The sequence below is a fragment of the Theropithecus gelada genome, chromosome 14 (assembly GCF_003255815.1).
Source record: "Theropithecus gelada isolate Dixy chromosome 14, Tgel_1.0, whole genome shotgun sequence".
Classification (NCBI taxonomy): Eukaryota; Metazoa; Chordata; class Mammalia; order Primates; family Cercopithecidae; genus Theropithecus; species Theropithecus gelada.
This window is the reverse complement of record NC_037682.1, coordinates 67,515,336-67,659,514: the sequence shown is the minus strand read 5'-3', so window position 1 is coordinate 67,659,514 and position 144,179 is coordinate 67,515,336. Positions and strand designations below refer to the sequence as shown.

Genomic DNA, 144,179 nt, shown 5'->3' with positions numbered 1-144,179 from the left:
GCTCAACACCTATATGATGACTTTCAACTCTTCACTGTGGCCCAAAGTGCCTGGGTGATCTGGTATTTCCAGCAGCTTCTCCCTCCAAGCCTCTCCTCTTCTCCATCCATGTTCACTGGGCTTTAACCACATTGCCTTCTTTTCATCCTTCTGATTCCTCAACTAGGCCACATTCCTTGCCAGCCACCTGAAGGCCTTTGCTCATGCTGTTCCTTTGGCCTGAAGCTTCCTTTCCTCTCATTCTATGTGCTGCTAACTCCTCCTTCAGGTCTTGGTTTTTTGTTTTGTTTTGAGACGGGGTCTCACTCTGTCACTCAGCTAGAGTGCAATGGCACGATCTCGGCTCACTGCAACCTCTGCCTCCCGGGTTCAAGCAATTCTCCTGCCTCAGCTTTCCGAGTAGCTGGGACTACAGGTGCATGCCACTACACCCAGCTAAATTTTTTTGTTGTTGTTGTTTTATTTTTAGTAAAGACGGGGTTTCACCATGTTGGCCAGGCTAGTCTTGAACTCTTGACTGCTGGTGATCCACCCACCTCGGCCTCCCAAAGTTCTGGGATTACAGGCATGGGCCACCCCACCCAGCCCAGGTCTTGTTTTAAATGACACCTTCTCTGAACACCCTATTTCCTCTCTTTGCACCCTATTTCCTCCACAGCCCTTATCTATTACGGTAGATGGTAAACTCCTTTAGGGCAGGAAACAGGATTATGTAATTCACCAATCTGTCCTCACACCTCAGGTGTGCTTATTGAATAAAGGAACTCAGAACTAAGTCTGTCTCTTCCCACTATAACCCTTCTGAGAGCTGAAGCTGAGGTTTCTTTTCTTCTGGCGGAACACCCATGCAGTAGCCTGGCCTACGCAGCACTGCTCAAGCTGTGTTCTGTGAAACGTTGTTATCTCGGTGAATGAAATTTAGAATGAAATTTAGAGCTTCACAGTATCCAGCATGGGATTAGACTCTGAGAAGTCCTGCTGCAGGGAGCCCATTTAGCTCGGTTCAACCCAGACATTCCCAGCCTTGTTTTTCTAACTACTGGGATACAATTTAATGGGAAACTAGACAATCCCAAAGCTCAGGAGCTGTGGCCATTCTGTCCAGGAATTGCTAGAGAGTCAGCCTTGAGGCCGGGCACGGTGGCTCACACCTGTAATCTTAGCACTGTGGGAGGCCGAGGCGGTGAATTACGAGGTCAGGAGTTCAAGACCAGCTTGGCCAATATGGTGAAACCCTGTCTCTACTAAAAAATACAAAAATTAGCCGGGCATGGTGGCGTGTGCCTATAATCTCAGCTACCTGGGAGGCTAAGGCAGGAGAATCATTTGAACCTAGGAGGGTGGAGGTTGCAGTGAGCCGAGATCGCACCACTGCACTCCAGCCTAGGCGACAGAGCGAGACTCCATCTCAAAAAGAAAAGAGAGAGTAAGCCTGGAGTGGCAGTGAAGCCTGAGCCTTGGGTTAGACAGGGTCCTGGATTGAATGTGGCTCTCCATGCCCTGGTGATGATGACTGTGCTAGTGCCCATGGTCAGCTGAATAAAGCCCCTAAAGACGTTCGTGTTTGAATCCCCAGGACCTGGGAATGATGCTTTGTATGGCAGGAGAGATTTTGCAGGTGTGGCTACATGAAAGAGTTTGAAATCATCATGGATTAGCCTGCAGGAGCTGGATGTGCCCAGTGTAATCACACCATCCTTATAAGAGGGATGCAGAGGGTCAGGGTCACAGGAGAAGGTCCTCACCAATCTGATGTATGATGAACATGGAAGAAGGGGCCTCAGCCAAGGAATATGGCAGCCCCTAGAGACTAAAAGAGGCAAGAAAACAGAGGCTCCTCTCAGAGCTTCCAGAAGGAACCAGGCTTGCTGATACCTTGACCCTAACTAGCCCTGTGAAACTGTTTCAGACTTCCGACCTCCAGACCTTCAGAGAATCAATGTGAATTGTTTCAGGCCACTTGGTTTGTGACTATTTGTTGTGCCTGCCGTGGGAAGTGAAGATAGCACCTCACAGGGGCTCATGATGTCTTGGTTCTAAAGTTTGTCTTTTCTTTCACTCTCTTCAACAGCCATGACCAATCGTCTGTGCTCCTCTCTCTGTGCCTAACATTGTCATCTCCCATATGCACCGCCAGCCCACCTTTTGAGAAATAATTCAAACTTCACTTCCTGGCCAGGCTGGTCTCGAAGTCCTGACCTGAAACCACACTTCCTTCATAAGGCTTGCTGTGACCCCACCACACCCACCAGGTAAAAGTAGAAACCCACAGTACTCAAAGTGGGGAACCCTTCCCACCCCATATTCGAGCCTTATTCCCCACCAGACTGAATATCCAGGGAGGTTTGTGGATGATGTAAATGGAAGGTGTAGAAGGTGAAGGCCCAGGGTGGAAAGGGCTCTGCCTCTGGGCCTCCAATGAATCAGGCCTGTGCTCTGTCTGACCTGGAGAGTGTCCTCATCTGTGCCCTCACCTTGGGTCCACCTTGTGAAGTCAACATGCCACTTTGCCTCCTGGACCATTTCCCCTGGATGTCTCACAAGCCCTTCAGGCCTACCATACCCCAAACTGACATTAGCATATACCAAACACGTGCCCCTCCTCATTCCCTGGTTCCTGTGGGCACCACCGCCTGCCCCTACCCCAACCCAGGACTCTGACATCATCCAAGCCTCTCCCTTCTCCTTCACCTCACACTCTCTGTTCTTTACAAAGTCCCATTATTTCCGCCTCAGACACATCTCTCAAATCCATCTTCTTTTCTGTGTCTCCACTATCTGTGCTGCAGGCCAGACCACCATCACCTCTCACTGGACCCTGCTCCGGCCACCTCCCTGATCTTTCTGCCTCTGGGCTCGCTCCATGCAGCCCCTTCTCCACACAGCAGCAGCCAGAGGCAGTTTCTGGAGCCCACAGCTGAATGCGTTGTTCTCCTTGCTCAGGCAGAGAAGAGGACAGATGGGGCTTTGGTCTCCTGTGTGTAGCCAGAGGGACTGCCTTGCCCGTCACCATCTCCAGTAGTTCCTGACACCACAGCTGCTGATGGCAAATGCCCCCAGCCCCAGCCATGCCCCAGCCCCCTGCATTGAGAGACCCAGCTCACCCAGAGGGCAGCTACAGCCTCCTTCATCCACAGCCACTGCTGTGACTCAGAGGGACCTTGTCCTGGAAGGCCAGTGGAGCCCTTCTGAGGCCTTCACAGGCCCAGTGTCCATCCTGGTCATGACATGTGTAATAACACAGCTCTTGCATTAAATACTATTTATTGCAGCAGCAGTTTTTTTTAAGTTTGTTATAATTTTGAATTTTGTGAAGAGTAAATTATTCATTTTGTTTTTTAACTTGAATTTATGTATTATACCTAAGTAAGAACTGATCTGGGCTACACTTGACTAGTTGGTATAATACCACATCTGTAGACATTTAATTAAACATGTATTAATTTTAATGATGTTGTTTTCTGCTCACATGTTAGCATCAATATTTTTTTAATGAGGGCTTGAATATTTGTGTAAGTTCTTGAAAAATGTATGGGCCCAAAGCCATGAAGCTATTTTTTTTTCTTTTTTTGAGATGGAGTCTTGCTCTGTCACCCAGGCTGGAGTGCAGTGGCCGGATCTCAGCTCACTGCAAGCTCCGCCTCCTGGGTTCACGCCATTCTCCTGCCTCAGCCTCCCGAGTAGCTGGGACTACAGGCGCCTGCCACCTCGCCCAGCTAGTTTGTTGTGTTTTTTTTGTATTTTTTAGTAGAGACGGGGTTTCACCGTGTTAGCCAGGATGGTCTCAATCTCCTGACCATCGTGATCCACCTGTCTCGGCCTCCCAAAGTGCTGGGATTACAGGCTTGAGCCACTGCGCCCGGCCACCATGAAGCTATTAAAGGTCCCTGGGTCTCTGCAAAGAGGCCAGGCCTCCCACAGAACTTAGGGCTGAGTCACACCAGGGCTGGGTGGCTGGGGTGGGAGAGTGGCAGGCTTCTCACATCCATGGGTATCCAGGCCACACCTGCTGTGTCACAGAGGGCCTGGGAATGAGAAAAAGAGGGAAAGAGGTTTGAGCTTGGGGATGCCTCTCCAGTGGGATCCAGGACAGCCTGAGCACCCAAACCCCCTCTGGTATACTTCCACTGTCCTCTCCTGCCAGCCCTGATACCACCCCCTCTCCCTGCGCTACTGATGCTGGCTCAGACCCAGCTCTCTTGAAGCTTGGCGTCTCCAAGAATTTATGGCTCTGAGCTAAGTGGAGAGAGATCAGAGCCACTGGCTCTCTCATATCTCAGTCTTATTTTCAATATTCCATTTCCCCGGCACTCCAACATCACAGAGCTTTGGGAAATGAATGGAGGCTATGGGGTCGGAAAAGCCTGGATTCATATGCTGGTTCAATATGAATGAGTTCCATGATTTGGGATAAGTCCCTTCCCCTGTCTGAGCCTTGGTTTCCTCATCTGCAAAATGAAATACCAACTCGTGGGTGATAGGATCAAATATGAAACCACTAGCACCACGCTTGGTAGTCTGTGTAGGCACTTGATAAAGAGGAGTTTCCTCCCTCATCATTTTTGGCCCACAGTCTCATCAGACACATCTGATGAGATGTGTCCCTGTTTCCTTTCCTTTTTCAAGAGTCCTTGCTACCACGGTACCTGGAATGCCTATGTGAGGTACCTTGTGCCAGGGTACCTATGTGAGAAAGGGCTGGGAAGTCTGTTTGCTTTATAGCTGATGCGTGCCGGGCACAGTGCTGGATGCCTTAAGCAGGTAGTATTATCACTCTTCACCTGCCTGATGAATGTGTTGCTCTATTCCTAATAGGCTCCGCTCCCTCACTCCTACCCCCAGCACCTCCAGTGTGCCACCACTCTGTAGAGGTGCAGAAGGCAGAATGTGGATCCTCTTGGCCAAGTTCCAAGCCACAGTCCCGCAAATACATCAAAATCAAAATTGATTCTAACTAAAAACTACTTCCCCTGACCATTGCATTTGACCCTACTATTTTACTATTTAAGTCCAGGGGGAAGGCATATTTTTTTAAATAGAAAAAATATATAATCACTTAATTTCAGCACTCATCATGAAAGATTTTGAGTCAGCAAATCAGTGTAATGGATTGCAGCTAATGCATTTTCCTTCCAGAAAGTGGATGGATGGTATCCAGTTTCCATTCAAACTGCAGTCACCCTGCAAATGATGGAGGCACAGACTTGGCTCACTCTTCTCTCCACCAAAACTTACTGTGGTGTTCTCACATCCACATCTCCAGAAATCCCAGGGTTGAATATACCGCTCAACAAGCAGGGACTAGGCGCTCTAAAGTGCCTCCCAGTCACCACCCTCATGATCATTATCATCACCACCACCGCCATCAGAAGCATCCCCACCATCCATCCGTCATCTCTGAGCACCTCCTGTGCATCAAGCAGGATCTAGCCCCATAACGTTGCTATGAGGTTTGTACTGTTATCTCTGTTTTCCAGAGAAGATGACCAAGGCTCAGAGAGAATAAATCATTTATCCAAAGTTACCGAGCTGGTGAGAAACAGGGCTAAGACTCACCACATGGTCACTCTGACTCTAAAGCCCAGGTTTTTCCTACTGTAAGATAATTTCTGGCCGGCACAGTAGCTCACGTCTGTAATCCCAGCACTTTGGGAGGCTAAGGCAGGCGGATCACAAGGTCAGGAGTTCTCAAACTGACCAACATGGTGAAACCCTGTCTCTACTAAAAATACAAAAATTAGCCAGGTGTGGTGGCATGCACCTGTAATCCCAGCTACTCAGGAGGCTGAGGCAGGAGAATCGCTTGAACCTGGGAGACAGGGGTTGCAGTGAACTGAGATTGCATCACTGCACTCCATCCTGGGCAACAGAGAGAGACTCTGTCTCAAAAAAAAAAAAAAGATAATTTCTCTTCTGTTTTTCCTTTTATCATCATGATCTACTTTTTCCTTTGCTCGTCAGCCCTTGTCAGTTTCTCCTGTCCAATGCTGCCTAATTTCTGGCATGCCTTCAAGATTAAGTCTTCTGTTTTCACGTACATGTTTTCAACTATGATCTGTGTGATGTGCTTGTGGCTCCCCCATAGCTCTACTTACTATAATCTGTTTAAATTTGCATCTACTATTCCCCTCCCATTCCCTCCAGATGTATAGTCTTTGATGGCCAATACTGTCTATTGGTCACTGCATCCCTGATGTCCAAGGCTTGGCTCATGATTTACTCAAAAGTTTATGGGATGAATCGGTGAACAAATGCATAGATAGGTGGATGAAAAGACAGATGCATTGATGGAAAAGTGGAGGAGTGAATAAGACATTAATTGGTGGTTAGGGATTGCTCTAAAATCTACATTCCTAACCCTCTTCATTTCCCTCCATCCCTATATCTCCAAATGTCTATCAGAAGCTTCCACTTGGCTCCTTTGCTGTCATCTGAAACTAAACCTGTACAAACATGAACCCCACCCTAGCTGATTCCTGCTTACCCCTTTTCTGCCAGTGGTACAGTAATGTTATTCCTCCCAGTGCCCTCCTGCATGTGTTCTTTGATTCATTCATTCAGTCAACATTTTTAGTTTGTTTTTCTTTTTCTTTTCTTTTTTTGCTATCTGCTATGTGCCAAACACAGTTCTGGGGAATAAAAAACGAGTAAGTAAGACAGGCAAGATCCTGGGGGATTTCCCCCAAAGGATTTTGCAGGCAACAATGGGGTGGAAAGTGGGATATCGAACAATAAGCAAGTAAAAAATTAACAAGATAATTATAGAGCATAATGAGTGATACATTAAGGAAAGAGGGTGATGAAAGAGAACAGATCTCATACCAGATAAGAAGGCTAAGCAGGGCTCATTTGAAAACTGATATGAAGCAAGACCTCAAGGAGAGAATACGCCAGTCAAGTAAAGAGCTGAAAGAAGAGCATTCCAGGCAGAAGAACCAGCAAGTTCAAAGGTCCCTGGGCTGGTAAGAGCCTGATGTGTTTCAGGACCAGAAAGGCAGCTGTGTGACTGGAGGACAGTGAACAGTGGGAGACTACAGGGGAGGAGGTTTTTCATAGACCTGTGCAAGGTTATGCAGGGCCTTGAAGGCCCTGGGAAGGAGTACAGATTTTATTCTAGGAGCAGTGGGAAGCTACTGAAGAGTCTTAAAATGGGAATGACATGATCCTTCTGGCAAGTAGGCAACAAGCTACTCCCCAAAAGCCCCAGGTGCAGATGATTCATAGGTGAGTTATGTGAAGGCAGTAGCAAAGAGATAACTCCAATTCCATTTGCGCTGTTACACAGCACAGAGAAGGTAAGCATCCACATGCTTTTTATGAAGTCATCATGGCTAGGCATGGTGGCTCACGCCTGTAATCGCAACACTTTGGGAAGGCAAGGTGGGGGGATCCCTTGAGGCAAAGAGTTTGAGACCAGCCTGGGGAACATGATGAGTCCCTGTTTCTACAAAAAGTCAAAAAAAATGCTGGGTGTGGTGGCGCATGCCAGTAGTCCCAGCTACTTGGGAGGCTGAGGTGGGAGGATGGCTTGAGTCCAGGAGGTCAAGGCTACAGTGAGCCATGATTGTGCCACTGCACTCCAGGTTGGGTGACAAAGCGAGACCTTGTCTCTAATAAATGAATAAATATAAAGTCATTGTGATACTGTTGGCCATTCTAACAAGGTGCAGCAAAAAGAAATGGGCAGACTTATTTATGAAATTAATGCAAAAAATCTTTAACATTGTAGTAAATAGAATTCTGAAGCACATTGAAAGAACAACACATCACAACCAAATTGATATTATACCAAAAAGGCAAGAATGATTTAATATTTAAGTGGAAAAAGCATGATCATCTCTAAAAAGACTGAAAGGCATTTGATAAATTCATCAATCCTTGATTTTTACAACACTTTCTTAGTCAAATAACAGTAGATGTACAGTTTCTAAATATTTTATGCCAATTTTATGTCAACATTATGCTTAATGGTGAGATACTGGAAACACTTCCATTAAAGTCAGAAAAATTATTCTAGAGGTATAGGAGGAACAATTGAATAAGAGAAAGAAATGAGAGGTATAAAAATGAGAAAGGAGGCAAAATTGTCATTATGTGAACAATACATTCAAGATAACCTATGAACTATTAAAACTAGGAAGTTTAGTATAGTTGCTGAATGGAGATCAATACATGCAAAAATTTTAATAACCATGTTGTTTATAATTACAATTAAAACAATAAATGTAATTTTTTAAATATGTAAAAGAAGCGCTGAGGCTGGGCATGGTGGCAAATGCCTGTAATTCCAGAGCTTTGGGAGGCTAAGGCAGGAGGATTGCTTGAGACCAGGAGTTCAAGACCAGGCTGGCCAACATGGCAAGACCCCATCAAATAATAAATTTTTTAAAAACCCAAAAAAGTAAAATGAAAGAAGCACTGAAAATATATTAATATCACTAGACATTAGGGAAATAGAAACTAAAGCCATAATATGGTTTTAATATTGTGAAAGGATAAGCAAGATCAATAGACCACTAACTAGACTAACAAAGGAAAAAAGAGAGACGATCCAATAAGCACAATTAGAAACAACAAAGGTCACATTACAACCAATCCCACAGAAATACAAAAGATCCTCAAAACTATTATGAACACCTCTCTGCATGCAAACTAGAAAATCTAGAGGGATGAATAAATTCCCAGAAACACACAACCTCACAAGATTGAATCAGGAAGAAACTGAAACCCTGAACAGACCAATATCAAGTCTTAAAATTGAATCAGACAAAAAAGACCTACCACCACCACCAACAAAAAAAGCCCTGACTCAGGTGGATTCACAGCTGAATTCTATCAGACCAACAGAAAAGACCTGGTACTAATTCTACTGAAACTATTCCAAAACATCAAGGAAGAGGGAGACTCCTCCATAACTAACTCTACAAAGCCAACATCACCCTGATACAAAAACTTGGCAAAGACACAACGAAAAAAGGAACTACAGGCCAATATCCCTAATAAACATAGATGCAAACATCCTCAACAAAATACCAGCAAACCAAATGCAGCAGCACATCAAAAAGTTAATTCAGGCCGGGCACAGTGGCTCACGCCTATAATCCCAGCACTTTGGGAGGCCAAGGCAGGCAGATTACCTGAGGTCAGGAGTTCAAGACCAGCCTGACCAACATGGTGAAACCCCATCTCCACCGAAAATACAAAAATTAGTCAGGCATGGTGGAGGGTGCCTATAATCCCAGCTACTCAGGAGGTTGAGGCAGGAGAACCGCTTGAGCCCAGGAGGCAGAGGTTGCAGTGAGCCGAGATTGCACCATTGCACTTCAGCCTGGGCAATAAGAGCAAAACTGCATCTCAAAAACAAAAAAAAAAAGTTAATTCATCATGATCAAGTAGGCTTTATTCATGGGATGCAAGGTTGGCTCAAATACTCAAATCAATAAATGTAATTCACCACACAAACAGAATTAAAAACAAAAGCCATATGATCATCTCAATAGACAGCAAAAGCTTTCAATAAAATCCAGCATTCCTTCATGATAAAAACCCTCAACAAACTAGGCATTGAAGGAACATATCTCAAAATAAGGTAATAAGAGCCATCCATGATAAACCCACAGCCAACATCATACTGAACAGGCAAAAGCTAGAAGCACTCCCCCTAAAGAACAAGAACAAGTCAAGCATGCCCACTCTCACCACTGCTGTTCAACATAGTACTGGAAGTCCTAGCCAGAACAATTAGGCAAGAGAAGGAAATAAAGGGCATACAAACAGGAAAAGAAGAAATCAAATTCTCTCTTCACTGATGATGTGATTCTATACCTAAAAAACCCTAAAACCTCTACCAAGAGGGTCCAAGACCTGATAAATGACTTTAGTAAAGTTTCAGGATACAAAATCAATGTACAAAAGTCAGTAGCATTTATATACACCAATAGCGTTCAAGCTGAAAGTCAAATCAAGAATGCAATCCTATATACAATCATCACACCAAAAGTAAAATACTTGGAAATACATCTAACCAAGGAAGTAAAAGATCTCTACAGGAAGAACTAAAAAACACTGCTGAAATAAATCAGAGATGACAGACCAATGGAAAATACTCCATGCTCATGAATTGGAAGAATTAACATCATTTAAAATGGCTGCACTTCCCAAAGCAATCTGCAGATTCAATGCTATTTCTATCAAACTACCAACGTCACTTTTGCCAGAATTAGAAAAAACTCTTCTAAAATTCATATGGAACCAAAAAAGAGCCCAAATAGCCAAAGCAATCCTAAGCAAAAAGAACAAAGCTGAAGATATCATATTACCCAACTTCAAACTATAGTATAAGGCTACAGTCACCAAAACAGCATGGTACTGGTACAAAAACAGACACATAGACCAATGGAACAGAATAGAGAACTCAAAAACAAAGCTGCACACCTACGATCATCTGATCTTTGACGAAGTTGACAAAAATAAGCAATGAAGAAAGGACTCTCTATTCAATAAATGGTCCTGTGATAGTTGGCTAGCCATACGTGGAAGAATGAAACTGGACCCCTGCCTTTCACCATGTACAAAAATTAATTCAAGATGGATTAAGGATGTAAATCTAAGATCTCAAACTATAAAAATCCTAGAAGAAAACCTAGGAAATACCATTTCGGACATCGGCCTTGGCAAAGAATTTATGACTAAGTCCTCAAAAGCAACTGAAAAAAAAAAATTGATGAGTGAGACCTAATTAAACTATACAGCTTCACACAGCAAAAGAAATTATCAACATCATAAACAGACAACCCACAGAATGGGAGAAAATATTTGCAAACTATGCATCTGATAAAGGTCTAATATACAGAATCTATAAGGAAATTAAACAACTCAACAAGCAAAAAACAAATAACCCCTTCAAAATGTGGGCAAAGGACATGAACAGACACTTCTCAAAAGAAGATATACAACAAACATATGAAAAAATGCTCAACATCACTAATCATCAGAGAAACACATGTCAAAACCACAATGAGATACCATCTCAGACCAGTCAGAGTGGCTACTATTAAAAAGACAAAAAAATAACAGATGCTGGCTAGGCTGTGGAGAAAAAAGAATGCTTATATACTGCAGGTGGGAATGTAAATTAGTTCAGCCACTGTGGAAAGTAGTTTGGAGATTTCTCAAAGAACTAAAAATGGAACTACCATTAGACCCAGTAATCCCACTACTGTATATATCTCTAAATGAGACGAAATCATTCTACAAAAAAGACACATGCATGCACATGTTCATTGCAGCACTATTCACAACAGCAAAGACACAGAATCAACCTAAGTGTCCATCAATGGTGTACTGGATAGAGAAAATGTGGTACATATACATCATGGAACACTATGCAGCCATAAAAAAGAACAAAATCAAGCTAGGTGTGGTGGTTCATGCGCTTTGGGAGGCTGAGGCAGAAGGATTGTTTGAGGCCAGGAGTTCCAGACCAGCCTAGACAACATAGGGAGACTGCTGTCTCTACAAAAAATGCAAAAATGAGCCAGGCATGGTGGTGCATGCCTGTGGTCCCAGCTAGCTGGGAGGCTGAGGTAGGAGGATCACTTGAGCCTGGGAGGTCAAGGCTGCAGTGAGCTGAGATTGCGCCACTGCACTCCAGCTTGGGCAACAGAGTAAGCTCCGTCTCAAAAAAAAAAAAAAGAAAAAGAAAGAATGAAATAATGTATTTTGCAGCAGCAAGATGTATACTCTATAAGGAACTTAAACACTTAACTGGAGGGATAGAGAGCTGGTTAGTCATATGCAGAAAAATGAAACTAGACCCCTACCATTCACCATATATAAAAATTAACTCAAGATGGATTAAAGATGGAGTAAATCTAAGACCTCAAACTATAAACTATTATCCTAAGCAAATTAACACAGGAACAGAAAACCAAATACCAGATGTTCTCACTTATTAGTGGGAGCTAAACATTGGGTACATATGGACATAAAGATAGGAACGACAGACACTGGGGACTACTAGAGTGGGGAGAGACAGGGGAACAAGGGCTAAAATACTACCTGTTGGTACTATGCTCGCTACCTGAATGACGGGATCATTCATACTCCAAACCTCAGTGTAACACAATATACCCATGTAACAAACTTGCACATGTACCCTCTGAATCTGAAATAAAAGTTGAAATTATAAAAATAAAATAAACCGTGATATAATGCCACTGCACGCCTGTTAAAATGGCTAAAATAAAAAGTACTGACAGTGTCAAATGCTGATAAGAATGTAGATAAACTAGATATCTCATCCATTGCTAGTGGGAATGTGAAATACTACAGCCAGTCTGGAAATCAGTTTGGCAGTTTCTTAAAAAGTTAAACAGACACTTACCTTATAATCTGGAAATCATACTTCCAAGTATTTATCCTAGAGAATTGAAAATGCGTTCACCAAAAAAAAAAAAAAGCTTGCACATAAATGTTTGTAGATGTATAATGCCTTAATATCCCCAAATGGAAACAACCCAAATGTCCTTCCATGGGTAAATATTTAAACAAAACATGGTCTATACAGACAACGGAATACTACATACAACAAAAAGGAACAAACTGGATATATGCAAAAACTTGGATGGATCTTAAGACATTATACTGAATGAAAAAATCCAACCTCAAAAGGTTGCATGCTATATAATTCCACCTATGCAACATTCTCAAACGTGAAATTTTAGAGATAGAGAATAGATCAGGGGAAATCGGAGTAATCAGTAGAGGGTGTGACTATGAAGTGGTAGCAGGAAGGAATTCCTTTGTAGTGATGAACAGTTGTGTATCTTGATTGTGGTGGTAGTGATATAAATATAGATGGAATAAAATGTCATAGAACTGACCAGGCGCGGTGGCTTACGCCTGTAATCCCAGCTCTTTGGGAGGCTGAGGCGGGCGGATCATGAGGTCAGGAGTTCGAGACCAGACTGACCAACATGGCGAAAACCCCATCTCTACTAAAAATATAAAAATTAGCCGGGCGTGCCTGTAATCCCAGGTACTCAGGAGGCTGAGGCAGAAGAATCGCTTGAACCTGGGAGGCAGAGGTTGCAGAGCTGAGATCACACCACTGCTCTCTAGCCTGGGCGACAGAGCGAGACTCTGTCTCAAAAAAAAAAAAAAAAAAAAAAAAGTCATAGAACTGCATGCAAAAATGTACCCAAAACATGAGTCATGCAAAAACTGGTGGACTCCAATTAAGGTCTGTAGCCTAGTTAATTGTGTGGTCCTTTCCTTGTCTTGATAATGTGCTGTAATTAAGATGTTACCATTGGGAAAGCCTGGATGATGGGTACCAGCACTTCTCTGTGCTATTTTTGCAACCTGCAAGTCTAAAATTATTAAAAATAAAATGTTAAAAAGATATGCCATTTCCAATTACAACAAAAATCACTCTTGAACAGAGAACTTTTCCATCTTTATGAGTGGAATGTCTCAAAAATCATAAAATGAAAATTCTTCTTTATTCAATAAGTTCCATGCAATTCCATAAAACTTTTTTCATTAAAGTTTTCAAAGAGTTTTTCAAGCTGATTCTAAAATTAACAGGGAAGTCTTAAGGACAAGGCTTCCAATGCAATGTAAGCACTATGAGAGAAATATTTTACATCCCAGAGCATGGAACAGTGCATAAATTTTAGATCCCAGAGTATGGAACAGTGCCTGGTACATAGTAGGAGCTCAAAAAAAAAATTGTGAAAAAATGAATGACAACTTAAAAGAAAAAGGAGCCCAGGCATGGTGGCTCATGCCTATAATCCCAGCACTTTGGGAGGCAGAGGGGGCAGATCACATGAGGTCAGGAGTTCAAGACCAGCCTGGCCAAGATGGTGAAACCCTGCCTCTACAAAAATATAAAAATTAACTGGGCATGGTGGTGCACACCTGTAATCACAGCTACTAGGGAGGCTGAGACAGGAGAATCACTTGAACCCAGGACGGGGAGGTTGCAGTGAGCCGAGATCAGGCACTCCAGCCTGGGTAACAGAGAGAGACTCTGTGTCAGAAAAGAAAAAAAAAAAAAGAAGGAAGAAAGAAAAGGGAGAAGAAGAGAAGAAGGAAGAGAGATTTGCCTACCAAGTATTAAGAACTAGAATAACTCTTGAGTATAATTTAAGCACAGGGTAAATAAATAGACCAATAAAACAGGATATAGAGTTTAGAAACAGACCCACATACATACAAAAACTTGTTACATACTGGAGGAAGCATTATTAATCAGTGAGGAAAGGGGAAACTATTCAAATAACCTGCTTAAAGAGATATGAAAAAAATAGATTCTTATCTTTATCCCTGGGATTTACATTCAGCTACAAGCCACAGGAAAGTGGCCTAATGAAAAATGGATCAGTTTTCTCTCATAAAAAGAAACCCAAAAATGAACAAAAGAAGAAAACTATGCTGATTAAAAGAACCCAGAGGCAGAATTCCATTAATGTTTCATATTCCTTCTGCCTGTCCATTTACAATCTTTAGATTGCAGTTTCTGTCTTCAAGTTCATCCCGGTGGGTGGGGAGAGGTCCCCAAACACCTGTGGGACTGTGGCCCCAGCCAGTGTCCATGTTCTTGACACCGTCGAGAGAATGAATTCAAGGACAAGCAGGAAAATAGTGAAAGTACAGAGATTTATTGTAAAGCAAACAGTACATACTCAAGAAAGGGGAGTGCGGGTGTACTCAAGAGGTTTGGGGTTTCTACCTTTATGGGGTTTCTTTAACCAGGGGGTGGAATATACATGAAAATTCCTGGAAAAAGGTGAAGATTTATCAGAATTGTGGTGCCACCCATTTTTACACCAAATATGGGTGTTCCTGAAACTGTCATGGCGCGGGTGGGAGTGTGATGTGTATGTTAATGACGGCATAATGAGGTCCTAGATGAAACCTAGGTCAAATCCAGCACCGCGTTATGTCCAGTTGGTCTTAGCCAGCTTGGTCCAAAACTTTGGTTTTCAGAGTCCTATTAGTCTCTAGCTTCTGCAGCTATTTCAATTTTTCTTTTGCTAGTCATATGAAACTGCTGCCTGGAATTTTCTATTCTCCTGTGACCACCTTGTGTTATTCCTGTGTCAAAGCTTGTGACTTCATGGTGGCAAAAGGGTGATTCATCTCTAGCCTATGTCCATTTTTCAGAAAAGAAGGAGTAGAAGGAAGGAGGAAGGTAGATGGAAATGCACTCATATCAAGAAAGCCATATTTTCACAGAAATCCCTAGCAGTCTTCTTCTCTTATGCTTCAATGGGCAGAACCATGTCACATAACCTTTTCCGACTACAAGGAAGTCCAGAAAGAGAAGTATACTGCTGACCTGAACAGGAATAACCTGGGGTGCTCTAAGTAAGGAAGAAGAGTAGTCTGCTATACTACCTCACATTACACACAAAACATAGACTACAAATCTAAAGACAAAAAACTTAAAAAATAGGCCGGGCGCGGTGGCTCAAGCCTGTAATCCCAGCACTTTGGGAGGCCGAGGCGGGCGGATCACGAGGTCAGGAGATCGAGACCATCCTGGCTAACATGGTGAAACCCCGTCTCTACTAAAAATACAAAAAACTAGCCGGGCGTGGTGGCGGGCGCCTGTAGTCCCAGCTACTCAGAGGCTGAGGCAGGAGAATGGCCTGAACCTGGGAGGCGGAGCTTGCAGTGAGCCGAGATCGCGCCACTGCACTCCAGCCTGGGTGACACAGCGCGAGACTCCGTCTCAAAAAAAAAAAAAAAAAACTTAAAAAATATAATATAAGGTAATATCTTCATGACATCAGAGCAGGGAAGTTTTCTTAAACAGGCAGAAAGTGCAGCTCACAAAGTAATAGATTGATAAGTTTGACTACGTTAAAATTTGAAGGCTCTGTATGTCAAAAGATACTATAAACAAGGTTGAAAAATAAGCCACTGCCTGGGAGATGATATTTGCAATGCACATAAACCATGGGTGATTAATATGCAGGCTACATTAGAAACTTGTATAAAATAATTTTTCAAAGTCAAACAAGCTGATAGAAAAGTGGGTCAAGGCAAAACAGAACAAAACATGAGCAGCAAAACAGACACTCCAATAGGCAATAAACACATAAAAAGATGTTCAATCTTACTGGTATTCAAATTTAAACACCCATGATACAACATTTCACACCCTTCTGAATGGCAAAAGTTTTAAAGTCTGGTTATAACGGATATTGGTGAGGAGATTGAGAAATAGAAACTCCCACATACTGCAGGTGGGAGTATAAATTGGTACAACCATTTTGGAAAGAATTTGTTCCTTGTATATTCAAAGAAGCATATACCCTATGACTCAAAAACTCTACTTCTGGATTATCAACCCTAGGGAATTGTTTTCACATGGGCAATGGAGACATATATAAGAAAAAATATGTTGTATTGTTTGTAATAGCTAAAAAGTAGGAACAACCTAACTGTTCCTCAGCAGATACATAGGTGTGTAGGTGGGTGGGTGTGTGTTGGGGGGGATGTATTTAAGTGGTTTATCATACAACAGACTACTAGAGAGCAGTTCAAATGGCCTAACCAGATTTAGATGTATCAGTATGGATAAATCTCACATTCCTATTGATGAGTGAAAAAGGCACATTGTAAGAGTTTCACAAAGCATGATACTATTCAGGAAAAATACAATGTTAAATACACAAAGAATACAGATTATTATAGGTACACAGATGTGTAAAAAAACAAAAACAAAAACATGCATCCATGTCATCTTCCATATGGTGGGAAGGAAGGAAGGAAGACGGAGTATGCTCTGTATGGAACCTAAAATGTATCTGTGTCATTTTATTTAAGTGAGCTACAAAACTGTCACCAAGGGTCTCTCACTGGAAAATCTGGAACAACTGGGCATCAAAATTTAAAAGGGGGGAGGGGCCAAGATGGCCAAGTAGAAACAACTCTGGTCTGTTTCTCCTACCAAGACAAATGCAAAAGGCAAGTGATTTCTGTCAACTGAGGGACACAGATGTTCTCAGTGGGACTGGATAGATGGTGGGCGTGACCCACAGAGAGGGAGGAACAGCAGGGTGGGGCGACAATTCATCCAGGAGCAAAGGGACCACCCTCCCCCAGCCAAGGGAGGTGGTGAGGGACTGTGCTACCTGCCTGGGATTCTACACTTTTCCCAGGGATTTTTGCAATCTGTGGATCAGAAGATTCCTTTGTGTGCCAACACCACCAAGGCCTTGGGTCCCAAGCACAAAACTGGGCATACCCACGACAGGGGCACTGGTTAGCAGCCACTGGGGCAGGCACTGAGCTGCAGGATTTTTACATACTCTGGTGGCTCCCGGAACTCCAGGGTGGCAGGAGAACCATCTACTCCCATGGAAAGGAGGCTGAAGCCAGGGAGGCAAGCAGTTTCACTCAGCAGGTCCCACTCCCATGGAACCTCACAAGCTAAGACCTACTGACTTGGAATCCTCGCAGGCCAGCACAACAACCTGGAGTCTGCCTAAGATGACCAAGTTCCCAGGGGTAGGGGTGATCACCATTACTGCAGCTCTAGTCAGTGATTTTCCCTGGCCATTGCTAGGGAGGTTGGGCAGTTTGGATGAGCAGTATTCTCCACAGTGCAGCACAGCAGCTGTGGCAGATCGTGGCCAGATTGCTTCTTTAGGTGGGACCCAGATCCATCCCTCCTAACTGGCCAGGGCCTCCCTGCAAGATTCCAGCAACTCTAGCCAGGGGCATACAGACAGAACTCTCATCTCCCTGGGACAGAGCATCTGGGAGGAGGGGCGGCCATGGTCTTAGGTTCAGTGGACTTAATCTTTCCTGCCTGCTGGCTCTGAAGAGTCCAGGCAATCCAGATGACGGGGATTCCCCCAGCACAGTGCACGAGTTCTGCTAAGGTGCAGCCAGACTGCTTCCTTAAGCGGGACCCTGATCCCATGCCTCCTGACTGGGTGAGACCTCCCAACAGGGGTGGCCAGACACCTCATACAGTAGAGTTCTGACTGGCATCAGGTCAGTACCTCTCTGGGACAAACTTCTGGAGGAGGGAGCAGGCAGCAATCTTTGCTGTTCTGCATCCTCCACTGGGGATACCAAGGCAAACAGGGTCTGGAGTGAACCCCCAGCAAACTGCTGCAGACCTGAAGAAGAGAGGCCTGACTGTTAGAAGAAAAAACAAATAAAAAGCAACAACACCAACATTCAACAAAAAAGGCCCTAAAAAACCCCATCCAAAGGTAAACAGCCTCAAAGAGAAAAGGCAGACAAATTCACAAAGATGAGGAAAAACCAATGAAAAATGCTGAAAATTCCAAAAGCCAGAATGCCTCTTTTCCTCCAAATGATTGCAAAACCTCTCCATCAAGGGCACAGAACTGGGCTGAAGCTGAGATGGATTAACTGACAGAAGTAGGCTTCAGAAAGTGGATAATAATGAACTTCACTGAGCTAAAGGATTATGTTCTAACCCAATGCAAAGAAGCTAAGAACCATGACAAAACTGTACAGGAGCTGTTAACTAGAATAACCAGTTTAGAAAGGGACATAAATGACCTGATGGAGCTTAAAAATACAGCATGAGAACTTCATGATGCAAACACAAGTATCAACAGCCAAATCAATCAAATGGAAGAAAGAATATCAGAGCTTGAAGACTATCTTGCTGAAATGAGGCAGGCAGACAAGATTAGAGAAAAAAGATTGAGGAATGAACAAAACCTCCAAGAACTATGAGACTATGTATAAAGACCAAACCTACGGCTGATTGGAGTACCTGAAAGAGATGGGGAGAATGGAACCAAGTTGGAAAACACACTTCAGGAAATCATCCAGGAGAACTTCCCCAACCTAGCAAGACAGGCCAACATTCAAATTTAGGAAATCCAGAGAGTCCCAGGTAGATACTCTATGAGAAGATCAACCCCAAGACACATAATCATCAGATTCTCCAAGGTCAAAATGAAGCAAAAATGTTAAGGGCAGCCAAAGAGAAAGGCCAGGTCACCTACCAAGGGAAGCCCATTAGACTAACGGTGGACCTCTCAGCGGAAACCCTGCAAGCCAGAAGAGATTGGGGGCCAGCATTCAACATTCTTAAAGAAAAGAATTTCCAACATAGAATTTCATATCCAGCCAAACTAAGCTTCATAAGCAAAGGAGAAATAAAATCCTTTTCAGACAAGCAAATGCTGAGAGATTTCGTCACCAGGGCTGCCTTGCAAGAGCTCCTGAAGGAAGCACTAACCACTAAACAGGGAAAGGAAAAACCATTAACAGCCACTACAAAAACACACTGAAGTACTCAGACCAACAACACTATGAAGCAACTACGTTAACAAGTTTGCAAAATAAACCAAGCAGCATCATGATGACAGGATCAAATTCACACATAACAATATTAACATTAAATGTAAATAGGCTAAATGCCGCAATTAAAAGACACAGAATGGCAAGCTGGATAAAAAGACAAGACCATCAGTGTGCTGTATTCAAGAGACACATCTCAAGTACAGAGACATACATAAGCTCAAAATAAAGGGATGGAGAGAAATTTACCAAGCAAATGGAAAGCAGAAAAATGCAGGGGTTGCAATCCTAGTTTTTGACAAAATAGACTTCAAGCCAACAGAGTTAAAAAAAGACAAGGACATTACATAATGGTGAAGGGTTCAATTCAATAAGAGCTAACTATCCTAAATATATATGCACCCAATACAGGAGCACCCAGATTCATAAAACAAGTTCTTAAAGACCTACAAAGAGACTTAGGCCCTGACACAATAATAGTGGGAAACATTAATACCCCACTGTCAGTGTTAGACAGATCATCGAGACAGAAAATTAACAAAGATATTCAGGACTTAAACTCAGCTCTGGACCAAGTGGACCTGATAGAATCCACACAACTCTTCACCCCAAAACAACAGAATATACATTTTTCTCAGTGCCACATGGCACTTACTCTAAAATCGATCACATAATTAGAAGTAAAACACTCCTCAATAGATGCAGAAAAACTGAAATCGTAACAAACAGTCTCTCAGATCACAGTGCAATCAAATTACAACTCAAGATTAAGAAATCCACTCAAAACCACACAACTACATGGAAATTGAACAACCTGCTCCTGGATGACTTCTGAGCAAATAATGAAATTAAGGCAGAAATCAAGAAGTTCTTTGAAACTAAAGAGAACAAAGAGACAATGTTGCAGAATCTCTGGGATGCAGCTAAAGCAGTGTTAAGAGGAAAATTTACAGCACTAAATGCCCATATCAAAAAGTCAGAAAGATCTCAAATTGACACCCTAACATCATAACTAAAATAACTAGAAAACCATGGCAGACAAACCCCAGAGCTAGCAGAAGACAAGAAATAACAAAGCTCAGAGAGGAACTGGAGAAGATAGAGACATGAAAAGTTCAAAAAAATCAACAAATCCAGGAGCTGTTTTTTGAAAAAAAAAAAAATTTAATAAAATAGATAGAGTGCTAGCTAGACTAATAAAGAAGAAAAGAGAGAAGATTCAAATAAACACAATCAGAAATGATAAGGGGGATAACACCACTGACTCCCCAGAAATACAAACAACCATCAGAGAATACTATAAACACCTCTATGCAAATAAGCTGGAAAATCTAGAAAAAAATAGATAAATTCCTGGACACATACACCCTCCCAAGACTGAACCAGGAAGAAGTTGAATCCCTGAACAGACCGAAAACAAGCTCTGAAATTGAGGCCGTAATATATAGCCTACCAACAAAAAAACCCAGGACCGGATGGATTTACAGCTGAATTCTACCAGAGGCACAAAGAGGAACTGGTACCATTTCCTCCGGAACGATTTCAAACAATTGAAATGGAGGGACTCCTCCCTAACTCATTTTATGAGGTCAGTTTCATCCTGATACAAAAAAAAAGAAGAAGAAAACTTCAGGCCAATATTCTCAATGAACATTGATGCAAAAATCCTCAATAAAATACTGGCAAACCAAATCCAGCAGCACATCAAAAAGCTTATCCATCATGATCAAGTCCCTGGAAGCAAGGTTGGTTCAACATATGCAAATCAATAAATGTTATTTATCACATAAACACAGCTAAAGACAAAAACTACAAGCTTATCTCAATAGACACCAAAAAGGCCATTAGTAAAAATTCAACATTGCTTCATGTTAAAAAGTTTCAATAAACTAGATATCAAAGGAACATACCTCAAAATGATAAGGGCCATTTATAACAAACCCACAGCCAATATCATACTGAATGGGCAAAAGCTGGAAGCATTCCCCTTGAAAACCAGCACAAGACAAGGATGTCCTCTCTCGCTACTCTTATTCGACATAATATTGGAAGTTGTGGCCAGGGCAATCAGGCCAGAGAAAGAAAAAAGGGTATTCAAATAGGAAAAGAGGAAGTCAAATTGTCTTTGTTTGCGGATGACATGATCCTATATCTAGAAAACCCCATGGACTCAGTCCAAAAGCTTCTTAAGCTGATAACCAACTTCAGCAAAAAAAAAAAAAACACTTCAAGATACAAAATCAATGTGCAGAAATCACAAGCATTCCTATACACCAGTAATAGACAAGCAGAGAGCCAAATAATAAATGAACTCCCTTTCACAATTGCCACAAAGAGAATAAAATACCTAGGAATACAGCTAACAAGGAAAGTGAAGAACCTCTTCAAGAAGAACTACAAACCACTGCTCAAGGAAATCAGAGAGGACACAAACAGATGGAAAAACATTCCATGCTCATGAATAGGAAGAATCAATGTCACAAAAATGACCATACTGCCCAAAGCAATATAGATTCAATGTCATTCCCATTAAACTACCATTTACATTCTTCACAGAATTAGAAAAATCTATTTAAAAAACCACAAGGAACCAAAAAAGAGCTCATACAGCCAAGACAATCCTAAGCAAAAAGAACAAAGCTGGAGGCATCACACTACCTGACTTCAAACTATATGACAAGGTTACAGTAACAAAAAAGCATGGTACTTGCAGAAAAACAGGCACACAGAACAATGGAACAGAATGGATAACTCAGAAATAAAACTGCATATCTACAACCATCTCATCTTTGCCAAAGCTGACCAAAACAAGCAATGGGGAAAGGATTCCCTATTCAACAAATAAGAACTGGATAGCAGCCTGGCCAGCATGGCGAAACCCTGTCTCTACCAAAAATAAAAAGTTAGCCAGGCGTGGTGAAGCAGGCCTGTAATCCCAGCTACTTGGGAGGCTGAGGCAGGAGAATCACTTGAACCCTGGAGGGGGAGGTTGCAGTGAGCCGAGATTGCGCCACTGCACATCAGTCTGGGCGACAGAGGGAGACTCTGTCTCAAAACAAAACAAAACAAACAAAACAAAAAACAAACAAAACAAAACAAAAAGGAAGTGCCTTCTCTCACCTTCTGGCCTCTCCCGTCTCCCAGCACACCTACTTCAGTGCGGAACAAAGCTGTGGCTGAGCTCAGGTGCTGTGCACGCTTGGGACAGTGCTGACATGCCAGCCCCCTGTTGCCTTGGCCCCCTCCAGACTTTGGATGCCAGTCAGCATGGGAGGGAGGCAGGGGGCTAAGGGAAGCTCAGTGCGGGCCTGCAGGTGCCCCTCTGCACGAATAGCCTGGGCACCCTGGAGGGCATGTTGATGGCAGCAGGAGGCAGATAGGCTCCTGGGCAGAAAGCAGTGGGTCCCCGGTAAAAGTCCACCTTCAAGCCATGGATGGCCTGAAGCCTGGGAGCTGGGCTGCCAATTCTGGGAGGAATCCACCTCCCAGAGTGAGACCTTGTGGTGCTTTTTCCGGGCCGCCCATGGCCACCCGTGGACCAATCAGTATGCACTTCATCCCTTTTGAGCCTATAAAAATCCCCAGACTTAGCCAGACTCTGACAGACCTCAGGACTACCAGCTATGAGAATAAGCTGCCCACTTCAGGTCTCCTCCATTCGTCAGGATGATCTGCCTGTGGAAAGGAGCTATCCATTGCTGGTCTCTTTGCTGAAAGCTGGACACTTGGGAAGACCTTCCTGAAGAGAGGAGCTACCGACTGCAGGTCCTGAGAGCTGTTCTGTTGCTCAATGAGGCCCCTCTCTGCCTTGCTCACCCTCCAGTTGTCCACATGCCTCATTCTTCCTGGACGAGGCAGGACAAGAACCTGGGACTTGCTGAATGACGGGACTGAAAGAGCTGTAACACAAACAGGGCTGAAACACACCCCCCAGCTTGCCACGTTGCGGGTGACAAGAAGGAGAGAAGAGCTGCAGCCTTCAAGGAACCCAGACGTAGGGGCTTCCCAAGCCAGTGCTGTGACACCCTCTTTGGGGCTCTGCAGTTCCAAGCTTCCAGGTGCCACCATGCTCCCTTCGTCCAGATGCAGGTGCCCACTGTAGAAGCTGCATGCCATACGTCTGGTCCAGCCACAGTCAGATGTGCACAGTGACCAGACCCCACGCTCACTTGCCACACACCCCTTGCTGTTCTGCGCCTGGCTCGCCCTTGGCAGGTGTGGGATCCGGGCGGTAGCTCGAGCTCAGAGGGCCAAGCGGGTGGAATGAGCCCAGTGGCGCGAGCAATACTTAGGCAGAAGGTGCCTCTGGTCGCAGAGGTTTGCAGCTGGCAAAGCACACCCAAAGGATCCCATGACAAGAGGACTGATAGTATTTGACTTTAAGACATATTATAAAGCTTAATGATCAACAGAGTGTGATATTAGTGAAAAAAGAGAGAAACAGATAAATGGAATAGAATAGAGAGTCCAGAAATAGACCCACATGCATACAGAGGGTCCCTGACTAATGATGGTTCAATCTATGATTTTTAAATTTTGTGATGATGCAAAACTGACACGCATTAGTAGTATATAGCAGTCTCCCTTTATCTGCAGGGAAGACATTCCAAGACCTCCAGTGGTTACCTGAAACCAAGGCTAGTAAAACCCTATATATACTCTGTTTTTTCATATACATATATGTCTATAATAAAGTTTAATTTATAAATTAGGCACAGTAAGAGATAAACAACAATAATAATAAAATAGAACAATTGTAACAATATACTATAATAAAAGTTATATGAATATGGTCTCTCTCTCTTTTTCCCCCTCTCTCAAAACATCTTATTGTACTATACTGTGGGTATAGAAACCACAGAAAGCAAAAGCACAGATAAAGGGAGATTGCTGTACAAACATTCAGTTTTTCACTTTCAATACACTATTCAACAAATTAAAAGAGATACTCAAGACTTCATTCTATGAAATGGACTTTTTTAAAAAAATAATTTTGCCTAACCATAGGCTAATGAAAGTGTTCTGAGCATGTTTAAGGTAGGTTAGGCTAAGCTATGATGTTTGATAAGTTAAAGAAATGCATTTTTCACATACAATATTTTCAATTTACAATGAGTTTAACTCCATCATGAGTCAAGAAGCATCTGTATAGTCAACTGATGTTTGAGAAAGGAGCAAAGGCAATACAATGGAGCAGAGGTAGTCTTTTCAACAAATGAGACTAGAAAACTGAAATCTAGACGCAAAAAAAATGAATCTTGACCCAGACCTTACACCCTTCACAAAAATTAACTTGAAATGGCTCATAGACCTTAATGTAGAATATAAAGGTATGAAACTCTCAGAAGATAACATAGGAGAAAACATATAGTCTTGGATTTGCTGACAACTATTTACTTAAGTTTAAAAATTGTGTTTTTTAGAGAGATGGGGTCTTGCTATGTTGCCCAGGCTAGTCTCAAACTCCTGGACTCAAGTGATCCTCCTGTTTCAGCCTCCCAAAGTGCTGGGATTACAGGCATGAGCTACCACATACAGCCATGGTAATGACTTTTTAGCTACAACACCAAAGGCATGACCCTTTTATGAAAGAATTTATGAATCGGACTTTGTTAAAACTAAATACTTCTGTTCTTCAAAAGACACTGTGAAGAGAATGGAAAGACAAACCAGACTGAGAAAATATTTGCAAAAGACTTAGAATGAAGGGTATCAAGCTATCATCCAAAATATACAACAACTTGTAAAACTCAACAGTAAGAAAATGAACAACCCAGATAAAAAATGAACAAAAGTAGGCATAGTGGCTCACAACTGTAGTCCCAGCTACTTGGACGGCTGAGGTGGGACAATCACTTGAACCCAGAAACTCGAGTCTATAGTGAACTATGATCGTGCACTCCCACCTGGGTGACAGAGCAAGACCCCATCTCCAAAAAAATAAAAATAAAAATAAATTTAATAGACAAAACACTGGAACATACATCTCACCAAAGAGATGTACTGATGGCAAATAAGCGTATGAAAAGATGCTTAACATTGTATATTACTAGAGATTGACCAATTAAAACAATGAGATACTACTATATACCTGTTAGAATGTGAAAAGTCCAAAACACTGATGATAAAACCAAATACCTGAGAGGATATGGGACAACGAGAACTCTCATTTGTTGCTGGTAGGAGCACAAAATGGTACAGCTACTGTGGAAGACAATTGGGCAGTTTGTTACTAAACTAAGCATGATCTAACTGTGTCATCTAGCAATTGTACTCCTTGGTATTTACCCAAAGGAGTTGAAAGCTTATGTCCCCACAGAAACCTACACACGGATGTTTCTAGTGACTTTATTCATAATTACCAAAACTTGGGAGCAACCAAGATATCTTTCAGTAGGTGAATGGATAAATAAACTGTGATACATCCAGATAATGAAATGTTATCCAGCTCTAAAAAGAAATGAGCTAACAAGCCATGAAAAGACATGGAGGAAATTTAAATGCATATTTCTAAGTTATTTGATTCAGGGCAGAGGACTACACAAGGCTGTGAACATTGGGAAGTTAGGGTCACTGTGGGCCTTCTTAAAGGCTGGCTACCATGCAAAGTTTTTCACCTTTATCAGAAGAAAGTAGTTCTTAGTATTTATCTGTGATTCTTTAAATATGCCATATCAAAAATCATCCCTCTTTACAGTCCTAAAGTTTTTGATGTGTGATACTCTCTCTCTCTCTTTCTCTCTCTCGGCCCTCAGAAGTCAAATGATGAGGTGCTGTGACCACCAGAATGAATGCTAAATAAGCCACATAATAGATGACCGCTAGACTTGTCTATCCCACAGGGTCACTGGATGGTCCAGGGAGGTTGAATGCGTTTTTCAAATCCAAGTAAATAAATGTGGAGGGTGATGTTAATGACAAAATTTTCCTTACACTTCTTATGCTGGGAGAACTCCTACTCATCTCTTACTAGTCATTCATTCAGCACCAGTGTTAACCTCTGTTAGGTTGACCATACTCTTTGATAATTATTTACTTATATGTCTGTCTCTCAGTTCTCCAATAACACATTCCTTCAAGTGAGGGCTCCTCCAGAGCTAGAATCCATATGTATCCTATAGTCCTCAAGGCACAAAGTAGGCATCAGGAGACTAGACTTGCTAAATCAAAGAAGGATAAACTATCAGTGATTCTCAGAATAGACATCCTCCCTCCAATTTTCAGCCTTTTCTAAACCTTTGGAAATCATTATTGGAAATGCATCAGTCAAATCCCAGGGAGTTCTGCAGGGGTGAAGGGAGGAAATGTACCACCAGATTATGTTCTTTAAAAAATGTATCTCCTAACGACTGGAAAACAGCACCAGGCATTATTTTATTTACGGAACTCAAATCAAATCACCAAGAGGCAAAGACCTAAGTAGCAGGAAGTTCAGCAGATAATTGACTAATCAGAGCTGTCTTCTCATCCTATTTGATTCTAGGGTTAAAGAAAATCTGTGTTGTGCAATCCATTTATAATCTAAACACATACATGACTTTCTCCCCCCGAAACACCAATGCTCCCAGCTTAACTGATGCTGAAAACTCTGCCTATATTGTAGGGGAAAAGAGCTGAAGTCCAGTGGATGTAGCTAGTGGAAGAGTACAGGAGACATAAATTGAGAGATAGCAAAGATAGAACAAAAGTTACCTGGAGGAACAAGAGATCTTCTGGAGAAGGTGTCCAAGTGGTTTCTTAGGATGCTCCACTTATGGGTCTTCTGGGTGAGCCTTTTGGATACTAATAGCTACCATTTATTGAGCCATTGCCATATGCCAGATGTTGTGGTAAGCATTTTTAGTGCATTATCTCATTTTAATTCTCAGAACAACCTTGCAAGTTCAGTATTGGTACCCCCATTCATAGATGAAACTGAAGGTCAGAAGATTGTAGTGATTTGCCCATTGCCATAGAGTTAAGAGCTACAAAAGCCATGAATCCCTGCAGACTAGATTTGACTCAAAGCTTCTGCCCTGGGTCGTTAACTATCCTCACAAAACCACTTTTCTTTTCTTTTCTTTTCTTTTCTTTTTTTTGAGATGGAGTTTTGCTTTTGTCACCCAGGCTGGAGTGCAATGGCACTGTCTCGGATCACTGCAACCTCCACCTCCCAGGTTCAAGCGATTCTCCTGCCTCAGCCTCCTGAGTAGCTGGGATTACAGGCACGCAGCACCACGCCCAGGTAATTTTTATATTTTTAGTACAGACAGGGTCTTGAATTCCCGACCTCAGGTGATCCACCCGCCTCAGCCTCCCAAAGTGCTGGGATTACAGCGTGAGCCACGACGCCCGGCCCACTAAACCATTTTTGAGGCAGCTAGTAAGTATTTCCTCCATTCTACAGATGAGGAGACTGAAGCCCAGGGATGACCTAACTTGCCCAAGTGACACAGAGAGTAGCAGAGCCAAACCAGGTTTCCAACTCCAAAATCTCTTCTGCTTTAAAGATAGAAGAAGAGCAACCGCGAAGAGTGAGAACGTGCCAGAAGGCCCCTGCAGGCCAGGCACTGCCCTCTCCTAGGACACAGCTCCGACCCACCCCCAACCTCCACAATTAAGCCAATTTCAAGAATTTTCTTTTCTCTACCTCTGCCCCAGTGTGGCCCCTGAACTGAACAGGGACTGGGTGGTTCTTGGGAGAGTCTAAAAGATACCTTCGCAAAGATTCCCTAGGAAGGGAACAGCCAGGGCACCACCAGCCCTGGTGCTCCCATTCCCACACATCTGAGCAAGGCCCGTGCATAAGACTGGCAAGTGCTTGAACCAGGAGGCAACCAAACTGGGCTCAAACGCAGCCCGCCGGTTTTGACCAATACCAGCAGCTCCCCTTTTCAAAGCATCTATTCAGCGACAGACATTTCACTAGGAGTTTCCTCCATGTTTTAAAATTTAATAGCTCCCCCTCCACCAACGATTGGCCCTATTTTACAAAAGAGGAGCCTCCGACTCTTGGGGATGAAGCGACAAGCCCAAGGACAGAAAGTCCTCACGAGCTTGGGACTTGAACCCACTACGGCCCCAGATTCTGCTGTTGCCCGGGAGCAGAGGAGGGAGGAGCTGCCAGTGCGGAGGGAGGTGGGGAGAGAGGGCAAGCTCCCAGCAGCGCGAGCTGACGACAGCAGGTGTTTGTTTTTTTTTTTTCCCAGCACTTTTTCAGTCAGCATCGTTCCTGGATTTTTTTTTTCTCCCTGCTGAGCGGCGTAAAAGGGTGGGGCCGCTTTCCTGCAGCAGAGGCAGAGGCGGCGGCGGCAGCTGCTGCAGCATCTTTCACGGGCAGCGGCAGAGACCGAGAGCTGCAGAAAAGGGTGGGGTCGCTTCCCAGGAGAGGAGGCAGTAGCGGCGGCGGCTGCGGCATCCTCGCGGGCAGCGGCGGAGGCAGCAATGCTCGGTCTTCGCTGGAGGTGATGGCCTCCCAGTCCTGCTAGGTGGCCGGCTGCACTAGGACGCCGGCAGGAAGGAGACTCGAGCCCGGTCCGCGAACCCTGCGGCCACACCGCCCGGCCCCTCCTCTGCGCCATGGCTTAAGCCTGCAGCCACCTCTCCTCACGTCGCCGCGCTCGACCGAGGTCTGTGCGCCGCCGCAGCCGCAGGGAGGGGCGCGTCCCAGACACCCTCGCCTGGGACTCGGGAACGCCGTGCCTCTCGCCCTTCGGCGCCTGCAGCAGACTGCGATCCCAAAGACGTTTGCAACCGGTAATTGAGGGACTCTACAGACTCTCTTAGGATAGCTCTCCCCGGGTGCTCGCTGAGGGAGGAGGGCGAACTAGCTCCGGCTGATCGGGGGTAGAAAACGGTGGGAACCACATTGGCTGGTCAGGATCGGAGGCTGAAGGAAGATTAGAGACTTGCTTTAGAACCTCAAGAAGAAAGAGGGGGCCGGCTTTTCAGCTAGCATCATGGCGTGGCCGTGCATCACGAGGGCCTGCTGCATCGCCCGCTTCTGGAACCAGTTGGACAAAGCGGACATCGCGGTGCCGCTGGTTTTCACCAAGTACTCTGAGGCCACCGAGCACCCGGGCGCCCCGCCGCAGCCACCGCCGCCGCAGCAGCAGCAGGCGCAGCCTGCACTCGCGCCCCCCTCGGCGCGCGCGGTTGCCATAGAGACGCAGCCAGCCCAGGGCGAGTTGGATGCAGTTGCCCGGGCAACGGGGCCAGCGCCTGGGCCTAGCGGTGAGCGTGAGCCGGCGGCTGGCCCCGGCCGGGGCGGGCCGGGCCCGGGCTTGGGCTCCGGCTCCACCTCCGGCCCCGCGGACTCGGTGATGCGGCAGGACTACCGCGCCTGGAAGGTGCAGCGGCCCGAGCCCAGCTGCCGGCCGCGCAGCGAGTACCAGCCCTCCGACGCGCCCTTCGAGCGCGAGACCCAGTACCAGAAGGACTTCCGCGCCTGGCCACTGCCGCGCCGCGGAGACCACCCGTGGATCCCCAAGCCAGTGCATATCCCCGCGGCCTCCCAGGCGTCGGCGCCCATCCTCGGGGCGCCCAAGCGCCGGCCGCAGAGCCAGGAGCGCTGGCCAGTGCAGGCCGCCGCTGAGGCCCGGGAGCAGGAGGCGGCCCCGGGCGGAGCTGGCGGCCTGGCGGCCGGAAAGGCGTCCGGAGCGGACGAGCGCGACACGCGCAGGAAGGCCGGGCCTGCCTGGATGGTGCGCCGCGCCGAGGGCCTGGGGCACGAGCAGACGCCGCTGCCTGCGGCCCAGACCCAGGTCCAGGCCACCGGCCCCGAGGTTGGCAGGGGGCGCGCCGCGGCGGACGCCCTCAACCGGCAAATCCGCGAGGAGGTGGCAAGTGCAGTGAGCAGCTCCTACAGGTGAGACGCGGCCGCTGCTAGCGCGGGGGAGTCGCGGCGCAGACGATCCCCAACGCAGGCCTAGCGTGCAGCCTGCCTCCAGTCCCAGGCCACACCCTCTCCCCAGCCGCCTCCCAGGCCACCTCCCGTCGAAGCCTTCTCTTCTGCCCTGTCCTGTGCGCAAGCTGTTAGTATTTTCCATCTCAGCCTGCCTGGCTCTTTCACTTTACAGCTGTAGCGGTTTTCTCCATCTCGCCCACCTCAGATCCCTGCCTGCCCACAGAGACCCTTTGCAATGTCAGCAGTGGCTGTGCTTCCGTCCTGCCCCCACCCAGCTCACCTGCTATGTTAGCCTGGATGCTGCCCTTTGCCGTCCGACAGGGTCCCCATTCTTCTAGAAGAAGAATTCTTTCCAAGTGGCCTCTCGCCCTCCTCCCTAGCCCAGTTCCCTTGGCCCTTCATTCTTTCCTCCCTCTCTCAGTCTCTGGGCAACACCCAAGCACCATACCTTTTTCTAGATTACCCACAGGATCTTTACAAATCACCCTCCTCCTTCCACTGCTGGAACTTTGAAGTCATTGTCCTTCTACTTCTTACTAGCTGTGACTTTTATTGATTTGATATTAAATATTTTATTTTTATTTAATTAATATTAAATATTCAACGTATTTTTGAGTGCCTACTATATGCCAGGCACTGTGATGGACATTGTGAGGATTAAATGAGATGATTCAGGAGAACAGCTTGTGCCTAGCACATAGTCGTAATTAGTACATCTTGATTCCATTCCTACCTTCCACGTGATGCCTTATGATCCTAGATGCCTCCAGCCTTCTCTGCTATTGAGGCATCTTCTTTCTCCTTTCCCTACATGTTCTCCAGATGTCTCTCATTCTCTTGCCATCAAAAAGCCCTTTCTCCATCTCACTCAATTCCTTGCAGATGAATGCTTTCAAGCATGAAAAATCTCTCTCTCTCTCTCTCTTTCTCTCTTTCTCTCTCTTTCCTTCTGGAATTTTCCCTCTGCTACAGCCTCAGCCATTCCAGTCTGCCTTCTTGCCCTTCATCCATCCTGTATATACTTCTGACGGCTTAGCTTTCAATTCTGCCCTTACGTTTCAACCAACAATTAGCTAACAGAACACGGTTGACTCTGGACATGTAACATTGCATTTGGGGTTTCTCGAGGAAGATGTGTATGAATAGTAATTGAGCTAGAGGTGTTCAAAATGCAGCTTATGGGGTCCTTCATCAATGTCACAGCTTTCTGCTGCCTTCTTCCTGCAAGAGGGTGTGGTGCGGGAGGACTAGAGAGTTAGTCTTTTGCCAATACTCTGTATGTAGCCTCATGTTAGACTAATGTCCTTCTCCACTGAACATTACCAATACTCTCTCATAGGCTGAGGAAAGAATGGCATATCCAGACATCCTTCATGTTAAGAGAAAATCTGTCCCCCAACTCCTACCCCTGCATTTCTCATCTTCCTGAATTCCACCTCCCACTTGGCATCTCTCTCTTGGTTTATTGCTGTCACGACAGCCACACTGGGAACCCAGGAGTACAGCACTTCCTTTGAGCTCTTGGTCAAACAAGGACATACATCCTTTTCCTTGAATAGCCATGAGATGGTAGAATGTTCACTATATTTTTATGCTGCTATCAAGCGGGGAGCAAAAGAAAAGAGGGGAAATAAACAAGAGACATAAAAAAACAAAGGCAGGATGTAGTTTTCTGGTTCTGCTATGGCTTTCTTGCTTCAAGACCCTACTTCATTTCTTGATCTTCCTACCCTGAGAAGCCCACGTCTGGCCCAACATCATAGATTACTGGCCTGGCCTCTTCATCTTCCCACTCTCATTCTAGCACCCTATGGCAGGTGGAACCTTACTACCCACTAGCAGGAGCTGTCTCTTCTCACCACCATATAGTCAATGCCAATCAAGAGAGATTCCAGATTCTTAAGCCTCTTTGGGTGATCCTGTTCAGTTTATGATTTCAAGTTGGCAGGACTTGCTTTGTTTATGGATGAGTGACCTGTCACTCAAGGAATGACCACATCCTTTGGATATAACGCACTCCAGATTTGGGGTTGTACTTTGTTCCGTATAGCCTTTTTCCTCAAAACAACAGCTTAACTGTGCAGTAAGCATGTCATGCTTCACGTTACACACATATTGGAAATGACTGGATTTGGTGGGGGAAGGCTATGCCCTCGGCGCTGGTGAGAATGATTATTTTTAGCACTTATCAATTCTATTAACCTGTCAAAAAAATCTTTTAACACCTCAAAAAAATTTTTAAATTTAGGTCTTTTGTAAAATTTAATTATACCTATGACTTAGGGGTCAGGAGTACTATTTTGCTATATAACCAGAAGGGTTTTGAAATATTAAGGGAATGATTATTGTTAAGAAACATCAATTTCTTTAATGAACAATTTAAGTGCATGACAAATTTGATGTGAAATTTAATGGTTTTTTTGTTCCAGAATAAAAATGAACAAATAATTGAGAAATTCACTTTGATTAAAAGTAGATATAAAGAAATAAGATATTCGGTACATTAAATACACAATAAAGAAAAAATCATTGGCAATTATAAGCTTATCTAGAACATTGATTTTCCTTCCCTATTGTCTCGCATTCTTTTCCTTGCTATGATTCTAGGATATCTTCTGAATTTAAGTACCATGTCCACTGTAGATGGGCCTTATGTCACCTTAGAAGCCAAGCTGTGCTCCACTTCAATGATAATTTGATTTACAAACCCTTTTCTTCTGCCATTCTACATAAATTATGGTGTGTTTACACCACGGTGACTGGTTCATCTCGTGGACTTTACAAATGACATCTGCCGCATGACATCAATATGAACAGTCTGCTTAAACAGAAAGGGACATACAGTCCATCATGTAAAATATACATTCAAAATTCAGAGTAATATGCGTGCTCATTGTTTTACTTTACAATTTACAGTCATAAATAACATTACATACCCTTTGACGTTGTGGTTTTGAGAAACCTTCCCTATTCAATAACTCATCTAATTCCCAATCCATTCGTATCAGCCTGAGATTTTTGCATTCAAGTAGTATCCAAGATAGCTTTAGGGTTATTCACAAACATGAGTTTGATTAATTTTTAATACATTCATTTTACATAGATGATGTTATAAAACTGAGAAGCATGTCTTTTTTTTTTGAGCCGGAGTCTCGCTCTGTCGCCCAGGCCCCAGGCTGGAGTGCAGTGACCAGATCTCAGCTCACTGCAAGCTCCGCCTCCCGGGTTCACGCCATTCTCCTGCCTCAGCCTCCCGAGTAGCTGGGACTACAGGCGCCCACCACCTCGCCCGGCTAGTTTTTTGTATTTTTTAGCAGAGACAGGGTTTCAGCATGTTAGCCAGGATAGTCTCGATCTCCTGACCTCGTGATCCGCCTGTCTCGGCCTCCCAAAGTGCTGGGATTACAGGCTTGAGCCACCGCGCCCAGCCGAGGCATGTCTTTATTGCCATTTTTAATGTTAAAGATGGATTTCACTGGGAAGCCATTTGTGACTTTAGACCTGACGTTCTCAATTAGAAAATAGATGAGTCATAAGGAGGTGATTAAAATTCCTCTCCCAGACAACCCCATTGCCCTGGCCATCAGATAATAGGGGTAGATAGGGTAGCAGCTGCTCCCTATAGACATGCTAATGAGAAACTTTTCCTAGAAGAAACCAGCTGAGGCACTAGGAGGTAGAATTAATAAACCAGGGTGAAATACTTGAAAAATAAGAGCAGTAACAAGGAAGTTAGAAAGAAAAGAAGTCTTTAATGTCTGCCCTCCAGCCTTGCATGAAGGTTACAGGAAGGCCCATCTGACTTACTTTATGCTATGCAGAACTGCCCCATTCCCCAACTTCCCATTTCCCTAATTTCCTCTTGGGTCAATCCCAGCAATGCCTCAAGGCCAATCTTGGATACGGAATTTACAGCGATGCCTTCCTAGATCCAGCCATTCTGAATGAATTTTTCTTCTACTCCCTTTTTACTTTCTGAACTCTTATCATTGTCTGCTTGATTGTAAAATACTTTTGTCTATATCTGTCTCCCCCACCAGGTCATGAACACCTGAAGAGAAGGCTGTATTTTGTTCACTCTGTACCTCTCACAGCCTAGGTGCTATATAGATTTGTTGAATCTAATGGAATTTTTAGGGCTTGGTGAAAATTTTATTTATCTACATATTGATAGAGTCAATTTCATTTAGTTGAATTTTTTTCAGAAAATGATCACCAAACCCCTGCCATGTACCAGATAAGGAGCTGGGGATACAAAATAAATGAGTCATAATTTTAATGTAAGAAAATTGTGTCTTCCTCAATCAAGTTAAAGTCCAAATCCTGGTCAGGCGCGGTGACTCACGCCTGTAATCCTAGCACTTTGGGAGGCTGGGCGGGGGAGGGCAGATCATGAGGTCAGGAGTTCGAGACAAGTCTGACCAACATGGTGAAACCCCATCTCTACTAAAAATACAAAAAATTAGCTGGGCATGGTGGCATGCGCCTGTAATCCCAGCTACTCAGGAGGCTGAGGCAGGAGAATCGCTTGAACCTGGAAGGCGGAGGTTGCGGTGAGCCAAGATCGTGCCACTGCACTCCAGCCTGGGCGACAGAGCGAGAGTCCGTCTCAAAAAAAAAAAAAAAGTACAGATCCTACCAGGTTAGCACTAAAAGTAAATGTTCAAATGGAGAAGGGCAGCAAACTTTACAGACGTGACTCTACATGGACTTTCACCTAGGGCAGTGGTCCTCAACCTTGGCTACACATTGGAATCAGTGGAGAACTTTCAAAAGATGCATAGGGGCCTTGCCCAGAAAATCTGATTTCATTGGTCTGGGGTGTAGCCTGGGCAACCAAGTTTTTAAAAACTATCTCAAGTGATTCTAATGTGCAACTCACGTTATGATCTACTTTTATAAGGCATGGTTCTCAAAATATAGTACACAAAAGAATCACCTAGAGAGCTTTCTGAAATGCAGATTCCTGGGCCACATCCTCATACATACTAATTCAATGGGCTTAAAATGGAGCCTAAGTAATTTTTAGCAAGCACACTAGATAATTTTAATGCAGGTGAATGCAGGCTTTACTTGGGAAAAAATTACTTGGAGAGATTTGCCATCTTTAAGCTATTGAGTTTTCCCATATGCAAACATGGCAAAGGTTGCCATTTATTTAAGTCTTTTATGTTCTTCACTTATATTTTGTAATTTTCTCCACAAAATCACATACACATATATACTCATATATATACACATATATACTGTTTTAAAGTTTTATTTCTGTATTTAAATTGTTAATAATCTAACTAGATTTTATCTTGATGAGTAGAGTGAGGTAAGGATTGAATTTTTCCCTATATGGAAAGTCATTTATCCTTACACCCTTTTTTAAAGCTTTACTTTTCCCCACTAACTTATGATATCTCCTCTATCACATAAGGGTCACATATCTTTAGATATTATGTCTGAGTTCTCTGTTCTATTCCATCAGTCTGAGCTAATACCACATTATCTTATTTTATTTTTTTCTGATCTAGCTTTTAATTATTGTTCCTATTGTGAAGAGTTTATTACCTTTTCTAATTTATTATTGCCCATATGCATTAATTTTTGTATGTTAATCTTGTATTCAGGAACCTTATCATACTCTCTAATTAGTTTTGATTGTAGACACTCCTGGATTGTCTGTGGAGATAATGTATGTTTTTAGCAAATAACACTTTATTATCTTCCTTTCCAAGATTTACATATCTTGTTTTTTTGTGTGTGTGTTGCTCTGTTGGTTAGGACATCTGGGGTGGTTTCAAATAGTAGGTGATAACAAACATCCTCGTCATGGGATTTGGCAAGTTTCTAAAGTTTTATCATTAAGTATGAGGTTTGCCATATGTTTTTATAAGATAAGATTAAGAAATTTCTATTTTTCTTAGTTTGCTAGGGGTTTCTAAAAATTAGTTTGGCTATTGAATCTTACTGAATGCTTTTTCTCTTATTGAAGGCTCAGTATCAACTGAGATGATCTGTGATTTTTCTTTTTTAATCTGTTAATAGATTTTTTTTCTCATATTGAACAATCTCTGCATTTCTGGGATAAATCTCGCTTAGACAGAAATATATTTTATTATGCTGAATTTGGTTTGCTATTTTTTATCTGAAATGTTTGCATATATATTCATAAATAAGATTGGCCTATAATTTTTCCTTTTTTATATTGGTCTTACGTACTGTTGGGATCAAGGTTATACCTATAAAATCAGATGGATAGATTCCCCTCCTTTTTAGTTATTTGAAAAAGCTTATATAAGAAAGACTCCTCCTCAAATATCTGATAAAATTATCCTGTAAAACTTGCTGGACCCGTTGTCTTTTTCATGGATTTTTTTTTTTAAACTATCAATTCGATGTCTTTAATAGTGATTCACTTATCCAGGTATTATATTTCTTCCTGAGCCAATTTTGGTAATTTATTTTTTTCTGGAAAAATGTGCATGTCTTCTAATTTTATAATTTATTGACATAAAATTGATCATAGCATTATCTTGTGATTTAAAAATAATCTCTACTTACCTGTAGTTATGTCTCCTTTTTCATACCTAATATTTATTTGTTTCTCGCTTTTTTTTTTTTTCAGGATTAGTCTTGCTCAAATTTGTTTTGTTTTTCAGTCTTTCCAAAGAATAAATTTTTGATTTTGTTGAGCATCTCTTTATTCAGTAAATTTTACTCTTATTTTTGTTATTCCCTTTCTTTTTGTGCTCTGAAGGGTAGGCAGAGGTCAGCTTATCAACAGCCTTGTATTCCTGGCTAAGAAATTTGGATTTGCTTCTATAGACAATAATGAGTCACTGAAAAAATTTAAGCAGAGGGACAACATAGTTTGATTCAAATTTTATAAAGCTCCCACTGGCTGGCTGACCTGGGGAGATTAGAGAAAGGGAGGCCAATAAGGAGGCTATTGAGATAATTTGGAGAAAATAACAAAGCCTTAATCATGGTTGTGAGATCGGAGATTTTTTTTTTTTTTTTTTTTGAGATGGAGTCTTGCTCTGTCACCCAGGCTAGAGTGCAGTGGCACATTCTTGGCTCACTGCAAGCTCTGCCTCCCTGGTTCAAGCAATTCTCCTGCCTCAGCCTCCCGAGTAGCTGGGATTACAGGCACCTGCCACCGTGCCTACAGGCACCTGCCACCGTGCCTGGCTAATTTTTGTATTTTTAGTAGAGATGGGGTTTCACCATCTTGGCCTGGCTGGCCTCGAACTCCTGACCTCGTAATCCACCCACCTCGGCCTCCCAAAGAGTTGGGATTACAGGCGTGAGCCACCGCGCCCTGCCAGAGATCGGAGATTTATAAGATAATATGGGTACAAAACAACAGATCTAAATGACCAATCGAGATTCATAGAAGAGGATATGGCCCAGAGTGACCCTTGTGTTTCTGATTTTGGTAACTGGTAGTGATGCTAGTCACTGGAACAGGGAATATACAGGGAGAAAAAAGTCCGAAGTGAAAGTTGAGGTACTTTTCAATATATAGAATTTGGATTGTCTATGGGATATCTAACAAGAGGTGTTTGAGGGTCAGTTGAGTAAGTGGATCTGAAAGCTTAGGGAGAGGCCTGGGCTGTAAATATAGATTTGGAAGCAATCAGCTTGTGGATGTTTCACTTCCTGTGAAAGTCATAGGAAGAGGCAAAATTACCCTTGGAAAAGGAGTAGACAAAATTAACCAACAGAAAATGGAGCCATGGGGGATACACATATTTGGAGTACTGACAGCAGAAGGGATGTCCATGAAAAAGATGAAGGAGGAGTGATGTGAGGAAGGAAGAAAGCCAGTAGAGAAACTTGTCATGGAAACCTCATATAAACTCAGCAGTGTTTGATGTCTGTTTGGACATTTTTACTGAGGCGTTTTGTTAGATCATTGGTTAACTTTGTACAATTAACCCTCAGAAATACAAAGCTGACCAAGACTAACCCACAAAGAAGATAAGATATATACAATTAATTATTTGTTGCTCTCATAGGGAAAGATTGCATCTAACACATATATGAACTTTAAAAAAATGTCAAGCCAGTGATAGTTCTAAAATCAACAATCACTAAGAATCATTCAATGTCCCAAATATAAAACTAAAATAAATCAACAAATGTTCATTAAGATTAAGGAGCTATCTCTACAATGCTGCTTTGGCTTTACAAACTGTGTCAACTGTATTAATGTAAACAGGTAAGCTTCTCATTCTCTGCTGAATGAAGATGACTTCAACATGGACCTGAACCAGCAAACTAAAAACGTCTAGTTTCACCATCAGAAATAATAATACTAATAGTAGCTAATTTAGTGCCTAGCATGTGCCTGGCAGAAGGCTAGAAACCTTAGATACATTTTCTCCCTGAAATCTTTGCAGTCACTCTTCAGGAACCATGCTGTTACTTCCCTGTTAGAGCTTATGATCCCCCTTCCTCTTATCGCCCAGGCTGAAGTACAGTGACGCCATCTCGGCTCACTGCAACCTCTGCCTCCTGGGTTCATGCGATTCTCCCGCCTCAGCCTCCTGAGTAGCTGGGACTACAGGCACGCACCACCCATGCCTGGCTAATTTTTGTATTTTTAGTAGAGATAGGGTTTCACCATGTTGGTCAGGCTGGTCTTGAACTCCTGACCTCAGGTGATCCACCCACCTCTGCCTCCCAAAGTGCTGGGATTACAGGCATGAGCCACTGCGCTCGGCCCCTTTAGGTTTTAAGACTGTTGAAATCACAGACTTTGTCTACGCTTGTCTTTCTCTACACTCAGCACTTCCTCCATATCATATTAATATATACTCTCTTCATTCAGTTTTCATTCAGTAAATGTTTATTTGTATCTACTATGTCAAATCCTGGACCAAGTCCCTGGATGACAAAGTGGTCCCTGCTCTCAAAAGTCTTATATTTATTGGACAGAGACAAGTGTGCTGAAAAGTTACAGATTCCCTGATAAAATGTCTGTGCAGGGCATGGTGGAGCACAGAGAAGAGAGGAGTTAAGTCTGCCTGATTTGAGGGTTGTTGGAAAAGAATTCAGTAGAGAAGGTGACTAGTATGCTGAGTCTTGAAAGATGAGTTGGCAGTAAATGGGAGAATGGATTAATTTGAGTAAAAGTACAAGAAGAGAAATTATAAGCAGTTCTGTGTGGGCAGAACTTGGAAGTATCATTGCATAAGGATAGAATGGCAAGGGACAGAAGAGGGAGGTAAGCTGGGGATAGTTCCTTTGTCTTATAAGCAACAGGAGAATCAGGGTTCAGTTTTAGATTTTAGAAAAGGTGACTTTGACAGCAGTGGGAAGAATGGACTGGAGAGATAGACTGGGAATAGAGTCCAGGGAAGAAACTATAGTCTAGGTAGAGATGATAAAGACCTCCATCAAGAATAGAATGTAAGCAAGTGCTGATAAGAATAAAATAATAATGGCTAAATAAAAGTAGACAGAAAGGGAGAGGGAAGAGTCTAGGATGTTTCCAGGATTCATGTTTTGGATGTCTGGGGCGGAGGGGTGGGGAAATGGTATACACTGAGATAGATAGCACAGTTTGCTAAGTTGGGTTAAGGGTGTCTTTGGAAGGTCTACTTGGAGATGTTCAGTACAGAATGAAAATGGAAACTCATACTGCTGCTAAGGGTGTAAATTCATACAGCCACATTATAAAACTGTTTAGCGTTATCTATTCAAGCTAAACATACATTTACCATGACCAAGAAATTCCATTCTTGAGTATCTGCCTAACAGAAATGAATACAGAAGATGTGTATAAGAATGTTTATAGCAGCATTATTAATAGCTAAGAACTAAAACAGCCCAAATGTCCATCAACAGTAGGATACATAAATTGTGATATATTCATACAGCAGAATATTATATAGCAGGGTATGGAAGGCAGAATAATCTCCCCTACAAAGATATCCAAATCCTAATTCTAGGAATTTGTGAATATGTTATCTTACATGGCAAAAGGGACTTTACAGATGTCATTAAGTTATGGGCCTTGAAATGGGAAGTATAGCCTGGTTTCACTTGGGCTCGGTGTAATCACAAGAGTCCTTATAAGTGAAAGAGGAAGACAGAAGTGTCAATATTAGGGTGATGCAGTGTGACAAAGACTTGACTGGTGGTTGTTGGCTTTGAACATGGAAGGACATGTGCCAAGGAATGTAAGCCGCCTCTAGAAGCTGGCAAAGGCAAAGAAAGTATTCTCTCCTAGAGCTTCCAATGAGACCCATTTTGGACTTCTGTATTACAGAACTGTGAGATGATAAATCTGTGTTGCTTTAAGCCATTCCGTTTGTGGTAATTTGTTGCAATAGCTATAGGAGATTGATACACAGGGTTTATCAATTATTGACCAGATAATTCTTTGTTGTGGGCCTGTCCTGTGCATTGTAGGATGTCTAGCAGCATCCCTGGCTTCTATGTACTACACGCCAGTAATATTTCCCAGCCCTCCCCACCCTAAGTTGTGGCAGTCAAAAGTGTCTCCACACATTACCAAAAGCTTCCTAGTGGACAACAAAATTGATCCCAGATACAGGGGTATTTACTGAATGATTCCATTTATATGAAGTTCAAAAACAGGCAAAGTAATTGATGGTGATAGATGTTGGAATAATGGTAATCTCTGGGATTTAGGTGGGTAATTGGCTGAGAAGGAGCACAGGAGAACCTTCTGAGGTGTTGGAAATGTTCTGTATCTTGATCTGAGTGGTGGTGACATGGGTTTATACACACAAACAATTGAGACTTATGGACTTTATTCTCTGTATGTTATACCTCAACAAAAAATAAGAAACAAAATACAAAAGAACTAAATGGAGATAGAGCTTGAAGCTCAGGAGAAAGGCCAGAACAGAAAAGATCAGGACAACATCAGCCTGTTGGTGAGAATCGAACCCATAGATATTAGGGTAGGTAGGGGACAGAGAGGGTGAGAAGAAAAGAATGCTAAGGTCAGTGCCCAGCAAGCATCGACATCTCTGGTATATGTGGGAGGAGTAAGAAAAGGATGAGCTCTTCGTGTCTGTGCTTGCCTCTCCTGTCTGAAAGAGAGTAGGGGCATAGGCCTCACTGTGGTCTCAGCCTCCCACCTCTGGTGCTGCTGGCCTTGTACATTACACACAGGAACTGCTGTGTATTACATAATACACATCGTTATTATCTTTGCTATCCTTCCCTTATCCTAGCATAGTCCACTGTCAGTGGGTATTTGTTTTCAAACTGAATGAAGAGGCTTTTGCAGGATTAGGCCTGGTGTAACCTCTTTTAGTGGGAAAATTGTGCCCAGGCCTCAAGCCACAAAATCCACCACAAGTGCATCCCTGAAACAGTACCTCCTCCACTGAGCTGTACCCTTGTGGTCACTGTCCATTTTGTGCAGTGACTTCGAAACAGTGACCCACATTGTGGCATATCCTAGAGTGCACAGTGCATTTTTGCAAGCCTCCTAGCCCTTAAGGATTGTTCCCCATTAAACCATAATAATTAGGCAGAAGGTAGATCAAGGCAGAATGCAAAAGAGCAGAATATTAGAAAGAACAGAGACATAATTGAGTTTCAGGCTCATCTGCTGAGTGTTTACTCTGTGCCATCTGCTTTAACATATCTTTTTCTATAGACTTCCTAATGACCTTTTAAGGTAAACATCTCTATCTTTAAAGATGCAGAATAGACTCAGGGAGGTGTGGGGACTGAGGTTACAGAAACAGTCAGTGGCTGAGTTGGCTCAGGAATCTGATTCTCCTCATTCCAGCCACAGCTGTGTCTTGCTTGTGCAGCTCCAGCAGGCCCCTGCCAAGTCCCCTCATGTTCGCCTAGTCTAACATGCCATTCTTGGGACGGCTGCTGCCAACTTCAACCTTTATGCTGTCTTTCTGGCCCCAACTCTGCTAAGCCCATACCATCTCCATCCACCAACCTTGTTTCTACAGTGGAGGAGGGGTGGGTTGTTTCACCTCTTCTTGTCCTAAACTCTCAATGGATTCCCTTCTCCTCCAGGGCAAGACCCAGGCACCTTGGCGTGCAGTCAGTGCCTTCCATTATCTGACCTATCTGATGCTTCCAGTCTTTTTACCCACTGCTCCCTGCACACACTCAATGCTTTTTCTTGGGTGTTCTCAGCCCTGGCTGCACATTAAAATCATATGGGCCTCAGCAGGCGCTCTGACCAAATCACAGCCTAAACTGGGTCTCACAAGCCCCACATTCAAACTACTGCTGGATTTTGCTCACAGTTTCCCCCCTGCCCTCCTCCCATCTTCTTTCTAAATCCTTTCGATCCTTCAGGGCTTTTAGTCCATTGAGAAAGAGGCTTATACTATAAAAGCAGGGAATTAGGTTGGATTTATTTGATCCTAATTCCATAATAATAATGCAGTGGGCCTAATATTATTTTTACTCAGAGTTCAATGCAACATCTTAAGAGCATGCCAAGGCTGGGACTATAGGCTATGAAGATTCAAGGTGAAGAGCACATGACCCCTATTTGCAGGAGATTGCTGTCTTTTGAGGGAGATAATATATGTGCAAGTATTGTATATAAAAGTACCAGGCAGGCCCTGGTGAGAGTGAAAATTGGGAGCCAGAGTTCTCTAGGGGCACAACAGTGGCTAGTTAACACTATTGGAAGATTGTTGGAAGGAATGGTTGTATGAGTCCTGGGAGGTGACCTTATGTCCTGTGAAGAATTTAGTGTCCATCAAAGCTGGGTTTGAATCATGCATCTTAACTTAAAGTCTGTGTGATCTTGGGAAAGCCTTGATTTTTCTCATCAATAAAATGGGGGTAACTACACAGTTGTGACTTCACAGAGTCATGATGAAGATGAGGGGAGATAATGCTTGTATACAGTGCATACTCATCATAGTAAGTGCTGGCTACTTTTATTATTATCACTGAAATAATGAAGTAGAGTAGGTTACCAATGAAAGTTTTTCATTTACTCATTCAGGAAACATTTATTGCATCTCAGATGAATCACTATGCTAGGGTAGAGAGATAAATTATACCTAGCCACTGTCCTAAAGGAGCTCCTGGTCTAGTAGGAGGAAGGCATTTTTTTTTTTTTTTTTTTTTTGAGACAGAGTCTCGCTCTGTCGCCCGGGCTGGAGTGCAGTGGCGGGATCTCAGCTCACTGCAAGCTCCGCCTCCCGGATTCACGCCATTCTCCTGCCTCAGCCTCCCGAGTAGCTGGGACTACAGGCGCCCGCCACCTCGCCCGGCTAATTTTTTTGTAGTTTTAGTAGAGACGGGGTTTCACCGTGTTAGCCAAGATGGTCTCGATCTCCTGACCTCGTGATCCGCCCATCTCGGCCTCCTAAAGTGCTGGGATTACAGGCTTGAGCCACCGCGCCCGGCCGGAAGGCATATTTTTCGAAAGTATAGTCATAGTATTAAGTACAAGAATAGAAATGTGCGCAGGATATTGAGGAGATGTAGAGGAAAGGGGGTTTCCGGCCTGAGTCATGAACCACATCCTGAAGGGGTGTACCTGTACAGTGTGTCAAAATCTTAGGAGTTCCATTGAGAAGGAAAAAGATTAGGAACTATAACTTTCTTCCTAGAGGTTTTTATCAATGAGATGAAAATTCAGAAGGGCACTTAAAAGTACAATACTTTTTTATAATTCCTGCTTTCCTCTGATGTCTGGCTTTATTTAGGACTTTGGTTTCAAGTCCTGCTTACCATATATTAACTGTATGATTTCGGGCAAGTTGCTTAATTTCTCTTCTCTGACTTTGTTTCCTTAGTGGTAAAACAGAATCACTAATATCTACCTTACAAGTTGTTGAAAGACTTAACATTCCATTAAGTCTGTTACTCTCTTCCCTGTCTTATTTACCATTGTACCTCCAGCACCTAGCTTAGTGCATGTTATTTAATAGATGCTTAATAGATATTAATTAATTGAACAAATGAATGAATGATGTACATACAGTGCTTAGCACAGTCCTCACCCGTAGTAAGCACTCAATAAATGGCAACTATCCTCATCATCATTGTCCCTGGTTGGTTGAGTACTACTTGGCTAATATAGAGAGGTCCTTTGCCCTTCTCATTGCACACATTCTGAATTTCTGGGCAAAGAACCATTAAATGCTCAGGTCAAAGATTTTCTGTGAGTATTTTTTTAGTCCAGTAAGCATCTCTGAGTCACCATGTTCTAATCTAACTGTGCAAATGTGAATTATATGGAGAGGCCTGGCTTTTGCCACTTTGTATACACAAAAATTATTTATTTTATTGCATGAGTAAAATAAGAATCATAAAGTTAGAATTGTAATAAAAGCAATTAGAAAAGAATGATTTTTAACAGGTTTAAATTTGCTCTGAAAATGAATTCAGAAATGTTTATGTGCTTAGTAAAGTGATGTTATCTAATATTTGCCAAAGTCTGGATTTGGGTGGCATCTAAGTGGCACAGGTCAGAGAATGGGTTTATTGTGTAAAAACTCAAGGTCGAATTTTCCTCCTTGGATTGTGATGACTTGCCAGCCAAGTATCTGTGCTACTCTGACAGCATTATGCCCACATCTCCTCAAAAAGCCCAGGGGCCCCAAGGACTCCTCCCGAGAATTTGGTATAGTTCACATGATTTTTCAGGGATGTACAAGAAAGTCCATTCAACTTGCTTTCCTTGCAGGCAGAGCCTGGGCGTTGTCTTTTTATCCCTTTCTTAGGCCTGGCGCAGAAGAGAGTTCAACCAGTGTTTGAAGAATGACTCTCAGCGAGTGGATGGGTCCATTGCCATTCTTCTCAGAGCTTCCTGATGACCACATTCTCCCTTGTGGATTGAGTGAGCCACTGGATTAAATATGCAATTCAGATACTGAGATTCTGTTTAGCCGGTACAGGGAGAGAAAAAAATGAGGCATCGTGGATGTAATATGGGTGGGAGAGAAGTAAGCGGAGGAGAAGGAGTAGGGATGGCAGTCGGAGTGTTGCTGTCCATAAGCAGAACCATGCCCCACGCCTGATAACTAGAGAAGACCGCATTGTCAAGGTTTCTAAAGATGGATTCACAGTATTTTTCTTTGTTTGTTTTGTTTTGTTGTGTTTTTTGTTTGTTTGTTTTTTGAGATGGAGTCTCACTCTATCACCCAGGCTGGAGTGCAGTGGCATGATCTCAGCTCACTGCAACCTCCGCCTCCTGGATTCAAGTGATCCTCCTGCCTCAGCCTCCCTAGTAGCTGGGATTACAGGCACGTGCCACCACGCCCGGCTAATTTTTTGTATTTTTAGTAGAGACGGGGTTTCACCATGTTGGCCAGGATGGTCTCGATCTCCTGACCTCAGGTGATCCACCCGCCTCAGCCTCCCAAAGTGCTGGGATTACAGGCGTGAGCCACCGTGCCTGGCCGATTCACAGTATTTTTCTGAATAATACTTACTGTAGTGTGTCAACACACAATTCTCCATCCTTTTAACTTACCACAGCCTTGCTGTACCAAGTGCACTTCTTCCTGAGGGTGAGCAAAGACATAAGTCAGTGGTAGAAACAACCAGTTTGGAGTTTAGATCACCCTTCCAACAGCAGTCAGGTTACCTTTTCATTAATTATTTCTTCCTTTCCTGTTAGCACATCAGTCAATTATTCATTCATTAAACAGACATTTGTCAGTCTCCTACTGTATGTACATAACTTCCTGCCCAGAGGACACTTGCAGTATAGGAGGAAAGGCAGCCATGGATGTGAACTCCTTGACTATAGCAAAGTAAATTATGTTTTATAGGATGTCACCTGCTTTTTTTATTGTTGTTGTTGTTGTTTTGTTTTTTTTTTTTTTTGAGACAGAGTTTCCTTCTTTCGCCCAGTGGAGTGCAGTGGCGCGATCTCCACTTACCGCAACCTCTGCCTCCTGGGTTCAAGCGATTCTCCTGCCTCAGCCTCCTGAGTAGCTAGGATTACAGGCACATGCCACCACGGCTAATTTTTATATTTTTAGTAGAGACGGGGTTTCACCATGTTGGTCAGGCTGGTCTCAAACTCCTGACCTCTTGATCTGCCCGCCTCAGCCTCCCTAAGTGCTGGGATTATAGGCGTGAGCCACTGTGCACAGCCCAGATACCACATACTTTTTGAGCAGAGGATCTTATTAATTCTAACTTGAAAAGTCAGAGAAGACTTCAGAAATGAGGATGGCATCTGAGCTGGACCTAGAAGGATTAGCCTGATATCAGCAGGCAAAACAATCAGGCAGGCAGCAAAGGAGGTGGCAGGTCCCAGCAGAAGGGACAGCTGGGGCATGGAGAGCTAGACATGCCTATGGAGAACCACGGATATTTTCATAAAACAGGTGTTCCAAGTATAAGAAGTGACATGGTGGGAGACAAGCTTTATAGCTTTAGTCGAGACCAGTGGTGGGCAAAATTCCTATAGAGGGACAGATAGTAAATATTGTAGGCTTTGCAGGCTAAGATGCAAAATTAAGGTTATTAAGTAGGTACTTACATAACAAGCAAGAAAACAAATTTCCACCAAAATTTTATTGCTAAAGTTCAAAATATAATAATAATTATTGAATATAATCTTTTATAATACTGCTCTGCTAATGAGAATAATTTTGGGGGGGCAATAACATTTGCTGAATTGGGGTTCAAAGTTAGTGTTCCCTTTCATCAGGTTGATTGCAAACATTCATCGACAAAAACCATTCTTAGCTCACAGCGGAACAAAACAGACAGAGGGCTGGATCTGGCTGGTAGGCAATAGTTTGCTAACCTCTGATCTAGGTTATTGAGAACAGAATACTGTGTTACCAAGTTTCAGACTCTGTATTGAAGTAGCAGGTAACCCCCTGAGCAGAGTGCATAAGAATACTTGGTTCAACTGTGCCTTAGTAAGCACATCACTCATTCTTCCAAAGTGACATAGCCATTCTCTTGTTTCCTTACAACTGAATAGCAACAGGAAGCTGATGTACATGTAAGAGTCTCTTTGTCTTTATATATAATGGATAACCAACCAATCTCTCATAGCAACCAAGAATGCAAGGTACAGGAGTCACCATTGTGAAATACTGTTAGTCTCTGGCTACTATGACCATTTTTGTGTGGGGTTCCCTTCGGGGCTACAACATGGAATTTTTTAAAAAATAGACGAGAGATAAATGGTATTAAAAGGTATACAGTGAGATAATCAACATGCCAGGATCTAGCACCCAAAAATAGCACAGAAGAGAGAGCTCTACCATGAGGGACTGTTATGACACCTCACTGAAGCCCTGGTCCAGCATTTCTTCAGAGAGGGCCAAAGGCAGGCTGTGAATTGGAGAAAGGCTTGGTAATTCTAAAAATCTACTCTAACAACACCATTCTCTGGGGAGCCTTTTAGCACGTCATAGTAGTCCCAATTCAGACTGCATTTGTGAGAATGAGATTCTCTGCAAGCCCTTGGTAGAATGCATTACTTTAGTCATTTGTTCATTCAATTCATATTTGTTGAGCTCTTCCTACAAATAAGACTCTGAGCTAGGCTCTGGGGATATGACTATGAAATCCAGGCATTGGGACGTGCTGATTGAAGTAGGAGTGTCAGCTCCTACTTCAATAGTAGAGAGAAATGTGATGATGAAGATGGTGATGATGATGGGGATTATGGTACTGGTGGGTGAGGAAGAGAGGACAGAGCAGCAGAAGCATGAATGCTCTTAAATAAGGAAGGTCTTTAGGGTTAGGAGTGTGTGATTTAGGGGAGAAGTGTTCTGAAGAAAAGGTGAGGAACACAGGAGAAATTAGTAATCACAGCTACTCATCTGGTAGCCATGGTGCAGTGGACCCACCAAATGGCTTGGGATCAGAAAACCTCAGCTTAAATTCCAGCCTTTCCATTTACTATTTGTGTGACCTTGGTAAAGTTATTTCAAGTCTCTGAGCCTCAATTTCCTCCTTCAGAAAACAGGGCAGTATGATACATGTCATAGGATACAGGATATGAACATGTGTAAACTCTTAGATCCTTGCAGTTGTAATTCCTAAATATTAATACTCAGAGGTGAGCGTGGAATCTGAATGCACGCTAGTCTGGACACCAAGAGAGCAGTCACTCAGGGAACAGACCCTGAACTAAGTTATTGGATTACAGCCATGAACAAGACAAAGTTCATCATGGAATGAGCAGTGTAATGACAGATAAGGTGTCAAGTGTGCATTTCAATAACTAATGATTAAATTCAGCTGTGATAAATGCTTGGCAGGGAAGGTACAAGGTGCTAACAGAGCATTTAATGGGAGCTGACAGGCTAACCTAGATGAGGAGCTGGAGCTGTCATCTGAGGAAGTGGTGTTGGAGCAGAGCTTAAAGGTTAAAGATGAACCTTGAGGCCAGCTTTGCCTCCTGTGTGACCCTGGACAAGTCTCTCCTTCCTGCTTCATTGTCCTCATCTGTTACTAGGGGTTGGCCCAATTTTTTGGGGAGTCCTTTCCAGCACTACAGTGCCACACTCAGAGATCCCTTTAAAGGCCTGGGTGCGTGATGCCAAATAATGGTCTCGCGTTGGAGTGGGGAACACAGGAAGGAGCACGACGGATCTGAAAATCCGATGACACTGAAGAGGGAGGGAGCTCATGGCCAAAGAATCAATTCCATCCATTTGATACTGCTCTCATTCCCGCCTAAGTATCTGATGGTGCCTGCTCCAATAAATCCTCAAAGCATTTTCTGTTTTTTTTTTTTTTTTTTTTTTTTGGGAGAACTTTAAAAAATACACCACTAAGAAGGGTAAAACACACATATTTTCACTATCCAGAGTTTTAAAAATTAACATTTTATTATATTTGCGCTGGCTGCGGTGGCTCACGCCTATAATCCCAGCACTTTGGGAGGCCGAGATGGGTGGATCACGAGGTCAGGAGTTCAAGACCAGCCTGGCCAAGATGCTAAAACCCTGTCTCTACTAAAAACACAAAAATTAGCTGGGCGTGGTAGTGCACGTGCCTGTAATCCCAGCTACTTGGGAGGCTGAGGCAGGAAAATTGCTTGAGCCCAGGCAGCAGAGGTTGCAGTGAGCCGAGATTGCACCACTGTACTCCAGCCTGGGCAACAGAGCAAGACTCCATCTCAAAATCAATCAATCAATCAATCAATCAATCATATTTGCTTCTAGTCTTTTTTGTATTAAAAAATATTTTTTCAGATAAAATTTTTGTGTTTTTTTTTTCCCCACTAGGCCCAGACCCATTCTGCTTCTTCCTTTGCCCCCTGGGCAGTCACCACTGTTATAAAGAGGTATACTTTTGTGTATACCTCTTCATCCATGAGCTGTATAAGGCCTTGCAGTTATGTGTGCTTTCTGACATGGCATCCTACACTGTGTATCATTCTGTCACTTTGTTTTTTTCACCCAACATCACATGTCTTGAGAAAATGCAAACACACACATATACGTAAATACCCATACATATACAGATCATTCTTTTTAATGGCTCTATAATCTGCCATCATACGAAAATATCACATATTATTTATTTCCCTATTTACTTTTAGGTTTTTGTACGTTTTTACTATCACAAATAATGTTGCAGTGAATATCCTTATACATGTCTAGCTGTGAATATATTAAAGGGTTAGAAGAGAAATTGTTGGGTGTTGGGTTATGCACATTTTGTATTTTATTAAATGTTGAAAAATTGTTCTTTTTACTGGCTGGACCCATTTATACTTCAACTAATAGCATATAAAAGTATCCCCTTTGTCTTATAATGTCAGACTTAAAAATTCTTGCCAATTTCATAATATGAAAATGTTGTTTTGTTTACATCATATTTCCCTGATTTTGAGTCAAATTAAGAAATTTTCCATGTGTTTATACACAATTTGCATTTCTTCTTCTGTGAATTGCATATTCCTACCCTTTCCCATTGTCCTATTCAGGTGTTATCTTTTTCCTGCTTGTCTACATTGATTCTGATTACTAATCTTTTTTTCTGTGGCTTGTCTTGTCTTTTACCTTTGTAGTGTCTTTTATCACGCATAAATTTTTCATTTTAATGTATTCAGTGGACTTAGTCCTTGCCTTTATCATTTATTTTTTATTGCTAATGTAAGAAATGCTTCACTATCCCAGAGTTATAAAGGCACTATTTTCTTCTGATAGTTTTCTGTTTGTTTGTTTGTTTTTAGACAGGGTCTCACTGTGTTGCCCAGACTGGAGTACAGTGGTGGGATCACAGCTCATTTGTGTCTCGACCTTCCAGGGTCAAGCAATCCTCCCACCTCAGCCTCCTGAGTAGCTGGGACCACAGGCATGCACCACTCCACCTGGCTAGTTTTTAAAATTATTTTTGCTAGAGATGGGGTCTCACTATGTTGCTCAGGCTGGTCTTGAACTCCTGGGCTCAAGCGATCCACCTGCCTTGGCCTCCCAAAGTGTTGGAATTACAAGCTTGAGCCACTGCGCCCAGCCACTTCTAATAGTTTTAAAATTTGTTTTTCACATCTAGATGTGTAATACATCTGGAGTTCATTTTTGTGTATAGTGTGAAATAGGGTACAATTTCCTGTTCTTATATGTAGGAAGTCAAATATCCCAAATCCGTTATTTGTCTGACAGGTAATTCTTTTTTCCTTGATTAAAAAAGTTCCCACTATTATATAGCAAGCTTCCTCATTAGTTTCTGGATCTGTTTCTGGGCTCTCTATTTTGTTGGATTGATCTGTTTGTCTTTTTCTAAAAAAATGCCACACTTATTTGTCATAGCTTTATAATACGCTTTGATTTTTAACAGGACAGATCTCTCTTGGTTGTTTTTTTTTTTTTTTTTTCAGAATTGTCTTGGCCTTTCTCAGATATTTATCCTTTCATATTTATGTTGGACTCAGTTTTCAAGTACTGCAAAAAATACTGTTGGGATTTTAATTGGCCTCAGGTTAAATTTATAGATTAAGCTAAGGATTAACATCTCTGTAATACTGAGTCTTTCTATGTGTAAACAAGATGTCATTCCCTTTACTCAAGTCGCCTTTATATTCTTCAAAAAGGTCTCTTTTCCTTGGGATTTTTCCTATACGTTTTCTAGATTTTGTTGCTATTATGAATGAGTTTTTTTCTGTTATCGTTTCTAATTGGTTGTTGTGGTATATAGGAACAGCGCTGTTATGTCTTCTACCTGTGAACTTGCTAATTCTTTTATTCTAATATTTTATCCTTTGATTCTTTTTCTTTACTCCTTTTCGATGCATTTCTGTCTTCTATTGAACTACATTTTTCTGTATTCCCTTCTACATGGAAGTTACATATTCATTGTTGTGGGGTTTTGTTTTTCTGGTCAGGTGGTTTATTTTTTTTAGTAGCTATTCTTATTTTTAAATAAGAATTTAAAAATAAGTTTCAGCCGGGCACGGTAGTTCATGCCTGTAATCCTAACACTTTGGGAGGCCAAGGCGGGGATTCCTTGAGGTCAGGAGTTCAAGGCCAGCCTGGCCAATATGGTACAACATCGTCTCTACTAAAAATACAAAAATTAGCCGGGCCTGGTGGTACATGCCTATAATCCCAGCTACTTGGGAGGCTGAGGCAGAAGAATCACTTGAACCTGGGAGGCGGAGGGTACAGTGAGCTGAGATCATATCACTGTACTCCAGCCTGGGTGACAGAGCAAGACTCTGTCTCAAAAAAAAAAAAAGAAAAAAAAGTTTCAAATCAATCAAGATCTACTGCTCCCAATTTCCATGTTTTTCTTGTCTTATATTTTACCTCATCTTTGCTTTATAAATCCTTGATTTAGAAACAATTAGTAATACAATTTTTAAACCCAATGCTTATTAGATTTGCCCGCATGTCTACTAATATTTTACTCACCATTGCTTCTTCTTTTTTTTTTTTCTTTTCCGAGACGGAGTTTTGCTCTTGTTGCCCACGCTGGAGTGCAGTGGCGTGATCTTGGCTCACCTGAACTTCCACTTCCTTGGTTCAAGTGATTCTTCTGCCTCAGCCTCCGGAATAGCTGGGATTACAGGCGTGTGCCACCACACCTGGCTAATTTTGTATTTTTAGTAGAGATGGGATTTCTCCACGTCAGGCTGGCCTCGAACTCCTGACCTCAGGTGATCTGCCCACCTCAGCCTCCCAGAGTGCTGAGATTACAGGCATAAGCCACCGCTCTTGGCCTTTTTTTTTTTTTTTTTTTTTTTTTTTTTTTAATAGAGGGGTTTTCACCATGTTGCTCAAGCTGGTCTTGAACGCCTGGGCTCAAGTGATCTGCCTGCCTTGGCCTCCCAAAGTGCTGGGATTACAGGCGTGAACCACCAAGCCCAGCCAGCCATTGCTTCTTGAATCCCACTCTTTTGTGCTGAAAATTTGGCATTTGCCTGAGGGATCTTTATCTCACTCTCCCACTTTAGAGATAGTGTCACTGAGCGAAGAATTCTGGAAAGGCAATAATGTTTTCTTAGCACTTTGAAGATACCATTCTATGGTATGCTGGCCTCTGCTGTTGCCTGTGAGAAGTCTGCTATCACTCTCATTGTTCTTCCTTCCAATGGAATCTTTCCTCTTTGTTTTGAGATTTCTGTCTGTGTTTGCTGTTTTGCAGTTCAGTATTATGCGTCTAAGTATGGACTTGCTTTTATGGATCATGCTTGAGACTAGTTATTTTCCTGAATTTGAAGACATATAACTTTTTCCATTCCATGAATTTCTCATCCAGTATCCCTGAATAATGCCTCTCTTTGTTTCTCTATTCTTTTCCCTAGAACTTGTATTACACATATTTTATTTCTTCTCAATATATCCTCCTTGTCTTTAAACCACTCCTTATTTTTCATATATCTTATCTATTTGTGCTTCATTCTGGGAAATTTTCTTAGTCTTTCACTAATTTTCTCAAATAGGATATTTACCTCATTCAGTAAAATTGTAATTTCTATGATACTTCATTTCTAGAAGTTCTGTTTGATTTTTCAAATGTGCGTATTCTTTTTTCATCATGTCCTATTGTTTCACTATGCTTTCTTTTTTGTTTAAGTCTTTAAATGTTTTAAACACATTTATTTTATAGTCTCTTTTAGGTTAGATGTTATCTCAAGTTTTTTGGATGTTAATCCTCATGGCAGATCATTTCCTCATATGGTTTTAAGTTTTTATTGTGGATTGGGAAAATGGCCCTCTGGAGCAATTGTGCTTTTGTTCCTGAGAAATATTTCAGGGTTTCACTGGTCTGGGGTTCATTTTTACCTTAATTCCTCAGCTTGGAAATTCTGTACTCTAGGTACTGCAAATAGGGATTCCACACCCATGCATGACTCTCACTTAGGGTTCTGATGGATAGTGGCAGCTTCCCTGACTCCATCCCACCCCTACCCAGAACCCTAAACAGAAAGGGACATCCTTAGACTTCCCTGGGCCAGTGACTCCATTACACAGTGCGGCAACCTTTGTGGCCCTGCTTCATGCATGAGTTTCAGTTCCCACTCTCCATTCTACAGAAGGCCAGGTCTCTTCTCCTTGCCTTGCCATTAGAGCTGACACTGGGGTCCAGAGTGCCCTCTCGGCAGCAATGCAGTCACTTCTTACGTTTACTGCTCTGACTCAGGGGTGCCTTCACTGAAATCCTTGAGATGAACTGGATGCTGCAACAGCTGCCCTCTTGGGTTTAGGTGTTGTTCCTTTATGGAATCCATGCCTAGGTCTGCGGTGTACAATTTTTAGGTGTCTCATTCAACCAGTTCCAGAGGTATTTCAGCTTTTAGCCTTGATATTCCAGTTATACTGCCTTTACTGCTCTGATTCAGGGTTTCCTGCATCTGAAGATTCTCTTTCTTTGGAGCTCATCTATGAATGTAAAAAAGATTTTTATTATATTTTACTATATTTTATGCAGCATTTCTATGCATTTTGTGGGAGGAGAGGGGAGCTTAACTCAGTCAACCAAATTTTCTTTCTTGGATTTTCTATATAAATAATTGTATTATCTGCAAATAATGACAATGTTGTCTCTGCCTTTACAATCTTTCTTCCTCTTATTTCTTCGATTTTGTCTTATATCACTGTCTAGGAATACCAGTACAATATTGCAAAGTTTTTGTCATAGTCACAAAATAGACTATGAATATAGGCTTGATTACTATTTGATTTAGGAAGGAAGTCACTCACATTATTGACAAACAAGTGTATTCTGACATGAATTTTTTTTTAACCAGAACATTTATTGTGCTGACTAATCACTGAAATCCTTGAGATGAACTGGATGCTGCAACAGCTGCCCTCTTGGGTTTTGGTGTATTGTTCCTTTATGGAATCCATGCCTAGGTCTGCGGTGTACAATTTTTAGGTGTCTCATTCGACCAGTTGCGGTAGTATTTCAGCTTTTAGCCTTTGCATTCCAGCTATACTTTCTCTTGCGCTTTGTAGGGTAGCAACATTGGCCACCGGTCAACTTCTAAAAGTGGAAGGCCTTAGCGCCACCACAGAAGCACAATGTGTGTCTTATGGCAAGGGTTTCCAAACAATGATGAATGGGATGTTCTCTTCATCGTCTTGCTTCTGTGCCCAAGACCAGAGAGCCTGATGTGCATGTTGACTCATATTTCTGTTTGTATTAAGGGGAAGGTGAGAGAGAAACAATGAAGATGTATAAAGACATATACCAGAACTAGTCAGTCAATGTTGTGGATATCTTTGTTCAATCAGATAATAGTTTTGAATCTTAGAAATGTAGTTCCTTAATTTTTTATGCTATTTACAATGTAACAATTACAAATACAACCCATTTTTAAGCCTAATCTGCATTATTAACATTTACTCCATTACTTTCTTAAATCTAGACAGTCAACAGAGTGATAGACCTAGTGCTGATTTGTAACATTTGCTGATTTCCAGGGTGTCAGTATGCCCACTATGGCAAATTTCAATCAGCCAACATGACCCTGAAGACCACAGAGTTGGGAAGAGCTGTACAGAAGCACATCATTGTTTAGCATTTCCACCCTAAGGCTACAGTAGATGGAAATCACCTCAAGAGCGTAGCTAATAGCAAATGTGCTAAAAGAATTAGGAAATGATTAATTTTGAGCATTTGTTTCTTTAGTTTTAATGTAATTTATTTAATTGAATATTTATATAAATTTTGTATAATGGTTGTGCTTAATAACCGGCTCATAAAATTCCAGAAAATTTAGCTGTGGCTCTCTCGAGCCATTGTGAACTGGCTCCAGCACGCTACTGACCTCTGAAATAGACTTGCAGACCAGAGGAAGCTTCCTGAAAGACTGACGTTTGAGTGGGACTCTGGGGATTGAGTAGAATTCTGCTAGATGAAGTAGAGGGTGGCATCTCAGGCAGAGGAAATGAAGAGAACGAGGAAAGATACCCACAAGGTTACAGCATTAGCTTCACCTGGAAGCTTAACAGAAGTGCAGAATCCCAAGTCCTGCCCTGGAAATACTGGATCAGACTGCATTTTAGCCAAACCCTTATCAGCATTTTAAAGTCTGAGAATCCCTAAGCCAGAGCAGGCTTTCTCTCAAGTGGTCCAGACCACTTACGTTGGAATCACATGAAATGGTTGTTTACAGTGCAGATCCTGGGCCCCACTCAGGCTCCTGACCTTCTAAATTGGAATTTCTAAGGTTGGGCCCAGTAACCTGAAATTTCAGTGTGCTTCTGAGGTTGTTATTATGCATGTCAGCAGTCCACACTAAAAGACTTGGCCCCAAACAGTCATGTTTGAATTGGGTCAGAAAAATGAAACTCCTTAAGCCCTCCTAGTAAACTATTCCCTTCCCTTTGTATGCAAAGCATATAGGTCATTGTCTGGCAGACAATAGGTGCTGTACCAATGGTAGCAATTGTTCTTGCAGTATTTGTGATATTTGAAACATCATGAGTTTCTTGTCAAGGCCAGAATTAAGCATGATCTAGGGAAAGAGGGGTGTGTGTGTGTGTGTGTGTGTGTGAATGTGTGTAGGGGGGGTGGGGGTTGGTTGGGAAGGAGGGTATGCAAGGGACTGGATAATTCAGATTGTCCCCTCAGCCTGTTCCCCACTCTCAGTGCCAGCAACCATCTGCTCTAGGAGCTGCCTGTCTGGGAGTGGAGGGTATCCATGGTTACCAGTGTGGAGGTTGCCAAGAGGACTCTGTGGCCGCCAGCCAGAGGGGAGAGTGGAAATTAAGTGGAACCGAAAGTGACAGACTCGTGTGTGTTCAATGGAGTAGGAGGCAGTCAGCTGTGAGAGCCACGGTGGGGCATGGGCATGGCAAAGCTAGCGCTTGTGCACCCAGAGGAAGCCTCTAGACAACAGTGACTGCACAGCTGTGCCCAGGAGGATCACTTTAGGCAGTCTGAACAGTAATCTCTCTCTGTGTGTGTCTGTCTGTCTCTCCTGCACACAAACTGCCTCCCTCCCTTGTTTTCCCCCTCCACTCCTAAGCCGATGCTTTAATTGTGGTGTTGGTTCATCTGTCTTTCTACACGTATTTTTATAGGGTTGAAATCATGCCCTTCCAATTCTGGATTCTTTACAAAAAGTTCCTTTGAGTCAGGCATTTAGCTTTGAGAAGAAATTATAGATTTAGAGTGAGATGTCTCCTGTGTTTGCACCCCGCATCAGCCTGGTCAAAAATTAGTGCTTGAGGCCAAAATGACAAGTTGGCCCAAAATGGATGTTCCTAAGTGAATGCTATTGTACATCTCAACCATTTTACTCATTTCACCAGTTTTCAAGTTGGGGTTTTTTTGTGTGTGTATTTAGCAGCTTTGATAAAGCCTTCCGCATAAAGAAAAAAACACTTCCAACAGGAAGAAAGGAATGGGGGATTGTTTTACTTAGATATATATTTTTTAACTTTGTTTTTATAGATTTAGGGGGTGTAAGTGCGGCTGGTTACATGGATATATTATGTAGTGGTGAAATCTAGGCTTTTACTGTACCCATCACCCAAATAGCGTATATTGTAGTTATTAAGTAATCCTTCATCCTTTACCTGCCTCCCACCCTACTACCCTTCTGAGTTTCCAAAGTTGTTATTCTACTCTCTGTCCATGTGTACACATATTTAGCTCCCACTTACAGGTTAGAATATGTGGTATTTGACTTTCTGTTTGAGTTATTTCACTTAAGATAATGACTTCCAATTCTATCTGTGTTACTGCAAAAGATATGATTTCATTGTCTTCTATGGCTGAATAGTATTCCGTGGTATATATACCGTATTTTCTTTATCTACTCATCCACTGATGGACACAGATTGATTCTATATCTTTGTTATTGTGAACAGAGCTGTGATAAACAGCAGCAGCTATCTTTTTTATATCATGGTTTCTTTTGTTTTGGGGTAGACACCCGGTAGTGGGATTGCTGGATTGTATGATAGTTCTATTTTTAGTTCTTTGAGAAATCTCCATACTGTTTTCCATAGAGATTGTACTAATTTACATTCCCAGCAACAATATATAAGCGTTCCCTTTTCTCTGCATCCTTGCCAGCATCTGTTATTTTTTGACTTTTTAGTAAATAGCCATTCTGACTGGTGTGCGGTGGTGTCTCATTGTTTTGTTTCAGATATTTTTGAAAAGAGCATTCAGATATAAAATGCTGTATTGATCTTGGAGCGTGACATTAATAGAGTGAGAAACAATGTAAGTGGATCATTTCTCCTCATTTAGTGGTACAACAACAACCAGAGGCCTCATTATTCCTGTTACCCCAAGAGCACTAGAGGTGACAGTTGGGGAAGTTGGCAGGAGCACCCCAAGGGCAGTGCCAAATCCTTAGTGACCAACCATGTTTCAGGGGAAAATGGGCATTACCTGCCAGGGAGATCAAGATACCATTTCAAGCAGAATGTTTCTCAGATTCATCCATTGTCTAGATGAGTTCTGTTTCTGATCAGTTCATCTAGTTGTATATTATCTTGAGCAGGATACTTCATGGGAGTGGAAACAACCGCTAGGACTGCTGTAAGCCAGGCCTGAGTGGCCTGTGAGGAGAGCTCAGCAGAGCACCGGGCAGATCCAGGCCCAGTCAAGCCGCCCTGGTGTTCTTGAATTTTCCCCAAGGCAATGAAACTCTTTATTTACATCATTTAAATGATTAGATACTATTCTAGCATGTAGACATAGCACATCTTATTTAACCATTCCCCTATTATTGGACATTTCACTTGTTTTCAGGTTTTCACTCCTGTTAATTCAAAACATTACAGTGAAGGTAGTTTTATCTGTCCTTCCTTCTTTCCCTCCCTCCCTCCCTCCCTCCCTCCCTCCCTCCCTTCCTCCTTTCTTCCTTCCTTCCTTCCCTCCTTCCTTCTTCCTTCCCTCCCTCCCTCCCTTCCTCCTTCCTTCCTTCCTTCCTTCCCTCCTTCCTTCTTCCTTCCTTCCTTCCCTCCTTCCTTCTTTCCTCCCTCCCTCCCTCTCTTCCTTTCTTCCTATCTTTCTTTCTTTCTTCCTTAAGAAACAACTCCATTTCAAGGCAATAATTTTGATCCACTGATAGTTTCTTGACCAGAAGGAGTTTTATAAGTAATCTGTCCTGCCCTCCCATTTTAGAGATGTGACATCTGAGGCTGACAGCAGGGTTTGTGATTTATTCAGTGGCAAATCTACGGTGGGGTTCAGAGTAGAGAATTGGATCCAAGTCTTTTTGGACTCCTACTCTAGTGCTGTCTTCTCTCTCACCAAGCAGCCTCCAGCTCCACCTTTTCGTTTTGCCTGATCATGTATTTCACACCCCATCACCCAGAAATACTACAAAATTAGTCCATTCAAGACCCTATAAATAGCTGAGTTTATTTTATTGGATGTGTTTCTGACCTTTTAAATGTTTATTTATGAGTCAATACTGTTTTCACAGCAAACTAGAAAGCAGGGACTGTATCTTTTTCAATTTACAGTCAGTAAATGCTTTTCTTGCATGATTGAAAGAAGCGTGTGAATAATTCAACCACTCCATATATACAGTCTGCCATTAACTTTTATATTTTTGCTTGAGAAAAACATCAGTTTGGCAGCGGCTTGAAAATTGATTTAAAATTCTAACCTCGGCCGGGCGCGGTGGCTCAAGCCTGTAATCCCAGCACTTTAGGAGGCCGAGATGGGCGCATCACGAGGTCAGAGATCGAGACCATCCTGGCTAACATGGTGAAACCCCGTCTCTACTAAAAAAAAAAATACAAAAAAAACTAACCGGGCGAGGTGGTGGGTGCCTGTAGTCCCAGCTACTCGGGAGGCTGAGGCAGGAGAATGGCGTAAACCCAGGAGGCGGAGCTTGCAGTGAGCTGAGATCTGGCCACTGCACTCCAGCCTGGGCGACAGAGGGAGACTGTTTCAAAAAAAAAAAAAAAAATTCTAACCCCAAAGATGAGCAAGATCACCAATAGAAGGCTTCGCTTAAGCTTCTTGACTCTTTAAATTAACTCAACAAATAGTTTTGGAACATCTGCGGTGAACAAAACACCAAGTTAATCTAATTAATAGCTGTTGAAAAGGGAGAAGGGCTTTATCCTCAGATTGCTTCCAGTTTAGTATGGGAGGCTGTTTTCAAATGCAAACTTCATTATTACTCATATATGATGAGGCCAGTGGATCAGGAGACAACTGCCATTGAAAGAGATAGTTCGCTCCCAGGAGGAATATTGCGCCATGCAAGGCCACACAGGGAAGCACCAGGTTGGTTCAGGGGGCAAGAAGTATTGAGGGGTAATATGAATGAAAGGCTTCTTTGTAGTTTTTGCAGGAAGGAATGGATAAGCTGGGGTAAGCAGGCTAAGTGGGCTTAGGATTGGCTAGTTTGAATAGTTTCGGTGGGTTCTGGGGCACAGGGGCTGTCCACAGTGGTCTGGTACCTGGCCCTGGGGTGATTAGGGCAGGGGAATAGTGGTCCAAGTGTGAGAGCCTGCTAAAGGAGGTGGTTGGGGAATGGTTATTGGGTCGGTTGGTTTGCATATAAAAGGCACCCTCATAGACAAGTTGTTTACGATCTCTAAAAATTGTCTAGTCCTGGGGTGTATGTGGGGGCTAGGGAGCGAGGGACAGTTTCCAGAGCATCTCTAAGGCCCCAGATGCCAAAATATCAGAATAAAAAAGATGCACTTAATACAGAGGCAAAGCAGGTGCTTCATGCTAGCATTGTATAAGATGAAAAGCTGTAAGTAACAAAAGAGAAGCACTCTTTGGTTAAGAGGAAGAGATTATTTGAAGTATACTTGTTCTGGCACAGGCTTAATAGAAGAAATGGCTTTTCAGCAGGGCAGGTGAGGGGAAGGAGCCCAGCTCCCATCGTTCATTGGCAAGTCGCCCACCTTGAGTAAATTACTTGAACCCTCTGAACCATGTTTATTCTGTTTATATCCCAAGGTTGTTGGGCAGATTCAGTAAATACCTTAGAGTTTCTCTCAATGTGCACCATCTGTGGACCTGCATCGGAATCACCTGGAGTGCTCATTTCAAGTGCAGCTTCCTGGGACCCAGAAGCGGACTATGGGGGTGGGGCCCAGGACTCTGCATTCTGACAAGCCCCTCACTCCCACCCTAGGTGATTCTTAGGAGCACTAAAGTTGGGAACCAGCATGGAGAAAACGATGCCAGATGCATTCTAGGATCTAAAGGGTAAATATTACACTTGGGTAAAGAGGTTTTGTGTACTTACTATAAAACAACCGTAGCCTTTCCCGTGCTTCAGTATCTCATGCCTGGCAGCTCCTTACACGAGCGTAGGATCCACTGAGCTAGATGTTAAACACACAGACACAATGAAGATACTTCCCCAAAGCCCTACCTCCTGCAGCTCTGGCCGGCTTGGGCCAGCTGCATGGGGAGGCTAACGTTACAGATGTTCTGATATGGCTCAGAAAAGAATGAAGCCAAGGAACCAAGTCCTCAGACTGCAAGAAGGCTTGAGTCACAGCTTGGCTGCCGATGCAGCTGTGTGGTTTCAAACGCCATGTTTATCCCAATGAGTTTCTATTTTTACCTCAAAAATTTAAAAATATGAACCGACAAACTAATTGAAAGTGTTTTAGCAGTTTCAAGTAAACTTGAGTAAAAATTATTGAAAAATTGCTAAGTCTTTTGGCCTTGCCTAATTGGGCTTTTGGCAGCGAGACGCTGCCTGGCCTGGTGCTGATGGAAGGGGCTTAAGGAGATGAACACTTTGTAAGCACCAGATGCCGCTCATTTGTCTTGGTGTTGATGTGTTTAACCCTCACAGCAGACCTAGGAGTTACATTTTTCCCTTTTCACTTTAATAAAATGAGGCTCAGACACACAGGCCCCAGATTTCGCAGGAAGTGAGGTGTGAACGAGGACTTCAGGCCGGCTCTGTTTGTTTTCAGAGGCTCCTTTATGTCCCAGGCAGGCTGCCTCCAAGAAGAGCAGAGTCCCCAGGGGAACCCAGAGGCTGCTCCTGCACCTCCTGTTGATTGCTTTACAATACCCGAGTGCCGTTGCTTCCATTTTATGAGCCTTAAACTTTTGGTTCACCGACTTTCACAGAGATCATTATTATCAAATCTCTGACAGAACAACCAAAATCCTGGCCGCCTATTTTGCTCCACATTTTCCTTCCCACTCCCCTAGTAATTATACAGTAATTACAATGTTGGTAATTACCTCATTAGTAATTTGGTGTGAGAAAGCTCAATGAAAGAATAATAAAAGGGCATCTCTTTATAGCTGCCAGATTACAGATGACAAACACAGTTTTAATAGCCCTTAAACACTCATTAATAGAAAAATAAATTTTCCTGCACAATATTTTGAAAAGTGTCAGCATCTCTCTTAACCCATGCATGGCTTTCTAAAGAGGCCGAGGCTTTCTCGTCTGAAGAGCCCATTTCCAAGCAAGCGAAGGTACTCTGAAAGTTCTAGTAAGAGCCGTCTCTGTGGAATTTGCTTTCGCCATCCTTTGGCCATGAAAAGCCATGTGTCTCCCATCTTTGGTGAATTCATATCATAAAGATGAGACTTGGCCGGGTGCTGTGGCTCACACCTATAATCTCAGCACTTTGGGAGGCCGAGGTGGGTGGATCACTTGAGGTCAAGACCAGCCTGGCCAACATGGTGAAACCCTGTCTCTACCAAAAGTACAAAAATTAGCTGGATGTGGTGGCACACACCTGTAATCCCAGCTACTCAGAAGGCTGAGGCAGGAGAATTGCTTGAACCCAGGAGGCGGAGGTTGCAGTGAGCCAAGATCGTGCCACTGCACTCCAGCCTAGGTGACAGAGACTTTGTCTCAAAAACAAAAAAGAATAAAAAGATTAGAGTCGTGTCTTCTTTGACATTTTTGTCCCTGCTTCCACTTCCATAAAGTAGAATAAATCTTCTCATTTATGTGCTCTTAACACTGTTTACATACTTCCTGTGTAAGATTCTTCATTCATTCAACAAGTTTCAGCAAGTATCTCTACTCAAGAGTCTCTTCTGCTGAGCCTGGGGATGGGGACGCAGCTACTCTCGCCCACCCATCATAATCTTTTGTCTGGACTATCGAAGGAGTCTCCTAACAGGTCTCCCTGCTTCTGCCTTGCCCAGCTAGTGTCCGTTCTGAACGCAGCAGCTGAAGTAAACATAAACCGAGAGTCAAATCATGCCACTCGGAGCTAGATCAGGTCTGTTCAAATCCTCCGGCCGCTCCCCATCGCACAGAGGATTAAACCAAATCCCTCTCTCTGCTATCCAAGGCCCTCCCGCTTCTGCTCGCCCTTCTCTGATCTCTGCTACTCCTTGTTAGCTCCCACTCAGCCTCACTGGCCTGTTCAGCATTCCTCAGACACATCCTCCTGCCTTAGGGTCTTTGCACTCTTCCCGCAGAAGCTCCACAAGGCTCACTTCCTCCAGGTGTTCAAATGTCACTTGTCAGAGAGGCTGTTGTTGACCCTAGGTAAGCACACATATACACACACAGCGCATGTGACTTTCTGTCACCTTTATTACTCTTGTTGGAACTTCCCACCACCTGACATACCAGCTTATTGGCTTATGGTCCCTCTCCCTTCCCTGGAATGTAAGTCACTGCTCTCCGAGAGGGCAGGGACTTTGTATCCTCTGTCCTCTGTTGTATCCCAATGTCTTCGCACAGCACCTAAGTTAATATATGTTAAACAAATGAATGAGTGAATTTTTGAGCATCTCTCACTAGCATTCCTCATGAAATACTTACCCACAGAAAAATCCTAAGTTTACCCAGAGTATCTCTCAGAGGAGTGAGATTTAATTTCAAGTTATATGAGGATCAGCCTAAAGAACAAAAGGCACATGGACCTTTTGGGAAGATCATTTGCCTTCATAAGTCCCGTGGGATGGGGATTTATGAGCAAACCCAAGCAATTCAGAGGACATACTTAATGGAATAATTTCTAATGCCCTGTACATGGTAACTCACATGAAATACTTAAGTAAAGGTATGTTACAAACAGTCAGGTTTTGTGGAGATATTGTCTATTGTTGTTTTTAATAACAATATACTATTAGTACCTTTAAAATACTGTCTCTTCTGGTGCAAAACAACAACAACAGCAACAACAACAACAAAACTAGACCAGGAAATGAGAAACTGGAATGCTGGTTCCAGCTCTGCCATCAGTTGCTATGTGACTTTAATGGAGTTATTTCCTCTCTCTCCATCTAATTTTTTCAATCTGTGAAAATTAACATATTGAATTAAATTATCTCTATGATGTCTGCCAGCTCTAAAATTCTAGGGTTCTAGGAATTACTGACTGGCTGACTGGATGGATAGATGATTCTAATTTCCACATTACACAGTCATAACAATAGTGATTAGTTCTAATCTCTTCTTATCACTGTCTTCCCACAATTCCCTAGTCCAGAGAATACTACCCTTTATCTGAGGTTGTGTACATCTCTTACCCTTAGGTCCTTGTATCTATCTTCTTTGAATAGTGAACAGTTAGAAGCCAGTAGATTATAGAATCACACAAAACAAAAGTGGTGGTAACGGAAGGGTATTTATTCTGTGAGAAAGGAAAGAAGAAGATGGATGTATTAACTTACAACCAAGAATCAGGAAGGCATACAAAGTAGTTCATGCAGTCCACTTCACCATGCCTGTCTGTTTGTGAGAGACATTTCTTTACACACTTTTGCACAAATTATTACAGAGATTATACAGACATTAAATCTTCCCTTTGGTGGATTATAAACTCTGATGGCTGAACATGGAAAAACCCAGAATAACATCTGAAAAAGTGATCTTTTCCCCCTAATTTGCTGTCCCTGTGCAAGTCCCTAGAGTTGGAATGGAACACAGAGGAAGCCTGCCCTGGGCTCAGATCTACTTCTTACTAGCTGGGTGACCTTGGGTAAGGCACCCGCTATCCCCATGTTCCTGGAAATAGAATAGAGCTAATAGGGTTGAAGTGAGGATTAAACAAGAAGGCTCAGTGAGGTAAAGTAACTTGCCCCTAATGTCACAGAGCTAATCATTTGAATCCCAAAGCCATAGTAGGAAATGAATGTAAAAGGAATCAAAAGAGACTCCTATAATTTTACACTCTCCGTTGATTAAATTGATGGATTTAAAGTAAGGAATGCCTGTATGGGGCTCACAGAGATAATTTCCCCATTGCTAGAAATTCACTTATTCACAAACTTGGTGTCCATTCAGCAAAATATACCAGAAATGTGTTCACTGGTGGTACTTGCTGGACGAAATTGGATCATTCCATCTAAGTGAAATAATTGTATACCCAGTGCCTATCTCCTGCAACAGCACAAATGATCACTTTTCATTGATCTCCTTTTAGACCTGACCTTGATATTCCCTCATTTCCTCCTAAATATATCAAAGCACCCGAGGATATAAGTGTGCTCTGCTTCAGTTGAATTTCACTGGTCTCATGTTGAGATTTGTGTTCTGAAGCAAGCACTTGATCATCTCATCACCAGCCTTTGAATCTGCTTCCTTTTCTTCTCTTTTTATGTTTGAGTTTCCTTAGCTAAGACAGCCACTTGACAGCCATCCATCACTGTAGCTGTGAAAGTGCATTTGTGCCGTCTCCTGCTGGCCTTGTGTTACATGAGCCCATCTGGAGGAGGGGAGTGGGAGAGGGTTGGGCAAAGGGCAAAGGGCAATTAAGAAAAAAAAATTACACTGTATTTTATTAAATCTGCACACCACCACAGCAAGGTAGATGACATTATCGCTGTTTACAGATGAGGAAGCTGAGGCTCAGTGAGAGTAGTTCTTGAAGTTCCACAGCTGATACACAGCATAATTGGGATTCCGAACACAAGCCCTTTTTCATAGTCCATGCTTTGTTATTGCTGAGAATGAGTGGAGATTGTGGGAGAGTGACCAAGAATACCTAGATAAGCCTGCAGTCCTATCAACAATTTTTACCTAGCTGCAGCCCTGTTTAAGGTAATTTGCATTATGCTTCTTAAACCAGTCACATTGGCACCCAGAGCATGCCACCTTGAGCCAAGTGGTGTGCCAGGCACTTTATTATAGACACAAATTATTTTATTCATCATCTTTATCCACAAAGTCCTGATAACTTTAAAGTGGTGTTTTTTAAAGTATGCTCCTCTGACCAACTGCATTAGAATCACCCAAGGAACTTGTTAAAATCAGATTCCAGGGCTTCACCACAAGGGTAAGAACAGTGGAATTTTCATTATTAACAAATTCTATGATACATTTGGACAGTTCTTAAAAGGTAATAAGTCCTTGTTATTAACAAAATACTTGAATCATTACCTTTTAACAAGCCTTTGTAAGTTAAGCATTTTGTATTTAAAATGTAGCTGTGGCTTCCTTTAATTAGTAATGAGTTTAGGGAGATACAGATAGGAAGCTGGAACTCAGTGCAGGGCTTAGTTGAATGACTGTTACCTGGTACCCAGAGACATTTGAAGGATTCTATTTTTAGGAGTGACTAGTCGGTCACATCTGTGAAATTCAAGATCTGGTATAAATAGTCTGAAATTTGTACTTCAGTCTGGACTTTTGTAGTATTCTATGATATATCAGATAAAAGCCTCTTTTAAAAATTTACGTTAAATATTCATCATTAAATTATATCAGGTAAGATACAAAATTATAGAAACAGATTCATTACCTTTAATGAACATCAGCTGTGAACTAGATGCAATGGTTTACAAAAACAGTTAAGCCAGTGATTCCTGCCAAACATGCAAAGAAAAATTAATACCAATTTTCACAAACTCTTCCAAAAAATAGAAAAAGAGAGAACAATTCATAACTCGTTCTATAAGGTCAGTATTACCCTGACACCAAAACCAGACAAAGACACAAGAATTCACCAGTGAAGGTGGGAGGATTTTAAGCCCAGGTTCCATGCTGGTTCTTTAACTGGGCGGGGTGGATTTCCGGGAGAGGGTAGAGTCGGAAAGCTCAGAAGACCGCGACGAAGACAATGGTGTGAAGGTGGTGGTGATGATAGTTACAGCAGCACATGCACACACACTCACATCACTCATATGAACACAGATTTGAAATCCAGTAGTGTGTTTTATCAAGCATTCTTCTGTAAGGTAGGCCCTGGCCTTATCTTTGCTGTAGTTACTAATTGTGGTGGATATTAGAAGACACGAGAATTCAGTGTGTTGCTGATGAACAAGAACCAAGACTTTTGTTCCTGTGTCAATAAGACTTCCTCTCACTGCCTTCTTATTTTCTCTTCTCCTCTTCATCTCCCTCAGCCCACTCCCCTCCCGGCAGTGCCCTCACTGTCCTTCAGTAAGAGCTCCCTCCACACACCACCACCCCTGTCAACGTATCTATAGCCCTGTTTACAAACTTGCATCCAGACCTAGATCTAGTTATTTGGTTATGACACTGCAGTTTTTGTTAACCCTTTGACAAACAAGCAGGTGATAGCAGCTGTGGAATAAACTTTTTCCAATCCCTCTGACCTCAAAATAAAAGAATATAAGAATATAAAGTCAGTCTTTTGAGCAAAAAAAAAAAAAGTGTACTTCATATGCAGGATGCCAAAAAACTCCCATCCTGAGCACCACTTTTACTGGCGCAAGTTGACCTGTGAAGTCCCAAGCAGAGACACGATAGAAAGACCCAGGCTTGGCAGGGGGCGGTGGCTCATGCCTGTAATCCCAGCACTTTGGGAGGCCGAAGTAGGAGGATCACTTGAGACCAGGAGTTGGAGACCAGCCTGACCAACATGGTGAAACCCCATCTCTACTAAAAATACAAAAATCAGCCAAATGTTGTGGCACATGCATGTAATCCCAGCTACTTGGGAGGCTGAGGCAGGAAAATCACTTGAACTCAGGAGGCGGAAGTTGCAGTGAGCCAAGATCGCACCACTGCACTCCAGCCTGAGTAACAGAGCAAGACTTTGTCTCAAAAAATAAAAACAAAAAAACGAGAGATGCAGGCTTTTTGTCCTCATGAGCCTGAGTCCCACTTGTCGGCTCTGTGACTTTAGGCAGATCTCTTTACGTCTCTGAGCCTCTGTGTTCCAACCTGTAAAACAGGAGTAGTAACTTCTATCTTGCAGGGTTGATTTAAGATTACATTAGATCAAGTGTGCAAATCTATTATTAAAGCATCTGGCACATAGTAAGTTTTCATTCATTGTAAGTGTAACTTTTACTTTCAACAAATGCAGCTCATCAGACATAATTGCAAGGTGATTTTACTTTTGCCTCCCGCTATCCCTTTAAATTTATTCTCCAGGTCAAGTTCTTCCCCTCCCCTTTCACAAAATTTTGGATGAGTCTCATAACTTGTACAATATTTAGGGAGGTCTTGTAACTTGGCAAATGTCAGCAAATAAAAGTCCTCCAGTAATTTAAATGTTCAGTCCCGTGTAATAGTCAAAGTAGTCAGTCTATTTTTAAAGTGAATGTTTTTCTCCCTCCTGCCGTTCTGGCGTGCTGCAGAGGAGATGCCTACAGTGGGCTTCTACTGCCCTGTCCTCCCCTCCCCTAGCTCCTCACCTTTCCAGGGTTGGTATTCAGGGAGCAAGGGCGGGGAGGAGGCGAGCTCTCGCTTGGACCCGTGTGGCCACGGTGACTGCTCTCCCCCAGCAGGTGTTTAAGGTGGGATCTTTCTCTTGCGGGCGCTTTGCTGGATTCTTTGGAGGCCCCCACCCATCACTTTGGATCTCATCCCACAGTCCCTTGATAAATGTGAATCTCTCCAGCTGCTTCCATACTCCTTTTTCACCCCCAACATCCTGCAGTCCCTCCAGCTTCTTTCTGGTGGGATCTGTTTGCCACTTCAGCTGGCCCTCTTGACCCCATCTGCTCCAGGAAAACAGCACTGTGCATTCTTTGCTCCAGCAAACAGAGTACAAGCCACCCCCAACACAACCATTTCTCTCTCCCTCTGCTCCAGGATCAGCTAGCCAGCTGTCTCCTGGGCCTTTAGGTCTCTCAGATGAGTCAGCTATGGCTCCAGCACAGCCCCTGAGATGTGGGTGTCCTTGAGCCTCTCTCTTGTTTTCAGTAGAGGAGACAAGTAGCCCCGTCACAGCACATAGAACTCTTGCCAGTGTCCTCTCCCTCCACCATTCTCAGCCTTTCCTTTGAGGATCCTGCATTGTGACCTTGTGCCCACTTTGGTATTGTCTCAGTTCCTCAGCTGAATGTTCCATTTCAGTTCTGGGACACGGCTCTTAATTGTAGTATTTTTGTTTAATCCTAACATCTCTACTTATTGCTGTCCAAGGTCAAGACACGGAACCCCCTCAGATCCTGTTTCCTCATCTGTAAAACAAGCATGATAATAACAGTGTCTACTCCATAGGGTCTCCATGACGATTAAATGAGATAGTGAAAAAGTGTGCCTCATACAGTTTCTGGAACCAAGAAGCTTCTCTGTCATCTGCCTTCACAGTCGTCACCATTAGCATCAGTAGTCTCAAAGCAAATCAGTTTCTCACTGGGACGGACCCCTTGTTTTCAGGTCCTTTTGTTACCAACCCTCCCTCCTCCTACTGTTTGGCCAGAGCACACACACACAAAGACACGTACAGACACGGACGTATGTGCAAGTACAGCCGCATGTAGAGCAGAGGCCGTTTAGGCATGTCTTTGCAGCTGACGCTTCCACACCCAGCACTCTGGTGCCCCTTACTAACTGGTTTATGTCTGCACACTGCCCTCCTAGGAACCTAATTAAGTTGTGGGCCTGTGTGAGGCCAGCTGCTGCTGGACCATCAGCATCTCTCTCCCAGGACCCCTAGGTCTCCCCAGATGGCACAGAGTTCCCTGGGGCAGAAAGACAGGCTAATCCCATTGTTGGGAGGTCAGGTGCAGAGTGTCTGTGTTGAATGATTACAAGCATGAAGATGATTTTTGAATCTCACAGAGGGGTGCTCTGCATATTTCCCCTCTGCTTTCAGCCATTTCCTGGGTTATACACAGTTTGGCTCTGCTCCAAAAAGAGAAAATGTAAGTAATAGGACAGTAGGCCTGTTTTCAATTTGTAATGCATTTTTTTCTGCCACCATCACAATTAGACTTCACTCATTGCCTCATGCTAGTGGTTACAGCCCTGCTCTGGGCCTCCTCAGCTCCCTCTGTTTCCCTGGGTTATAGCATCTCTGATATCAAATGACTCAAATCATTTATTTTCTTTTTCTGCCCTTCACTAGCTTGTGGGCTTCTTGTCTTTTCTTCCCAGGGCCTGGATCATAGTCTCTCTGAGGCCCTAGATAAGTAACTTCACCTCTCTGAGCTTAGTTTCCTCATCCACAAAACAGAAAGTAATAGTGCCTACCTCAAAAGGTGGCTCTGAGGTTTAAATTAAATAATGAATGCAAAGCACCTGGTACACAGTGGGCCCTCAGTAAAGGATGCCCATATTATAATTGCTGCAGGCACTCAATAAATGCATTAAATAATTTATTAACAGAAGTGACACTAAGTTTGTAATTAAGGTTATTATTAAATAAAACATACGTGAATCTGCAGCCTCTAGTCTCTCCCTATCCCAGCCTCTTATTGTCCCAAAGTGGCCTGAGTCATCAAAACAAAATATCTCCCAGGCCACATCATCACGTCACTCCTCTGCTCTGAGCTCTTGAGTGGCTCCTGCTGCTTCCAGAGTCAAGCCTGAGCTCCAGTGTGTGATCCCTCCTCACCTCTCCACCTTCTTTGCCTCTATTGGCCTTCATATAATTCTTAGCTATAAAATGAAAGTGTTCAGATGTCTGTCCAGCTCTGCTACTCCGTGATTCTTAGGCAGTCATATTCACTCAGCAAGCCTTTTCTCAGTGCCTGCTCTGTGCTGGGCTAGGCTCAGATACGCTCCCATCCTCTAGGGCATCCAGTTCAGAGAGGATATATGCTTGTCAAGAGATGACTGCAGCAGACTGGGATGCCGTGTGGGAGCTGGAGTGAGAGTTTTCATCCCATCTTGGGGGTCAGTGATGGCTCACAGAGGTGACACGTGTGAGGTGAAGCAAAGAGCATGGGGCCTGGGAGAGCATTCTAGAAACAGAGCAATATAAGCAAGTGTGTGGATAAGCTGCTCAGAGGACGAGAGTGGGAGGCAATGGGCCTACAGAAGTGGGCTGTGCTGGACTGGATCCATGGTCTGGCTGAGGAGTCTGGCCTTGATCCTCCAGAGGCGGAATTAGCAGAGGTCTTTTAATCAGGCCAAGCCTATTTTCAACCGTGGCAGAAGTGTGCCTCCCTTTTGGTAGTGTAATTTGTGCATGTGATTGGTACTAAGTTTTATTTTGATATTGAAGTAAGAGAAAAAAGTTTTGGGATTCTTTTTTTGTTTTTCGTTTGTTTGTTTGTTTGTTTGTTTTCTGTACAGAAACTGATTACTGTAGAAAAGTAGGAAAATGTCAGATCTGAAGTTAATGGTTCACGCTTGAATTTGAGTTCTGGTCCTCCTGTTTGTTAGCTGTGTGCCCTTGAGCAAATCGCTCACCTCTCTGGGCTTTGGTTTTCTCATTAGAATGAGGGGAAGTCCCCGCCTGGTGGCACTGTGTGGGGATTGAGGGCATGTTTGTGCAGCATCTGGTGCACACTGTAGGCCCCAACATCCTCTTCTCTTCTGTCCCCCTCAGTCCCAGGATGTCAGCCTGACGACCTGCACAGCTGACAGATAAAGAATGCAGGGTGCTGATGCGAAGGAGGCTTCCTTTGAAATATTAATTACTTCCCCCAAAGACTAGGTGTTTTCAAGGGCTTTGTTTGCCCAGCTGAATGCACATGACATGACGGGCTTGGACCTGCCATCCCAGGCTGCCTGGAAAATGCCTCTAAAGATGACTCCAAGCACTGTGGCTGTGTTAATGAGTTTGTGGGGATGATCTTCCTGTGAATGCTGGGAGGGAAGGATTGCAGAAATGTCAGTGCCTCCCTTTCCCTACCTGAAAATTCCTACTCTTCTAAAACTGCCCTGAGATTCCTTGGCAAGGCCCTTGAACTCCCAGAGCACCTGCTCTCCCCAGGTCCTGGTGTGCACTTTTGTTTTCTTTGTTTTGAGGGAGGCTTACTGCCCCACTCAGCTGAACATGGTTAGAGGCCAGTTCACATCTTCGTATTACTCTAGGATGCATCCTCAATGCGTGTTGAACAGAATCGCTGGCAGAGGCCCAGCGGCATGAAACAATGCTTACTATGTAGGCTGAGCACCTGCTATGTGCAAGGTGTGTTCAGTAGGCACTTGTTGTCCACTGGAATATGGACGTGTTGTGCAGGTGATCATGCCTTTCGAAAGAACATGGCTATTCTCCTGATGGGTCCATGCTTTACTCTGACTTGTGCCCTTAGCCTCTTTCTCTCTACTCCTTTTTTTGGGCTATATTTAAGTTGCATCTCGGGTAGAAAAGGGAAGCAGAAAATTCAAGGCAGGGGCAGTTCATGCAGACACAGACTAATGAACATGCTTCAAGCATCTACAGGGGAGCTCGTGGAGCTTGAGATATGGAGTTGGATGGGCCTGGGTTCTAGTCAGGCCCTCACTGGCCGTGACACTTCAGGGAAGACCTTGAACGTCTCTAGGAGACAGGGGGCCTCCAGCCTTATTGGGCTGTGCTGAAGGTGAGAGAATGAGTGCATGTAAGTGCTGCCCACCCCTCTGGCATGGAGAGGAATTAAGGAAGTCATGCAGCCGCCCTGAGCAATTGGCCTCTGAGGTGCTGGCCACAGCACATCCCTGTCACCCTGGGTCCCGGCCCAGGTAAGTTTTATGCTGCAGCTTCATGATGAAATTCCACATCCCATTTTTGAGGAAGCCCCTCTGGATTTCATGGCCTGAAAAACAAGTCTAACATTTTCTCAGACACTGACACCTCTGAGTATGTCTATTACTTCTAGAGTTAGCAGGTTGCTGAAAAGCTTGCTGAAAGTAAAATTACAATGTGAAAAAGAAAGAAATATATCGAAGCCAGGGAAGGTTAGTTGGGCCTGGGTAAATGAAGTCCATGATTCACTCACCAGACTGCCCACCCACAGCTGGCCCAGCTGCACATCCTTGACGCACTCCAGAGCTCTGGCCGCTGCAGGTGAGACAGGGTGGGCAGCTGAGGGTCTCAGTGTGGGCAACCGGGCTTCATCGGCATCACTTCCTGGGAATCAGTAGCAACAAGAATCAAAAGCAGCACAAAATGCAATAGAAGTGGTATTTCATGCCACTTTCATCATGGATGAATTGCTTGAACCCAGGAGGCAGAGGTTGCGGTGAGCCGAGATAGCACCACTACACTCCAGCCTGGGTGACAGAGCAAGACTCTGTCTCAAAAAAAAAGTAAGACAAAGGTGTTTATTCATTGGTTAAGTAACACTGACTTGAGTGCATGCTGAAACGTGCCAACCTCCAAACCAGACACCAGGGATGCACAGATGGGTCAGATGCCACCTCTGCTCTCCTAGGCCCCACAGATGAGCTTGGAAACAAATAACAAAGATCACAGTATAAGTCAGACAAAGAAGGTGGGCATCAGAGGAGGCAGGGATCACCCCCTTGCAAAGGGAGGGGTGTCAGGAAAGGGGATGTTCCAGCTGGATTTTTAAACAGCTTTATTGAGGTATCATTTACATAACATAAAATGCACCCCTTTTAAGTGTATATTTTCATGAGATTTAGTAGAATTATACGTTGGTGCAATCGTCTCTGAAAGACAGTTTTAGCATCCTCCCTTTCACTCACAGGCCTCGGCAACCACTGATCTTTCTGTTTCTACAGTTTGCCTTTTCTAGAATTTTCATATAGTTGGAATCATACAATATGTGTTATATTCTGTTAGCCTTCTTTCATTTAGCATGTTTTTAAGAGTCATCCATATTTGTTCATTTCTTTTTGTTGCTAAGTAGTATTCCATTATATGGATACACTCATTTTGTCTATTCATTAGTTGATGGACATTTAGGCTGTTTCTATCTTTTTGTCAAAAATAAATTGACTATATATGTGAGCCAATGGTATGATGATAAATGTTCAATAACTTTTTCCCACTTTCTGGAAAAAAAAAAAAAAGAAGGGCCTTATTTGTCTTATTTATAGTGTTAGCCAATTTCCTGATATGAATACTGTCACATGGCTGCTTTCAAGCTACCAATAGTTTAACAATCAGTTCATCGAATTCCTGAAAATTTAACAATTATTGCTGTAAGCCAGTGTGAGCCAGCTTTAGCACACTTCTGTATGCAAAGATCTATTTCTGAACACTCTATTCCGTTCATAGATCTATGTGTCTATCCTTATGCGAGTAACACACTGACTGATTACAGTAGCTTTATAAGTTTTGAAATCAGGTAGTGTAAATCCTCACACTTTTTTTCTCCTATTCAAAATTGTTTTGGCAATTCTAGATCTTTTGCATTTCCCTGTAAATTTTAAGATCAGCTTGTCATTTTCTACAAAGAGTCCTGCTGGGATTTTGATATTAGTTGCTTCGAATTTATAGATCAATTTCTAGAGCGTTGCCATCTTAACAATGTTGAATCTTGCAGTTCATGAATATGGTGTATCTATTTATAGTATTTCTTCAGTCTCTCTCAGCGGCATTATGTAGTTTTCAGTGTACAGCCATTGCATTTCTTTTTTTACATTTATTACTGGCTGAGTGCAGTGGCTCACATGTAATCTCAGAACTTTGGGAGGCCGAGGTGGGAGGATTGCTTGAGACCAGGAATTTGTGGCTGCAATGAGCCATGATCACACCCCTGTACTCCAGCCTGGCTGACAGAGTGAGACCTTGTCTCTTTAAATTAAAAAATAAATTTAAAAAAAACCTTATTTCTGTTGTATTCTGATTGATATTATTGTGAATGAAATTCTAAAATTTTATTTTCCCATTGTCTGTTACTAGTATGTAGACATACAATTAATTTTTGTGTATTGATCTAGCATCCAGCAATCTTGCTAAACTCACTCATTTTTTCTAGTAGCCTTTGTTGTTTTGTTTTTGTTTTTGTTGAGATGGAGTCTTGCTCTATGCCCAGGCTGGAGTGCAGTGGCACTATCTCGGATCACTACAACCTCCACCTCCTGGGTTCAAGCGATTCTACTGCCTCAGCCTCCCAAGTAGCTAGGATTACAGGCACCCACCACACCACCTAGCTAATTTTTGTATTTTTAGTAAAGATGGGGTTTCACCATGTTGGCCAGGCTGGTCTCGAACCTGTGACCCCAAGTGATCCACCCACCCTGGCCTTCCAAAGTGCTGGGATTACCCGGCCAATTGCCGAGTATTTTCTAAATGCAAGATTATGTTACATGCAAATAATGACAGTTTTGTGTCTTCTTTTCTAATCTGTATGCCTTTAACTTCTTTTCTTGTTTTATTATACTGACTATGGCTGTCAATACAATATTGAATAGAAGGGTTGAAAGTGGGCATCCTTACTTTGTTCCTGATCTTAGAGGGAAAGCATTTGGTCTTTTACCATTGAGTATTATGTTAGTTGTAGGGTTTTTGTAGATTTCCTCTAGTAAGTTGAGGGAGTTCCCCACTATTTCTAGACTGATGATATTTCTCTTTCTTTCTTTCTTTCTTTCTTTCTTTCTTTCTTTCTTTCTTTCTTTCTTTCTTTCTTTCTTTCTTTCTTTCTTTCTTTCGTTCTTTCTTTCTTTCTTTCTTTCTTTCTTTCTTTCTTTCTTTCTTTCTAGTAAAGATAGGGTTTCATCATGTTGGCAAGGTTGGTCTTGAACTCCTGGCCTCAAGTGATCTGCCTGCCTTGGCCTTCCAACATGCTGGAATTACAAGAGTGAGCCATCACACCCAGCAATATTTCTTTTTATCATGAAAGGGTGTTAGATTTTGTCACATGATTTTTCTAAGAATATTGAAATGATCATATGGTTTCTGTTCGTTATTCTGTTACTATATGATATATTATCCTAATTGAATTGGAATGTTAAACTGACCTTGTACTCCTGGGATAAACTTTACTTGGTCATGGTGTTTAAATCTTTTTATGTTGCTGGATTTGATTTGCTAATATTTTGTTAAGAGTTTTCACATATGTGTTCATGAGGAATATTAGCCTATAGTTTTCTTTTCTTGTGATGTCTTTGACTGGCTTGGTATCAAGGTATCGGGGAAATGCTGTCCTCTTAAAATGAGGTGAGAAGCATTCTCTTTTCCTCTATTTTCTTTTTTTTTTTCTTTCTTTCTTTTTTTTTTTTTTTTTCTCTTTTGAGTCAGAATCTTGCTCTGTCACACAGGCTGGAGTGCAGTGGCACCATCTCTGCTCACTGCAACCTCCACCTCCTGGGCACAAACCATCCTACCACTTCAGCCTCCCAAGTATCTGGGACTACAGGCATGCGCCACCACACCCAGCTAATTTGTATGTATTTTTGTAGAAATGGGATTTCACCATGTTTATCAGGCTGGTCTCAAACTCCTGGGCTCAGGTGATCCACCCACCTCGGCCTACCAAAGTACTAGGATTACAAGCTTGAAACAATATGCCCAGCCTCTTTTTCTCTATTTTCTAAAAGAAGTTGTTAGGATTGGTATTTATTTTTTCCTTAATGTTTGATAGAATTCACCAGTGAAGCCATCAAGCATCGGACTTTCTTTGTGTAAAGATTTTAAGTTACTAAGAGATATGCACATCAAAACCACAATGGGATACCATCTCATGGCAGTCAGAATGGCAGTTATTAAAAAGTCAAAAAATAACAGATGCTGGTGAGGTTGTGGAGAAAAAGGAATGCCCATACACTGTTGGTGGGAAGGTAAATTAGTTCAACCATTGTAGAAGACAATTCCTCAGAGATCTAAAGACAGAAATACCATTCAACCCAGCAATCCCATTACTGGATATATACCCAAATGAATACAAATCATTCTGTTATAAAGACACATACACGTATAAAGACACAGCACTATTCACAATAGCAAAGGCATGGAACCAACCTAAATGCCCATCAATGACAGACTGGATAAAGAAAATGTGGTCCGTATTTCTTTTTTTATGTCCTTTGCAGAGACATGGAAGGAACTGGAGGCCATTATCCTTAGCAAACTAACGTAGGAACAGAAAACCAAATACTGCATATTCTCACTTATAAGTGGAAGCTAAATTATGAGAACATATGAAACCATAGAGCGGTACAACACACACTGGGGCCTGTCAGAAGGTGGAAGGTGGGAAGAGGGAGAGGATCAGGAAAAATAACCAGTGAGTTCTAAGCTTAATACATGGGTGATGAAATAGTCTGTACAACAAACCCCTGTGACAAGTTTACCTATGTAACAAACCTGTACATGTACCCTTGAACTTAAAAGTTAAAAAATAAGTAACAAATAAAAAATATATGTACAGATTTAAAAAAAAGATTTAAAATTATGAATTCAATTTCTGTACCTGATATAGGTTTATTCAGGTTTTCTATTTCTTCTTGAGTCAATTTTTTTTAAAGCAAATAAAGCATTCATTCAGATTTTTCTCTTTTTTACAAAAACGTCCATACATACACAGGGTATGGTGTGTCCTAGGAAAGACACACACTAACACGCACGCCTCACTCACGGACACACTTGCGCACACTCCTCACGCACACACTTTCCTGCTTGGCCCCAGGCCTGGACCTCCAAAAGCCTTAAAGACTTTGCCAGAGCAGCCTCCCCTCCTCTATGTTTGTATCTTCTCTCCCACCCTCTCCCCCTCAGCCTGCTTAGTCCTTTGTGAGGCAGGAGTCAGAGCTGTGGTGGGGGAGGCCCCAGAAACAGAGAAGGCTCACGGATCGGGCAGTGGCCGAGGGGTCCCAGGGATATGCTCTGCTTCTGGGGGAGATGAAGGATTTGGCACTATTGGATCAGGAAGCACAGGACTCCCAGAGCACCTGTCGGCTCCACCAGGGCATCAACAGGAGGTCAATGTAGGGGGGCCTCTGGCCAGGGCAGGGACCAGATAGAGGTCTGCCGGTCTCGACTGTCAGGGAGCTTTGTCTCAGTACCCAGTGGTGTGGGGAAGCTTCCAGAGTCATCTGAGGAAGCAGGTGAGAGGGACTCCCCCTGCACTCAGGGATAAGAGTCCTTTTTTTTTTTTTTTTTAACAATCTCACTGTGTCACCCAGGCTGGAGTGCAGTGGCATGATCTCGGCTTACTGCAACTCTGCCTCTCAGCTTCAAGCAACTCTCCTGACTCAGCCTCCCAAGTACCTGGGATTACAGGCGCCCACGACCATGCCTGGCTAATTTTTGTATTTTTAGTAGAGATGGAGTTTCACCATGTTGGTCAGACTGGTCCCAAACTCCTGACCTCAAGTGATCCTCCCACCTCAGCCTCCCAAAGTGCTTGGATTATAGGCGTGAGCCACCACGCCCAGCCAAGAGTCAATTTTATAATTTGCATCTTTCTAAGAATTTGCCTACTTCATGTGTATTGTCAAACTTATTGACATTGAGTTGTTCCCAGTATTCCCTTATAAAACATTTTAAGGAGTAAATTAGCATGGTTCTCAAGAATTCATAAAATGATGTTATTTTTAGTGCCAGCTTTGTTTAAAACACATTAAGTACTTTTTTCAAAAAAAAAAAAAAAAAAAAGCAGAAACAGGTTTATGTAGTACTTCGCTAGATATACCATACTGTGTCCTTGGCAGTTTTTACAGAGTTTACTCTCAGAACTCTAGGTTACCCCACTGAAGGAGCAGCACTCCCTCCCACCTTTCAGGGTTTATCTCCCTTCAACATTTCCATTTCCAGTCTAGGGAACCATCTTTCTGCAAGGACGGACACAGATCATTGGGGACCCAGCTAACCAAAAGAGCGCAGCCTTCTCTCCTCAATCTCAACTGATAACTCTATGGCTTTGTGGCACAACCACCTCAGCATTCCTAGGACTGATAAACCCTGACAGTGATGGGGAAATGGTTATAGGGAAGTTTTCTTACAACCCTATCACTTCTCATCTATCTCTTATTTTTTTCTACTTGAGGTTTATTTGTAAGTGTACTTGTCTTAACTCTCACACTCCCCTACTCTTATCCTCCACCTCGGCCAACTGTAGGTTTTCTCATTTTGCACCATTTTTCTTCCTACGGTTTCTAATAAATACTGCAATTGAAATTAATTTGTGTAGAATCAAACTGACTCCTAATTTGAGTTTTTGGGGTTTTTTGTTTGTTTGTTTGTTTGTTTTTGGAGACAGAGTCTTGTTCTGTTGCCCAGACTGCAGTGCAGGGGCATGATCTCGGCTCACTGCAACCTCTGCCTCCCAGGTTCAAGCCATTCTCCTGCCTCAGCCTCCTGAGTAGCTGGGATTACAAGCACCCACCACCACACCTGGCTAATTTTTGTATTTTAGTAGAGAGGGGGTTTTACCATGTTGGCCAGGCTGATCTTGAACTCCTGGCCTCAAGATATCCACCGGCCTTGGCCTCCCAGGGTGCTAGGATCATAGGCATGAGCCACCGTGCCCAGCCTAGTTTGAGCAGTTTTCATTTTTAATTGTCCATCCTCATGGTTTTATATACATTGTTCCTGTGGACTTTCTTTGAATGAGACACTGTTTCCCAGATGCACAAGGGCCTCTAAGCTGCAGGTCACCCATAACTAGACTTAGATAGCAGCTATATGCAGAATGAGCCATTTACCTAGTACAGGGGCCCAAACCTTGACACCTATCATTGCCAGATGTTACTAATCTTTCTATGTAAGAGAGAGGGAGCATTCTTTTCTATTAATTATCTACTCAGATTACCTTCAAACTTTTCTTTATATACTTGACCATTTTTTGTCCAAGCATGTGCTTTCTCATTTTATGAAATCATCATCCATGGTATACCTGTACTTACTGGATATTAATGGATGAGAAAAATGATCCTAAATAATTAGAATACTGTCATTCTCTATGCAATACTTTTTTCTCCCTTTCACACAAAAGAAACTGAGAACTGTGCACGAGCATGTACACATACATAGATCTTCAAGCTGCTCTCTTGGCCAGGTCATCTCTGGCCAGGAAAAAGCAATCTTCCACTACATTCTAAAAGGAGACAGAAGCTCTCTACACCACTTGCAGCCCTCTAGGCCCCAGGATGTTCTTTGTTTTTAATCTATAGATCCTGCTTCCGTTAACCACATCCTGACAATAGCTTGGCAACCGACAGCATTCAGCGACTGCCTCCATCAGAGTGCACAAAGGAGACGGCTTCCCTTCTTCAGGAACACTTTACAATAACAAATGTAGACCAGATTTTTGAACAGAGACTTAACATGTTTCCATGGCAACATAAATTACCTACAAAAATCTGTAGGAAAACTAGACCCTTAAGACTTAAAAGCACTGTCTTCTTCCTTCGTAAAGCAGTCGAGGAATGTCAAAAAATTTTTATGAAGAAGATGGGGAAAGAATTTTATTTTCCCAGGATTTAGATACATAATAAATAATAAATACTTAGACACATAATAAATAAATTCCTCTTCCCTTATGAACAGAGAAATGGGATTTTTGTATGGCCATAGTTGTCAGCAATCCATTATTCTAAGTCTCTACTTTTATCAAGAAGTGATTTGTACCGATTAACACATGTAGATGTTCTTCACAGCAGTAAAACTTGTTCCTTATATAATTATATTTCCTTGTTTCTTGTAAATGTCAGTGTTTTTCACATTAGCAATGAAAACACAGGCTCCCCTCTGTTCTTTTACAATACTTTCCAGGGCCAAACCCGCCCACCCCGCTCGCTCCTGTTGCCTCCCTCCCTCCCTCTTCTGGGGCCTGGCCTCATCAGTGACAGGCTGGCTTCGGGCTCTCCGTCTATAATTGCTCTTTCAGTATCTCCCCTTGAATGACTGCAAGCAACTATGCTTAAGTGGAACAAGGTCTTAAAAAGGGAACATCTGTTTATAGTGGGTACTCAGTATTGGAGATTCAATTAATCAGGCATTCATTGAATGCTACTTTGTTCAAGTCTAACTTGAAATGCACTCAGAAATAAGCCTGGAGCTGGAAGCTGCTGCCCAAATTTTGCCCACTCTGGGCACCAGAACGTTGACTGCAGCATTCAGAAGTGTAACAATAGCTGTCACAGATATTTGATTATGTAATTGTTGATCTCTCCCCACCTGACAACAAGGTCTGTGGAGGCAGGGGCTTCATCTGTCTGTACACATTGCATTTCTAGCTCCATGTCTGGAGCACAGAAGAAATGCAGTAATTTTTCTTGAATAAACGACTCTGTAATGAAAGCCAAATACATTTATTATGCACGTGTCTACCATGGGCTTTGTAATTCTGATATGAATGTCCAGGTCCTCTTCAACTAAAGAACTGCTTTACATTCTTTCTCATTTAACCCCTGCATCAATTCTATGAGTAGGCCATGTATAAATCCTTTACAAATGAGTTCACCAATGTTCAGAGCAGGCAAGACCTGGCCCATGGCTTAGAGCTAGGATGGATGTATCTCACTCCAGAGCCAGTTCTCTTTCTAGTAACTTATCATCATCATCTGGCCCAGGTTCCATGCTTCTTCTCACCCTGTTAACCTCTGTCTGCACTTCTGAGAAGCTTGCATGTGCTGTGTGCTCTGAGACATCATTTTCTTCTGTGATGGCCTGTGTTTCTTTTTTCTGCTTATGACCTGGATCCAAGGCAGTCGCATCGTTATCAGCTTTGCTGCACTGGAGGCTTTGCTACCTTCTAAAGAAGGCTGCAGACCATTCACCCTGTTTCTTACAACAGAGCATGACTTCTCTCCATTAAGGTCATGCTGCAGCTCTGCTGGAAACTTGAACTTCTGTGCTCCACTTACACCAGTATTTTCTGCCTTGCTAAGATGACACAAGTGTTTTAAACCCTTTTTGATGAGAAGAGAAAATTTTCTGATTGGGATTTGTATTAGAATTTGTTGCTTGTAATAAATTACTCCAAAACTTAGCCACATAAATGGCAATAAATATTTTTGACCTCATAAAGTTTCTAAGGGTCAGTAATCCAGGATGGCTTAGCTGGATGGTTCGAGCTCAGGGTCTCTCAGGAAATCATGTCAAGGGTGGTTTGGGTCTTCTAGGACTTTTCACTCCCATGACTTTCGGTAGGAAGCCTCAGTTCCTCCTGACACGGGCCTTTCCACAAGGGCTACTTGAATGTCCTTATGACATGGCAGCTTGCTGCCCCAGAGAGAGTAATCCTGGAGAGAGTACAAGGAGGAGGCTGCAAAGCCTTTAATGATCCACTCTCAGAAGTTATGCACCACCACTCCCACCATCTTCTGTTTGTCAGAAGTGAGTCCCCAAGTCCAACCACACTGAAGAGGAAGGAATTAAGCTCTATGTAAGGTAGAAGTATCAAAGAACTTGTGGGCATATTGTAGGAAGTTATATGGATGCCATGAGATGTTGCATAGCAACTTTAGACCCCCTCCCTGGCTGGAGCAGCCACGGGGAGGTGGGAGCTGCATTCCACATCCCTGTCGTAGACATGATGAGACTTACATGGATGCAAAAGGACCGCCTTTACTCTCAGGGATGGCACAGTCTGGAAGGGAAGAAAGTCATCTACACAGGTAGCTTGAGGTAAAATATAGCACATTGCATGCTACAGAGAGGTGCAGGTCACAGAAGGAACAGAGAGACCAGACAGGAGGAGTTGAAGGTTGAATGTTGACTCCTCTGAAAACTGCCTGATCAGCAAGATCCCAAAGTCCTGCTTTGGCAGCTGCTCTGAATGTGACTATATGGCTGTTCAAAGGTTCTGGAGGAGCAGCCCAAAAAAATCTTGCCCACTAAGTCTCCATGAGATGGCTCAAACTGGGCCTGGCTCTGCCATCCCTTAGTAGGGGGTTGAGGGCTGGCCCAGCCTTCTCTCCATAAATTTTCCCAGCACAAATAAGCCATCAAAGAGTCATTTAAACCCAGATCTGAATATATCGATTGAGCCCACTCATCTGCAGTTTACCCACCCACTGGGGGATATCATAGCCCCAGACTCTCCTTCTGCCGCTGCAGGATTGTATATGAGATAGGTCATGTTTCAAGGCTCAAATAACAGGGTCCACCAGAGGCTCTGTTGTGGAGGGGACAGCAGGCCTTTGGTGATGCACTTACAGAGCACCCTGTCCCTGTGACTTCTACACATCACAATACTAGAGAAGCTGTGGCATGAGGAGCATCTCTGGGATGTCAGGAGTAGAAACTCACAGATATGGGACCCTCCCAGTGTGCCCAGGGCCTCACTGTGGTGTACACCCAGGCTGACTGAAGGGAATGGCTTTCTTGTGATTACTTCCAGGAGCCAAAGTGGCCATGAGCTTGAAGGACACCAATACAAGCTTGGGTTACACATCCACCCCCAGGTGTGAGCTTTGGAGTCAGGCATTCCCATGCCACTGAGAAGCAAGTGTCTGCCCCATGTAGGGCAGGGAAGGAAGGGCTCAGGAGGAAGTGACATCAGCTGACAAGAAATAAATCTAACAATAGTTACTAACATTAACTGCCCACTGAATGTCAAGCCCTTAAATCCTGTGAAGAATGTAAAGAAGATACGGAGTGTGGCCCTGTGTGGCAGCCTAGGGTATGGGAAACAGGCAGGGATTGGAGTCCTAGCCCTGCTCGACCCTAACCTACAGCCTGACATAGTATACCCCTTTGCAGCCATGCAAATGAGACTGGACTCAAGAGTAGGATTCTGTCATAAAATTTGTCTTATCTTATCCCTTAAGAGAGACAAAATGGACTCATGAAAGAACGGAAGAATGGCATGAAACTGCCTGGTAACCACAAAGATGGCCAGTAAAGTAAATGGACCAGGAGCTGAGAGACGGGAAATTTTGAGTTGAGTAACCCAGGAGAGGTTCCTGGAAGAGGAGACCCCTGAGCTGAGCCTTAAAGAATAGGTAGAATCGGGGCAGGCTGATAGTAGGAGAGCACCATCAATGGAGAAACAGTGCTGCCTTGCTCAGAAACTTTCAGCATCTTCCCAGGCATAGCACATGCTTCCAAACATGGCATCCAGGCTCTGTTCTGCCTGGCCTCGGCTCCTATCCATCCTGGGCACTTTGCACAGCTTCCAAGACCCCACCCTGCATCCTGAGCAGCCACCCTGATCAGTTCACCTGCTGTCTGAACCTGCCATACAGACTCAGACTAGTGCCTGAATTCCCTTCATCTGCTTCTCTGTTGACATCCTTCAGTACCCCTTTCCCCAGTCCTCACTCGCCTTCAGAGTTAAGCATTCCTTTCCCTCTTGCCCTCTGAACCCTGTCCCATTTGATTCATTCTGTCTTTTCTTAGGATCACACATGGTCAAGTCTAGATACCTGAACTCTAGACACCTCATCCATGGCTTATACATCCCTGTGGGGCACATTCCATGCCCTTGGCTAGTGTGTGGCAGATGCCAAATGAATGGATGAGTGGATAGATGAATGAATGAATGAATGATCAAGAAAAAATGTAGTTGCATAGGAAGGGGAGATCATGTTACAGGGGACCATGAATTTGTCAAGAGGCACTGGGCATGACAGGGCAAGAGTGTGGCCCATATTGCTCTCAGTCTAGCATCTCAGGGCTGGAGGAGCTTAGGTGCCATCTAGCCTGGTCTGTGTCATGTAACTCCTCTACAGCATTGCAGGCAGCAGGCCAGGCCCTGCACAGACACCTCCAGTGAGGGCAGGCCAAGCACACTGCAGCTCTGGCGCATTGCCGAAGTGTAGTGGGAAGGCTGTGGGCTGTGGAGCCTGACTGACCTGAGCTCAGACCCCAGTTCTGCTATTTGCTAGTTGCATTGCCTTATTCTAGCCACTTAATCTCTCTGAGCCTTGGTTACCCTCCTTTATAAAAGGGGCATAATAGTACCTGTTCTCAAAGTTGTTATAAGAACTATAGAGAATATACCAATAAAACAAAATCCTCCAGCTTATAAAAGGCAACTAATGAATGGTAGCTAATTTTCTTTCTATGACATAATATTAGTTGTTGCATGTGACTGGAGGTTTTATGGAGAGTTCAAAGAAAGTTCTTTTTTCTTTCTTTTATTTTTTATTTTTTCATTTTTTATTATTTGGCTCATTTTCACACCTTGACAAAGAAGTTTCTAGGAAATGGAATTTGGGCTTAAACCTAACCATCTGTCATAATTACAGTGAACCTGTTCTGCAACTCATTAAAAAGGTCTCATGTGAAGATGACGTACCAGAGTTGTTCAAGATCAGGGGTTACCAAACTTTCCCACAGGGACATGTCCCACTGATAGTGCTCACAGGTGAGATGCTCCACAGCCCACAGGGGCCACTGCAGGGATGCAGGAGGCTGCAGAGGCTGGTCTGCAAGAGGTGACCCAGAAGCAGTGCTTAGGAATAGGGTACACATATCTCAGTGCTAGTTCTGGAAGTGGGCAGGGGTGTGACAGAGAATCCAAGTTTCTGCTGTCACATGTTCGGGAGCAAGGTTGTTACTGAATTGGTCCTGGGAGGCCCAGGCCCAAATACCAGGAGCCCATCTAACAGGCAAGGCTTCGGCTCTGAAGGTTAGAGGGAAGGAGGGAGAGACTGTAGCCTCTGGCAGGTAATGTTGGCCACAGCCCCAAAGCCCCTAGGCCTGTGTGTAGGGCCAAAATGGTTCAGAAGTCAGGTCAGGAAGGAGGATTGAACCTAAAGAAGGTGGAGAAGTGAGGAGGAGGGATGAGGAAGGGATCCAAGAACAGCCTCGTTACTGGGGTAAGTGGGATGCCGTGAACAGAATCAGGAGGGCCTCAACCTCTTTCCAAAGCCCATTTTCCTCCCAATTTCCACGTCTCAGTGGGGGACTACTGCCCCCCAGCCAGAGTCCTGGCGTCTCCCCAGATGCCCCCTTGACCTCACCTCCCACCGCTCATGAGTTTCCAAGTCCTGCCCATTCTCTCTCTCGACCCAGCACCCTCTTCTCTGTCCCCTGCTTCTGCCAGTCTCCTGCCTGCACAGTCTCCTGCCTGGCCTCTTGCCTCCACTCTTCCCTTCTGTCCGCTGTTCACACTGCTCTCAAAATTCTCTTTCCAAAACTAACCTGGCCACACTCATCCTTGGCTTGAAATCATTTGGCAACTCTTAGTTACAGTGGAGACTGTCCCCTTAACATGGCTGGCAGGGCCTCCATGGCCTGTCTAGCCTCTTATGCCCTTCCCCACTAAATGTGAGCCCAGCCACCCACACTGCCTGCAGGTCCTCACAGGGCCTTTTCCTACTCGCTTGGGTTCCATAGCACCCAGCATCCTGTTAGGCAGACCATAAGCACTCAGTACATATTTTGTGAATAAAGGAATGAATGAATGAATGAATGAGTGAATGAATGAATGCATGAATGGGTGAAAATGAATGATGAGGGAATCCAGGAGGAGAAAATAATTTTTGGCAGTGAAAACAAGATGATTTGGGTCTAGGGACATTGAGTATGAGTTGTTGGTAGGTGTCTTTTTCCATTTTCTGTTGCCTATAACAGAATATCTGAAACTGGGTAATTTATAAGAAATAAAATGTATTCCTTACAGTTCTGGAGGCTGGGAAGTCCAAGGCCAAGGAGACATATCTGGTGAGGACCTTTTTGTTGGTGGGGACTCTGCAGAGTCCTGAGGCAGCACAGGGTGACACATGGCAAGGGGGCCAAGTGTGCCAGCTCAAGTCTCTCTTCCTCTTCTTATAAAAGCCACCAGTCCCACTCCAATGGCAACTCATTAATCAATTACCTATTAATACATTAATCTAGGAATTGGTTAATTAATTCACAAGGGCAGAGCCCTCATTACCCAGTCACCTCTTACAGACCCCACCTTTCAATACTGCCACACTGGGGATGAAGTTTGAACATCAGTTTTAGAGGGGACAAACATTCGAACCATAACAACGGGGCATCTAGGTGGAGGCGCAGGCTGCACTGGAAAGGACAGTCTGAAGCTCAGGGAAGGGTCTCTTAAAAGCCAGTGGTCTCTCTTCACATATGAGCCAGTTCCCCTAGAGAAATACAGAGATCAGGAGGTCAAATAACCAGCAAGCTCAGTATTACCAAATCAGCTTTATCAACTAAGACAGCCTCAGAGCTAGAAGGACATTATAAGGACCTTGTTTGGCCTAATTCTTTCATTTTACAAATGAGAAAACGAATGCTTAGAGCAGGGAAAGGCCTGCCAGCATAAGGCAGTGCTAGCGCGAGAGCCTGCGTGTCTCCATCGCAGTCCAAGCTCTTTCTTCTGCCTCCTGCGGACTCCTTGTTCCTGGTAGTCCTCTCTGAGCCCTGAAGGAGGGAGTCATCAGTGAGGGAGACAGTGGGCCTTGGAAGAACCTAACTCCGCAGATATTCATGCCCTAACTCCTCCTTTCCCACAATGCAGCTTTTTGTGCCCCCAAAGGAGAACAGACCCAATAAAGACCCCAGAAGTCACAGAGCTCATGCATTGACTCTCGTGCACTTAACAAACAAGGTAGACCCTCGTGACCTCCGTCAGGAGCTACATTTTTTAACTCTGTTTTGAACATTGTCAGCCATCTACTCTCCAGCCCTATAACAGATCATAAACAGCTGATTAGAAACCACGAGAGGGATTGCAGAGAACAAGAAAACTAACACACTGACTCAAAAAAGCAGCAGATGAGGATAATTTAGGATAAGGACCAATAGCCATTTACACCAGAGCACACGAAGACGCTCCCACACACACAGACAGCCCAATACAAGTTGTAGTTGTGAACTCCAAATTATGTTCAGTCTGTGTTGCTTACTAAAGATCTGCAAATATTTAGACATTTCACAAGGATGTTCATCTAAAGTAATTAAGATTATTGAAGTTCTGGCACTCCAAGAAGCAAGTCCTCTGCTATTCAAATGGGGGAATTATCCTCAAGGAATCTGGGCAACAAAAGTTCTTCATTATGAAAAAGCGGGGAGCCGGGCGCGGTGGCTCAAGCCTGTAATCCCAGCACTTTGGGAGGCCGAGGCGGGCGGATCACGAGGTCAGGAGATCGAGACCATCCTGGCTAACATGGTGAAACCCCGTCTCTACTAAAAATACGAAAAAAACTAGCCGGGCGTGGTGGCGGGCGCCTGTAGTCCCAGCTACTCAGAGGCTGAGGCAGGAGAATGGCCTGAACCTGGGAGGCGGAGCTTGCAGTGAGCCGAGATCGCGCCACTGCACTCCAGCCTGGGTGACACAGCGCGAGACTCCGTCTCAAAAAAAAAAAAAAAAAGAAAAAGCGGGGAAGGGAACTGGCATTCATTGATTTCACAACTCTTTAACTTTGCACATAGCAAACACTCAATATTTTTTTACTTAATGAATGACTGAATGGGTTGAGTTTCTTCAGTCTCATTTTCAAGATTGGGAAAAAGAGCCCTGAAGATTAGAATTGCCTCCCCATGGTCACACAGTGTGGAGCTGGGAGCCTGATCTCTTTCTCCAAGGCACAACTGCTATTGCCACAACCTGACCTGGGTCAACTTTGCAAGAAGGGAGATTTGCACTCTTCCTTATGAAAGAGTGAGGCTAACCCTCCAGCCACACTTCAGTCAATACTGCAAGCACTGATGGAGAGCTTGCTGTGTTTGCAGCCCTGTTTCAGGAGCTCTGCTTCCAGGCAGATGATGCTTCATATCACATATGCTTTCTTTGACTAACAGGAATGAATTCAGGGCATGGACGGACATCAAGCCTGTGAAACCAATAAAGGCCAAGCCCCAGTACAAGCCCCCAGATGATAAGATGGTTCATGAGACCAGCTACAGTGCTCAGTTCAAAGGAGAAGCCAGCAAGCCAACAGCAGCTGACAATAAGGTCATTGATCGCAGAAGAATACGCAGCCTCTACAGTGAACCCTTCAAGGAACCCCCAAAGGTGAGACAGAACTTGTAGGAACCCATCAGCACAGCCTGGACCATAAGGGTTAACTGCAGCAGAGCATGGGGTGGGCTGCTGTCAAATCTGGCCCAGCCCCTATGGACACCTTTGAAATCCCTGCTTCCTCTAAAGCACAGTGAAGACCAGGGGCATCTTCAACAGGAACCTTTGTTAAACTCAAAGGGAATATTTAAGAGGGACATCACCTAAAATAAAGACAGCTTAAAGGCTGGCAGATTTCCAGGGAATTAGCTTCCGATTTTGAGAAATCCAGATAAACAGTAGCAGAAAACCTCACCTGAGCCCTAAATCCCCTTGTCTTAAAATAGATGTGCTTGGGCCCCGGAAGGGCTGGCCCAGTATTGCAGGCCCCCATGCCCGGCTCCCCTCCCGCTAGACCGTGCCCTGCCTCATCCTTGGCTCCAATCACTGGACCCTTTCTTCCCTCCCTAGTCCCTGAAAAGCACCTGCCGTCTCTCATCTTCTCGGGCTAAGCACCATCCACTATGCCTTCTCAGTCTCTCACAATGCACCTGTAGCATCAGCTATAAGATATGTTCCCAGCAATTTGTTACCAAAATGAATGGTTTGTGAAAGCGGACTCAGGGATTTTCCTAAGGTAACATTCCTCCACCTTACATAGGAGTTTGTGAGCAGAAGAAGCATGTTGGAGATATAGCTGGTGAAGCAGGACTCATACAAGCCATGCAACCTAGCATCTTCTGATGCCAGCCCCCGTGGAATTGTACAAATATCCACTGTCCTCTGTATCATGGCAGAAAATGTCTGAGAACCTAAATAGCTCTGGAACCTAATTAGCCTTTTCTCTGCTTTTGTCTAAAAGTCTTACACTTAAGTGGAGTTTCCTATTTGGTCCAGGACCAGTTTATGGGTAAGGTAACTAACCGACCCAGTTTGCCTGGGATTCTTCCATCTTAGCACTGAAAGTTCTGTGTTCCAGGAAACCTCTCAGTTCCAGGCAAACCAGGACAACTGGTTCCTTTCCTTACAGGTCAGGAGTGACTGAAAGCCACTGCACCTCAGTGAGTGAATGATCCAGCCTGTGAGGCCCATCATCAGCTCTGTCCATCCAGAGATGGGGTGGAACCTGGGGCATGAGATCGGCATTGGACAAAAGAGGACGTAGAGGAGAAAGGAAGGAAAATGAGGGAAACTAAATCTAGAGATGGATGAGGGCGGTGGCCTATTGAAGGGTCACTTTCGGTGACTCCAAAGTTTCCTGAGAAAGAGCAGGCAAGGCCATCTTCTCCAGATGAAGGGGACAGAGTTAGAGGAGGGAGGCTGGGGAGAGTGGAGTGAGCTTAGAACAGCTGCTCTGGGGAAAATGGTAGGGGAGCCAGGCAGAGAAGAGGAGCAGAGGGCTGGCGGCAGAAAGCCTAGCTGAGACTGGAGACCCCCCTGCCCAAAGCATCTCAGCAAGGACACTTCTCCATATGGGTGAGCCAGCCTAGAGACAGAAACAGGAGAAGCTAGTGAGTGCCGCAGTGACCCCCCACCCCAGAACCTCTGCATCTTACATCAACAAAGGTTTATTTCTTATTAAAGTCCATTGTGGGTTGGCTGCCACTCTAACCCTCTTCATCTGGGTCTCGCGTGGCAAAGCAGTCTCTCTCTGCTGCAGAGGAAAAGAGAGCACTGGGCAGCACAGGCTGACTCTCAAATCTTCCGCCTGAAGGTGACCCAAGTCACTGCTCACATTTCATTGACCGAAGCAAAATCCTATGCCTGTGGGCGAGTTGAGCAACGTGATGAGGTGTAACTTCCTGCAGGGAGGGGCTCAAATATTGCCCAACAGTGGTATGGCCCACTGCCTGGGGTGGTCGGGGGAAGGCTGGCAGGACAAGGGCGCCCACGTGGCCAGTGAGTGCTGCCAAAGCAACGGAACAGGGAGTTCAGACGGGAGATGCCGAGTGCCCTGATGTCCCTGGGAACACCTTATACACTGTGCTCCACCTGGGCCAACCTCTGTCATTACCGTTATTCCTTAATTAACCATATCTTCTCTCTAAATTCTCTCCCACTCCCCCCCTTTTTGTGTTTCTGTATTTGCCGTCTGTCTCTCCGTGCAGGTGGAGAAACCTAGTGTTCAGAGTTCCAAACCAAAAAAGACCTCAGCGAGCCATAAGCCCACAAGGAAGGCCAAAGACAAGCAGGCGGTGTCAGGCCAGGCTGCCAAGAAAAAGAGCGTGGAGGGCCCGAGTACCACCAAGCCAGACGACAAGGAGCAAAGCAAAGAGATGAACAATAAACTGGCTGAGGCGAAAGAGTAAATTTCCCTGCACTTTCCTTTTACTCTTCTCTCTCTCTCCCTCCCCCCAACTTTTTTTTAAACCAACAAACCAAAAAAGGCCACAAAATTAATTAGAGGCTTCTCATCTGCCTTGGTCCTGAGTGTTCCAGGAGCTCTTTGGTTTGGCTTCTTTTGATGGAAGAATCCTGCTTCACAGACTGAGTGGCAGGCCTCCTCCTGAGGGCAGCCCCTGGAGCACCAGGAAGCGTTGCCGCTGGCTGTGCCCTCCCCTGGCACTCCGACTGCATGCTGATGGGCAAGGCAGGCAGGTCGGAGAGGCAAAACTAATCTCCCGGCAGTGCTTGGAAGTGTCTGTGGGGTCTCCTCCTCCCAGATCCCCAAGATCTGTGTCACTGGTCGATTTTGAACTTTAGGTACATGTGTTCTTTTCCAGAATTCAGAGAATCGCCACGTGCCACAGAAGCTCAGCCTGGGCTTCAGCAATTGACAAAATTTGAGAAAATGTTAAACAAAAACAACAAAGAAAGAAACAACCTTGGCCTTAACGTCAATAAAAGGGAATTGTGTCTGTTAAGTGGTCTTTTCATAGAATCGTCCATTAGACATGTGTGCCTGTGTTTAGTTTCCTATCAGTGGGCTTTAAATTGTATACCAAGTCATAGATATGCCACTGATAACTAAAACTAGGCCAGGGCTGGTGAAACAGGTTAGGTGCTTTAGGTACATTCTAGCTGTCATAGGAAGATCACAGAAATGAGGAGGCTGTTTTCCTCTGATTCCCCTCAGCCGACCACCTGTCCAATGCTGCTGGTTTCCCAGAGCAACTGGTTGGAGATGTCTGAGGAAGAAAGTTCAAGGTGTAGGGATAGTCTATTTGGAATTTGACTTTCCGTTTCTGAGAGACCCAAGGGGGCGTAGATGTAGTGGCAAGTGTGGCGATGTTTACTCTCCCTTCCTGAACCGCTCTGGTCTGCTCCCCAGAAAGGGCAGCAGTGCCAGGCCTCAGGTCAGGGAGAATGTCTGTGACTTAGCTGCAGACTAGGAGACTGCTCTGCTAACTAATTAGCAAGCAGCTTTGACCTCATTAATATATAAAAGCAGCTCTCAGTATATTCTGTGTCGTGTGTGTGTGTGTGTGTGTGTGTGTGTGTGTGTGTGTGTGTGGCCAAAGCCCCCAGGGGTGGCAAGTGCCACCTTAGCTGTGCTAGAGTTGTGTTGTAGGAATTAGGGAGTTGTTGTGAAAAAAAAAAAAAAAAAAAAAAAAAAAACCCAGTGCTTGTGAGGGAATGCAAAATAGTTACCAGAAAAATAAAATTTGCCAATGTGATGTGTATATTGCTCAGCACACTCTATATCTCCTGTCCTTAAAATTCTCTTGTCCCTGGCATTCTGACATGCTGGGCTGCCGTCCAGTGTCAAGCCCCGGCGCAGTCTTGCTCTTCTTTTATAATGAAAGGGGTGAAGAGTGAGGGTCTCACAGTTCCTTACCTCAAAGTCCCTTTAGGTCATTCTGGTTTGGAGGAAGTGGAGCCTCCGCAAACTCTCTCTTATTCTGACCATTCAGGCAGCAAAGTCTCTGCTTACATCATTTTGGTTGTCACCTTGGGGCTGAGTGAGAAGTCTTTTGCAAATTAATTTGGCATGTGCTACGTGAGCCATAATTATTAACAGAATAGGAATACCAGAAATGAAGTCATTGGTGAGGCCCACTGCAACCTTCCTTTCTATCTCAGGGTTTGAAACTGTGAGGAAGGAGAAGTATGAAAAAAGGTAGAAAATGCCGGTGGGTTTCCATGTTTATGAGTCGCAGATTTTGAAAGCTATCAGGAAATGACTGGAGTGGATCTCAGTACTGATTCCAACTCTTTGCCAGCTAATCTTAACATTTACCAGAAAGCTCTAGCAACATGATCTTAATTGTATCCAGAGAATTTGCCAATGTATGTTCAGTCTCTCAAGATTTGGCATTAGTCAGACATGTTGATGCTAGCCACAGTTTGGATTTCTCCATAGAATAATCTTTTATTTTTGCAGATCAAGTAAATCAGAGTTTACAATGCACAGAGGATCATTCATTTAGCATTCTCTTGCTAGAAGCCTGTGTGCCAGGCACTGTGCTGGGCGTGGTGGGCAGTATAAAGAAATCTGTCTCCACAGCCACACAACCAGAGGGTGCACATGACTTGATCCCTGTGACCAAGTCAAGTTGGTGTTGCCCAAATCACAGTCTGCCCTAAGGGTCCCACAGGCTTCCCCACCCCCCAACCCCCACTCACTGCCCCAGGGACCAACTTCCTACCCTGCCCACCTGAGGCTTTAGAGGACCTGTAGAATGTCTTTTTCAACCTGTCAGTATCCCCTTCTGTTTAACACACCCACTGAGAAAACCCTGTTTGTAGTTCACTTTGACTCTTGAATGTGTCGCTTCAATGGCAAGAAACTTCCTTTGATTTCTACTGTTTACAAATAAAACTCAGCCAGTCTCATTCTATATCCCAAACATACTGAATGAAACTGATTTTGGTTCCACAAGCAGTGTTTGGGTGTTGCCTTCCTGAAGGTGACCAAGCTTCCAATGCTTGTCCCACTGGTCTCTGTACATTTCCCTGTGGTTCCCAGTCCTTTCCTGGCGAGGGAGCAGGGACTGAAGCTTTCCCGCTGTTTTCCTGCCTGCAAAAGCAGCCTCAAGAGCTGTGCATTGGCTTCCCTCAGCAATCCGTCCTCTGTCCGTGCTCCCATTTGGTCCACATAGCTTTGCCTCTCTGAGGCAGACAGGAAGTGTCTAATTATGATTTTGTGGCCTGGGTTTTGTTGCATACCACAGATTGTCTATGTAACGTGTAGCGCACACCTCTCTTGGTGCTATTTCATTCCTGCTGTAAGAGAATGACAAAAATATTCATGTATAGCCAATTGATTGTGACGTGCTTGTGGTCTGTGCTTGCTCAGAAAAACAGACAGACAAACAAACAGTTTTTCCAATTATAAATAAATGCTAAAGACGAACACCACTTTCTTGATCTTATTTCCTTGATGAGGCCCACCTGAGTAGGTGAAGGAACGAACCTTTTCCATTTGAGCCATTCTCTGCAAGATGAGCTGTGCCCTGCAGTCTTCCTGGGGCTCTCCATAATGCAGCTTGACTCTTTTAGATTGCCTCTCAGATACTATTTGCAAGCAGTCAGAGCTAAGTGTTGGGAAAGCGAAGATGGACCGGGAGACGCACTGGCCAACAAGGTAGTGTAACGTTCTGATCCCATGTTGCCGGGAAGAGTGACTGCCTGCCCCCAGCACCACCTTACCATGCTGAGAGGCTGGGCTCTGACTCTTTGCCTCCTTCCTGTTGACTGGCAGGACTGTCGTTTCTGGCTTTTTCTCCTCCCAAGGGATGGCAGAGATGCCTTCACTTGCTCAGTTAATCTATGGTCATTATGGATGTTCCACCCTTAGGGGGCTGGCTCACTGTGGGTTATGCAGGTGACAGTCACATGTGTGCCTTATGTGGGGGTGCTGAAACAGCCACCAGAGAGGCAACCAAGTAAAGTAACAACAGATCAGGTAGTTGGGAACTCAAATGAAGGACAGGCTTCTTCCAACAAGGGCTGGGGAGTTGCGGAAGGCTTTGTGGCAGCGGGAGCCCTGGAAAGCAGCTGGGGTGTGGATATGTAAGGGCAAGGCCGCTGCAGGGAGCAAGTCTAGAAATGGAAAAGTGGGGGAGCTGGGTGGGAACCTGAAAGCTAGGACCAAGTTTGCCCACTTTGTTATCCTTCTGGTAAAGTGGAAGACAAAAGATTTTATACTCTTCATTTTTCCAACATATGTTGATTGAATACCTATTATGTGCCAGGCACTGTGCTGGGCACTAGGGAAACCAGGATGACTGAGACCCTGCCTCTGATCACAGTGGGGCACGAAGGAGGAGGCCATTCTAGCTGGTTCCATGGATCAGGGAGGACTTCAGCGATGGGTAGGTGTTGACCAGGTGAACAGAGCTGGGGGTGACCAAGGCATGCCAGACAGAGGGGTCTGCCCAAGCAAAGGTTGGAGGGTGGGGGCTGTCAAATGCCAGATGAACTTAAGTTCTGGGGGGTAGTTCCCTTGGGAGGGTCATGGCACAGGCTGGAGAGTGGCAGAGCTCGGTGGTGGAGAGGCCTGGTGCACGTGAGTGGGCGGTTGCTAACTGGGATCTCCATTTCCATTTGCCCAGATTGCACCCACACCTCTGCATGCTCCCCTGTCATGCTTCTGTCGCTTGCTTACGCGTCGGGCGACACCACAGATCCTCTCTTGCTCTAAGCTAGGAGCCCTAGGGTGGACTTTTATTGCTGGACCTGATTGCTGAGTTTTGGGGGAGGCAGGGGTAGAAATCAATCAAGGGTGGTATAAATGAAAAGTCGTATGTATTTGTTTTCCACATGAATAGAAAACATCCCACCTACCTGTCTACTTTTGTATGAGGCAGAAAACACAAAAGCTGCTCAAGAAATAAAACAAGTACATAAAAGCACATTATTAAGCTCTATTTTGACGAGTTAAGGGAGAGAGACAAAACGGGGGTTGAGAGAGGTGGTAAGAAAGACAGGCGAGACGTGAGAGGTAGAAATAGTGGCACAGAGAGAAAAAGACACGGGAAGGCACACATATGAAGACACCTAGAGTAACCTAAGAGAGTGCGAGAAGGTGAGACATACTCAGAGTCAGAGAAAGGACAAGCATTGGGCAATGGAGGAGGCAGGAAGGCAAGGGCCTTGCCAGCTTTGTCAGTGCTGCCCATGCACTCAGGGCTCCCCCAGAGGCTCTTCCGCCTGTGGTTCCCACCATGCTCCCCTCTGCTGCCCAGAGCCCCAGGAAGCGAATCTGTAACCCATCGTTCACATTGCCTCCCGCAAACAGCAAACAAACAAAATTCAAACCAGCCCCCTATTTTCAATGAAAATAGGTCATTGTTGCTAAGTTAGCTATAAATGTATTTCATTCTTCCTTAGAGTTTGTGTGTTCTTTGTGAAATTCTTCCCTCTTTTGCTTCACTAAGGTTTAAGAATTTACAACCTGCTTCTCATAGATTTGAGGAGTGTCAAGTCCCATTTCACAAAGTCTATGGACTCCTTTAGTGTGTCACTGTGGTTTAAGGCTCCTTTTACTGCTAAAATGCCTTAAAGCAGTTCACATTTTCAGGACCATAGGTAGAGAAGTTTCTTTCAGGATGTAACCAGTGGACCATCTGCATTAAAGCAAGGCTCCACCCCTAGCACCACCTGAGACCAGCAGGGCTAGGAAAATGGCTAGGGCAGCCAAGGCCACTGAAAAGGAAAGACAGCTATTTCAAACAAATGGAGCCCAAACTCCGCTCTCACAGAACCAGGCAAGTGATCCAAGCCCCACTTTCACCACACTGCCATTTGATGCATATATCCTCATAACACCTAGACCATCCTAGAATTCCTACACCAGGGAGAAGTAGAATTAACACCATTACGTACTGTGTTATTTACCCTGTGAATACTGGTTAACATGGACAGTGCTCTTAGGTGTTTACAAGGTTCATGGGTGGAAATCAGTGCTGCCGTGCAAACCTGTGTCTCTCACTAACCTCCTGGAGCATTAGTGTCCTCCTCTGAAAATGGGGATACTAATACCCCCTCAGAGGAGCACAGTGAGGATGAAATGACATGAGGGCTGTAGGGAACCCATGGAGGACACTAAACATATCACTTCATGCCCTTCTCCTCCCTATAGAGTACTTGAAAGTACATGTCCACTTTCTGATAGATACATACTTAGCTGTGAGTAATACATGAGGTTGATTGAGGCAAACATTCTTAAGAAGATTGCTTTTAAAGAATTACAGCTATTGAATTACCTTGAGTCCACAGACCTAAATGATAATATTCTAACAATTTATATGTATGCATTGCTTACGAAGCATTTCTTTCTGTGACATTCCACTGAACCCTCCCAATGTTATGGGGCAGGTGTTGGCCTCAGGTAACAGAGGAGAAAGGGAAGCTCAAAGAGGAGGGGGCACCTGCCAGCTTGGTCAGGCTTGGAAGATGGAGGAAGCACTGGAATCTAGGCTTCCAGCTTCATAGCCTGCTGTCTCTCCCTCTCACCTGAAGGAGGCTGGGCTGGCCTGAAAAGAATCAGGTTTCAGACAAGTGGGACTCCCAGTAAAAACTAAGCCCATACCCCACAGTGCCACACTCTGGCTGGGCCATTCCAGGTCCTCCAGCAGGCTTGCCTAGTACCCTTTTTAAATCTTGGGACCCAGATATTAACTGAGGGAAAATAAGAATGGGGTCAGGTCTTTACACATCTGACTGAGACATCCCGGCTGTACTGACCAGTCATCACAGCCAATACACAGTTTTTCTCCTTTTGGTACTAGCTTGCCTGGGTGACTGCAATGTAGGTTACTAAATACAGAATGGTCCAGCAGATTCTTCATTCATAAGAAATATACTCGGTCCTGGAGGTACCAAGATAAAACTGGTATCCATTATTATCTGCAGTATGTGGGTATTGGATCTGAGACTGCCATTTTGAGCATTTTATTTCAGTCAGTGGAATTGAACTTAAATTTCTGTCCCTTGTCCTCATGTAATGGGTCTCGATTACTTGTTAACCTGGCATTGTATATAGTGATCTCAACAGATGGTCCCAGAACTCTTACCTGGGGCCAAGAGAGCTTCAGATGCTGAGATTTAAAAGTTACTGCCACTGCTTGCTACTGGTTTAAGCTGCTAGAGGGATCTTTATGCAAATCTGACCATGTCACCCCGTGCTTTAAACCATCCGTGGGCTCCTCGTGGCGCAGAAGCTTCTTGTTCCCTCGGTGCACCATGCTGCTTCTCACCTCCATGCCTTTCCCTCGCTGTCCACCTGCCCGGAATGCCCTTCTCCTGCTTCTCCACCTGGCTAACTCATCCTTCAAGACTCCGCTCAGGGGACAGCTCCAGGAAGCGTTTCCCGCACCTCCCAAGCTGGGTAAGCTGCTCCCTGTGTGTCTTCATGATGGAACTTGCCACATGTACTGTGTCATCCGCTCATGTGTATGTCCCCCCATTAGACCATGCTCCTCCAGGGCAAGGGCCAGGTCTCTCTGTTCACCTTTGTAGCCCTAGCTCCTGGCCCAAAGCCTACCATAGAGAGTGTCTTCTAAAGTGCTCGTTGAATGAAAAATGAGTGAGTGAATGAATGATAAGATTCACTATCTGCCTCCACATTCACCATGGTGCCTCCACAAGGCTCTTCTCTGACTAATAACTGTCTCTGCTCCCATGAAAGGGGCAGTTTTGTGAGAGGTCACGGCAACTGTGGAGCAAAGAGCAGTCAATGGCTGGTTTTATACTGGCTGGCCTCTGTTCAGGCCTGCATACCTCTGTACTTTAGATAGCCACTTTTTCTAAACAGTCTTGATTGCATAAAATCATGGGCCCTTGGTTACAGGGTAATCTAAGAGGTTGGCCAATCCCACTCCCTGCTCAGTTCAGGGCTCCTAACTCTAGGGTGACAGGACCCTCCCCATCACCACACATTTCATAGGCATGTCTAATTCCAAGCAAGGATTACAACCAATAGGCCTGGTTCTAAATCCAAGCTCTACTATTTACTAGCTATGTGACCTTAACTGAGTCTCTTAATTTCTTTAAGCCTCCAATAGATAGCAATAATACAAATATCAATCACTCTCTGAATATATTTGGTTCCCAAATTCAGGAAGTAAAAATTTGGCCAGCAAGGGATAACATGTTATTTCAATTTGTTTGTTTCCAGAGTTCAGGATAGCAGGTGGCCAGAGCTCTGATAGCAAGGGATACCTGATTCCCAGGCCTGCAGTGAGGGCCCTGTGGGGAGGCATGCAAAAGTCCTCTGCAAACTGGAATGTGCAACGCCCTTGCCAATAGCTCATGTTATGGGTAGTTTTGCTGACCACAGCTTCCCAGTTAATTACTGCCCTGGTCCCCAGCAGTATGGCAGCTGGAGCTACACAAGGTGAATCCACTCCTTCTGCCACACAATGGCCTGAGATTAAGGCCATCTAGTGTTGGCTCTTGCTGCCTCTTCCCGTCCCCCAGCCCTTCATCTGGCCCCTGCTCTCTAAGCACACCCTATAAATCACCTGGTGCAGATCCATTTCTGCAATTCCACGTTCATTTGGAGTGATCCCCTCTGGACACAGGAAACCAATTTTGATTAATTGCTCAAGATCCGATCCTTTGCTTTAAAAGGGGGTTGGGGGAAGACAATGATTGATTTGCAAGTTCCCAGGAGCATAGTGTTAGACAAGAATTGAGTGCTGCCTTAGTCCAACACTTTACATTTTAAAAAGGGTCATTAGCAGAATTATTAGATTCCTGGCAGCCCACTGGGACAATCTACTGTGCCTTTGACTTTGCCTTCTTGGTGCTAAAATAATCGAGAATGCTTTTAAAAATATTTCTCATACAATTGGAAATTTATTTAGTTCTGGTTAGCAGGCCAAATCTAGAAAAGGTATTTAACAATGGCAAAAATAAATAGGTAAATAACCACAAAGAAAACATAACCACCTAGCCACCTACCCACCTAGTGCAACCATTTCCCTGAATTTCAGAAGAACATGTCTGCCTAGAGGGAAGCCGGAGTGGCAGGGAAAGACCTGAACTAGGAACTCACCCCAGATCTTGATTCAACTTTTGTAAAATGCAGAGTTTCCACAGCCTAGGGAAAGGGAATGAACCCTTACTTGGCCTTTACACACTTCCTCTCATTAAATCCTCACAGTAAGGTTAGAGTCTGCAGGTGTCACTCCCATTTACAGATAAAGAAATCAGACCTCGATGATTAAGGAACAAAGTCACACAACTTGTAAGTGGTGAGCCAGGACGTGAACCTAGGTTTGGGTGACCCTAAAACCCATTCCTTGTCCAGGACTTGGGACTATCTGTAGGATTCCCATCGTAAAGATGTGCATCCCCCTGAAACAGCAGCCTCCTCCTCTGTCCCTCGCTTGCTCTGAAACGTTCGATGACTCTCCATCCTCTAGTCTATGGCAAATGAGTCACAAGAAGGTCACAGATGCTGTTGATCTACACAGTTCTCTCCTTCCACCCCTGACCCAGAATTAAGTCTTGCGGAGGCAGCATTTCTCCTAACTGTGGTCCTAGCCGGTGTTTCCGTGTGATGAGCCACATCTGGCGGACTCAGTGTGACCCTGGGCTGGTAGACTGATTGGCAGCTGCACAAGTAGGGCTTCCAGGTGTGAATGTGGATGGGTACTCTTAGGCAGGACGCCTCTGCTTTCTGGGGCTAAGGTCTTCTTTTTCAGGGTTGGCTGAATGCTAGGAAGTAAACGTGGCGGGTAGGGGGCGCTGTGCAGTGGGAGTAGCCAGCCAGGTTGTTGGGGGCCTGGGCCCAGAGGGGCAACTCTCTAAGGAGATGCAGTTGGGAGCTCTGAGCTGGGACCTGCAGAAGTCATTGGCTCCAGCCAGAGCCAGTCAGAGTCATCTCAAGCCGAACTCAGTCCAGACATCTGCAGACAAATTTGGAATCTCTGTATCTGTATATCCCACCAGGAGGGATATTATAGAGGGGAAAGAGCTCCTCCATTAAGGTCCTGACTTTGCCCAAACTCACTACGTGACTTTGGGCAACTTACTTCCGCTTTCTGCACCACGTTTTCGCTTCTGGAAGGCGAGGTGAGGACTTTCTGTCTGCCTGGCTGACACCATTGTTGTGAGAATCAAATGCCTTGTATGTAAAGTTATCTCAGAAACCTTAAAGAGATGTTATCATTTGGAGGGACAAAAAAGGTGCTGAGTTAAAAATAGGAAAACATTTTTATGTTATGTAAATGCAGTTGTTAGAATTTGATTTTGCATGAGCTATTTTTAAACTCCTCATTGAGAAAGTAGGCCTCCTACTATGTGCCAGCTCTATGCTAGTGATCCCTATGTCCTGGTACACAGTAGGCATTTAGTAAATGCTTGTGGAAGTCGGAAGGAGGCAAGAGGCAGGGAAGAGAGGAGAGGAGGGGAGGGAGAGAGGGAAAGAGAGATGAAGCAGGCATGGTTCCTGGCCTGAAAGTGCCCAGTCTAGAGAGGCAGATACAAAACTAATGAAGCTGATCTGACAGGGGCTGCTGCCAAGGTGGGGGTGGGGGTAGGGGTGAATAAAGACTTGGTTCTCAGAGCCCTCACATCTCAACTGCCCTCCTTATAACATGTCTCAGTTGGCTCTGTCCCTTGGACAGAGTGAATAAAGAGAAGTGAATAAAGAGAAGAACCTGGAACTGATTCCTCAGTCATGGAGGAGGGGTTTGGACGGCGAGGGATGGTGTTTGGGCAGCCTGCACTGATAAAGCTGGAGCTGCTTGGGCTGATCATTGGAGGTGTAGACTCCAGGGCAGAGGAGGTGTGGCCTGTGTGGAGACCACACCTACAATATGGCTTTCAGTTCTGGAGTTGCACTTTCCAAGGCACAGAGCCAACTGAGACACGTTGTAAGGAGGGCAGTTGAGATGTGAGGGCTGTGAGAACCAAGTCTGAACTGTTGTGGGGCATATGTTACTTGGAGAAGCCAGGGATACAGACCCAATTGCTGCCCCATTCAAATACCTGAAAGGCTGTCCTGGGGCAGCCAGCAGGGCATTCACTAAAAGGGTGGCTCCAGAGTGCAAAACAGGGATCAGTGCAGAGATAGGAAGGAGTGGAGCTGACTGTAATGCAGACTTCTTCTCAGGTCTAACCAGTGGCCACTGAGGAGGAGGCTGCGTCACCAGGCATGTGCAGCGCCCCCCAGGCAGTGCGAGCAGCAACTGGGCAGCCACCTGCCAGGGAGACTGCAGCAGCGGCTCAGGAGACCCGTGGCCCAGCAGTCTGTCCTTCCAGCCCTGGGTGCCTTTGATTTGGCTTGTGGAGTTGTGCTTTTATGGAATAGAGAGGGAAGACTTCTCCAACAGAGTGACAGCTTGGCCCCTAATAAGACCTTTGAGCCTCTCTGGTTTGACGAGATACAGGCTGATAAAGTTTAGGGCCCAGCTTGGAGGCGGTGCCTGTACCCGGGTGGTGGCGTCATGTTTGTGGTGTGTGTTGACAGGTCTGTCTCCTGCCTCACTCTAGGAGCTCCTTCCCCCAAGTCAGGGGTTGGCTCTCATTCACTTCTGTGTCCCCAGTGAGGGCCTCACACAGAGCAGGGTCTCAGTAGATTTGTTCAGTGAATGGATAAAAGAGAAAAAATTAAAAGTGAATAAAGAGAAGACGCTACACCAGCCATGTGTTTTTCCCACAAATATCTGCCAGGTACTACAATGAGCCAGACCCTGTGCTAGATACTCGTGATGCAAAGATGAAGAAAACACAGTCCCACGGGCTAGCAGGAGAGGCAAATAATTACCAAGCAACAGGATAATTACTAAAAGAGGAGCTCCCACAGAGTCCTGTTGAGGAGAGAGGCGGAGCGAGAGTTGTTTTGAGAACTCCTATCTCCTGCAGATTCTTCATAAGAATAATGAGCCTTTCAAAGATAGTTTCCGTGGCAATCCCCCTTGGCGGCTGTGTTTCCATCACGTGTTAGGAGCTTTGTTTGTGTCTAAGAATTATGAGCACGTGTATGGGGCCCATGGAGGCAGGCAGCAAGGGAACAGAGCCCTGGAATCACCCTGTCTCTGTCCATGTCCTGCCAGGGGCCCTGGGGTGCCGTTGGCCTGGGCCTCGCTGTTCCCCTCCTGCCCATCTTTTCTCCAAGTGAGTTTGCTCCATCTCTTCCACCTGCCGCTGAGATGTTGAGAGGCCCATGTTTTAGTCCTGGACCTGGAGAGTCACTTGCCCATTCTGGGCCAAGTTTCCATCTGTGGAGCAACACAATTGGACCAGATCGCCAAGTCGCCCTTTGGAATTAACATTTGCTAAACGTCACCTGTATTCCAGGGGCCGTGCCGTGAGCATTCACATAACCTAATCCTCCCTAGAAGGTGGACCTGCTAATCCTCCTTTTATAGATTAGGAAACTGAGGCCTGGCGATGTGTGCCCCTGATGCCATCCTATGGCTGGGAAGGGGTTGAATTCACATTCAAACCCAGCTCTTCTGGCCTCAAGCCCAGTCAATGCACTGTCTCTTTAGCAGGTTGCTTTTTACATCATGAGAAATAATATATGTTAAAACGTCTGACACCAAGCCTGGCCCATAGTTATTGCTCAGTTTCTTTCTTCCTCAAGGCTTTTCCACAATGCCCCACACTCCCACACTTCCCCGGGAAGGCAGGGGATTCAAGGACAGGGTCCATAGGCTCCCTGCTTTCTGAATGGAGCCCTATGCCGGGAGCATTGCCGCAGCTGTTGGCTGCTTTGATGGTGCAACAGGAGACAATCTGGGAAGAAAAAACCACGTGGATGGACTATAGGACTGGAATTGTGTGCAAGGGCAGGAATCAGTGGGAGGGAGTGAAGTCCTTTCTCCATCCAGTGGAGGGCAGGGCTCAGTAATCCTGCTTCTAGACTCTGGAAAGTGTGGATCCAATGTCAGTGTGTGTGCACTCAGGAGGCATTGCCTGTCTCCATGGAAACAGGAAGAAGGGCAGACAAGGAAGTGTCTAAGACAAGATGTCTCATATAACCTTGGAACATTAGTTTTGCAAATAGGACAGAGCCTGGCACAGAACAGTCTCTTTATTCATTCACTCAAGTGTTAAGTCAGAACCCACCTGGGCTCCGGTACTGTTCATTTAAGGTACAGAGGATACAATGATGTGCAAAACTGACATGGTCCCCGCCCTCTGGACACTTCAGTCTAATGGGAGAAACATTAATCCAAAAGAATACAAGGAATTCACTGAGATAAGAGAGGAAAACAAGTGCCAGGGACCAGGAGAGCCTGTAGCAGGGGGCTGGCCATGACTGTGGGGTCAGGGAAGGCTTCCCAGGGCAGTGCTTCAGTGAGCTGAGAGAGGACAGCTGAGTAGACACTAGCCAGGTGAAGAGGGAACAAGAGAATATTCCAGGAGGAGACAACTGCATGTGCAAGAGCTGTAAAATGGGAAGGAGCAGGGCTTGTTGAAGGAACAGAATGCTGGGCACAGAGAACCAGGAAAGGCAGGAAGGAGAGGGGTGAAGGGGTAAGGAAGCAGGTAGATTGGCCAGCTAGGTGGGGCTGTGTAACAGATTTTCTTCTTTATTCTTGGTACAAGGAGGAGGTATTGAAGGGTTGTGAGCAAGGAAGGGACAAGATACGGTTTGCTCTCTTAAAAGATCATTCTGATTTCTGTATGAAGAATGGATTGGAGGACAGCAAGAATAGATGGAACAGGGGACAGCAGTTAGGAGGCTGTGACAGCGGTCCAGGGAGATGATGGCATAGCAGGTAGTAGGGGAAGGGAAGGAGGGAAAGAAGTGGGAATATTCAAGAGATAAATGTTAGGAGCTGAAATCAATGGGAACTAATGGATGGGGTGAGGGTTTTGAGGGAGAGGGAGGTATCAAGGATGAATCTGAGTTTCTGGCAGGGGCTAGGGAATAGAGGATGAACCAGCTTTCAGCAACAATAACTTTTAAAACTTTCCATTTTGCCTTCTTTGTTTCAGATACTGTGCTGAGCATTGGGGCTGCAGGCAAGGAGGTTGGCCCCTGCCTTCAGGGAGCTCACTGTCTAGCAAGGGAGCCTGGCCTGCAGTGGAGATATGTGAGAAAGTAGAGGGAGAGACTGTGAGATGGTGCTGCAGCAGGGATGCAAATGAAACTAATCTGGAGAGACACAGGCAGGAAGACCTGGGAGGAGGTGGGAGCTGAGCCGAGCCTTCAAGGACAGGCAGGGCCCTGACAAAGAAAAGTGGGTGAAGCAGAAACAAAGACACAGCCCTTGCTGGCAGTGTGCAAAACAGCATGAGAGGATGATGCAGGGAAAGTGGGGTTCCCCCAGGACTGCTGTGAGGGTTGAATGACATAAGGTAACAGACGCATGAGCATTTTAGTAAACTGCTATCACAGTTATTACAGAAGTGGACTGATTTGTGCACTATCCAAGCACTCCGAAAATATCAAGAATTATTATTCCAGATGCCCACCTAGCAAAGTCTTCTGTTGTAATAATCCTGACATTTATATCATTATCCCCACTTGACAGGTGAGGAAACTGAGGTCTATTGTGGTTAAGCAATTGCCCAAGACCTTTCAGGCAATAAGCAGCACAGAAGCCAAGGTCAGCCCAGCAGGTCGTTGTACTTTCTGAGAGGTTAGTGCTTTCAGGGCGCACAGGCTGGGAGAAGGCACCTGTGGCATATGCTATCTTGAGAATATGTGCTGCTGACCAAGGGCACAAGATTTGGTTGTGCAGGTTGGGCCATGCCCAAGGACAGCTGGCCTGTGGCCTGAGTGGGCTGAATGCAGCCTGCTTCTGCTCCCCAGGCCATGAACCAGCTTCCACCCTGAGGGGATGGCTTTGCCTCATTCATACCAGCCTCACCGGAGGAGGTGAGGCACTGTACAGATGGGAGTCTGGCAGGCAACTGGAACCACGTGAGGACCAGTCAGTGTCAGTGAGGATTTCATGGCGCCCTTGAGTGCAGTTTCGTGCATAGAAAAACTGCCCAGGCAGCTTGGATTTTAAAAATAAATGCTTAATAAAAAGTAACAAAAATCAAAAACTTAGTAAAATGTAACAATCTCTTTTAAGGAGGATGTTATAGTTTACTTCAATTGCCCTAAATATAAATTAAATTATAAATAATTTTAAATAAATTAAGATAAAAATATGGTGACCATTGGCTTGTCATAAAAGTTCCATCATTGTTTAAAAATGTGTAAAACTGTCGTATCTTTCAGCTTTAAATTATACATCTAATTTAATTATTCCATTACACATTTTATATTGGGATTACAAAACTAATCTGTTAGACATTCTAATATACTAAATTATCTTAAACATTACAAATACCTTTGAAGTAAATCTATGCATATTTTTCCTAAACTTTCTTCTTTGTTGTTTTTTTTTTCCTGGAGCCAGTGTCTTACTGTGTCACCCAGGTTAGAGTGCAGTGGTATAATCTCACCTCACTTCCACCTCCACCTCCTGGGCTCAAACGATTCTCCCACCTCAACCTCCTGAGTAGCTGGGACTACAGGCACCCGCCACCACACCCAGCTAATTTTTGTATTTTTACAAAATACAAAAAATGTAGAGATGGGGTTTCACCATGTTACCCAGGCTGATCTCGAACTCCTGACCTCAAGTGATCTGCCCGCCTCGGCCTCCCAAAGTGCTGGGATTACAGGGTTTTTTAAAAACTTAATGCAAAAAAAGTAATATTGGGGACTTGATTTAATTCATCATTTTTAATCTTAATTATAACCTTCCCATGATTAAAGATACCTACCAAAGAAAAAAGTTTTCTAACCTAAGCAATATGGGGTTATGTATCCATGCAAAGTTGAGGTTAGCTCACAGCTGGCTCATTAAACAGAAGAGCCCATTAAACAGAAATTTGGTACATGGCTCAGGAGCCAATGCTGTAAATATCCAGGGAAACGTACTTCCTGGCCCAGGCTGCAGGGCTGGCCTTCTTTGTGACCTCCATGCCAGTAGGGGACTCCAGGCCCATGGCCTACCCTTGGGATAGGTTCTGCAGCCCAAGCCCCTGAGATGGAGTTAAGCTCCCTTTTTTTCTTTTGTCCCTTCTCAGTTTCCTCACCCTGTTGGGAGGACACCACCCAGGTCGCTTCACAATCTAAGAGAATACCCCTAATCAATTTCCTGCTTGGCTCTATTCTGAATTCGGTTTTTCTTTGTCCTCTCTGACCAGCCACCAGTGACTGGAAGTATTTTAATGCCACTTTTGGATTCCACATGCTTCTCACGGCCTTGCCTGGCTCTCTTCTCAAACACCAAGGTCCTACTGATAGCAGCCAGCTGTGTCCATCTGGCCAGAGCAACTGCGTTCCATGTTGTACTGAGCCAGAGAGCCGCCCTGGCCCCTTCCACTGTGATGCTCAGGGACAGCAAGGGGAACTGGATGGAGAGGTTGCCTGTGCCGCGTGGACTCTGCTGAGAAATACCAGTCCCTGGGTGACTCAGGATGCTAAATACAGTAAAAAGCTTCTGCATCAGGACAACAAAGAAGAATAAAAGTAGTCCAAATACACATAATTTTACTTCCAAGTAAACAGAAAAACAACCATAATACTACCTAATAATACTATAGTACAAGGTGCTCTAGGTACTGACCTCTAATCATTATAGATTTCTGAGTAAATATCATTATACCCAATAAATAGGGTAATAGTAATAGCTACCTTGCATTGAGCACCTACTATGTGCCAGGCGCGCTAAGGGAAAGAGCACAGGCCCCAGGAGTGGAAGGACCCAGGTGCTAGTCCATGGGGGTCCCCTCACTTTCCCCATCACTTGTCCTCTCACGACCTCATTTTCTTCTTCAGACAAGTAAGGGTAAGAAAATCCTTCCTGTGTGCTTCACAGGGCTGCTCTGTTGCTGAAATGAGCTATAAAAGGAGTCATTTGGAAAGCTGGATGTGTTGTAGGCGTGCAAGGGCCTGTGACGCTTGCTGAGCAATGCCACTCTCGAGTGGCAACTTCCAACGTGGCCTGCAAGGAAGGAGTGTGCACTCTAAACCAGAGGGCTCCAGGCTGGCCAGGTCTAAGTGTGGCAACCGTTGTCTTTGAGAGTTAGTGTTGTCACACACTCTCCACAGTGTGGGTGGGCCAGAGGATGAGGCAGACGGCCACAGTGAGGCAGAGGGAACAGTGCCTGAGGATCCTGATGAAAGACTGGGACTTTTGGCTGCAGGGAAATAAGCCCAGGAGCCTTGGAGTTGGTGAGGGCAAGGGTCTCAGGAGAGCAGAGAGAGTCAGAAATGGGAATGGAGGGGATCAGGGCCTCATCCCTACCTGAATGCGGAGTCCCAGTGAGTCACCTACCAAAGGTTGGGGGTAGTGGGAATGGTGCAGGCAATCACAGGGTGCACTGTCTATGGAGAATTTAAAGCAATAAAGCTAAAAGCTGCCTGTAGTCCAGCTATTCAGAAGGCTGAGGTGGGAGGATCATTTGAAGTCAGGAGCTGGAGAACAGCCTAGGTGACATAGTGAGACCCCATCTCTACAAAAACAAATAACAAAAAAACTAAGCTGTCCTGCTTTTTATTATCACCATATGCTGCTCATTCTATACAATGTCAGTGATAAAATACTTTTCCCCTTGCAGGAGAGGGGGAGAGAGGCATTCCCACTCCCACTGCTTCCTTTCCTAGTATGCCATGGACCCCTTGCCCCTTCCTGCAGCCAGTGGTTAACAAGGGGGCAGGGAGTCAGGGAGGGAAAAGAACTTGGAAGGCCCTGAGAACAAGGAAAGAACACCCTGGCCTGTGGGGGCATCTGGTGGGCAGCTAAGATGGGGCTCCCAGGATGGGCCCAATAATCCCAGAAGAAAAAGTAGGAATCTGGATGGAGTGTGGGGTGGACGGTCTGCTGGGATGCCTACTGGATGACTCTGAGTCCAGCTATAGTACTGCCATTGTCACCAGGGTGCTACCCCCTGTGCCACGTGCAGGTTATAATCAATTGGCAAGCACATTGAATGACTGATCCCTGAGCCTTCCCCTCACCCCCCTCTCTCACCCCCACCCACATTCTGTACTGAGAACACAGAAATCAGATTCTCCTGGCTCTCCAGCAAGAGCTGCCTGGCCCAGGCTCCACTAGGCCAAGACTTATTAGGCAATCTGTACTCTGCCCTGTCCCTGCCTGAGCTCTACTCTCACAGTGATCACCTCTCTCTCCTTTGCAGGAGCCTGGCTCAGCCCGTCAGTGATTCAAGTAAGAATCGAGGTCCTGTAGCCACAGAGCCAGACAAGGATCAAGGTTCTGTGGTCCCAGGCCTTCTGAAAGGTCAAGGTCCTATGGTCCAAGAGCCTCTGAAGAAGCAAGGTTCTGTGGTCCCAGGGCCTCCAAAGGATCTAGGTCCCATGATCCTGTTACCAGTCAAGGATCAAGATCACGTGGTCCCTGAGCCTTTAAAGAATGAAAGCCCTGTTACCTCAGCACCAGTCAAGGACCAAGGTCCCTCGGTCCCAGTTCCTCCAAAGAATGAAAGTCCTATGATTCCAGCAAGAGCTAAGGATCAAGGTTCTGTGGTACCAGAGTCTCCAAAGGATCAAGGTCCTAGGATTCCTGAGCCTGTGAAGAATCAAGTTCCTATGGTCCCAGCACCTGTCAAGGATGAAGGTCCCATGGTCCCAGCACCTGTCAAGGATGAAGGTCCCATGGTCCCAGCACCTGTCAAGGATCAAGGTCCCATGGTCCCAGCACCTGTCAAGGATCAAGGTCCCATGGTCCCAGAGCATCCGAAGGATGAAAGTGCCATGGCCACAGCACCCATAAAGAATCAAGGTTCCATGGTCTCTGAGCCTGTAAAGAATCAAGGTTTAGTGATCTCAGGGCCAGTTAAGGATCAAGATGTTGTAGTCCCAGAGCATCCAAAGGTTCACGATTCTGCAGTTGTGGCACCTGTAAAGAATCAAGGTCCTGTGGCCCCTGAGTCTGTGAAGAATCAAGACCCCATTCTCCCAGTACTAGTGAAGGATCAAGGCCCCATGGTCCTGCAGCCTCCAAAGAATCAAAGTCCTATAGTCCCTGAACCTCTGAAGAATAAAGTTCCTATAATCCCAGTGCCTCTGAAGGATCAAGATTCTCTGGTGCCAGCACCAGCAAAGGACCAAGATCCTGCAGTCCCTGAACCTCTGAAGACTCAAGGTCCCAGGGACCCTCAGCTACCTACTGTCTCACCTCTACCCCGAGTCATGATCCCAACTGCCCCCCATACGGAATACATTGAGAGCTCCCCTTGACACTCACCCCTTGACACACCAATGAAGGAGCTGACAGTGAGAGTGCTCCCCTCCCAGGGGCAGTGAAGACACATATTTAATCTGCATGAAACATGTACAGTAGCCTTGCTGGAATCTAATAAAAATGGTCCCTCTGACTCAGCAATGTTTCTGTCTGTCTCTGTTGGGCAGGGGTGCATATGTGTGTATAGGTGAGCCTGTCAGGCTCTGCATTCACCCATCTGAACCAGAGGGGACTGAAAAGCACCAGTTCCTGTGAGTTGTCAGCATGAGACGGGAGTGGGCAGGCGATGCTAGGTTGAAACAGGACCCCATCACAGAGGTGGGCAGAATAAGGCAAGGGTCAGATGCCATGACAGCCTCACAAGTGGTGCCAAATCCCAGCAGGCTGAGCTCTGGGTGGCTGAGTTGAAGCCTGCAGATGAAACAGGAGCAAGGACCCACCTGGCACACGGGAATTCTGGATGACAGTTGTTTGCCAAGAGCTCAGCCTTAAAGCTCATCCAGGAGTCAAACTTCTTGAGGAAACCAGGCCTCTGATCATAAGTTTCAGGACACGGTAGAACCTAACACCTGTTAATCCTCATTCAATATTCATGACAGCTCAACCGAGAGCTTCTAAAAAATATACCTAGAGCCAGGAACAGTGGCTCATGCCTATAATCCCAGCATTTCGGGAGGCCAAGTTGGGTGGATCATCTGAGGTCAGGAGTTCGAGACTAGCCTGGCCAACATGGTAAAACCCTGTCTCTACTAAAAATAGAAAAATTAGCCAGGTGTAGTGGCAGGCCCCTGTAATCCCAGCTACTCAGGAGGTTGAGGCAGGAGAATCACTTGAACCTGGGAGGCAGAGGTTGCAGTGAGCCGAGATTGTGCCACTACACTCTAGCCTGGGCAACAGAGCGAGATTCGGTCTCAAAAAAAAAAAAGTGTGTGTGTGTGTGTGTGTACATATATATATATTTGAAGTCCCCATTCATTTCTCCATGCAGCAAGCTTGTCCTCAGCATGCACTTTGTGCCAGACTGTGCTGAGCACTGGGGTCACTATGGGAAAGAATATTATGACAATAAAACATGGTATGGGATGAGGCCCTAGGACAAGTCAAGGCCTGGTTTTAAGGGGCCAGTGAAGGGAGAACACCTGGCGAGGGCGGCCAGGAAGGCTTTCCAGAGAAAGTGGCTATGGAGTTCTGATGGAGTCTAGGCAGTCCAGACAGGGTAGACAGGGCAGCATGGGTGTGGCTGAGAACTGGGTAACGCTCCCTCTGGAAGTCCCTGAATAAAAGGAATCTGGTTTGCATGAGGACTTGACCAAGGGTATGGCAGGTCTCTGGAGTGGAAAACTAGGACGAGGCAGGGGTGATCCATTTTCTGAATTCCAGGAAATCAGGGAGGGAGTGGGGTCGAGTCCTGTAGGCTGTAAGTGTGGTGCTGGCAGGCCGAGGAACAGCCACAGCCAGGCTGTGGGGAGGAAGGCTGGGAGCTGCCAGCGGGCCTGGGGCTCAGCCTCAGTCAGAGGTGGGTCCTGCCGGGATGCCACTGGCATGGGCCACAAGGCTGTACTGCAGCCTCCCTTTCAAAGTCCAGAGCCCCTAAGGAGCTAGGATGGAGGCTTCACCGGTTGCCCCCACCAAAGCTGGCTCCCAAGGAATACTGCTACTCCTTTCAAAGGAGCTCAGCTCAGTTCTTACAGGAAAATCATCAGAGTAAGTACAGTACGGAGGACACCGAAATCGTCTCGTTTTCTAAGCAAGCCTTCCCCATCCAACTGGCCCCAAGCCTGCCTCCTCACACGTTCCCAACAGCACTAGGGTTTTCTCTACACACACACAAACACACACACACACAGAGGTTTCTTCACAGTGAGGAAACCTGTGGCCCAACACAAAACCTTTTTTGGCCCAACACAAAAGTAGCCCTCAGAGCTTGCTGCCATATGAGCTCCAATAGTCAGGGACCTGAAGATAACACAAGGCCACATTGAGGCTAAAGAATTGCGTGTGAAGGCCGGGCTCGATGGCTCACGGCTGTAATCCCAGCACTTTAGGAGGCCGAGGCGGGTGGATTATTTGAGGTCAGGAGTTCAAGACCAGCCTGTCCAACATGGTGAAACCCCGTCTCTACTAAATATACAAAAATTAGCTGGGTGTAGTGGCAGGCACCTGTAATCCCAGGTACTTGGGAGGCTAAGACACGAGAATCGCTTGAACCTGGGAGGCAGAGGTTGCAGTGAGCCAAAATCTAGCCACTGCACTCCAGCCTGGGCAATAGAGGAGACTCAGTCTCAAAAAAAAAAACAAACAAACAAACAAACTTTGCGTGTGGACACCCTCCTCCTCCTCCCACTCCTTCCTCTGACCCACACACCAGGTCCCATGACACACACGTTTCCACAGGCCAGGCGGACCGTGGTGCCACCTCTGAGAAGCAAAACAAGGTTTCCCTGAGGGCCTCCGAGACACCCGGGGGCAGATGTACAGGCCACTGGCTACCAGGGCTTGACCTCTGAAGAGATGTCTGGAAACAGGGCCTGGGAGTCAGCTGCCCCGGGGCTGGGGGGAGGATGGTCACAAGTCCCACATGAAGGACACCGCTTCCTCAGAGAGTATCAGAATGGAAAGAGATGCGGGTCCAGTTCCAAGAGGGGCTGGCCCATAGCTGTAAGGAGGAACCAGGGGCCTGTGGTGCCCGGAGTGATTCAATCAGGAGACAGTGAGGCCGGGTCGAAAGCTGGGAGGGCCGGCGCAGATGAGGGCTGCGGGGTGGCCGCTAGATCTGGCAGCTTCTGCTATGAGCCCAGAGTCAGCCCCTCAACATCTTCATTTGCAAGCCGGTCCCGAGTTAGAGCAGCGCCTCTGAGCTGCAGGCATTCCCAGCTCAGTCCAGTCCAGCTCTCCACTACCGAGAAAGAAGGCCCAGTGGGGGAGGGGCTCTGGGTCCCCATCCTGGGCTGGGGCAGCGAGGGCGGGGGCGCACCCGACTCCCCTGGACCTTCTTACAAGCAGGCTTCACTCGAGGCATAGCTCCTCCCTGCGGCAGGCACCTCCCCGTCTCCCGCGGCGTCCCCGTCCCCACCTCCTCCCGCCTCTCCTTCCTCCTCCCCGCTGCAGGGCCTCACAAAGCAGAGGCTACCGCAACCCCCGCAGTCCGCGGGCTCCGGCGCCCCTACTGCAGCAGCCCGGGGAGGGGAGAGGACAGCCCCGCGGCAGCGGAGAAAAGGCGCCCCTACGCCGCGAGGGGCTGGGAGTTGGGGGTGGTCTCTGGAATGGGAGTTTCCCCGCCCGGCCCAGGGGCAAAGGCGACCTGCTGAAACCGGATGGGCCGGCGGCGGAACTCCTACCCGAGAGTCCCACCCCGAAGATGCCCAGGCTCGGGAGGGCGTCTCCGCCCACAGAGCCCCGCCACCCGGGCTCTCGGCTTGGAAACAGCAGCCCCCTAGCCCCGCGCACTCGCACAGCCCCCAGCCTACAGGCTCGTCTCCGGCCCCGCCCCGGACTCTGGGTTCCGCCGCCCGTGCAGCCTGGCCCCGCGAGATCTCGGGACGCGGGATCTGGCCGGTGGGAAGCACAGTGCCCTGGCGAGGGTGGGCGAAAGAGGCCCCAGGATCTGCGCTCCGCCTACCCGCCTAGGGCCGCTAGAGGGCCTGACTGGGAGACCCTTTCCGGGAGCTGGGCAGAGGCCTCGCTGGAGCCCCCGGTGGCTGGACTGGGGAATGGCCGCGATGTTACTCCTCACACAATGGACCCCACCCATGATTCCTGCAGACGCCCCGCACGGCCTGGGCACCTTGTGCCATATTGGGGGAGCGGGGAGACGGTCTTTGTGGACAAGGGACAGGAGCCAGGTCGGACTGGAGCGACACTTTCGGGAGTCTGTGCCGCTGGGTGGATGGATGGCCTAGAGGAAGTGGGTGGGAATGTACTCGGGTTGACCCAGTTCTCAGCCAGAAGCCGGGAAATCCTTTTTAGTACCAGTCTCTGACCCTCTGCTTCCAATCTATCGCTAAGACCTGCCTGGTCTTTCTGCTAAATAGCAAATTTGCCCACTTTTCACTATCGCTATGGCTACCCCCTCTTCCTTCACACATCTCACAATTTGTAATTCAGTCGATGCATCACAGCATGGCACTCAGGTGTAAGAAATGCCGCGTCTTTATTTTGGTAAATCTCATTAAATACACTGGGAGCCCCCTCCTCTCGTTGCCAGGGTTGACAGGAAATCTGGTATTAGTCATTTTCCTGGAGCCTTATCCTGTCTTTGGGGCTTATCACAATTCCAGGAGGCTCAGGCCATCCTGAGAAGAATCACTATGGCTTTCCTGAGCCCAAGCCAGCAGGGGCTGGCAGCCCCGCTCCCTCTCCCTCTCCCTAGGGCTTGGCTTGGGGGCTCTCAAAGCCTGCCCAGGTTGTGGTATTTCTGCCCAGTTTGCCCAGGCATTCCTATAGCCTCCACATCTGAGCCCATCACCCCTCAGAGGCCCTGCAACGCAGCCCGCAGGCGCCTGGCCCTTTCTGCACACCTTCATTCCCGGAGGCAAGCCACTCCATCCGTCATCCATCAAAGCACCTGCACTTTCATTCGCTCTCCACCTTGGTCCATCAGTTCAACATCCTCTGCTGGGTGTGGTGGTGCATGCCTGTAGGCTTGATGAAGGCTGCCGTGAGCTCTGATCATTCTACTGTGCTCAAGAGCCCATCTCTTGAAGCGTGGGGAAGGGGGGAAAACCCTCTACGGAGTTGATTCTGGTTCTGGGTGGGCCAGGGCTCCACTATTTTACATTCCTACCCACAATGTAGGAGGGTTCCAATTTCTCCACATCCTCACCGACACTTGTGTCCATCTTTTTCATGTAGCAGTAATTTCTTTGGCTTGTTCCAGAATCTTACATTTTTTTTCTTACACACAAATTAGTATCTAAGAAATATGAGTAGACCTTTATTGTTGTGTGGATTAATGGGAATCCAGGAAATAGCTTGTTTTGGCAGGAGGATGGACTCAATTTGATGTCCAGGAGACTTCTGGACATGGTGGTCTGAGCCTGGGAAAGGGGTCTGAGCTGAAGGCGGAGATGCAGACCTCATTGAAATGTGAGCCTCACCAACCCACAGAAGGTAAAAAGGCTATGAGAGAGGGTGAGTTTACCTAGCAAGAGTGTAGAAAGTGAGAGACGGATGGGGTCAGGACAGAGTGCTGGGAAACACCCACATTCAGGGGACAGGCAGAGGAAGGAGCCCCCAAGTGGAGGCTGTCCTAAAGAAGCAGAGGAGTCAGAGGAAAACTAGAAAGGAATGTCACCTTGGGAAAGACATCAAGGATGAAGAGTCAACAGGGTTAGAGACCATAACGGCTTCCCTACAATACAGATTTAGAATCTGTTGAACGAAATGGGCAAAATGTCGTCACATATTGAAGTTTTGTGATGGGTACTATTATTTATTTATTTTGAGATGGAGTCTTACTCTGTCGGCCAGGCTGGAGTGGAGTAGTGAGAGCTCTGCTCCCTGCAACCTCCACTTCCTGGATTCAAGCGATTCTCCTGTCTCAGCCTCCCGAGTAGCTGGGACTACAGGCACACACTACCATGCCCAGCTAACTTTTGTATTTTTAGTAGAGACAGAGTTTCACCATGTTGGTCAGGCTGGTCTCAAACTCCTGACCTCATGATCCACCCACCTCAGCCTCCCAAAGTGCTGGGATTACAGGCAGAAGCCACCGCACCCGGCTATGGGTACTATCATTTAATTGTCATGTATGTTGGAATTTTTTTCATAGGCATGAAATTAGTTGTTTTTTTTTTTTTTTTGGTTTGTTTTTTGAGATGGAGTCTCACTCTGTTGCCAGGCTGGAGTGCAGTGGCGTGATCTCGGCTCACTGCAATCTCCACCTCCCAGGTTCAAGGGATTTTCCTGTCTCAGCCTCCCAAGTAGCTGGGACTACAGGTGCACACCACGATGCCCAGCTAAGTTTTTGTATTTTTAGTAGAGACGGGGTTTCACCATGTTGGCCAGGATGGTCTCAATCTCTTGACCTCGTGATCTGCCTGCCTCGGCCTCCCAAAGTGCTGGGATTACAGGCATGAGCCACTGTGTCCGGCCGAAATTAGTTTTTTTAAAGTAGCAATAAACAGATCACTGACCTTGGCAATTGCAGACTCTCTGGAGTAGAAAAAACAGAAGCCCGATTTCAGTGAAGGGGGATAAGAAAGGAGAGAAGTCAAGTGTGTTTTCATACCTGATGCATAATTTACTGACATCTCATTTAGCAACCACTGAGCACATATAACCCAAGTATCCCTGAGAAAACACAGTGTGTGTAACAGTCATTAATTACTTTCACAATCCCTTGGTGCCTCCCACATTGAGACCACTGTCAGCTAAGCCCAGCCAGCAGTGAGCAGTCCTTCCCCAAAAGGAGGAAAACTGCTTGCTAAGGAGCACCAGGCTTCACTCCTAAATTGTAGATACTCCATTGTGATTCTTCTGTCAGAGTCTGCCATGGGTTCAAATACCATCCCATCTGCTGCAGACACTTGAGCCACCTTGGGATTGGCTGGGCTATCAGGGCCATGTGGCAGAGTTGCTTGCCTTTCATTCTGGACCACCTGGAAATTTTCCTTTTCTCTGGGCCCCACTCCAACCCTGCAGCCTTATAGTTTACTCAGTAAGCTTATAAGGATCAGAAAAACACACCAATATATGTTGCCTGTAAAATACACAGAAGCCCAAGAAGTGTACTTATTAACAGTAAGAGGCAGAAAGCCCAGCAAGTTGTCTTTCACTTTGCAGGGTCTTTCCTGGCATGATCCAGATCACTGAACACCCAGGAACTTCACGTAGGTGGCAGGCCCCTATGTTCTCACGAGATTTACTTCCATTCTCAGGCACACTTGTATCTTATTGATGCATCTGAAGTACCCACTGCTTCTCCTTCTCCCAATCCTAGCAACGTAGTATAATCAATGTAGTGGACAAATATAATGGCCTGTGATATGGGAGGATGATCAAAATCCACATAGACAGAAAATCAGAGACTTGAGGAGTTTCAAGACAAGATGAGAAAGGTGTACTTCAAGACAAGATGAGAAAGGTGTACTGCTATCCCTGCCAAGAGAAAGAAAACCGCTAAGGGGACAGTCTACAGAGGACAAGAAAACATAATTCATCAGATAGTTTTACATCGTGGCAGAATAAAATTATAGTTTCCATAAAAAGACCACACCTGGAATAATAGCATCTGCAACTGAACTCACCCCCTGAGTAAGCTTACGGTAATGCCCTGTCATTCTCCGAGACCCGTGCCTGCTGCACAGACCAAATAGATGAGTTAAATGAAATGTGACAGAAACCACCGTTGCATCTTTCAAGTCTTTGATGGTGGCACAAGTTCCTGTGACTCCCCAGAGTTTATTATTGGTGTATTATTTTGGTAAGAAGGGGAAGATTGAGGGGTTTCCACTTCATCATTTTGCCATAATGATGCTTATTCCACAGGTCTGGAGGCTTATGTGTGAATTCTACCTGTAATTCCAATCATATCATGAAAGTAAAAAATAATCATCATAATTGCAGAATGGGTTCAGGGTCCCACTGCACTCGGGTCAAAACTCCAATTATTACCTGACCCACCTGAGCCTCTACACAGCAGCTTTCTGTGTCCTCAGGAATTAACATTAAATAGACTTAACATCCACTAATCCCTGAAAAATTTTCCTTTCACAGAGCACAATTCTCTGGCAAATGGCCCACGACCTTTTGCAGAAGGCTGAAGGAATGAGTTACAGTATGTATCTCTGGTGCTATTAAAGGGGCTTTTGTGAAGGGTACCGGCCTCTCTTTCATTCTAGGGACTTGGGGTGAGAGGTTGAGATTCTGTTTTTAGTGGGTCAAGTCAAGCTTCCACTTGCCAGCTCTGGAGGGTTCGTGTTTGTCTGTTTGTTGGTTGTTTTGTTTTGTTGTTTCTGTTTTAGAGATTGAGGAGGGCCAGGTGCAGTGGCTCATGCCTGTAATCCCAGCACTTTGGGAGTCCGAGGTGGGTGGATCATCTGAGGTCAGGAGTTTAAGACCAGCCTGGCCAACATGGTGAAACCCCGTCTCTACTAATAATACAAAAATTCACTGGGCGTAGTGGCACATGCCTGTAATCCCAGCTACTTGGGAGGCTGAGGCAGGAGAATCGCTGGAACCCAGGAGGTGGAGGTTGCAGTGAGCCGAGATCGCACCACTGCAATCCCATCTAAAAAACAAAGAGAGAGAGAGAGATTAAAGAGGACCTTAAGAGCTGCCCATCTGTTTGGTCTCCTGGGTCCTATTTGGCCCTTGATTAATCAGCCTTTGCTGAAGACATCTGTGGTCAGAACATGCTGATTGCCACCTGAGGTCTGATGTTCTGGGCGGTTGAGCGCTGTTCGCCCTCTGCTCCCCTGGGGTCCCATTATTTCCACTGAAATCATGGAGTCCATTTTCATGGCAGCATCTCCCACCAGTATGCCCACGCCACAGAGAGCAAGTGCTGCATCATGCTTCACTCATGTGTTTCTGGGTGCCTTGGTGAAGGGAGTCTTCCAGGCTGTACAGGAGGAAATTAGGCATGTGGAACTTAGCCAAGGAGAGGGAGTGGGTCACACGGGCAACAGTCACCTCAACATTCCTCCCTCCCTTTGTCTTTGAATTGCATCTTCTATATTAAAACAAGGAACTTCTGGCATCTCGATTTCAGTGAGCACAAGCCTTGATTGAATCCAGGAGTCAGTCAACCAGCTAAGCAAACAGAACCACTCCTAGCTGCTCACACTGGCACATTGAATCTAGAATCTCAGCTAAATGTACCTATATTAATCAATTCAGCCCAGTGAAAATCATATTCCTCCCTCCCTGGATTAGCACCCACAGAAAACATTCTCATATATGCTCTCCAGACTTTTGCTGATATAAGTTAGCAAAATCTTGCAATTGTTTTGATGTGTGTGCTGCGTCCTCCCAGATTTGACTCAGGAATTAGGCAGGCAAGGATCTAACCCATGATGGGGCTGGAGACAACGTGAGTGTGGCATGAAGAGAACTAGCCTCCCCTCAGGTGACATATGCCCACCATATTTTGCTCCAGAAGTGGAGTCTAGTTTTCACGCCTTGAATTTGCGCTGGCCTCATGACTAGCTTTAACCAGGAGAATGTATGATAAGTGACATGATGCAAGAAGCCCAGGCCTCAGATGCTTAGCTCCTGCCTCCATTCTCCCGGAATCCTGAGGTCACCATGCCATGAAGAAACTGGGAAGAAGGACCCTGTGGACAGAGAGGCCCAGCATCAGCCATCCCAACTATCCCAGCTGAGCCCAGCATCCAGTGATTGCAGTCATCTGAGCAAACCCAATTAAGTCACTACCTGTGGAGTGGCCTGTTACTCAGCAATAAATAACTAAAACACTGCAGGGTAACTTCAAGGCAAGGTCATTGCAACATCTTCAGGCAAGGCGGCAGGAGCCTCCGCAGGCAGAGGAGCAGGGACTGCTTCTGCCACTAGGAGGCGCTGTGGAGTAGGGGTTGTTGGGGCGGGGGCGGGGGGCCTCTAAATTGTCTGTATCTTCCCACATGACCACTATCTCATTCTCATCGAGGTCTGGGCCCTAAGTTTCACCTGAGACAGAGCAGTACTATGAATTCAGTCGATAAATTGACAATGTAATTTGGCAACAGTAGCCTCAAATTCATGTCTTAAGAAATCAGAAGGCCGGGCGCAGTGGCTCACACCTGTAATCCCAGCACTTTCAGAGGCCGAGGCAGGTGGATCACGAGGTCAAGAGATTGAGACCATCCTGGCCAATGTGGTGAAACCCCGTATCTACTAAATATACAAAAATTAGCTGGGTGTGGTGGTGCGTGCCTGTATTCCCAGCTACTTGGGAAGCTGAGGCAGAAGAATCTCTTGAACCCGGGAGGCGGAGGTCGCAGTGAGTTGAGATTATGCCACTGCACTCTAGCCTGGCAACAGAGTGAAAAAGAAGAAGTCAGAAAATGTGGCTCAGTGCACTCTCCTCTGCCTGGAGTTTCCCCTGCTGAGCTTGGGACCTCTGCTTACACCAAAAGTGGGTAAATGGAGACATGACATGGAAAAAAACAAAGGAAAAGAGCTGTCCATTTCTCAGCATGTGTCTTTTAAATACAAAGCCACTTTCTCATTCTTGCTGGAGCAGCCAGGTGGGTCAGTGTGAACTGGGTGCGCCCAGAGGGATGGGGCACTGGAGACCACGTGGTGGAGCTGAGCAGACTGAGAAAAGTCACACTGAGAAAACGGAAGAAAAACGGCAACAAGATGCACGAAGGATGGTGTGTCTCCGGGGCACCTGAAGGGATACTGCTGTGCGTGTGTCATGCTTCTGTCTAGGGGCCTAGAAGATTCCGTGGGGGTCATGCTACCCTTTGAAATAGGCCTCTAAGGATGAGGGGGGCTCAACAGGCAGAGATGGGAGAGGCCTGGCACCAGGTAGAGGAGACAGCATGGGCAAACAGGAAGGGGAGATGGTGATAACTGAGTGGGGCAGTAGAGGTAGCAGGAGTGGCAGGACAAAGGATTGGGAAACTTGAAGGGGTTGAGTGGCAAGGGCCATCTGTCCTGCCTCTAAGAACACTCACTGACCTGCTGTGTGCCTTATCCAGGGGGCTCCCATCACACAGCAGTTCGATCCTCCATCTCCCACTTCCACCCTCCTCACCGCCCCCCTCCCTGTGTTCCAGGGTCACCCTGCCTATTCCAACTGCTGCACCCCTGTTCCAGCTGTTCCTCACATCTGGAATGCCTCTTTCCTTCTTGTCATCCACCTCTAGCCCCTTCTTCCAGGAGTCTCCCCTGACACTTCAGCCCAGCCTGAACCCAAGGCACTGTGGCATAATGGAAAGGATCAGACTTTTTACAGTTGCGGAGAGGTAGGCTCAAATCCCAGCTCTGCTGTATGATTTCTTTTTTTTTTTTTTTTTTTTACGGAATCTCACTCTGTCGCCCAGGCTTTCACTCTGTCTTCCAGGCTGGAGTGCAGTGGCACGATCTTGGTTCACTGCAACCTCCACCTCCCAGGTTCAGCGATACTCCTGCCTCAGCCTCCCGAGTAGCCAGGACTACAGGCAAGCACCACCATGCCCAGCTAATTTTTGTATTTTTAGTAGAGACGGGGTTTCACCATATTGGCCAGGCTGGTCTTGAACTCGTGACCTCGTGATCCACCCACCTCGGCCTCCCAAATTGCTGAGATTACAGGTGTGAGCCACCACACCCAGCCTGCTGTATGATTTTTGAATCACTACCTTCTCTTATTAGTAACTATTAATAATATTTATTGGCTATGTATTTGCCAAGTACCATGGATTACCTCATTTAACTTTCACCACAACCTTATGAGGTAAGTACTGTTATCATTTCCACCTTACTACTGAGGAAACTGAAGCTCAGAGAAGGTAAGTAACTGACCCAAGGTCACACAGCTAGGGAGTGGCAGAGCTGGGATGCCCATCAGACCTGTCAGGCTCCAACGCCTCTGTTGCTAAACACCATAGCTCCCACTGGACAGCTTCCTTAGAATGGGCATTTATTAGGCACCCCCTGTGTGCTGGGCATTCTGCTAGGTGCGGTGATGCAGCAGGACACAGGCAGACAAGGGCATGCTCTCTCGGAGGCCACAGCTGGAGTGTCAGGAGGACAAGGAGCCCCGTGCTGCAGGGACTGGGGAAAAGTCCCTGCAAGCTGTGACTGCCCCCTGCAAGCTGTGGAGCACGGAGCTCACACATGTCAGTAACTTCTCCTTCCTCTACAGCCAGGAAACCTGGGTTCCCAATGGGCCAAGCTCTGTCATTGACCTGCTGGGTGGCCTTGAGCTGGTCACTTCACCTCTCTGAGCCCCAGTTTTCTTGTTCATAATGTGGGGCAGTAATAGCTACTCCGGAGGGAAGTCTGAAAATTAAATAAAATCATACATGGCAGTGCAGGGCACACAGTAGGCACTCAGGAGAAGGCTAATCCGCATCTCCCCCACTTGCATCCACATCTGGGACCCACACAATCCAACAGGCTCATTATCTCCCGAGACTTTAACAAGCACCAGGGTGAGAATAACAGGGTGATCCCTCCAATGGCCTCCAGGCGGCAGGAAAGCTCCACACAGGGCAGTGATGGGCCACTGGGGACAGCAACACTGGCTGGACCAACCTCTAGAACCCACCCCACCCCTAACTCACCCACCTCTGCCACCTGCACTGCCACTCCCACACCAGCAACTCCAGTCATCACAGACTGGTGTTTGAGATGCAACAGCACAGACCTCTTACCACCCTCCCCACCTGAGTCAGGATGGAGGAGCGTGGCCTCAAGAACCCCTTTGGGGCCGGGCGCGGTGGCTCAAGCCTGTAATCCCAGCACTTTGGGAGGCCGAGACGGGCGGATCACGAGGTCAGGAGTTCGAGACCATCCTGGCTAACACGGTGAAACCCCGTCTCTACTAAAAAATACAAAAAAAAGGCCGGGCGCGGTGGCTCAAGCCTGTAATCCCAGCACTTTGGGAGGCCGAGATGGGCGGATCACGAGGTCAGGAGATCGAGACCATCCTGGCTAACATGGTGAAACCCCGTCTCTACTAAGAAATACAAAAAAATAGCCGGGCGAGGTGGCGGGCGCCTGTAGTCCCAGCTACTCGGGAGGCTGAGGCAGGAGAATGGCGTGAACCCGGGAGGCGGCGCTTGCAGTGAGCTGAGATCCGGCCACTGCACTCCACCCTGGGCGACACAGCGGGACTCCGTCTCAAAAAAAAAAAAAAAAAAAAAAAAAAAGAACCCCTTTGGGTCCTCTGGGTGGCCCCACACCCATGCCTGGCTTATTTTACTGCCCATTTCCACTTGGTTGGGGAGCTGTCACGCGCTGAACTTCAGGGCCAGGAAGCATAGGTTCCAGTCCAGTCTCTGCCTTCTCTGAGCTGCACCTTGTAAAGTTAGGATGACTTCCCACCTAATAGGGCTATTGCGGGGATTAAGTGAGATGGATACAGATTGTATGCAAGTTAACGCGCCTTCTTTACTAGAATCTGTACTCAGTGCTGGGTTCCAGGCACTGTGTTAGGGGCCTCTCCTGCCCTTCCTATGTGGCAAAGCAACTACCCTACCGACTAGGATCGAGTCCCAGTTCGGCCCCCACTGACTGTGGGGGCCTCAGGCAGCTCACTTAACCGCTCAGCCTGTTATCTCACCTGTAAAATGGGAAAAATCCCTTACTAGCCAAGTTGTTAGGAAGCTTGGATAAAATTGTACATATCAAGTATTTGGCACATAGGAGGAGCAAAACACAAAGCAGTACCAGCTGGTTTCACTCAAAGCATTATTCTGATCCGGAAATGCCTACTCACCCTTTAAAGCAGCCCACATGTCACCTCCTCCTGGAAGTCTTCCTCGATATGTGCATGATGCTAAACTAGGTGCAGGACTTACAGCAATAGACAACCAACCATGCACCCTCTCTTCATGGAGCTTCCATTCTAGGAGGGGAGGCATGCAGGGAAGTCTTAAGTGGGTAATTTCATAGTGCTAAGGAGTCAGTAAGGTGAGAAATCATGGTAGAGAAACTGAGGTGGGAGAGGGACTGGTTATGTAGGGTGGTCAGTGAAGGCCTCTCTGAGCAGACGTTTACGCTGAATCCTGGATGACAAAAAGCAACACTGTAAACATCTACAAAAACAGCCTGCCAGGCAGAAAGGACAGCTAGTGCAAAGGCCCTGAGGCAGGGGACAAGCGTGGCACACAGAACAGAATGATCCAGGTGCCTGGAACACAGTGAGCCCTGAGCACCCTGGTCACTGTCCAAGTCTCCACCTCTAGACAAAGCCCCTTGAGGATAGAGATCTGAATGATTGAGCTGAAGCACAGGACGGCCCTGGGACTCTGAGCAGTCTTGCTGAAACTCTGTTGTGGCAATGACGGGAGTGAATCAGCTAGCCCTTCTGCAGACCCATGTACATCTTGGTGGCTACTGCTGGATTGTTTAGCCAGGAAAGGGGTCCCTTCCTGAATCAACAATCCCCAGGTCACAATCTTTGGCAGAGGAAAGCTGGAGGTGCCCAGAGAGAAAAATGACCTGTCCAAGGTTAAATGGCCAGCAGGCAGCAGAGATGGGGCTCCAGCCCAATATCCTCTGCTCCTCTGCCTCCCTGGCCACTGGCTCCATCCTGTGCATCCCTCTCTCTCCCTGAGTTACGGTGTCAGGAGCCCTAAGGACCATGAGGCATCCAACCGGAGGACTGTGTCAAAAGGGACTGTGTTGGGTACCTCCTCCTCGCCTGCTACAAATCCAACACTTCGGGCCACTTAAGGGCAAGGATCCCCACAAGCTCCTTCCAAAGCCCAGCCTAAAGCCAGGCAACTTACTAAATGTGTGCCTGAGTTTGTACCTGCGGCCCTGGATGCAGCATGAGGTCAGTTTGCAATGAAAGGCTAGAGGAGCTAGGCATAGTGGCTCATGCCCATAGTCCTCCCTGTAGTCCACTACTCTGGAGGTTGAGTAAGGAGGTTCGCTCGAGCCCGAGTTTGAGTCCAGCCCGGGCAACATAGTAAGACCCACTTCTTAAAAAAGGGTAACGAAAGAAAGGTGAAGAGGTTGAAGACTGGCTCCAGGTCCAGTGCTCTCATTCAGGCCCTGCAGCTGCAACTTCTCCAGGGCTGCCAGAGCCAGAACCATTTCCCGGGTCAGCATGGGGTGCACCTGCCACTTGGCGCGGTCTGCACAGTGATCTGCCAGCATTCCAGGGCCTGATATAAGCCATCAGTAGCAAGTCTGCCTTAACAGCAGACCTTGTCCCCTGGGAAGAATGGTGTAAAAATCTCCTGATCCAATCTTCTTCCACGCTTCAACAGAATTTCATTGGAAAAGTTTTATTGAAAAAAAAATTGTACAAATAAGTTCTTGGATTGATAGCAACAAAGGCTCATGTTCCCCCTTCCCTCCCCATCTTTGAAGAACTAAAAAAGGAAGAAACAAAAACAAAAAGTTCATCCCCACAACGCCAGACACGATGCTTCTTGACCAGAGTCTGCCCAGAAGCCCCTCCTGGGAGCTCTTTCTCCATCCGCCTCACTGTGGCCAGGTCATTCTGGGGGTGCCTGGTCCCAGGGGCTGCAGCACCTAGTTTTATAGTTGGGAGAGGTTGGGATAGAGCTAGGGAGGCAGCTGAGGTGTTTTGGCATCAGGAGAAGAGGGCTGGCTGACCCCGCTAGCTCAATTTGGTCTCACAGGTGAGAAGGTACCTGGCTATAAATATGAACACTGATTGAGGCAGGCTTGATCTGGGACTTTGAGGGCAGGCAGGATGACTGTGGCCCAGGTCCCACAGGATGTGGAGTTTCCAAGCTCAGCATCATGGTGTCTGGGGCCCATGTCCAAGTGGAGTGAATTCTAGCTGGGAAGGTCCGCTCAGGCACACGGGAACCCTGGTCTTTTTTTCCACCCCCACCCCATGGAGTATCCAAGGCTGGTACCTCACCTACCCCCAAACCCCAATAGCACCCATGTGTCTCAGGAGCCTTTGGCTGCCTCCTGCCATCCTGTGTGCACCCTGAGGCCCTATAACTCGTCTCGCATCTTGTCACCCTTAGGCCGGACCAGGCGCCCAATGAACAGCAGGGAGCCGCTCTGGGTGTCCCGCACCAGGAAGATGAAGGGGTGGTCGGCGTAGAACAGCTTGGGACTGCGCAGCTCCTCGCGCCCATAGATGTCCTGGTCAAAGGGGTTGCCGTCTGTGTCCAACTCAAAGGCGGTGGCGTGGAATACGCTGGCCAGGTACAGGTCCTTCTTGCCTGACATGCGTGACAAGTCGGCCTTGTTCTTGTCAATGGCCTCAGTCAGGCCCAGCCCAGCCAGATGTTTCTGTGGGAACAAGGAGGTGTGCCAGGTGAGGCCATGGCATGCCAGGCTCCTCCACCCTCAAACCCTCCACCCCATACTACCCTGACTGCTCCTCAGAGAGGAGAGAACTGCTCCCTGGCCACCTTCTGTATGCCGGGCATGGCACTGGGCACTTCAAACCACAGCTTTCTCAATTCTCACTGCAACCCTACAAGGGCTTCTAATCCCCACTTCACAGAGGAGGAAGCTGAGACTCAGAAAACAAGTGAGAAACTATCCTAGCACTGCCCAGCCGCAGTTCAGGGACAGGCAGCATGGGCACCACCCAGGAGCTTATCTGAAATGCTCATGTCCTGACCCCAGCCCAGACCCCCTGAATCAGAATCTCTGGGATTGGGCATGGATTCCTTTTCACAAACTCCCCAAGTGCTTTCTTAGCATACTCAAGTTTGAGAAAGACTGATCTAAGGACAACTACGTCCACATCACTCTGGGGCTTAACACCTGTCCAGAGTGATAGGATGCCTGGAATTTGCTTCAGAATAATCGGATGCAGGGGGGAATTGGTGGGTAGAGATGGCTCACTATTGGCCGTGAGCTGATAATGCTTGAAGCTGGGTGATAGACACTTGAGGGTTCGTTACACTAATCTACTTTTAATTTATTTTTCCAATGTTCTATAGTAAAAAGTTAAAACACATACACAAACACACACACGCATCTTTCCACCGCCCTGCACAGCTCTTGGAAGCCAACCATAAGCTCTTTAACATATGACCTGTGCCTCCGTGGCAGCCTCCAGCCACATCCCTTGGCACGCCCCACCCCACTCTCCAGACAGCCTCACTGGACAGCTTATACCCTGGATGGCCATCCTGTCTCCCATTTGGGCTCTTTAGAACCCACTTCTTTCAGGAAGGCTTCCCGAGCCCACAAGACGAGTGGTGTCTCCCTGGACCTTCCTGTTATCAGTCTGGTGCTGCCTGTCTCTCTCACCTGGCTTGGAGCTTCCTGAGGGCAGGGCCCACGTCCAGGGCTCTCCCTGGCTCTCAATGCCGGAGAGAGGACAGTAAAGGGCTGTGGGCTGAGTAAATGGCAGGGCCCAGGGTTCTGCAGGATAACCTCCACCTCCCTGGCAAGGCCGCACAGGAATTAGGCCTGAGGTCCTGAGACTCAGCGGGTCCTGAGACAGGCATTCGAGGTAGGCCCAGCTCTTCCCACCCTGATGACCTCGCACACGTCATCCACCTCAAATTTCCCAACTCAATCTACCCCATGAACTGGGGGGTGGGGTCTCCACTGAGGGTTCCAGGAAGACACCAGAGGAACAAGGGGAGAAGGGCGTGGGACAACAGTCACTGGAGAAGGGGCTAGGGAAGGATCAGGCCCAGGACCAGGAGAGAGGCAGTGACCCCTCTCCAGGAACTCCCAGGGTCTACAGCACAAACCAGTACAAGCTTCACTTGTCCCTGGTTTGGAGCCTAAGCCCCACTTCATCTCCAGCTTTCTCTCTCCAAGCCGTCTGGGCAGCAAGTCTGGATCAACTCTGCAGGTGAGAACCATTTTTGGCATCCAAGGAAAAAATGACACAAAAGTTTCCTTTTTTGAGTAAGTCAAAAATCTCTCTCTTGATGACAAAAAGGCCGCTATTATGTTTTTACCTTGAGGTCTAATTGCAACTCCACCACTTACGAGCCTGGGGAAACTTAGCGAGTCATTGCTTCTCCCTGAGCCTCTGCCCACTGCCCAGGGTGGCTGCAAGGGAGAATCTTGAGCATGTGTGTTAAGTTTCTGGCCACCCTAGATGACCCATAGCTACCAGTCTGATTATTGCATGGTAGATAATCCTCCAGCTTAAACAATCTATAACTGGGGGCACTTCAGACCTCAGAGGCAGTGCTGTGATCGAAGGTGAGCTCTGGTGCAAGATGTCTGAATTACTAGCTGTGTGACTTTGCACAGGTTACTTAACTTTTCTGAGCCTCAGTTTCCTCATCTCTAAGATGAAATTTATAGTCCTACCTAATAAAGTTGTTTTGAGGATTAAAAGAGTTTAATACATACAAAGGCTGGGTATGGTGGCTCACACCTGTAATTCCAGCACTTTGGGAGACGGAGGCAGGCGAATCACTTGAGGTCAGGAGTTCAAGACCAGCCTGGCCAACATGGTGAAATCCTGTCTCTATTAAAAATACAAAAATTGGCCGGGCGCGGTGGCTCAAGCCTGTAATCCCAGCACTTTGGGAGGCCGAGGCAGGTGGATCACGAGGTCAGGAGATCGAGACCATCCTGGCTAACATGGTGAAACCCCGTCTCTACTAAAAATACAAAAAACTAGCCGGGCGTGGTGGCGGGCGCCTGTAGTCCCAGCTACTCGGAGGCTGAGGCGGGAGAATGGCGTGAACCCGGGAGGTGGAGCTTGCAGTGAGCCGAGATCGCCACTGCACTCCAGCCTGGGCGACAGAGCGAGACTCCGTCTCAAAAAAAAAAAAAAAAAAAAAAAATACAAAAATTAGCTGGGGGTGGTGGCTCATGCCTGTAATCCCAGCTACTCGGGAGGCTGAGGCCGGAGAACTGCCTGAATCCGGGAGGTGGAGGTTGCAGTGAGCCGAGATGGCACCATTGCACTCCAGCCTGGGCAACAGAGTGAGACTCCATCTCAAAACAAAAACAAAAACAAAAATAAAAACATATAAAGTGCTGAGAAGAACGTCTAGCATACAGGAAGTGTTCCGTTATATTTAGCTGCTGGTATTATCATCATCTTCCCAAGGGCAGGGCCCACACCTCCTGTCCCAACTTCCCCTATCACAGAGCCCAGCACTGCCTGGACATCCAGAGGGTCTTGGGATAGACCTGCTGAATTGGTGAGTGGGTCCCCAACACCTCCCCCTGACTCCAAGCCCTGCAGGCCCCTGGGCTGGGCCACCCCTTACCTGCAGGTCATGGGTCACCTCCACCACACCCTTGGGCAAGGAGATGGCGACAGCCTTCTTCTGCATCTTCCCCATCCAGATCTTCAGCTGCTCTTTGGTCAGCAGCTTTTCAAGGCGCTCAAGAGGCTCCACGTGATGGGGCATGAGGATGATGAGGCTGGAGAGCTTGTGGGCCAGGGGCATCTCCACGATTTGCAGCTTTTCCTTCTCGTCGTCATAGTAGTTGTAGAGGCCTGGGAGAGGAGCGGAGAGGACACTGGGCACCCTGTGTGCAGGGGTCAGACCCTAACTACCCTTAGATCTCCACCCACCTTGACACCCTGCTCCTCACAGCACCTACCTGTCCGGTGCATCATCATGACACCCACGGTATAGGACCGAGTCACCATGAAGCCACGGTTGTCCACCATCTTGTGGTGGAATTTCTCATCCCAGTGTGCTGTAGTTGGGGCAAAACACAGGGTCAGAGACACATGGCCGCCCCCAGACACAATGACAGCCCACAGCCACCCCCAACTGCAGACCCTTGATTTGTCCCTGCCACAGGTCTTTGCTCCATTCTTCAGAGCCCAGCTGTAGAGCACCCAGCCCACAGAGTCCATGTTCCCAGCTTTGGGAAGGGGTCTTGGCCCCAGGACATGCCATCTGAGGATGCGGTTCCCTACAGTCAGTGCCTGGCTGCTCCCACATGAAACAGAATTTATTCCACCCTCAGTTCAGCCACCTACCTCTATGGCCACCCCCAGCTCTGGCACTTGTCAGATATTTTGGAAACATGCTCTGAGGTGGGTTTTCTACCCTACCTGGTACCTGAGGGACAGCTGTGCCCTGGGCAGGGAGTGCCCCATGACCACCCTTCATTTTTTTTTTTATTTTTCTTTTTGAGATAAGGTCCGTCCTACTCCGTCCCCCAGCTGGAGTGCTGTGGTGCAATCACGACGCACTGCAGTCTTGAATTCCCGGGCTCCAGCAATCCTCACACCTCAGCCTCCAGGGTAGCTGGGACTACCAACATGTGCCACCACGCCTGGCTAATTTTTTGTAGAGATGGGGTCTCGCCATCTTACCCAGGCTGGTCTCGAATTCCTGGGCTCATGTGATCCACCTACCTTGACCTCCCAAAGTGCTAGGATTACAGGAATGAGCTACTGTGCTCGGCCCACCCTTCATTTTTCTCTGCAAGTTCTATCTCCATGACCAGAAAATCACAACAAAAAATATCTGAGAGTGGCCTGAACCCTGCCCTTGCTCACAGCCAGACCTGTGTTCCAATCCAAGCTCAGTCACCGACTCGGGGAGACCTCACCTCTCCTAGCTTGGCCTCATTTGTAAAACAAGGGTTACTTCATTCTCACAGCAAACTGTGAGAATAGTATTGTCTATGTAGGTACTCAAAAATATTTATTAACCCTACATCTAATCTTCAACTGAAGACAGAGGCATCTGGGCCTGAGTCCTGGCTTTGCTTCCTCCTCGCTGAGCCTGTTTCCTCACTGTGAAATGAAGGTAACACTGCCTGTCCCCAAGGTTGCTTTAAGGATTCGGGGTCTTGGTCGGTTATGGTGGCTCGCACCTGTAATCCCAGCACTTTGGGAGGCCGAGGTGGGCAGATCACTTGAGGCCAGAAGTTTGAGACCAGCCTGGCCAACATGGCAAAACCCTGTCTCTACTAAAAATACAAAAATTAGGCCGGGCGCGGTGGCTCAAGCCTGTAATCCCAGCACTTTGGGAGGCCGAGATGGGCGGATCACGAGGTCAGGAGATCGAGACCATCCTGGCTAACACGGTGAAACCCCGTCTCTACTAAGAAATACAAAAAATAGCCGGGTGAGGTGGCAGCGCCTGTAGTCCCAGCTACTCGGGATGCTGAGGCCGGAGAATGGCGTGAACCCGGGAGGCAGAGCTTGCAGTGAGCTGAGATCCGGCCACTGCACTCCAGCCTGGGCGACAGCGCGAGACTCCGTCTCAAAAAAAAAAAAAAAAAAAAAAAAAAAAAAAATTAGCTGGGTGTGGTGGTAGGCGCCTGTAATCCCAGTTACTCGGGAGACTAAAGCAGGAGAATTGCTTGAACCTGGGAGGCCAAGGCTGCAGTGAGCTGAGATCGTGCCACTGCACTCCAGACTGGGTGACAGAGTGAGACTATCTCAAAATAAAAATAAGTTTAAAAAAAGGATTCGGGTTCTTTCTCTAGCTCACTACTGAGGCAGAATGGATTATTAAATTTTATTCATTCCAAGATATAAAGGAGGAGCACTTTGACGAAGTTCGGTCGGAACATATTCCATGGAGTCCCTCTGGGGCCTCGGCTCCCTGAACCATTCCTTTACACACTACCTGTCTCTGAATCTAGTTTCCAGTCTGTACAAAACGCTCAGTGACAGTCCTGCCTCCCTGGGTTGTCACAGCATAAATGAGAGGCACTGAAGAATGGAGTGCATGGAATGTCGTCCTAACTCTTGTAGGGGGTCCTGGCAGGAGGAGGAAGAGGACCCCTGAGCGCACCCCCGACTCACGCTTGAAGAACATGGCGTTGACTAGCAGGGCGCCGTCCGTGCGCTCCACGTCCTTGGTGACCTCGGGCAGCTTGCCGTCTGTGGTCTGCGCAGCCCACTCATTGATGGACTGCAGCGCGCTGCGCTTGTCGCGGAAGTTGATCTTGGAGTGCTCGCAGTTGTAGTGCTGCTTGCTGCTGCGCACGAAGTCATCAGCGAAGCTCACAGAGCTGGGTCCGTATAGGCGGCTGCCCAGCTTCCAAGTCACGTTGCGCGCCGTGGAGTTGCTGAGTGAGCGCAGCAGCTCGCCCAGGCCGGTGTGTACCTCCTCGTCGCGCAGCTGCTCAGCGCTCAGCACTGCCTTGGCCTGCGACGCCGTGGTCGCCTTGCCACCCAGCGACACGAGCCCCAGCGACGAGGCCACCACCACGGGCGACACCAGGATGTTCTCCACTGCCTGGTCCTTGGCCATGGCCTGGTACAGGCTGAAGGCCAGGCCGGCGCTGCGCTCAGCAAGCGTGGCCGCCTTGGGACTCAACTTTTCTGCGGTTCCAGGAGCTGCTGCAGCTGCAGGTTTCTTCACCTCGGCGGTCAGAGCCACCGCAAGAAAGCAGAAGGCGCTGAGGAGCAGGAGGGAGTGCATGGCTGGGAGGTGGTTTTCGTGCACCACGGTGGGCCTGTGAGGGTTGCACAGACAGGGTGGTCTTGAAGCCCAAGGCCTTCCTCCCCCAACAACCACCCCCAGCCCTCTGGCTACCACAAGTCCCCTGGAGATGGGGGCAAGAGAGCCCACAGTCCAGGAATCCCAGACCTGACTCAGGGTTGCCAGCCTCTCAGAGGCTTCTGTGACCTCCCTACTCAAAGCAGCATTCCCAGCAAGTCACCACCAGACCACCTTATTGATTTCCCGCATTGGCCAGCCAACACTTCCACTTATTTGTGTGTTTATTACATACCTATTTCTGCTCCTAAGTAGGCTGTGGCCTCCAGAAGGACAGAAAACCTAGCCAATCTGGTTGCCACTATATCCCCCGTGCCTAGTACACAGTAGGCCTCAGCTCTTCCTGAATGAAGGTAAAACAGGGTCACTTGGCCAGACCTGGGGTCCTCATCAGTTTTATAGAGTGGTCAGCCCTGATCTCACATAACCCTGGGGGCCCTTTTCCAGTGAGAAAAAGCAGCAGCTGAGCTGAGAATCTGCAGGAAGCCCAGATGCCTGGGCAAGGGATGAGGGACAGACCTGGAGGGCTGCCCCGCCCCATGCCTTTCTTTCTGCTCTGGGATGTTAATGAGTCACCGGTTGGGTCACTCATTAAATGGGGAGCCCAGATGCTTCACTCTGCTGCCCCAAGGGTGACCCTGAGAGTGTGTGTGTGTCCTGTGTCCACTCAGCCTCAGTCTCCCTTTTCCAGTCTGAAGGGTCCAGGTCTCCATGCCCAAGGCTTCTCTCTGGGCAGGAACTTGGAGTGTCCATCTGCCCACGATGCTCCTGGTGCGGATGGGAAATCCCCAGGACAAAAGCTCCTGAGGGACCAACTCCTTTGAAGACTCGGTGGGGGTGGGGAGGAAGCTTCCTGACATAGCACAAGGACAGGATACTAGGGAAAAGGGTGAGTCACAGCTCGATAGAGCAGTGACCCCCTCCCCCATCACCAGCAGCTGGCCAGATGTGCACTCACCCTCCAAGGAAGCTGGAGCCATGTCAGATTCCATTCTGCCCTCCCATCTGACAGCCTCTGCCACACAGGCCATTTGCTCCAAGGCTTCAGGGTTGCCCTCAGGCCTCCTCCCCAAGCCCCAGCAGTAGCAGTGGCCCCCAGGACAAGCCCCAGTCCCCTCTCTGGGGCCTCCAGTTGGGACAGTCTCTGTTCCTGGGATGCTTCCACACTCCCTCTCTCCCTTCAGGCCATTATCCTCCTCTACGTGGTGCAACAGCATAGGAGAGATGACAGCGCAAAGGGAAGGATAGAAGGAACCCTGATGGAGGCTGCAATACCACTGCTCTGGTAGATCCCAACTTGGGGTCATCCTTGAAGAAGACCGAAATTTGAGATCCTGGTGGAAGACCCTCAGGACTCTGGCTGCCTGGGGACCACTGTATTTCTGGGAAGACTCTACTGCTGCCATCCCAAAAACCTGGACAGGTTCCCCATCTCCCGGGACTGCCACCCTCCTCGAAGCCTTGAAGGTGCAGTATAAGAGAAGCAAAGGGTCCAAGGGAGGGAGGTGGGGAGAAGAGGGAAGGCCCAGAGATCTACAAATGTCTGGCAGGAGCGGGGAGATCTGAGTCTCACCCTAAAATGAAGGGGGGATCCTGGGGCCTAGAATAAACCCCAAGACACCTTCCTCCCAGCCCTGGCTCCTTCCCTGCCAGAACTGGAGCCTCAAAGGCAGAACAACCATATAATTTATTGTACAAACAAGGACACTTATAAAAGTAAAATGGGCACTACTAATTATTACACCAGGATAATAGGCATATGGCCACCCTACTCAAAAGCCACTTCTGATCCAGACCAGTGATGCTGGAGCTCAGACCGCAACCGAGGCCACCAGCCTCCCTTCCCAGAGAAGGCAGCTGAAGAGCCCGCTCCCAGCCATGCAACGTGGCAGGTACCATCTTGACAGCCCCCACCCCCACCAGCCAGAACCTCAAAGGACTGGGAGGGGCTTCTCAAGCAAGCTCCAAATAACTGGTTTGGGATTCCTCAGGCAGCTCGCTAGGCCCGCGGCAGCTTAGCGCCTGCTCCTGGTGGTGACGTGGCAGGCAGGAAGCTGAACTGTCTCCACCGGCCGGCAGAGGGGGGCTTCCAGCCTGGGAAGCAGGTCTGATTCAGGTCCCTGGGGGTGCCACGTATTTGCCCGGGGACTCCAGGAGCCTTCTTGGCCTTAGTTCCCTTCCCATCTGCACATGGATCTCTGAAGGGAGATGCACTACTGGGGAGAAGGGCAGCCCCATTAAACCCAGCAGCAGGAACGGGGAAAGGCAAGTTACTGCAAGCAGGTCAGCCTCCCACAGCCCAGCCCATCTCGCCACAGAGAAATGCCGGCCCTCAGGCCAAGGTTAGCTGAGTTACAGTCCCACAAAGAAAATACAAGATCACCTAGCCAGGACTGTGCCCACAGCTAGTCGGACTGAGCAGGGTCTGGAAGGGAAAGGGAGGAGATGATGGGGGCCACCAGAGGGTCCCAAATACTTGAGAGGTCTAAAGTACCTGGAAACTGCCTCAGAGGGAGGTCAATGCCTGCCTTTTTCATTCTGAAAGAAAACAGAAGAGTGAAGAGGATGGGAGAGGGCAGAGGACAGATGGTGAGGAGGCCCCTGGCGCAGAGGGCACAACCAGTTCCCAATCTACAGGGCCCTTGGAGGTCGACCACCTCACTGTACAATGGGAGAAATGAGGCCAGGGCAGGGGGCCACCCAGGTCTCTCGGGATAAACAGGGGTCCGCCTTCCTAGCACAGGGGTTCTTCCTCACAGAAGCACAGATCCCCTCCGGAGGGCTGCATGCGGTGTCCTGTTACACAGCCAGTACAAAAAATCTCTGCTGGGATTCCCGGTGACAGAGGAGACAAAGGAGAGGACAGGAAGGGGGGATGGGTACATGAACCATCTGAAGACAGTAGGGTGTGGCCCCGGTCAGAATTCCGGAGAACCAAAGCCCCCCTCATTCTCCCCAGGCCTCCATCTGGGCCCTACAGCCCAGAGGGACCAGCCGGAAAAAAAGGAAGAGGAGGGGCTGAGACTCTGGGCCAGTCTGGAAGTGCATTCATTGTCCCTCCTGCTCTCCAGCCACCTCAGGAATGTTTCTAAGCTGGGGGGCAGGGAACCCCAGCCTCTGGAAGTTAGACTCTGCAGTTTAACTAAACCCTGCAGTTACTCCAAGAACCCGGTGGCAGTGGACAGAAGGAGAGACTCAAATCCTTCTAGTCAGCCCCTTCATCCCCAAAGCAGAGCAGATCCTGCTGACCCCTACTCCCTTTTTCGGAGGGTAGGGAGCCTCGCTGGCCAAGTGTTTCCCTTGACTGCCATCATCCAGGCTGCAAGCTGCTGATGAGAAATTGAGCCACTGTCGCCCACTTCTATCAGAGCACATGGACCCCAGGAGTCAAGACTATTTCACCTCCTTTCCCACCACCCTACTACCTTCAGGAGGCTAAGATTCCCTCAGCAAGCCTGTGAGGAGGCTGGGCCACCAATCACTGCTGCCCCTGAGTCTCAACCATAGAACGGAAGTGACCGGGAACTGCGAGGCCGGCCTGTCTTCCCTACCCCTGCGGGAAAAGGCACCGGACCCCATCTCCTTCCTCCTCTGTTTCTTTCCGCAGAGGCTCTGCTCTCCGCCCCCAGGCCCCTTTACACAGCACCTAGTCTCATCTCTGCCAGCACCACCTTCTAGGGATCCCTGCACTTTTTCCCAGTCCTCCGAGTGCACGGACTCCCACCCCGGCTCCTATCTCCGCCCTAGCCCTCAGCTGGCTCCATCACCGGCTAGCCCTGGGCTCTCGATTCCAAACCCTCCAGCGGCCCACAAAGTGCCGGGGGCTCCAGTTTGCAGGCTCTGGCTTGGCCCCCAACGCTTCGCAGGGTCCCCTAGCCCTTCTCACTCACTCGCGCACCCCCAGATTGTTCGGCGCTCCCCCGGGCCGCACGCAGGCGTCTCCCGCGCCTCACCTGGGTCGGGCTGGGCTGGCGCCGGGACGTGACTCTAGCTCTCGAGCCGCGACACGATTCTGCTCTTCGCCCGCTCCCCGGCTCCTGGGATCTATATATGGCAGTCCCCACCCCCTCCTGCCCGTCCCGAGAAACTTCTGGAAAGTTGGAAACGCTTCCGGAGGGCGCCCCAGCTCCGCCAAAAAAAGCCAAAGACCTCCCTCAAACCTCCCCAGCCCCCGGCCCCTCCCTCTGCCGGCGCCTCCCGGTCCCTGGGTCCTACTGCCCCCCTCGGCGGCCCAGGCTGCGGGGCGCCGGGAGTCCCCACGGGGACCAGCGTGTCCTTCAGAGTGCGAGACTCCTCCCACTCCCAGGCTCTCTGCACAAGCTAGCCCACTCCTAATTGCACATTCCTTCAGGCACCCTTTTCCCCTCAGGGGCTCTGCTCCAAGCAGAGCCATCTCCCCTTCTCCCCGCTCTCCCCCATTTTCAAGCTGAAGCATAATTGAGCCCTATGCACCCCTCTCCCTCTCAGGGGAGACGGTCAGGCTTCTGAAGGCAGTGCCCTTCTCCATGCTTGTTCATTCAAAAAACCTCAACCTCAGCGATGGCCAGAGGGAGAGGGAGCCGACCGCACCCAGTACCTGCCTGGCACCCGGAGGGTTCAAGTCTTGGAGTAATAGAAGCAGAGATGCCTGGGGAACTTCAGGTGGTCTGGCTGGGCTTGGAGGAGTGCAGAGGAAGGAAAACCTGGCTCTCCACTGAGCAAGGTGCTGTGTGACCCTAAGCAGATTACTTTCCCTTTCTGGCCCTCTGTTCCCTTGGCTGTGAAGTGTGGTGCTAAGGCATCCCTTGCTTTTTTTCCCCTCTCTCTCGCTTTCTCAATCCTTGTCACCCCAGGCCCTCTCCCTATTGCATCCCCTCCCTGTCTGGGTCCCCTCCCACAGGCCTCAGGTCTCACTGTCAATTCCTACCCCACCCTCGAAAACTGATAGCTCCTTGACCTCCGAGTTAAGCTAGGGTATTCATTACTGTTCTAGGTGCTGAGGACACAGCTGAGAGCTGAACAAAGTCCTTGCCCTGTGCAATGTCCATCTGAGGGGTATGCGCATGTTAGTAGGGAATTCAGTGAGGCAGATTGTTTAGGAAACCCTAAATAATCTGGGCGATGGTGGCTCAATTTCTGGTCAGCAGCTTGCAGCCTAGATGATGGCAGCCAAAGGAAAGGCTTGGCCAGCGAGGCTCCTCCCTACCCTCCGAAAAGTCCTCTTTAGTAGTTTAATGATACCTATTGGATGGACACAGTATGGAGAGAAAGGGACAGGGTAGGGACTCTTCAGTCATTCATTCATTCATTCATTCATTCAATCAACAAACTGTGTTGAGCGTCTTCTTTCTTCTAGGTGCCTGCCTGGATCCTGAGGAGCAAAAAAATACCAGCACCCAGCAAATGAGTCAATCACCTGGGTCCCTGCCCTCCATTATGGCTGTGGGGAAGCCTGCTGGTGGTGACACACCTCTCTGTCTGGGTAGGCTTCTGCTGCTCAGAGTCTTTTGAGTACAAAGACTGTGGGAAATCTCAGATCCCAAAAGCTTCAGACTCTGTGGTTCAGGGTCAAGGAATCAGAGATTACTTTCACTCAAAGCCCCCAAGGAGTCTTTGAATCCAGCTAAGGAATCTTAACATATCAAAATCTCAGAGTCGAAGGATTCTGGAATAAATGTATTAAAGACTCTGAGCTGCAAGGCATCTCAGAGGTCAGGGGTTCCTGTCTGCAGCCCCAAAACGAAGCCCTCTCTTCAGTATCCCAAAAAGGCAAGCACCCAGCACCTCTAAGAAGAGAGAGCTTACCTCCTTCAGAGGCAGCCCCACATTCTTTTTTAGGACAGGTCTGATTATTAACAAAACCTTCCACCTGTAATCCAGCACTTTGGGAGGCTGAGGCGGGTGGATCACCTGAGGTCAGGAGTTCAAGATTAGCCTGGCCAAAATAGTGAAACCCCATCTCTCTAATAAAAAGTATGAAAAGTAGCCAGCTGTGGTGTCATGTGCCTGTAATCCCAGCTACTCAGGAGGCTGAGGTGGGAGAATCGCTTGAACCTGGGAGGTGGAGGTTGTAGTGAGCTGAGATGTTGCCACTGCACTCCAGCATGGGTGACAGACGGAGACTCCATCTCAAAAAAAAAAGATAAATTCTTGTTTATCCAAGGAGAACTCCCGGGTCTCAGGCCAGACCCCACTCTCTACTCCCACCCTCACATTGGCCCTCAGGCTTCCTTGTGACTTGGTCAGCAAGCTGAGGGCAGGGCAGAAACAAAGAGTGCCCATCAATGCTGGCAGAACAGAGAGGGTCGCCTGGGTTTTCAGCAGGTTCAGACGTCAAAATCCCGACAAGACTTCCTTCCTCTACACTCTTACATCTCTTAGCTCTTTTAAGCTTCACCAACACCTGAGGGGGAGGCTGAGAGTGCTGTGACTGTCCCATTTTGAGGGATAAACCAAGGCTCATGCTGTTAAATAGACCCAGTATCACGAGAGGTCACAGGAGAGAGGATCTGCCTTTACAGACAGCAAAGCTGAGGCCTAAGGTGGGCTGGGTCTGAAGGCCCAACCCCCACTAACCTCCCAGAAGCCTCCTCTGTGGCCTATCCCGCTGCTGCATTATCTCTGTTATCACCCTGTATTGTCAGTGAACCGTCACTGGAGACTTTGGAAGGGCAGGGTCTTTTCCTTGTCACTCTGAGTCCCCAGCTCCAGCAAAAGGACAGTATGGAAGAGGCACTGGGTAAGCACGGCCGGCCAGGGGATGAGAAGTGGCTGCTCTGAGTCTGCTGTGCCCCTAGCACAGCCTCCCTGAAGAAGGAAAAGCAACCGGCTCCTTTAAATTTCCAAGATCAGCAAAAAAAAAAAAAAAAAAAAAAGTCAAGAGCCTTTGCCACAATATTCTTAGCTCTGAGCCCAGCCCAGACTGACTGTGGCCCTTCCCCCACATTCCAGGCAGAGCTTTCTGGAAAAAGCACTCTTTTAGCGGATGGTGGAGAAGAGTCTGATAAGCAGAGAAACTCTCAAGCATTTTGTCTCTGGACTCCTCCAGTGCCTCGCTTACCTGCAGGAAGTGGTCCTGGTGCCTGGCACGTGGAGGCTGGCTGGAAATCCTCTGGGTCCCTAGGTCCCGGGAGGTGTGGAGAGCAGGAAGTAGAAAACCATCAAACCCAGCGGCATCCACACTATACAGAGAGGAAAACGGAGGCCCAGAGAAGGCAGGAATTTACCCAAGGTCACACAGCAAATCAGAGGTGGAGCTGGACTCCCAGCCCTCTTTCTCCCACAGTACCCTCTAATGACCCAGGGGGTATGTAGGCCCAGTTCTGCCAGGTGCTGCGGAAACAACTTTCTTTGGCCCCAGTGGCTAGATTCACTCAGTCTTCACCCCATAGAATCCTAGGAGAAAAACTAGCATGTCCTTTAAGTGTGCAACATATTCACATTTATTATCATAGTTATTCCTTTCAGGTAAGGAAGAATGTTCCCATTTTCAGCATGAAGAAACTGAGGATCAGGGAGACTAAGCAATAGCATCAAGGGCACACAACAAGCCAGAGTCAGAGCTGGGTTTTGAATCAGGTCTGTTTATGCCATATCCATGGGAAGGCAGGGAGTGGACGAGAAGGAAGTGACATTTATGGGCCATTTTGCCACTGCCAGGCCCTGTGCTGGGCACCATCAACTGTGTCTCACTTTTAATTATAGAACGTTAATCAGAAGGAAGTTTAATCCCCTTCTTTATACACTGGTATAAAACTGGAGCCCAGAAAGCTCCAACTGCCAGTCCAGGGTCAGCCCCCTCCCTCAGGGAGCCAGGCTGCTGTAGGCAGCTCTTCTTTGAGATGCTGTCCAGGAGCCAAGAATGTGCTCTCAGCCCAAGGCATGAGTCAGGAAAACACGATTTCTGTAATCTCGGATTCTCTCTCTCGGAGCGTGGGGCCTTCCATCCAAAAAGGGCTGTCCTGCGTGCTGCCACGTTGGAGGGTGGGCAGCCGGTCCATGTGGGGATGGGTGGGCACATGATTCCTCCCCTCCTCCTCCTCCCAGGGCAGGCCCGCCCCCACCCCTCTGCAATCCTGGTGCTGAGCAAAGCCACATAGGAACTCCAGTGCCTTCACCCACATGCCTGGCACAATACCTAGCAGACACAATCCCACTGACACGCTATATATACACAGGCGTGTGTGCACCCACACACATGTTGCACACACATGGCACTTAAGCAGTCTCTTCACACAATCCATGTACACACATGTCTGTGTAACTCCAGTAACCCAAATGCACCCCACCTGCCTACACAGGTGTTTGCTGGGTATTGACATATGCACAGGCTCATGTTCCCTGCCCCCTCTCCCAGCCTCTCTCTCTCAGGCTTCCTCTGGCAACCCATGCAACCAGCTCCAGTGCCTGCAAGACCAGGCCTGAAGGGCTGGTGGGATGGAGGATGTGTGTTAACTACAGTCCTGCCTTTCCCTTCCTTTCTTGTTCTCCTGTCCCTTAGGTGCTGCTGAGCCTGTAATAATAGCGATGCCCAGGTGGGCTACAGGGCTGTCCTCCCTTGTCTTAGCATCCCTGACACTCAGAAAAGGGACTCCTGAGCTCTGACCACCCCCCACACCCTGCCAAACCAGCTATAATCTGCTTCAGCCCAGTGCAGCCCTGCTGTGCTATGGAGTGCAAAATGCCCTCACTTGGGGGTTAGGAGACCCTGCCCCAGGTCTGCCACTCCTTGGCTATGCGCCCATGATTTAAGTTCCCCCTTTGTAAAATAGGACTGATAATGAGACACACAGATAAAATAATGAATAGGAGGGGATGTTATGAACACTAAGTGATGTTAGGATCTCCACTCGGCACCTCTGCTCACATCTTCACCAACTGGTCAAATCTTACACAACCCGTAGACGCGAGCTCTGACCATTCCTGCCCTGTCCTCTGACCATTCCTGCCCTGTCCTCTGACCATTCCTTTCCTGTCCTCTGACCATTCCTGCCCTGTCCTCTGACCATTCCTGCTCTGTCCTCTAAGCACTATCCCATCAGTTCCTCTCACACCTCACCTTGCACATACACACGACGCTAACAAAGGGCTGTGACTGGAGTGGGGACTTCTCTGAGGAGGAACAGGCAGAGGATAGTAGTCTGGCAAAGCAGGAGAAGCCCAGCCTGGGAGTCAGGAAGTCTGTGTTGGGATCTGTCCCTGCCACTGTTCATCGGTGACCTTGGAAAGTCACTGCACCTCTCTGCACCTCAATTTCCTCATCTGTAACATGGGATATGAGCAGGGTCTGGAAGAGTTTGAAGGATTCCATTTTAAACAGGAAAAAGATGTGTACACACGCCTGGCAGGAGTAGAAATTGGCACATGCTTTCTAGAAGGTAGTTGGCACTTTTAAATAAGAATATGTTATTGAATAATTCCCTGCAACACTGTTTATAACAGCAAAAATTGGAAGCAACCTAATTGTCCAACCATAGGGGGTGGGAATACCATGAAGCTGGAAAAAAAAAAAAAAAAACGCCAGGAAGTTCTTTATGTCCTGATACTGAATTTGGTGTTAGACTGGAAAAGCAGCGTGCAGAGCATACGTTACCTATTCACACATTTTCACAATTTAAAATTATTCATGTTCTTTTGGAAAAAAAATCAATTTTTAGAAACTTCACTAAAGGAAATGATGTTTAAAAATATGAGCATAGATGTATGTAGAAGAATGTTCTTCAGAACCTTGTGTGTAATAACAAAAAATTAGAGAGAAGGTCAATAGGGGATGAAGTATTTGCAGATGTCAAAAAGGGGAAAGCTTGTTGTAATCCCCAGGCACAGAAAGATCGCTTGGTGGATTGTTGGATAAAAAATAAAGCCGTTTATGAAACAACCTGTTTACGAAAATTCCATGGGAGAGCTGCAGATATCTGGAAGAATGTTCACATTTCACCAAAAAGTTAATGCTGGTTTTGGGGTGATTTTCACTTAATTTTTTAAACGTTTCTGCTATTAAAAGATTTGGGGTTATTTATTTAGAAACAGAATCTCACTCTGTTGCCCAGGCTGGAGTGCAGTGGTGCAAACACAGCTCACTGCAGCCTAGATGTCATGGGCTCAAGCGATCCTCCCACCTCAGACTCCCAAGTAGCTGGGACCACAGGTGTATGCCACCAAGCCTGGCTAATGTTTTGATTTTGTAGAGACAGGGTCTCATCATGTTGCCCAGGTTGGTCTTGAACTCCAAAGGCTGAAGCGATCCTCCCGCCTTGGCCTCCCAAAGTGCTAGGATGACAGGTGTGAGCCACTGCACCCGGCACTGGATTTTTATTGAATGAATGTGTATTATATGTAATTAATACAAAATATATAGGTATACAAAATATTCATAGAGAAAGGCTACAAAGAAGTACTCTTACATCGTTTAATAGTGTTTATCTTTGGAGATAGAAATATATATCATCTTTATTTTCTTTTATCTGCTTCTCTGAACTGTTTTCAATAGCATATATTACTTTTATAGTTAGCCAAAAAAAAAAAATCAACCAAGTTGAAACACACAGAAGGGTATCAAGCTCCAGCCTGAAGGGGGCTTGTCCGAGGGTGGCTGGGGAAGTGGTGGTGCTGAGCCGGGGGCTCAGAGCTACTGCACTGCAACCCTGGGGAAGGTGGGAGGCTGGGGCTGTGGCTCCTCTGGCCAGGTCTGGCATTTCCCACCAGCCCAGACCTGCTGGCTTTAGGCCTCAGGTTAAAGAGCCAAATCATGGTAAGATTTCATGGGATGCAGCCAGGGGAGGGTAGGCATGAGATCCCACAGAGGCCACCATGGGAGGGGGTACGTGTGAGTAAAGCTGTGGAAGTTGGTGACAGGTCATCCTGCGTTTTTGCTTCTTTGCTGCTGCATGTAGAGTGAGAGAAGGAGGCCAGAGGAGAGAATGGCTCGGTAACCTGGAGAGAGATGCTGGTGTCCGGACCAGGCAAGGGACTCGGGCTGGAGAGGGCCCAGTGGTGGTGGGTTGGGCACGGAGGGCCTGGGAGAAGGGGGAAGGAGGGCTCTCTGGTGCCTGGCCTGGAGAACAAGTGGCAAATGGTCCCTTTCCTGCAATGAAGACTCTGGGGGAAGGCAGTGAGTTCTGGGGGAAGCTGGTGGGCTCCATAGACTGGAGACATCAGGAGGCTATAGTGTCTGTGAGTCTGGTACTTGGGAGACAAGGCCCCTCCGGAGATGACAATTTGCAAATCATGGTTATAGGGGAGTAACTGAAAGATGCCACAGGTGAAAGATGCGGATCAGAGCAAGCACAGAGAGCCTGAGGAGAAGAGAGGCTGTGGAGAAATGGGCCCACGCCAGGCCAAGGGGTGACCCTGCCACCTCCCAGAAGGGAAACCAAGGCTGAGCTGGCAGAGCCACTAGTAGGGGCAGAGGCACAGAGGGAGGGCCATGCCCCGGGCGATGGAGCAGCAGTCCCCTCCTCCTAGCTGAGAGCTGAGGGAGGACCAGGCCGCAGCAGGGTGATGGTAGTGGGGTGGGCTGGACCAGTGCTGGGGTCTGTACACTCGGCCGGGCCCCATTGGCTGTTGGGACCAGAGCAGGCCCAGGGACAGGCCGAGCTGATGCAACGTGGGCCTATCGTTGCAGGCCTTGCTGAGGGGATGCAGCTGTGCTGGCTGCTGCCCAGAGGTTCCAGCAGGGAGGGGGCTGGCTCTCAGGGCCGCCTAGAGCTCTGGGACTGCAGCCCAGCCAGGCCCAAAGGCTGTCTGTTCTGGGTCTGCTCTGACTCAGGAGGGAAACACGCCTTTCATGGAAGCACCCAGCGCTGTTGGCTGGGTCTGTGTGTGTCTGTGTGCCCATGTGTGTGTGATGGGGGAGGAGCCCATAGCTGATGCTATATACACAGCTGTGCTTCACAGGCTCAGCATTCCCAGGGCCAGATGGGGAAACAGGGGAGGGGAGCAGCTGGCCACCTGTCAAGCCCAGGCCTCTGGCTGAGCCCCAGCTCCTGGATTCCAGTCTGTGCTCAGCCTCTGACTCTACACCTGACATTCAGCAAGTCCCTGATCCCTCTGAGCCTCAGTTTCCCCATCTCTTGAGTTGGCACAGAGTTGTGAAAAAGAACTCAGAGGCTGGGAGCTAGAGTGGGAAGGGAGTCCCCAGGGAGCACAGCTGCCTGGTCTTCACACCAAAAGCAAGCACAGGAGAAAGGGAACGAGCGTTTCCTAATGCCAGGAGCTCCTGTGTTTTCTATTAATTCCATCACCCTGCTATGAGGTAGGCATTTTCTCCCCATTTTGCAGATGATGAAACTGAGCCCCAAACAAGCAGAAATTATAGAGGTGGGTTTGAAGCTAGCTCTCCTTGCTGGGGTCTGGGATTCTGTCCACAGCAGCCACTGGGCCATACCTGCAAGGGTGTCAGAAGGTTTGTGCTGGCGTCAGTGTCGCCAAGGACTCCAGGAGCCACCCACATTTTGGGCACTGCCTAAAGTTGATTACTTTGTTAACCTACCCCAGGCCCCAGGCAGAGGCTTTAAATTGTTAGAACAATGAAGAAGGGAGAGCTGGATAAACACTGGCCAGGGTTGAGGGAGTCCTGGGACATAATTGGGGTAAAGGACTCATCAGAGCATAGGCTAAGGTTCAGGAATTCATAGGCAGCTTCCTCCAGCTCCCTGACACAGGGTCCCTAGAAGACTAATGATGGTGGTGCTG

At 46.3% G+C, this 144,179-nt stretch overlaps 2 protein-coding genes across 3 annotated transcripts; one reads left to right on the top strand and one right to left on the bottom strand.

Moving 5' to 3' along the window:
• The first annotated feature begins 27,298 nt into the window (after positions 1 to 27,298).
• Positions 27,299 to 109,635, top strand: MAP6 (microtubule associated protein 6). Its single transcript, XM_025356490.1, has 4 exons — positions 27,299 to 30,160; positions 88,174 to 88,387; positions 90,481 to 90,677; positions 108,431 to 109,635. The coding sequence occupies exons 1-4, from the start codon at positions 29,253 to 29,255 to the stop codon at positions 109,488 to 109,490; spliced, it is 2,379 nt and encodes a 792-aa protein (XP_025212275.1). The 5' UTR covers positions 27,299 to 29,252; the 3' UTR covers positions 109,491 to 109,635.
• Positions 109,636 to 124,372: 14,737 nt separating this feature from the next.
• On the bottom strand, positions 124,373 to 135,723 carry SERPINH1 (serpin family H member 1). 2 transcript variants are annotated; one of them, XM_025355634.1, is made up of 6 exons: positions 135,461 to 135,723; positions 134,002 to 134,045; positions 130,808 to 131,463; positions 128,635 to 128,733; positions 128,295 to 128,527; positions 124,373 to 125,379 (listed from the first exon to the last, which is right to left on the bottom strand). In XM_025355634.1, exons 3-6 carry the CDS (start codon positions 131,427 to 131,429, stop codon positions 125,077 to 125,079), a joined length of 1,257 nt encoding a protein of 418 aa, XP_025211419.1. In that variant the 5' UTR covers positions 131,430 to 131,463; positions 134,002 to 134,045; positions 135,461 to 135,723; the 3' UTR covers positions 124,373 to 125,076. The 2 variants fall into 2 exon arrangements, with proteins under 2 accessions (XP_025211419.1, XP_025211418.1); XM_025355633.1 differs by lacking the exon at positions 134,002 to 134,045 and having other exon boundaries at positions 124,373 to 124,849; positions 125,036 to 125,379; positions 135,461 to 135,687.
• Between the last annotated feature and the right edge of the window lie 8,456 nt (positions 135,724 to 144,179).

Coding starts and splice junctions, on each gene's coding strand:
- MAP6 (XM_025356490.1), top strand. CDS start 29,253: ATGGCGTGGCCGTGCATCACGAGGGCCTGCTGCATCGCCCGCTTCTGG. Junction 88,388..90,480: donor CCTTCAAGGAACCCCCAAAG/GTGAGACAGAAC, acceptor CTCTCCGTGCAG/GTGGAGAAACCTAGTGTTCA. Junction 90,678..108,430: donor AAACTGGCTGAGGCGAAAGA/GTAAATTTCCCT, acceptor TCTCCTTTGCAG/GAGCCTGGCTCAGCCCGTCA.
- SERPINH1 (XM_025355634.1), bottom strand. CDS start 131,429: ATGCACTCCCTCCTGCTCCTCAGCGCCTTCTGCTTTCTTGCGGTGGCT. Junction 128,528..128,634: donor CATGATGATGCACCGGACAG/GTAGGTGCTGTG, acceptor CTCCTCTCCCAG/GCCTCTACAACTACTATGAC. Junction 125,380..128,294: donor AGGTGACCCATGACCTGCAG/GTAAGGGGTGGC, acceptor TTGTTCCCACAG/AAACATCTGGCTGGGCTGGG.